This window comes from Colossoma macropomum, unplaced genomic scaffold (assembly GCF_904425465.1).
Source record: "Colossoma macropomum unplaced genomic scaffold, Colossoma_macropomum, whole genome shotgun sequence".
Classification (NCBI taxonomy): domain Eukaryota; kingdom Metazoa; phylum Chordata; class Actinopteri; order Characiformes; family Serrasalmidae; genus Colossoma; species Colossoma macropomum.
Window position 1 is genome coordinate 20,320,110 of NW_023494785.1, and position 144,179 is coordinate 20,464,288.

At 38.3% G+C, this 144,179-nt stretch overlaps 7 protein-coding genes across 12 annotated transcripts; 2 read left to right on the plus strand and 5 right to left on the minus strand.

The window, feature by feature from the left end:
- Positions 1-1,705: 1,705 nt before the first annotated feature.
- LOC118813723 (glycoprotein endo-alpha-1,2-mannosidase-like protein) lies at positions 1,706-11,073 on the plus strand. Its single transcript, XM_036579216.1, has 4 exons — positions 1,706-2,360; positions 4,377-4,486; positions 9,661-9,737; positions 10,158-11,073. Exons 1-4 carry the CDS (start codon positions 1,862-1,864, stop codon positions 10,792-10,794), a joined length of 1,323 nt encoding a protein of 440 aa, XP_036435109.1. The 5' UTR covers positions 1,706-1,861; the 3' UTR covers positions 10,795-11,073.
- Positions 11,074-12,594: 1,521 nt separating this feature from the next.
- Positions 12,595-16,800, minus strand: yrdc (yrdC N(6)-threonylcarbamoyltransferase domain containing). Its single transcript, XM_036586582.1, has 6 exons — positions 16,588-16,800; positions 14,484-14,679; positions 14,290-14,404; positions 14,072-14,191; positions 13,841-13,971; positions 12,595-13,261 (listed from the first exon to the last, which is right to left on the minus strand). Exons 1-6 carry the CDS (start codon positions 16,748-16,750, stop codon positions 13,195-13,197), a joined length of 792 nt encoding a protein of 263 aa, XP_036442475.1. The 5' UTR covers positions 16,751-16,800; the 3' UTR covers positions 12,595-13,194.
- Positions 16,801-18,178: 1,378 nt separating this feature from the next.
- Positions 18,179-34,416, minus strand: mtf1 (metal-regulatory transcription factor 1). 2 transcript variants are annotated; one of them, XM_036586594.1, is made up of 12 exons: positions 34,307-34,416; positions 32,218-32,737; positions 28,491-28,729; positions 26,994-27,125; positions 26,379-26,452; positions 25,936-26,069; positions 25,200-25,277; positions 24,235-24,337; positions 23,573-24,147; positions 22,393-22,450; positions 21,798-22,235; positions 18,179-20,454 (listed from the first exon to the last, which is right to left on the minus strand). In XM_036586594.1, exons 2-12 carry the CDS (start codon positions 32,683-32,685, stop codon positions 20,363-20,365), a joined length of 2,391 nt encoding a protein of 796 aa, XP_036442487.1. In that variant the 5' UTR covers positions 32,686-32,737; positions 34,307-34,416; the 3' UTR covers positions 18,179-20,362. The 2 variants fall into 2 exon arrangements, 1 of the variants encoding a protein (XP_036442487.1); XR_005008128.1 differs by having other exon boundaries at positions 20,401-20,454; positions 21,636-22,235.
- A 288-nt stretch (positions 34,417-34,704) lies between these two features.
- On the minus strand, positions 34,705-62,998 carry inpp5b (inositol polyphosphate-5-phosphatase B). Of its 5 annotated transcripts, none has more exons than XM_036586622.1 (23): positions 62,669-62,998; positions 61,478-61,557; positions 60,274-60,371; positions 59,386-59,415; positions 59,139-59,249; positions 57,174-57,296; positions 50,596-50,689; positions 49,155-49,328; positions 47,783-47,884; positions 47,480-47,594; positions 46,814-46,930; positions 46,260-46,447; positions 46,012-46,123; positions 45,798-45,907; positions 45,001-45,136; positions 44,809-44,919; positions 42,362-42,527; positions 41,703-41,938; positions 41,069-41,179; positions 40,148-40,232; positions 39,921-40,048; positions 39,534-39,645; positions 34,705-35,132 (listed from the first exon to the last, which is right to left on the minus strand). In XM_036586622.1, the coding sequence occupies exons 1-23, from the start codon at positions 62,723-62,725 to the stop codon at positions 35,023-35,025; spliced, it is 2,706 nt and encodes a 901-aa protein (XP_036442515.1). In that variant the 5' UTR covers positions 62,726-62,998; the 3' UTR covers positions 34,705-35,022. The 5 variants fall into 5 exon arrangements, with proteins under 5 accessions (XP_036442515.1, XP_036442524.1, XP_036442532.1 ...); XM_036586631.1 differs by having other exon boundaries at positions 34,843-35,132; positions 49,155-49,325; XM_036586639.1 differs by lacking the exons at positions 59,139-59,249; positions 59,386-59,415; positions 60,274-60,371; positions 61,478-61,557; positions 62,669-62,998 and adding an exon at positions 58,132-58,474 and having other exon boundaries at positions 34,843-35,132.
- A 2,753-nt stretch (positions 62,999-65,751) lies between these two features.
- LOC118813729 lies at positions 65,752-69,039 on the minus strand. Its single transcript, XM_036579229.1, has 7 exons — positions 68,900-69,039; positions 68,708-68,733; positions 68,513-68,611; positions 68,214-68,376; positions 67,967-68,046; positions 67,638-67,733; positions 65,752-66,052 (listed from the first exon to the last, which is right to left on the minus strand). The coding sequence occupies exons 1-7, from the start codon at positions 68,997-68,999 to the stop codon at positions 65,795-65,797; spliced, it is 822 nt and encodes a 273-aa protein (XP_036435122.1). The 5' UTR covers positions 69,000-69,039; the 3' UTR covers positions 65,752-65,794.
- Positions 69,040-78,136: 9,097 nt separating this feature from the next.
- LOC118813157 (centrosome-associated protein 350) lies at positions 78,137-82,335 on the plus strand. The gene is made up of 6 exons (XM_036578338.1): positions 78,137-78,221; positions 79,413-79,597; positions 81,073-81,205; positions 81,334-81,481; positions 81,700-81,939; positions 82,110-82,335. The coding sequence occupies exons 1-6, from the start codon at positions 78,137-78,139 to the stop codon at positions 82,165-82,167; spliced, it is 849 nt and encodes a 282-aa protein (XP_036434231.1). The 3' UTR covers positions 82,168-82,335.
- Positions 82,336-87,165: 4,830 nt separating this feature from the next.
- Positions 87,166-96,150, minus strand: LOC118819051 (ribonuclease ZC3H12A). The gene is made up of 6 exons (XM_036586668.1): positions 95,718-96,150; positions 94,509-94,935; positions 92,889-93,028; positions 90,364-90,598; positions 90,025-90,131; positions 87,166-89,248 (listed from the first exon to the last, which is right to left on the minus strand). Exons 2-6 carry the CDS (start codon positions 94,856-94,858, stop codon positions 88,245-88,247), a joined length of 1,836 nt encoding a protein of 611 aa, XP_036442561.1. The 5' UTR covers positions 94,859-94,935; positions 95,718-96,150; the 3' UTR covers positions 87,166-88,244.
- Between the last annotated feature and the right edge of the window lie 48,029 nt (positions 96,151-144,179).

Consider the following 144,179-nt stretch of genomic DNA (forward strand, 5'->3'; position numbering starts at 1 on the left):
TGTGAACGGTTGAGCGAGGCAGGGGCAGCAGTCAAACTGGGGCCCACGGTGCAGGGAGGTTTACACTGACTGGCCCTTCAATTTTTTTATTGGGCCCCTCCAGCCTCAGACTGCTCATCAGGAGTCAATTAGACCATAAAGACCAGTTGTGCCAAAGATGAACTAGACTACAGTACAGCATATTAAAGACATCCCTCTCGCTTCCCCCTCTGCCCTTTAATCTCTCACATGATTGGTCTTCTTAAACCAGATTTAAGAAGGTTCTCAACCTTTTTGACCCCAAGGCCCACAGTACAGTGTTGATGCGCTGCTAGAAGAAAGTAGGCTCCACTGATGAATTCCCTCATTTCATCATAAAATGCGTCCCACTAGCAGTGAACTGAACAGGGTTTGGTTGGAAGCAGACCGAGACCAGCATTCAGCTGTTTGATGCAGACCCGAATACGAGCGGAATGTTCAAACGCATCAAAACAGAGCAAACTAAAGTTTGACAGGTCTGCACCGTACAACGTAGGAGAAAGCGCCCTGAGGAACCTCTTCATCTCTGGCTTCCTAACTGTCTGCACTGTGTGATGGCGGCTGCGTTGTTTCAAACTGATGATGTTTAATTAGCCTGCGACCGTGACGTTTTATTTATATGTCTTTAATAATGTTCATATTGGCTATATTTTGGAAAGGTTTGATTCTTCGATTTTTAATTATTAGGCCTAAGTTAATGTTTTTTAGGTTTTTATGACTCAATTTGTCATTACCGGCCCACTACGAACTACTGCCTCCCCCTGAGTACAGGTCCATGGACCACTAGAAGGTGCTTCATGGCCCACTGGCGGTCTGCAGCCCACGGGTTGAGAAACCCTGTCTCAAACCACAGACGTGGTATGTGCAGCCTAAGGCTCACTGGGCCCAGTCTTACCATGGCCTCTGATTTGAAACTGGTCAGGTGTTGTTTTTGTCTTTGTGATTTAGACTGACTTGATGTTTACCTCAAGGTATTTCTCAATTGTATGCTTTGCGTAACAACCAATCAGAAAACAACATGCAAATGAGCATGCAAATTTAGACACTGTCCACCCTACACAACGGCAGCGTCGCCGCGGTAGTTAAGACGAGAGCGAGAGAGAGAGAGAGAGAGAGAGAGAGAGCGAGCGAGCGAGCGAGCGCGCGCTCGCGCAGAAGGTGGTGCGACGGTGACATATCTGATCCTCGCCTGTTCTTCCTCCGTGCTGCAGTTTCCTGCAACATTGCCACTTCACAGCGCTCTGCTTCAGAGACCGAAACAGCCAGCGGGTCTCTTGCAGACCGCACCAGCAGGCGCCCTTGGACTGCAGGCTTAAACGGATTGTGGAATAAAGTGCGGAGGGATAACAGCCCTGGCTAGCACGCTCTAATACAAGCTCAGATGCTTCATGTACAGCGACCTTTCTTTGCTGTATTTTCATATGCGTATAAAAGTAGGATAATCCGCTGAATCCAAGGAGAGCAACACCGATCTGGAGTTGAGTCTATGCCCGTCGACTGTAGTTTAAACTGTGGGCAGTAAACAATGCACCTGAATGTATTGTATGCGGAGAAAACACGTTTGGTCTCGGCGCAGTGTGGATCAGCGACAGTGCAGTGATACATTATAATCTGCAATAATGTGAGAGGTCTCCTGTGTCCGGTGTTGCTGTGTAAGCATTAAGTGACGCTGTTAAAGTGCGTGCAGGTCTGGGAGAACAAGTTTGAGTACTTTGTGAGGTTGATGTGGGCGTCTGTGTGAGGCACATAGCTGCACAGTTATTCTAGATGATCTTGTAAGCTGCACATTCTGGTTGGCCCTTCCTTTTCTCACAACTCGTGGCAAGAAAGGACTTTTTAGGCAATGGCTCGACTGCGCAGGAGAGCTTGTGTGGCCCTTTTTCTCTTCACGCTCTTCGTGCTCGCCACTCTGATGGGTTTAAGGACTCTGAAGCCCACTGATGGGTTCTCGGCTCTGGCTCCAGGCGCAGACGTGCTGCCAGTGATCGGGGAGAAAGTTGACCGGCGCTCCGTGTCCAGCGACGTCCAGCCCTCACCTGCCCAGGCACGGAACCCCAAACTAGTAGCCTCGAACTCTAGTCCGGACAAAGGCATGTCCTACGACGTCCATATATTTTACTACATGTGGTACGGGAACCCGCAGATGGACGAGAGATATTTGCACTGGGACCACATTCTGGTGCCACACTGGGACCCCAAAATCGCCGCCAGTTATCCGAGAGGAAGGCACGTGCCCCCGGAGGACATCGCGTCCAGTTTCTATCCTGAACTGGGGCCGTACAGCTCGAGGGACCCCGAGGTGCTGGAGTCACACATGGAACAAATTGGAGCAGCGGGTGCAGGTACAGTTCAAGGTGCAGTTAATACTGTCCCATATGACCATGAAATCTCTTCTGGAGCCCCTTTAGATCCAAATCATCTTAAGCCCTTAACCCCTTAAAATCCCAGGACTTTAGTGGGTACTAGTCACATACTTTCATAATTACAAAACTTACATATTACTTTCGTAGTAGTTAGTGTTGGGTGATAAATTGTCCACCAGTATAACATGAAATTGACATACTGCAATATTGCTTTTTAGTTTTAGCATATTTTAAGAGCAATATATTTGATATTGTTAGCAATATGTTTGGAAATGATGAGCATTATATCCCTGGTATAATTCCCACTGTGACCTTCTTGCCAAGTAGCTTCTTTTTAGATTTTAAATTGAAGGGTTTTATTGTAAAATGTATATAGCTATGTATATGTTATTGGGAACAGGCTTTACACACACACACACACACACACACACACACACACACACACACACACATTGTCTAAACTGCTTAATCTTCCTGGGTTGCAAGGCAGGAAACACCCTGGACAGTCTGCCAGTCCATCACAGGGCAGACACACAGACAAACACATTCACACCTAGGAGCAATTTAGTATCTCCAGTTCGCCTGGCTGCATGTCTTTGGACTGTGGGAGGAAACCCACACAGATACAGACTCCACACAAATAGGACCCTGGTTGCATGGCCATGGAATCGAATCAAGGCCCTTCTTGCTGTGAGGTGGCAGCGCTGCCCACTGCCCAGTATTCTGTAGAAACACTCATTCTATCCAAAATTTACAAATGGATAAATATAATTGTAAAAACTCTCTAAATAAACTCTTTAATTATACTTAGTGCACTTTAGCTGTGGTATCCAGACCCTGGCAGTTAACTTTAATAAATTAATAAACGCAATACACTAAGTATTTCAGTTTGTTTAGAAAAAATGCTTAAATCTATAAACATTAAATGAATAGTAAGTTAGCATCAACTTTATAAATGTTAAATCAAACATTATCTTATACTGTGATAAATTTGGGAAATATCATGATATTAAATTTTATCAATATCACCCAGCTCTAATAGTAGTAATGATTGTAACAGCAGCACAATATACTAGCTGTAGTAGTGATAATCTATAGTAGTTAGATACAGTATAGTAGCAATTCTTAACATTACCAACAAAAACAATATTTTTTCCCTACATGCTTGAACCCCTTATAACTGAATTATAAGATTAGAGTTTATGGGAAGATTCAGCACTGTTTAGGTGGACAGCTCCGAAGGTCTAGTAATACAATACAATACAGAGCACTGTATCTGTGGAACAGTTGGTTTCAAACATAGCCTGATATATATTGAGGATCATGCGGTGTTCTGTCTTTACGCAACCAAATTGCAAATAATCAAAATTATATACAAATATTAAAAAGCACAAATAAGCATGCTTTGTTAAATATAGGTGCCATTTGAAGCAAACAAAATACACCACACTGACAGAGTGATCTCTAGCCACACAGTGAGAACATGAGAACAGCCTGCTTGGCCAGGACTGTGGTCAGGTGCCTTGTCTTTAATTAATGGGGCCTGTGGGTAATGTGTCACTGGCAACACACATCTGATGGATGCCAAAAATTCAATTTAGTTAAAGAAGCTGAGCAAAGTATTATAAGGAAGTTTTGGATGATACCGCAAGATCTTCAACAACCTACTCTTGTCTCATGCCAATGCCGGAGAAACTCCTACACTCCTAAAAATATAGTCTCCAAAAAGAGTTCTTTGGAGTGATGCCATAGAACAAGGCTTTCAGTTGAGTGGTAGTTTTTTTAAAGAACTACACATTGAAAGGCTCTTTAGGGAGTCACAAGTAGTTTTTTCTGTGGCATTGCTCCAAAGAACACTTATAGATGTTAGATCTGATTGCAGTCACAAGAGAATTTCTCAAATGAATTAAAATAAAAGATCTGAGGAGATGTTCAATGTGTACATCAACCTTATAATGTCCAGTGCTGTAAGTGCTCTTTTCTGTGTGAATGAAGGTGTGCTGGTGCTGTCGTGGTATCCTCCGGGCTTGGCTGATGACCATGGAGAGCCCACTGAAGACCTGGTACCATCAATCCTGGACGCAGCTGTCCGGCACGGTTTAAAGGTAAGCATCTGTTATCCTGCATCAGCATGACTTGTTAAGGATCAAGAAAATTCTGCTGAAGACAACTTGGACTCTAATAGTGCACACCGTCAGTGAAACTAAGGGAGGAAATACAGAAGGAAGCACTTGACAAAAACTGTTTATGTTGTGCATCTGAGAGAATTCAAGTGAGCTAACGTTTCCCTTCTGCTACTTTACAAAAGTCCTCATCAAACTTTTACCCTCCATAATCCATGGGTTGGATTACACTGCTTCGTAATCCAACCCATGTAACATCAGAACCCCTCATTAAGGTACGGAGCGGATGGACGAGAGGCCCTAAGAGAGAACAGATGTTATTTGGCCCAGGCACATTCAAATATTCAAACTGGACTCAATAATGTTCACATGTTCACTGAAATCTTCAAATTGAGCATGTATGAACATACAAACGGATGCAGCTGCTGACAGTTCTCTTTCTGTATTTAGTTCTATAGCACTGGAAGGACTGTAAACATGTTACCCGGCAGCTCTTCGGATGTTGTAGTTGAGTGTATGATCATGTTAGCAAAGAAGAGAAACCCCAGGGCAGTTGTTAGTGTGTTTAAACAGCTGTACAGCAGTGCTACAACTATGCAAGTGTGTGCTGATGCTGAGCAGTAGGACTGAGTGGGGCGTGTGTGTGTGTGTGTGTATGACTGTGATAACAGAAAGGCGTGTAAGGGCAACTCTCCCCAGCTGTGGCCCATTAATAATGCACACCGCATTTCAGCATGCCCGGTTGGCTTGTTAAGATGCGTTGCGTCGCAATACCTGCATGCATTCTGCACAAAGGCCTTTCATTGTGAAGCCAACCTTTCTATTTTATGGAAAAGTTATTTGATTCTTACATTAAAAGTTATTTTATGAGCCTTGGCTCTAGTTCAGTGGTGAATGAGAGACTTTAAATGTAGCTGTGCAGTAGACCATGATGAAACTTCGTAGTTAAGCTCAACTCAAGATGTGAAACACATTCACTCTCAAAAACAAAGGTGCTAAAATGGTTCTTGAGATGATGTCATGAAAACTACTTTTGGTTTTCTTTAAACAGATGGCTCTTTAAATAAATACTCCAGCATTTTTAGCCCAACCTCTGCTGTATTTGTAGCATATGGTCACTTACCATGGGTGATAATGTATACGCTTTTGCCTGTACTTAGTAAACGAAGAGGAAAAACCTGTTGACTCATAATACACTGCCCGTGGGCTTCCATTATAAATCAACAGGTTTCCTGTTCTTTTAATAAGTACAAGAAAGGCATCAAAATTATTGCTGATGTAAAGTGACTATTTAGATCACTTACAGATGTGGCAGACAGAGACTAGGCTGAAACATGCTGGATCACCCACAGCCAAAGGTTGTTTTTTCATAGCATCGCTCCAAACAACCCATTTGGCCCATGCAATTTTAATGTACCATAACTGTCACAGAGATGTAGTATTCTTCCCTCCACTGTTTTAAACTGAGGAGTAAGAAATGACACATCTCATTTGCATCTGGAAGAACAGAAAGAGTGCATGTGATTGCTTTGTTGATTCTACTATGCAAAAGTCAGAGATCATCCTTCATTTATTTCATTTCCAAAATGGCCATTAGATACAAGTTATTCATTTTTCAGAAGATATTTCTGAATAACAGTTGTAAAGTCTTTGAGAGAGAGAAGAAAATCAAGCTCTATTATTGCTTTAGATCTGAAGAAAATCCACAGATTTTTCTGTATATCCTTCCACTGTGAGACAATTCAGCACTATGAGTCTGAAAGGATGTGAAGCTGTCAAGAAGCCATTAAAAGAAAATAGACAAAAAAGAAAAAATGCAAATCAAACAAAGAAGCTGCTGATGTTCTCAGAACAATGAACTGACCACCCCAGAGTCCAGAGCTCAACATCACTGAATATATTTGGGATTACTTGGACCACAAGAAGCAGAAAATACAACAAACTCCAAAGACTGAATTTTGGAGGTGTTGGAAAAAGTTCATTGGTTTTCTTTGAAAAAGCATGTCTCCTGAAAAGAAAGGAAGATGCAAAAAAAACGAAATGTGGACACATTCAATACTGAAATATTATTCTGTTTATTTGTTGAAGCTTCTGTGTAATTTTCTTTTAAATATAAGAAGTACATAATACACCATTTTAAAGATTTTTTTCATGATATATGTTGGGAGTTGGCTTTGCACAAGAAATATCAATGCTATATTATGATTAATACCACCTTTATTGGAGAAATAAAAATGTGTTTTCCAATATACATCAGCTCTTATTCTTATTTACAAAATTGTTACAAATGGATATAGAACATTCATAGAAATGAAGTTCATATGTTTTCTCCTTTTTTTTTTTAACAGAAAAATCATTTACTTGTACTTTGTGGCCACAAATCAATGAAGGGTGATCTCTGACTACTGCACAGTACTGTATGACAAAAAAAAGAAAAAGGTTTTGACTTACAGGATGAGAACAAAAGTGCACAGCTCAGCTGCAAATCTAATATTTTTACATTTAATATTTTACATTTATTACATCTACTGTGTTTTGCAAAGTAAGAACGTTTGGAATCATTTTCGAAAGTGACTGTTGTGCAATCAAATATACATAGCATGAGAATGGCCACTGATAAGTGACACCGTGCTTAGATCCATAACTATACCAGTGCAGTGACACTTCTCCTAATAGAGAGATCTCATTTGAAACAGTTCTGAAGTGCTTATGGACGCCAATAAAATGGTTCACAATGTGACCTTGCGCATGCGCATGTGTTGTTGCACCCATGACTTACTTTGCCTCCCTGAACATTTCAGGCCCAGAGGGGTTCGAAGCGTTCCAGCCAGTAACTAGGGCATGTCGCAGAGGGGTTTTGGGGTGGGTGAACGATGCCATAATGCTCAACTCACAATTTGGTTATTTACCGTTCCAAACATGAGTGCCAGAACAGGGCCATGTTATCGGAGGTCAACCTTACAGCTTTGATATATATACTAATTTAAATCAAGTTAGTTTGTCCACTCCCGTTATCTTGTTTGAATAATAGCATTATTCATCATGCTTCAGTAAAACATCAGAATAAAATGGAATGCAATTCACAATTTTCTTCATAGCTCAAGGCATGTATTTTATGAGGACAGCTCTGCAATAGCCTTGCCACATCTAACAAAGCTCTTACCTTTGGGTGACAGTGTGTGTTATCTCGCATGCTGTATTTAAACAGAGCTGTCGTGCTCTGTCTAGTATTCAGCATTATCTTTTCTTACTGGAACATGAGCTGGATCGTTCAGTGGCTTCACTCATCTAAGTGGAAATGATGCCAGCTTTTCCTCTCACACGCTGAACAAAGGCAGCTGCTTCACTAACCTCGGCAAAGGCTGCCCTCAGCAAAAAGATGGATATATCTCAGTGAGCAGAAGTGTACTTAGTTACCTGAGGAAAAAATCTGCACCAACTATTCCTTTCCTGCCTGGAATATATCCTCCAGGGGGACCTTGACTTCAACACTTAGGCTTCAAACGTTGAGGGGAAAAAAGGTCTGGATATGATTATGGTGGGTTTTACATCAAAATCCATTACTATGTACTTATTTGCCACTATCTACATAAATATAAAAGCACCCAAATGCCCCTGACACAATCCACCCCACTCTGGTCCACACTCATTTATTCAAAGTGTCAGACGGAAAATGCCTGTGCTTCCATAAAGTGGCTTGTGCCTTTTCCATCCATTAGTGCCTTTCTACCTCAGTGTCAGCGTGACATGAGGCTGCGTCTCATGAAGAGTGCTGTGCTGCACCAGTTACTGTAAATTAGGGCTCAATATTCCTCCTTCAGCACAGCCCCATAACATCTACTAACTACATTACCCTCAAATGCATTAAAACTAAAATAAATGCCTTGTACTGATAGAATGCAGAAGATACATAATAAACATTCAGATGGTTGCACTCTTCAGTGCACTGAGACATTCTTTAGTTTAGCTTCTGTCCAATATCTTATCTAAAACCTATTATTAATCCTAATATGGCCAATTTAGACAGAATCGTTTTGGCAGACAGAGGACAAACACAGCCAAGATGGGCTTCTGAGAGTAATTGAATTAGGAGGCTGTCAGAGGCAACATGCCTTCACTACACTGATGTTATGCTGATTGTGTTAGTGTGCTGTGAGGTGTTGACATCCATCTCTCTAATGGCTACACTCAACGCTTCACAGAGCCATTTTGCCCCACGTGCCCCCTCCTAGTGTCGACCCTATGAACAAGTCTCTCACATTGATGACATATAATTTAAAGTGTTCTGGTGATCCTATTGCAATGGGTGAGGCACTTTCATCAATGAAAAAAGATCTGATAGGACTATAGTCCAAATCTACATTAAGAGATAAAAACAACACAATTACAGCTGCAAACACAGAGCCAGTTTATCTTAAATGAAAGTCCTTATGAAGGACAGTCGCTGTAAATCCTGTAGGCTACAGCTGAGGATCCCATATATTGAAACCATTTAGCAAAGAAAACAAAATAAAAATCTCTAGGTCTACATAACTGTGTAAATAGAATAATACAGATGAAAGTTTGGCATTTTCCTCATCTCATTCCTCGGGTTAAGGAATGAACTGATGAAATTCTCTTTTTTTCATACAGCATGCAGTATACACAATAAACTCAAGGTAAAAGCCAAACATGGCTAATAGGACACCTGTGAAAGTAGATTGTGTTGCTGTTGCTGCCAAGGGCAAAGAAAGCTTTCAATTGCAGTTGAGGTTTGAAAGAGATAAAGGTCAGCTAGGACACAATCTGCCTCGCTCATCTTTTAGAAGACATCAGAAGCCAGGAAAAATTCTTTAATGTGGCTTTCAGAGCTCTGAGCATCTTGCATAGCTCTGAATATTTTACATTTAGTCAATTTTCTCAGGCTTTGTTATTTTGGTAAGTCAAAGTCTTTTCAGCTCATTTCATCAAAAGGTGACTGAATACACCAAGGACAGGCACAAGAATGCAGTGATCTGAAGGGTAATAAACTTCTTATGTAGCTTGACTGAAAGAAAAAAAGGAAGGAATAGCTATAGGAAGGTACATTAATATGTGCTGCACTGTAAATCACAGGAAGAAGGAAAATAGGGTAAAAGCTTACTGAACTTGACAAGGTTTGCTTTGTACCTTTCTAGGTGGCGTTCCATATCCAGCCCTACAAAGGAAGAACTGATCATAGTGTTCATGAAAACATCAAATACATCATTGACAGGTTGGTCTGAAATTCTAACCTGACAGCCCAACTGACACAGTTACCTTGCTTGTCATAGCCCACTTTATTCCTGATGTAGAAGTGGTACACAAAGAGAGGTCTGATGTCATGCACAGTAAACCGTAGACATCTACCTTTCTACAGTTTGCAGTCTGCAGCTTAGTGAAACCGCAGTCCAGGAAACATCTTTATGCTTTGCTCTTGTGCGAGACCCTGGGATAAGTGAAACCTGTGTCAGATCAGATGCTCTAAAACATTTAGAGAGACATGGGACTTCTCCACTAACGCTTCTTTCCAAGCCGTGGCACAACTGCAGCTCTCATAAATATTCAGCTGCAGATTGTTGGCCTTCTACTTTTTTGCTGTTATGTGGAGAAGAAGGTTGTAAAAAATTAAAAGCTTTCTTTCGTGTGCATTCAGGTATGGCGATCATGGGGCTTTTTACCGCTTCACCACCAGTAATGGAAAAGCACTGCCTCTTTTCTACATCTACGACTCATACCTGACACCTCCAGAGGCCTGGGCAGAGATGCTGACCTCCACGGGCTCGCACAGTGTGCGTGGGACCCCTTACGATGGGGTCTTCATTGCCCTCATCGTTGAAGAGCGGCACAAAAATGACATCCTTGCAGGGGGTTTTGATGGGATGTATACTTACTTCGCGTCCAATGGCTTCTCCTACGGCTCCTCGCATCAAAACTGGAAGGGCATCAAGACCTTTTGTGATGGCAACAATCTGTTGTTTGTGCCTAGCGTGGGGCCCGGTTACATCGACACCAGCATCCGGCCCTGGAACAACCACAACACTCGCAACAGGGTGAACGGTCGATATTATGAAACCGCCCTACAGGCGGCACTGAACGTGCGGCCTGAGATCGTCACCGTAACCTCTTTCAATGAGTGGCATGAGGGCACGCAGATTGAGAGAGCAGTTCCTAAAAAGACTGTCACGCGTTTGTACTTGGACTACCAGCCGCATGAACCTGATCTCTATTTAGAGCTGACTAGAAGATGGGTTGAACAGTTCAGTAGAGAGAAAGAACAATGGCTTATGTAAAGTGTGCATTCATTTGAAGTTCACAGAACTGTGGGGTGTGTGCTTTTGTTTGTGTGAGAGATTAGGTTATTAAATGAGCAGTCTGACTTTAAAGTCAAGGACATTTTAAATGGAACATGTGCTACAACAGATGTCTCAAAAAATTCTATTGAGTGACCAGACCTCCTTCTCCTCATCTTTTGAAATAATCACAGAAGTTACCTAAGATGCATGGACTCACTTCAGTACAGTAAGGGAAAACACAAACAACCCCTATTTACGGTGTCTAGCAGTATAGTGGCCTGGAGATCTTTTCAATGACATAGGTCTTTCTCCAGATCTTACATGATGCTGTACTTAATGTAACTGAAGATATTGACTCCCCTCCATTAAAATAATCGATTTTCTTTCAGAAATTCCAAAGTCCAAAAGTACAACTTTCCTGCAGAATGCATGAATAAATCATTAAACCTAACTAAACCTTATTGGACCTAACAAAATTACATAATTTTTTTAATGGTAATTAAGTAGTACTCAGTATAAATGTATTTGCTGCCTAAGATGCAGCAAACCTCAGTGAGATAAGTATATGTTCACATTTTAGCAAGTTAGACTATACACTTATAGAGTGATGTACAGTAAAGCTGCACTATGTACGATTTATTCTGTTAAAATTGAAATGTTGTATTACTGAGTCAGGAGAAGACAACAAAACACTAAAATATGGTGTCCATATGCTGCTGTGAGTCACCCTGTAAAGCCTGAAATAATCATTTAAAAGAGTTAACATCGCACACAGGCTCAAAAAGAAGATCCAGCTCAATCTTTAGGTCTGAAATTCAAAATCAACACTACACTGATGAAGATATGATGACAATAGTAGATAATACCCTTGCATCCTCAGAAGACACGTCCTTCACCAAGTTGTGACTGAGGTCTCTTTCGATATTCTTTCAACACATTCACAATGATCAGATTCATCAGAACATTCAAAATGCTCTTCTGCACACTGCATGCAGTTACACATTTCCACCACAGAGGTCTCCAAATCCCCATAACTTATATAATGCATAGTTAAAGCTGCACTATAGGCATTTAAATTTACAGCATTTGGCAGACGCTCTTATCCAGAGTGACTTACAGTTTGATAATTTCACAGAGTTAGGCGAAGGTAGTGTCAGGAGACTAGAAGGTAGTGTCAAAAGACTTTTACTGGTATACTTTGCTTGCCTAGGCAGGGAATCGAACCCCAGTCTGCAACATGGAGGGCAGAGGTGTTACTTGCTACACTGTACTAACCACATAATGGACCATGCAATCATGGAAAGACTTGGAGCACTCCAAGCAAAAAGTGCTTTTTTTTCAATAAGTCTGTTTCATACAGACATTTCTTTATCTGAATGGATTTCAGGTCAGGAGTAAAACAGCACACTTAGACGCCTGTAAAGTCAGAGACCTGGAAGAAACCACTGACAGTATGGCTTTCACTTCAAAATGCAATAAAGGCACTTTTAAAGTGTCCCCCCCCCACCAAGCCATTTTCATCAGCAAACACACAACCACCTAAGTGAACCTTTTCATCCAGATAATGAATTAAAGGCATTCTTTCTGAGCTGAACTTAACTCCACCTAAGCGTGCCTGAGGGGAACAATCACCAACTGACAGACATTTGTAAAAATTAGCCCATCTGGGGAAGAGATTCAAGTATTAGACAGTTATTTTCATCAAGCAAATCAAATATCCAAAAAAACACCACATAACCACCACATAATTGGAAAGAAAATAATAGCGCACAATGTAAATTTGAATAAAAGCCACTTTTTATTTTGCATTTATTTACATACATTCATCTATGTGAAAGCGCACTGATATTGCAATACTGGAGAACCATCTTAAATGTCTGCTGTGCGTATTCATATGAAAGAAATCTTTTTGGTCCTCAATGCAACATAGTACATCATTAATTGCACTATCAACATTAAGTCCATTCTCCAAATAAAACAGCTCTCCTGTAGAATACAGTATATCACAATTCAAATAAATACAAATAAAAAAAGAAGAAATGAAAATGATAACGAATATGAAAAATAGAACACTTTCCATTATCAGACAAAGCACCAAACTGTCAGGATTGTTCATTTCCAACGTTAAATGTTCTGTGTCTAATATTTTCTACGTCATATGACTCCCAAGGTTTATTATTTACTGTAAGATGTATAAAAAGACTTTCTCTGATAGTCCCACAGCCAGATGATGATATACCCAGATCCAAAGAAAAATATTCTCTTGGAATAGCACAATCCCATGTCCTGAAATATCCATGGTTACTTTCTAGCTTTTTAGTCCTATCATTTAGAATCCAGCTGGCCTGTGTCAAACTGAATGCTTTAGCTGGAAGGGAGTAGTGAGCTACAAACTCATTAACTAACAGAATCCTCCAATAATCCATATTTGTTCTCGAGTACAGCAACAGTAGCTGAAAAAGCACTGTGAGAAAAAGAGACAAAGAGTTTCTAAACAAGCAAAAACCTACATGCCACATTACATATTATTAATTATTAAAATTAAATCATATTAAGAATTGCTATTTTTTCATATATAGTGTAGCCTGAAAAACTATCAGCTAAATACTTGAAGGTATTTTAAAATGTTTTATTCAATATTTCAAATTTTCAAAGGCACAAAGTTAATAAATGATAAATAATAGACTGTAATGACTTATTCAGAAGTTTTGGTCACCATGTTTCAAATACAAGGCATTATGGATGTTAATTTTAACATGAATGTTAATGTCATTCTCAATGTTTTACAGCTTTCTCAGTTATTTAGAAATCATCTAAAGCTCATTTCATCATTCTAGACACATCTACAATTTCAATTTTTTTCAGCTTCTTCAGATTTTGTCATGTATGTGTAACAAACTTGTTTTATATTATTGAAAACAGTGATTCCAAACCTTTGTGTAGTGATTTCAAGGTTTAAACTGAATTTTGAATTTGTTATTGCTTTACATAAATTTCAGAGTTACTCCAGCGTTCACTGATATCTTTGGGGGATGATACTCACCAGCCAGGTCTAATGATACGATATCTGCCAGGTACAGAGAGGTCTACGACTGTAGAGCCCAGACGACTTTGGTGTCCAATTGGGCCACCATCCACTACAACAGCCAGTCTTGGCCACAAATCCTCAAACTCCTAGGTTTGCAGCACATAATAGAAAAATCAATAAAACATACCATGTGTATTTTCCTAGATACAGGACAAGATTACAAATATCTACAACTTCAGTACTCACATGAACAGCAACAGTGCTGGCTTGTGTACTAACATTAGCGCTAGTTAGAGCAAGTGGCTCACCACACATCTGACACAAGAGTCTCATGAAGGGGTGGTCAGGGATGCGGACTCCTACAAGCTAGAGGTCAGTACGACACACAGACACGTGTAAGTGATACTTCAAAGAAACAGATTACAAGTTGCTTGGCAACTAGTATAATTAAGTCAGATTTTCACCTTAGTGAATGGATTGAGGTCTCTGTTGAGTGTATCAGACCTTTCAAGGACAAGAGTTACTGGACCAGGAAGAAGATCTTCAAGTAGCTCTTTTTTTACAACTACTTTGCAATACCTGTGGACAAAAATGTGTTTATGATGTAGCAACAGCTTCAACATTACATGATGGTATTATGAAATGGCAGAAAACTCACTTATATATATCTTGGATTTCCCCGACACAAATGGCCAAAGGCTTATTGCCATTTCTCCCTTTGATATCATAAACCTTCTTGATAGCTTCTGAATTCTGAGCCAGGCAGGCCAGGCCATATATTGTGTCGGTAGGAACAGCCACAACTTGTCCATCTTTCAAAGCCGTTACTGTTAAGTTTAGGATTTGTCCTCCATCTGTATTTAAGAGAGAGAAAGAGAAAAAACTTTCAGAACAAGGAGAGCTCATATAAGGATGTACATGCACTTCACAGCATGTCAGAGACGCAGGACATATTTATTTACATAAATATGAATAATGTTTATTCACAAAATACAGCAAATAATGATTAAAAAAATAGTACAGCAAAATATTTCACTACACATAAGACAATACTGGCTGGTACTATAATAACACAACTGATGTACCTCGAGACGGTAAACCCAAGCAGACACGATGACGACTTGGGATGAGCGATACCACTAACTTATTCTAATTCTATACCAAGTAATGCCAATAACAGGGTGGAAAAAGTATACTTAAGCGAAGGTATGAGTAGACTGTCCATTTTTTCCAATTTAAACTGAAGCCCCAAACTATAAAAGTAAAAAGTAACTTAATAAACGAATTCAGTTTTCTTTGGTGGCATTTGGTAATAGTGGTGGTGCAGTGGAACTACTTCTTGCACAGAAACATTTACCATAATTGTGAGCCCCATTTTATAATATAAATTTGGTTGGATGTTTAGATAAAAACAACAAATTCAAGTCAACAGAAAGTCAACTAACTGGCAAGAAAAAAAACTCTTGGCCTTTGAGATTTGTAATGAGCACTCTGAAGGTCTAAATGAAATAAGGAGGAAGAAACAATAAGGAGTAAGAGGTCTGTTTTTACGATTAGAAAAGTAACTGAGTAGGACTACATATGTTCAATTTCAATAATACTTGAGTGAACTACAAAACTTCCAAAATAACAGCCAGTATTTCCCACCCCTGAATACTAATATCATCCTAACACAGAAACTGAGGCCTTTACATTTTCTTGAACATGCAAATGGGGGATTCTTTGTATTTCTACAGTGAAAACCAGTAAATGTGCACATCACAAATAATACTAGAAAGCCTTTGTTAGCTACCATTTACTGGCACTTAAACTGACTGTTATAGAGTATTTCTCTAAGAATCTCAAATGGCTCCCTGCTCCCTACATTGTGCACTACCTAGGAGTTAATTAAAATACTGGCTCCTGCCCCCAAACAGTGCATGTGTCTAATAAACATCATCTGGGCTTCAGACATATGTACACAATTACTTATTGGACAAATCGTGCACTATTTGGGTTTAGAAGACAGAATTTCATGATGTACACAGGGCATTATATAAGAAGTACAGAGCCATTTAAGATTCAGCCAGCCTGTGTGTGAATAAAGCATGGAAGGAAATATAGTTCCTATCTCACACTTTTATTTGACAAATTCAGTCAACCAACCAACATTTTCTCTAATCAGTATCTTCCCCTTTTCATCATCAATGACACATTAAGTTTAAGAAAAGCATAGATATCCAGTTAGCTGCTTAAAACTTAGCACTGAGCTTTTTATGTGAGAATCGATTCTCAAAAAGAAACTAAACGGCAGGATCGAAAGTAACGATACTCCAAAATCGTTGATTGATTGATCCGCCGACCGGTACTAATGACAGCTGGAAAACCTGGCTCTGAAACTAAGGCTGAATCTCAATTCGCTCCCTACTCCCTAAATAGTGTACTGCATAGGTAATGAAACTATGGCTTCTACACCGAAATAGTGCACTAAATATTAGATAAGGAGTCTTGCAGCTGAATTTAAATGGCTTTATACTCAACATAAAATGCCATTTTTAGGTGTAGAATCTGTTTTATCTTGGCCTACACAGTACACTACTTAGGGAGCAGGGAGCCATGTGAGATTCAGCGTAAGCCAAATAGGTTACATGACGTTCATCATAAACGGAGGTATAATGTAAATGGGCCTGTAAAGCAGATATTTATGCTTTTTTGTTTCTCTCCCTCGCTGGTCTAACTTATATGGAAGCTAAAGAGCTGAAGGATAGTTTAACTCAACGCACCTTGTCTGTCTGCCGGCTGTGAAAGAGGCCCGTTTGAAGGCTGCGGGATTAAACGCAGCACGGTGGTCTTCATCTCTTTACACACAGCTCTGACTCCCACAGTGCTGTTAGCACAGAAGCGTGAAGAGAAGGTTAACGTACGAACAAACGCGATCAGACTCATAGAACCGCACCGCTCAAGCAATTTACAGCATGGTTCCGCCTAGAAACCAGAACCGTGAAGTTTTGTCTAGCAAGACGAGAAAATTCCAAAATAAAAGTCCTATCTCTACTCAGTAGAGGACGTTAGGAATAAATTACGTCTGTAAAATACGTCTGTTCAAATGTCTTAAAACAGATGTCGATTTATGATTATTAAGTAGTGTAACAATTATTTAATGTAATTAAAGTAAAACATTTAATATCGATTTATGTTCTCGGTGTGCAGAGAAATATTTCACGTGTCGGGTTGTTTATTTCGAAGATGAACGCAATGATAGCGCACAGTATCTGACTTCACACCATCTTATTGATGAAATATATATAAACTGGACGGTAACACAAGCAGTTATGTTGACTCGCAGTTGTTTTATTTAAAGAGAACAGAGGGAGCGCACAAACTTTTATACTGTTTTTACATTTTTACATATTCTTGAGGAACTGAATCTTCCTTTTCACTGTTACAATTTCATTACATTAGGTTGGTGACAGCATCTCTCACTGAATAATGCCAAACAAACCTCAGTTCTTTTACTGACTGATGCTGGATGTATTAAGTGGTTCCACGGCACTGTTGTACATCTACTCGAGCTGTTTTCTGGAAAGTATCATTTCACCAAAGTAAGAACACTTTTACCTGAGTATTGTTTCAGGTTACTCTACACAAATCTGGCGCCAATCAGTGAAATTCAGCCAGCACCATGTGTAGGTTATTAACTCAGTTAACGAAGCCCAGCAACAAGTCGCAGCCAGACTGACTGATGGCATCGCAGGCAGGTCAGAAACACGAGGTGTTATATATATTTTTTTTCTTTTTAACTATGATTTTTTTCTCATTAATAGGCCCTAATATTGATTTGCACATACTGTTCACCAATTGCTACAGATAAACCAAAAGGCACCGATAGCTTCAATGGGCTGACGGAGCCTCCTGAAAATCAGGTGAGTTGTTTATTTATTTATTTATTTTGCATCCACACATCCTGATCACCCAGTTGTATTGGATCAACTCTGCATCTTTTCAGTGCCAACAGGATGTTGAAGCTCTGGGTGCAACCGTGGCTGTGATGGAAGACAAGATTGCCTTATGTGACGTGGTCCTGAATGATCTGATCACAATTCAGAAAATTGTCCAGGTAGGTTAGGCTGCTCTTGTTTAAAGCTGAACTTTGTGCCATCAAACAGGATATAACTGCATATATTGACTCAAGAATGTGTCTTAATTCTTTGCAGGAAAAAGGCTTTCGTGATGCAGCATTTCAAGAACAGAATAAATGAGTAAATTTCTTAATGTTCAGAATATTTAAGCTTTTTAAAAGCTTCACCGTTGTACATGAATAATTAATAAACTGATGCCTTAAAACAACCAAGAAAAATAATGGAGACGAGTCTATCAGATTTCACTGATATTATATTGCTTAATTCAATTCAAAAAGTTATTACTTTGCCATAATACATAATACTTTATACAAAACAAGCATATGAGAATTTTCACATTATACATTCCTTAAAAATACAGATCCTTTATATTTTGTCCTCACACTTTGGGTATCAAAAGCACTCTGTTGGAAGCATTTATGTTTCCCCATCTGATAACCCTTTGCACTTTTGCTCTGATTTGCACAACCCATAGCATGCTACTGCGTTCTGCTTTAGCAAGAACTTCTGAATAAATGTCACACTGAGTTATATTTGTCTGAGAAAGCTGGATTAAAAAAAATGAACCAGTGGATGATTCAGTTGGTTGAGTTGACAACTGAAAGATAAACTCAGCAGTTTATTTTAAATGCAGCCCAGAAGGACCAATTCATACTCATCTGAGACGACTTATACTGATCTCACAAATGTAGTTAAATCACAATTTAGGATAAATGACAAGCTAATTTTGTGATTTATCATTTCATTGCACTCTATTGTGGAAAAGTGATATTATATGTACAAACTAATCTTAAACCAAAAGGTAAACTTAATCCAAATCTTAAAAAGGTAAACTTCAACCAAAAAACTCAAAGTGACAATTCTTACAACAGAATTATGTCAACTTTTAGGAACAGATCTGCCTGTTGGTTGACATGCATTAATAGTGATGTCTGGGGTGCCACACGCCATTTGTGGAAAGACAACTATTAAAAGATTACAATGCCCATCTGCATAATAAAATGCAACACATTAGTCAGTCATTAATCAACAAAACTAAACCATAAAAATAAGAACTAGCTACCGTCTACCTTAAGCCTCCTTCAGAAACCAGATATTCCAGACTGTGCACAGTAGCAAGCCTTTTGTAGTCAATGTTGAATATTCATTGCAATTTGACTCACAATCAGTTGCTTTGAAGTAGTGGTAACTTGCATAACAATGACTAAATACTAAACCAAAGGGTTAATTCACTCAGTATTCACACAGGGAGCTGAAGACTGACTGAGTGTTATGGTCTGATAAAATATGGAAAAAAGGTTTTCTTTTGCATAGATCATTCTATAACAGACATTATGGCCAAAATTAGTGCGCATGTGCCTTGACTAAATCTTACATTTTACTAAGCACCAAGGGAAACAGAATAAGGTATTCAGCATAAACAGAACACATTTTTGTGAACTTGCACAGTTTACAAAAAACAAAGGTTTCTGGGAGAGATGTTGCTGTCTGTAGCAAGCAGCTTGTTTTAAGTAATTTTTTCCCCAAATACCAGATCTTCACTGAAAAGGCAATGGATGTGGCACAAACATGCAAATGTTTAGCTGGTGTCAATAGCTGTGGAATTTGAGTACTACAGAAATCTTAATTAGTGTACCTAGAATGGGCCCAAATGTGTTCAACGTACAGAATGAACTTTAACTTAACGATAACAGACTGCAAATATGAGAATGTGCAGACATATCAAAACTAATATTACGACCAACATAACTTTTTTTTAATGAAAATATAACATTTCTTGGCACTGGCTAGAAAAACAGCCAAAAAAACCCATTCGAATTCCAATTTACTCTTCCTGTATGTCAAGTTATAATAAGAAGCATTTCATCAAATGTTATGATGACCATGGAGTTTTGTGGTGACTCATAAAGGGGAAAAAAACCTTCAATGAAAATGAAGTACTCCACCTCAAAACTGTAAGGCTGTTTTGTCCTGCAGGTGATACTGGGGGGATTACAGTAACTCTTGCATGTCATAGTGCACAACACATGTAGACTAAGGTCGAGAAAAAAAAGAAAAACAAAAACTACTGCATGGCAATTTGCTGACAAGTCGGTTGCAAAGAAAAAGGGCAGTGCAGTGCAGCGGTCATGTCTTCCATTTCAAACCCAAAGTGTGATCGCCCCCCATAGTTCTATACAAAAATACAAATACAATCTAAGGGCTTAAACATTTATAATTTCAAATGTACTACATTATATTTACATTATAATCCACTCCTTAAAACCTCTCCTTACAGCAGTGGTGTATAAACAAGGTGGTGGGGGCTTATGGGTGCAGGCAAGTTAACCAGTTGTTCTATTTTCTAAACCTTGGCTTGGTTGATGCACAAGCAGGTATGATGCAGGAGACCACACTCCTACAGTACTGATGTTCATTTTTATGTCATTTCAGGGACAGCACAGACATGTATACCTCCGCTTTGAATTCCTATATCCCTGAGCAAGCCACAACAGTGAGACTTACATGGGTCTAAAGAAAAAAAAAAGAAAAGAAAAACAAAGGTTCAAATCAACTCAGTAACAACAAAAGCAGGGACAGCCTGGGTAACCCCAACACCAGTAACACGCCTGATGTGCACCCCAAAGGCAAGAAAAATATAATGTTGTATGGTCTGACTCCACTGAAAATAAACAAAGAAAATAACTTGGTCCACCAAGTTTAGGTGAAAAAGACTAGGTTATGGAAAGTATGTACTGCATCGATCTAATGAGAGAAATTAAGTATTTCAATAAATTAATATATAAAAATTAAATACTTAGTTACAGGCAGCCAACCAAACATACCTATCAGTTACACTTCAAAGGCAAGCAATTTGTCACTTCTTTCCGCTGACAGAAACTGCTTCAAGATTACATTAGCGTCACATTTCTTGGGCTACTGTAGTCTTTTCTAATAAATTACGTAAAATAATATACTATTCATAACTTACAGCATGTGCTGGGCTTGAATGACTATTAACCGAAAGGGCTTAATTTTTCCATTCAAAGTGCTGCATATGCCAATTAAGTTTTGATCACACATTCACAGCCTAAAATTTTCACTTCTGTGTGAGTGGCTGACAAATCTCATTAAGCTTGGTTAAGGTCTGTAATATTTTGCCTTGTTCAAAAGCCCTCAGTGCTTTAAGTTCTGTACCTTTTAAAACCTCCTACTCTGCCCCAAACTAAATGGCCTGGTCTACACTGACAAAATGTTTTATTCTTTTGAATATTTAAGATTTACAATATTGCTTTTTTGTAAAAGTTAGTAATGTCTGTTACACAATGTTTTGCATGTTTTACGGTCCACGTTTGTTTAGTCTCATCTCACTTTCCCTGATAAGCTATTGGTCATTTGACTGCCAGGTTATTAGGATTGTTAAGCTGGTCTGAACAGACCATTAACACATCATAAGTGTGCCTGGAAGGACTGTTGTGATACAGTGCAAAAGGTGAAGTAACTCCAAACAAACGACTACCTACAAACCTATTGTTTTCAGTGGGGAAATTTCATTGTCAGAATATGCACAAAGCACGTATTGAAATTAATCAGAATGCATCGTGACTAAAATACTAGCTGAAGGCTCACATGTATTAAGCATCTAGGATTAGCTCCCCATGTTTGATCAAAAGAATATGAAAGAGCCAAGCTGATCCTAGATAGATTCTTACTCTGAGAAGTCGGATCCCCTGGTTTATAGAGCGTGCTCTTATGCATCAGATCAAAACTGCATAAGGTATAAAGAGATGGTAAGGGCCCGTTAAAACTCAAATCAGGGAGAGAAGTGGTGATCCTTAGCTTTCTTTAGGTAGTGGCATCGCTGCTGCCCTCACCAATGGAGAAGTCATCAGCGACCATGAGTAGAGCCTCAATCTTGGCTGTGGTTTCAGGGCTGAGGAGGTCTACCACATCCACATTGGCCAGGCTGTCTGTGGGAGTGCTGGAAGCTATGGCCTCACTGTGGAATGTCTGAGTAGAGGCAGAGGGATTTCCAGGCTGGATCTGTGCCTGGGGAAGAATAGTGTTCACCTTGGAGGAACAGCACTGTGAAGTTTCTGCAGGCGGCGGTGGTGGTGGTGGTGGTGGCGGTGGTGGTGGTGGTGGTGGAGGAGGAGGAGAGGTGTCTGTAGGCTCCTGTTGTGAGGAGGCAGCACTCTGGCTGGAGCTCCTTTCTTTAGTAGAGTCTCTGCAGGCACAATGACACTGGCAAGCCTCCTCCTGTTTAATTATGATGACTGGGAGACTAAGGCCTATCTGCTGCACAGGGTTCCCTAAGGCAGAACAAATAACTCACATGTCACATACAGTGAGGCTTTCAGCTTATCTCAAACATGCACTTTCATCCTCACATACTGAAGACAACAAACTATGCAAATAGTTTTTAGCATAATGCAATAATACTCATGCAAAGATAAAAAATTATCATACCTGAATGTCCACCTACAGGTATGGCTGTTGTAAAGAAGACTTTCTCCACTTTTGGGCCCTAAGTTTTTAAAAAAAAAAAAAAAGTATATAGAACACATAAGCAAAGCAGTTAATTTATCGTGACAATCTTTCAGTTCCCATTTCTATATTCCCTATTCCCTATGCCAGTGCACTGCTCATCTTTTAGACATGTGAAACCTGCCACTGCCAGACATGAAAACTCATGGAAAGTGAAAAAGATGACATTCAGAAACCAATCTTCTCCAGTGGAGTCAGATGAAATTGTTCCCAGGAGAACTTGTTTTTTTATGTGAAAATTCTGATGCTTTCTGGAAAACACTGAGTCTAAATTAAAGGGGTATTTACAGTTGAATTGTTTAGGTCATTGAGTTCAACAACTGTGCAACGTCATGTCTAAACATTTGACTGTATTCTAGATATTTTGACTGACCTGTTAATTTTTTTTTGCTTACCATACTAAAGTCAAAAGGCCAATGTATACAAATTTTGGCAGCCATCTTTATTTTCAGATCCCACATCTATTATAAATGAAAGTCATTCTAAGAACTTTGCTCATTGTTTGTGTTCTACTGGCTCCATAATGGTGTGCTTGGACCTGACAATCACCACTTATCATGTAAACTGAAGAAAGAAACCATATACGCGAAAATGAAATCAACTTCACCTTTCACATTTTGGCAACATTATCTTAGCTCTGACTGGCTCAGAAATGAAAAATGAAATATACTATTGGTGGCTTGGCTGAATAATGAACTGTGAACTTCTGCTGTGCTATGTTTGGGGGAAAGGAGGGATTCTCTCTCAGGATTATCTGCTGAATTACTCCCACTACCTCCCTTCCCATAACCTAATGAAATGTACACGCTTCACATCAATGGCATGTTTATCATTCAAAAGGGCAAAATTTACTGAAAGGTGACAAGTGCATGCAATACATCTTTCTGAACTAGGAGGTACCATGCATTACTGCACAGCTCAGAGTTTTTTAGCAGTGGTAAAGTTCAGTGCTACATATTAAAAAAATAAAGTAGCCCACTTCTTTTCATCAGAGCTTTTTGGGCCTATAGGTTATACATGTTCCAAAAACTCAAATAAGACATAAACTGCAACTCGAGGTATGAAGCTGAAAGAGTGTTTTGTATAATATGTGGGGTCTGACCTGCTGTTCAGGGTTCTGCTGTGCATTGGCAGCACTGCTGAGGATCCACTGCAGGTTCTGGTCAGACATGACAAGGCTGGGCTGCAGGAGACCCTGCGTGGGGGCGATGGTGATGGTGGATGTGGGTGCCAGGCTGGCGTTGCCTGCTAAAGGCACTGTTTGCGTTACACCTGCCGCTGCCGCGGTGGTGATGGCTGTCGCTGAAGGAGGGTTGGGGATGCTGACCACAGATGAGGCGGAGGTCGGCAGGGAGTTAGCCATGGCTGGGGGCAGAACAGGCGCATAGTGTTGGGTAACACCGGGTACAGGGGGAGTGGGCACTTCTGGTGTCTGTAGTGAGGTATGGAGAACTGAGGGGAAAGTGGCTGACTGTGGAGGGGTGTGTGTGGAGTTGCTGGCAGAGCCTGTCTGAGAGGAGGATGAACCAGGCTGAGCGGAGTTCTCTAGGACCGGGGTGCTGAGAGAGTTAGTAGAAGAGGAGGATGAAGGCAGCTGAGAGTATGAAAGCAGAGCAGATGTGTCTGCCACAGCCGGCCGCGGTGGTGTCTCCAAGCCAAAAGCCTCCACTAGGTTATCTGAAGGTGCACAAAAATTAGGTGAGATTGAGTGTTGCCACGCATGACACTTGTGCAAAACATCCTTTGTTCGTGAGAGGTACTTGCCGGAGGGATGCGCGTCATCTTGACTGACACTGTTTTCAGGGCTCTGGAACATTAACTCAAATATCCTCGCAGGAGTGACGTTACTCAGTTCCAAACTCTGTGACTGAACAGTGAAAGGAACTGGTGACAATTATGACATTAAAATAAACACTATCGACCACTATCATAATAAAATAATGCATTACTTTTCGAGCTTTCATAGAACAGAGTCATAATCTTATTATACGGAATGTTAAGGAATTGAAAACAACAAAATGTGCAGTTCTATAACCTTAAATGACCAGAGTTCGAGAATACTCTTTAATTATAATTAATCTTTAATTATACGTATATGTAGTACTGAAAAAAGTCTTAGGCAGCCATAAAAATTGTTTAAAATGATTCATCTTGGAATTACATGTTTGTTTTGGTCAGTAAAAACACAATATAATAGAGCACATATAAATTACCCTATGTGCATTAAAAGTACACAAGATTTTTTTTGTTTTTTTAAAAAGTTATTATCCCCGTTAAAAGAACACAGTTAGAAGGTCACTGGTTTGGCTTTTCGCTGCATTCCAGCCACTGCATTGCTGTTAAATTTCATCACCAGCAAACCTAATTTTATCTAATAAAGGATTGATTAGCTGAACATGAATCTATAATGATACTGTAATGTTTGGAAATGGTTAACACAATGACACATATAAAAAAACACAATGCACTATTTATTATATGTATCTTCACATATTTTCTCAGATGATGTAAGACTAGAGGACATTTATCTAATATTTTGATTTGTTAACCCCTAAAAGGGATATATTTATTTGCAGATATCTTTTTAACCACATTACAAATGGCTTTATACTGTTACCTCTTGCCAACATGACTGATGCTATAACATGCTCTGCTCCCAATAACAATTTTTCACATTCATTTTAAGTCTTTATGTTTTAAACAATGTACCATAAATAACAACGACTCACATTGTTGATATTCTCTCTTAGCTCAGAATCTGTGGAAATGAGGCTCAAATCACTGAGGCACAGTGAGTGATTTGCATCCTGTAATTAACAACAAAAGAGCCTGTTAATCTGTGAAACACTCTAGAACTGCTGTTGACACATTCAATTTAGAAAAAGCAAACACTTCATTATATGCATATATTTATACAAAAAAGAAGCAACCTTGGATTCGATTAATGTATTGTAATATACACAAACACACAGTTGTATGCAAAAGTTTGATTACCCTGGTCAAATTACAAGTTTTGTTGATTTTCTAAGTGAAAAGGTAGAGGATTTGTACATATTTAAAAAACATAATAATAAAATCAACAAAACGTCGTTTGACCAGGGGCGCCATAACGTTTGCATACCGTCACTTTACAAATTACTCTTAAACTGTACTTTCACTATGTGCAAGAGAGGCTGACAATTATTTTGATAGTCCATATCTGATGGGTTCTTATTCACCATATGCAAGTTCTTCCTTCCAAAATTGTTACAAAATGTGTCAAGTGTGGTGCAATGGAATATGTAGTTTTTGTTGCCATTTTGTACAAACACTGTAGTTGAGCCACAGTGGGCTTCTGTTTCTGTTTGTCTGAAACGATAGGGTCAGCAGACTTCAGATTGAGACAAACTAAAAATGCTAACTGAAGACTTTTAATTATATAGGTCTTCTCTAAAAGACAGGAAAGAGAACAGAAAAGCCACTTACCTCTGAGAGAGGATGGCTGAGGTTAACTGTGTGTGGTGGGCCTTTATCATGACCCCGAATGTGACTCTTCAGACTGTACTGTGAACTGAATGTCTTCTCACAGCCGTCACTAGGGCAGAAAAAAGGCTTCTCTCCTGGTCAGAAATAAGGGACAAAGAGAATATAAGGCATTAAACTTTCATTATAAAACATGCATTATTTGGATGAACATTCATGCAACAAAAAAAGACTTTGTTTACTGCGTTAGCATGTGTTACAGGGAACCAGTGAACATTTCAACCTATTTTTTTCAAAATTTAAGCTCCACATAACACATTAAACATTACTTAATTTTGGGACTGTAACAAGCTTCCAGGCCACAAAGTGATGGTGAAGAGATAATAAACTGATTATTTGCTGAGTGGCTCCAACTTCTTTCGGTGCAAGAGCATATGATGTCTTACCAGTGTGTGTCCGCACATGTGTTTTCAGATGGTGACTAGCAGCGAAGGCCTTACCACAGCCATCATGATCACACCTGAATAAAGGATGAAAATTTAAGATTCTTGGAGCACAGCTGACTAGTTGTATACATAACTATCTATGCATCTACGATTACTGACATGCACACTTCTTGAAAGCAACTCTGCTCTAAAATAGCTCAACAAGCTTCCTGAAAATACCCACACTCTGCAAAACCTCACAAATGCTGAAGAAAACTGAGTACATATTTCTTAAAATAAACATCAAACTGGTACACAAAGAAAAGAGAGTAAAAAGGCAAAAGAGAGTAAAAAGGCAAAAGACAATAAAGATTGTATAAAGTGAGAAAGTACAGGAAAATAGAGAGAAAAGGAGAATCAGAATCAGCTAGTACAATGCAGTTTGCATAAGCAGTCAAGGAAAGAAACACATGTGCATATGTTTACTTACAACATGTAAGTGACTAAGAATAGACTACACTGAAGGAACTAAGAAAATCTATATGATTAAAAACAGCAGAGAAGTGAAGAGTCAATCTCTTGAAAGAGCCTCCTTGGATCGCCAGTCTGTAAATCCAAAGCAATAAAGGAACTCACCGAAACGGCTTCTCCCCGGTGTGAGTACGAATGTGCTTCCTCAGATCACTGAGTGTGGTAAAGTACTTTGTGCATCCTTCTGATTCACAGTTAAATGTCTTCCCCGTGTGAAGTCGCTGATGTGCTTTCAGCCTGAGACGAGAATTAAAAAGACAGAAAGGTTAAGAAAAAAAAAAGTTATTAAAAAATGTAAATATCAAAAAGAAATGCTAACATTGTTGACAAAAGTAAGTATTCATTGATCACATGCTCCCAAATGGCTAAGATGAAGATAACGTCCAAAATAATGAATTCTGTACTATGTCCGACATAAAATATGATAATAAAATTATAAAAATCCATTTACAGACGTGAGGCAATAGATTTTTTTAAATTATGTAATGTTCTTGAGAACCCTTAGCTAAGTCAATTTTACAACATTAAAATGTTATTCTAATAAACCAGGGCCCTTTTTTATGTGCAGCATTCCAATATGACACATCTCCATGAAGTAGTATGAGGATGATCCAGCTAATGAGCTCGTAGTTCTGTTATGCACTGTATTGCATTAACACGTCTACCACATTAACACATGCATTAAAAAGTCAAATTTCTCAGCTTTTTATGCATAAAGAATCCAGCTATACAACACACTGCAAAGTTTCTAGCATTTTCAGTGAACATCTATAATATATATGTGTTTCTTGGTCTATGCGCTATAAGGCATGAACATTATCTACAACACATACATTTGTAGTTCTGTTACTTTGTTTATTTTGTGCAGATAAACCAGTTAAAAGTTTCTGAAGCCACAGCTTTGCACTGTTGGCTATCCCTTGAAGGGAGAGGACAGAGCACACAGGATTGGGCTGGGGCAACAGCAATGAGATTAATGGAGAATAGCGTGCTGCAGTGTGGAGTCCAAAAGAGTCGATGGTGGCACCGCTCCCACCAGCCCTGGCTGTGGCCTTCGGCTCCTGTGTCATATGAGGAGCCTCTCTGACAGTATGAGGTCACCAGAACGAGAGTCATCTCTTCTGTCCTGTCTAATTGGAGTATGTACAGCCTTGACAAACAGCTGTTGCACAGCAAATTATCTAACTAGGGAACAGTGCAAGGACACTTGAACTAATGCTCAATGGATAATAAGCACATAATGGTGCCTGCATAAACTGGAACGGTAGAATGCATTGATTATTTTGAAAGACTCTAAACAAAGCAAACTGGATAAAATGTGAGCTTAACAACAGCTTATTTCATTCCAAAATCAACTAATATAATGGGTTGAGCATAGGTGATCAAAAAAGAACAGTAACAAATAAAGGAGCTTTTCATGTATGCTATAAAGGAGTAAAGGCACACCCCACCTTTGTCAAAAATCATGGTAACTTTGACGAAAGAAAAAAAAAAACCTTAAATAGTAAAACTATTCTTTGGTTAGTGGCAAAGCAACCTCTCTGAGAATCTTCAAATAAAGTAGACCTTCTCCAACAGCAGCTGCTGTGAAGCGAGCCTCACCTGTAGAGCGTATTGAAGGCCTTTTCACAGCCCTGCACGTCACATTCGAAGGGCTTCTCTTTAGTGTGGACACGAACATGGATCTTTAGGCTGTAGGAAGTGAGGAAGGCTTTGCCACAGCCCTGCTGGTTGCACACAAAGGTGTATTCCCCACGGTGCGTTTTCTGATGTGTCCGCAGGTTTCCTGCCGTGCTGTAGGTGCGCGTGCAGCCTTCAAACATGCACTGGTACCTCTTTACCTGTATGACACACAGATACCATTAAGGAAATTTTTCATGTTTTCTTCTGCTCAATGAGAACTGGATGAAACCAGAAGTAGCAGCCCATCCTAATGCGCATGCTATATTTTCAGAAGTGCGCCACATTTTAAAGTGAACTAAAATAATCACAATACATACATGAACATAAACATAATCTTAGTAGAGTGTCATGCAGGTCCTGAAAGACCAAATTACTTGTGTAGCTTGCTTGTGTAGCCATGGCTGGGAATTAAAAAAATCCCATGTCTTTGCAAAAATTTAAATACCTAAGTACTCAGTCTTAGCAACTGTGAGCCAATGAACATGCTTTTTCCAAAATCTAGACTGCTGATTCACTGTTGTACATTACATGTTGTGTGTAATGTCATAAGGCTGAAACAATTATCCAACATTTTTGATATTTTGATATCCAAAAAAAGTGTCTACAAATATATCCATCCCATTTATCATTTACATTTTTAAAGCGACGTCCAACCTAGAGTTGAGTAACCTGAGGAGGGCAGCAATTCGGTTACAGTGCCGTAGCTATGTGAGCAGAGAAAGAAAGAAAAAAAAAATGGGATTTCGTTGAAAGTTCGTTGAAAGTTCATTGAAAGAAGTAACGTCTGGAAGCAGTTTTTTAAATGAAGGATAAAAAAAAGTCACATACAACATGTGCAACTCTGACTTTCCAGCTTTCCATGGAAGCATGTTTCCTTTGACCACCAGCAAAGAAAACATGCTGGTGTTGATTCTGAGGTAGTACAACAGTAACAGTAGCTTTCACTTCATGCCAGTTTTATGACAACCCAAACTACTTCCTGAGGACATGCAGTTTGCACTGTAAGTGATTTGTGAGATTAAGATAACACTACTCTTACAAAAATCTTTGAAACCCATCAGTATTACACTACTAACAGTCACTGAAGTATTTTTAGCTGATGAATTTCTGTTAAGAATTTAGCTATTTCAAAAAGTTATTAAACATTCAGCAGCTTTTTCTGTCACAGTGTTACATATTGGTTAATTAGCATGAAATTGAACGTTTATCTGTTTTTTTACTTTAATCTTTTATTTTTAAATGACCAAAATGTGGTCCTGGAAACCTATACACAGACAGCTCACCTAATCAACTGACTCAATTTACGCACATGAATAATCAAATATCAAAATATTTGTTTTTTCAAACCTTTAATGTCAGAACTTCTTGATAAGTTTGTGATCTGTCTGGTCAATAAGTACACCCACTTTCAGTGCTTTATACTATTTTCTGGTTTAAGTCACATTGGTAATGGTACTGGGCTTCAGTGAGAAAATTATGTGAAACCAAACAAAACACTGAAAGCTTTTACAACTGCTTGTGCCTTTACTGTAAGGTAGTCAGTACAAGGGAACAGAATGCACACAGGATCTCTGCCAAGTAGGTGGCAAATGGCCTCACTTTTGCACTGCCCCACTCATTGCCCTGCTACACTCAGCATTCAGAAAGCAGACTCTCTCTCTTTGCTTGCCCAATAAAAGCTTTCAGCGTTGCTAGATAAAGTCATCTTCTCTCACATACAAATACACACCAAGCTACACTGCTATTATGTATGCAATAAAGGGACGAAAAAAGAGCTTTGTTCAAAAACTTTCCATAATCCCCTTTTGTATTTGAATGGAGAAAATCCTCTTGTTTGATGGGATAACTGTATATTTGTGTCATACACCAGGCCGTGAGCTCTCTATGAAAAATGGAGAACAAAAGCGCACAGCATGGTGGTTATTTTTAGATTTTCATCTGCCCCCAAACACTGCTCTGATAGAGTCTTTCAAAGCCAGCTGAACTGGCCTATAATGGCTAATCTCCTTCAGTTAAGATAATGAAACATATATTAAAAATATCAACTTATAGCTTAAAGGACAACGTATCATCCTGTTAAGAAAGTTAAAACTACTCCCCACATCTTGTGAAGCTTCTGATTATCCTCATGATTTCCATGCAAATGTCTTTCATCATGACCACAGGCCTTCAGAACCCCACTGTTTACAATGAAGATAAAGCAATCAAAGCTTCAAAGTATAGCTCATTTTGTCAACAATCACTGGCTACTTCAAATAGAGACTTCTCTATACGACACAATTCAAATACCCTCAAGGTAGTGTTCTTAGCTTCTTTTTTCTTGGTAAATTAAATCCTGTAGCTGCGAACACTGACATTCTTCAGAGCTTCAGAAAGCAGCTTTATGTTTTGGCCTGCCTATATCAACCTTCGTTTTGTTTCTAAATGGGGTAGTGAGGTGCAACCTATCTCCTCCCACACAGTGACAGGCCGAGCACAGCTGCGTTGCATTACACAATGCAGCATTTCATTTGCATGTTCCTGTAATGCAAATAAAGATGTGTCCTGGCAACATTCATAGCATTAGATATGCTAAAATCTCAACATAATAGTTAGCTTTCAGAGCCAAACCATACGTTTTAAGGTACGCTCTTCTAACAAAATTCTTACAGTGAGCACCATGTGAGTACCACACTGACCCAACTATTTATTTTATCACCATCATCACCATCATTATTCTTTACCCCTGCCTATGCAAAAATCTTGGCACCCCTTTATTTTCTGAAAACATGCTAACCTTTCAACCTTTCACCCCAGTATATTACAGGCAAACACCAGAATAAGCTTTGATCACATTATTAGAAGAGATGACTTTTGTTCACCACACAGACAAGAGGACTAATCCATGATTAAGCAGAGGAAAAAAAAACATATTTTTAGCATACCACTAAAAACATTAAGCTGGTGCCTTTTCAAAATGATAAGGATTTTGTTATCAAAGGAAGAAGTAGCTAATAAAAGAAAGACCTAGACAGAGCTGCAATTTTGCTTCTTTCGATTTTAGCTGACTCAAAGACAAAAGGTTTAATCGCACCACAAGCTGGGAGAGCAAGAGGAGTAAAGATAAAAATCTATCATATGCAACCACGCGGAAACAGGGGCCCAGAGGGAATGATGTTCTCCCAGCAAACAAATGTTTCTCATTCAAAACTTCCCTTATTAAGATGATATCTGATATATCATTTCATAATAATACAGGAATAAGTATTAAACAAAGTAAAACAGAATACCGAATGATAAATGTTTTCTAAGAGCAGAAGAAATATAGCGCACTTGTCATTAATGTATGCCTGCTTGATTTGTTCAGATTTGTTCTTTATAAACCATAAAATATGGCAGGTGTGGAAGCAGAACATTTTTCCAGATCAACTGACTGATTTTCAAGTACTTATGGCTTACACAATTTTTTTTAATTTACTTTTTTTTTCTTTTATTTATTTATTTTTTTTTTATATTATTTTACTTTATTTTGAAGGGTACCTCTCTTTAGCACTCATGTCCAGTTATCTTTATTTTATTTAATTTCTGAGTCAGGGTACTGCAACTTTAACATCTTCAAACACATAGTTTGCATAATTCTCACAGTCTGCCAAACTGAAGGCCTTACCTCTCTCTGCTTAGTCTCGGGGCATTCTGAGTGCAGAGTGAGGGTGGCTCCTTCAATGTTACGGGGCATGGGGGTGGAACCAGGGTTGATGATGAACTGGATCTGGTCCGGAGAGATGGTGTGATGCACGTAGCCCTGTGACATGCTGTCTGGGTCAGCCATGAAGGCCAGGGACCCGTCCTCATCTCCATCCCCATCAGCCAGAAACGCCATGCCATCATCATCTGGCCCACAGTGGCCATCCTCCTCTCCCTCCTCATCCAGACTGATGGGGTCCTGCTCTATGAGTACTGTGGTGCGGTCATACACCCTTCCTGAGGAGGAAGAGGGTTCAGGTATCAGGTCGCCCTCTTTGTCCGAATCAGCCATTTTGTCCTCGTCGTCCTCCTCTCGGCCAAGCTTGTCGACCTCTTCTTCATCTTCGTCAAAGAACATGGCTGTCTCAGTGAGAGGGCCATTCTCGCCCATGATCCCAATAACGCCACTCAGTCCTATGCGCCTGTCCACGTACTTGTGTTCCCTAAAAGAAAGACATACAGAAGTTCACAGGAGAGTCAGAAGTTAACAAACAAAGAGACCTGTCTTTGGGAACTGTCAGATATTGTTTGCAAGAAATGTATATTCTTGAATGCAGGCTTTCTTGCCAGTACATATTGCCTGTATTGACGTAAAAAGAGGGAAAAAGCTCAGACACTACACAAGATTAACACTACACTTGTTATTGTTACATGAAACTGGGACAATGCAGAGAAAACATTTCGGCCCGTTATTGTTGAGCAGCAACAAACTGTGCCAACAAACCAAAACAAACAGGGTGAAGGTGTTAGCGAAATTGGAAACCAGCTGCGTGGACACACTGGACATCTCAGTATGTTACAGTTGAACTGAACAGTTAAAGAAGCATTCAATATTTCTTCAGTATAAGCATGAACGAATCAACACTTATGAATATCAAGAGCAAACTGAAAGAAGTCTCCTGTATTATGAATACGTCTTATTTATTCAGTCATGTTTTACAGTTCACTCCGCAGATGGAAAACTAACGCTTTATGACAAATTTCATCCAGTAAAAGTGTTGACAGCAAAGTAACGACAACTTTCACAAAGTCTGGACATTTGTGGACAGCTGTGTCAGAGCGCGTCCAGTGGATTCTGGAAGTTTCTCAGCTCGTCCTGACATTGACAACGACGAGACATTTACCACCAACTTACCGATTTAACTAAGAGTCATACATAACTGCCCTCAAATATGGAGGTGCTACAGTCGTCAACTATTCCGAAAAAGTTTAAAGAAGTTGTTTAAACGTTAAAACTTCACAGTAAGTTGTGTGCTTGTCAGAGGACAGTGACACCGCTAGGCAAAAAAGCCGTAACTGTTCATCACGCTGGCAAAGCAAAGTCGGTCTCCAGGCAGCTGGTTAGCTCAGCTAGGTTAGCTCCAGCTAAAGACTGGTAACACCGCTAACTGTGTGAGACGCTGCTGTCTTTCCACAGCGTGCGATATTACAGAATCAAACGGGCAAAAAGTCTAGAAATAAGACGCCGAGCCACCGCTTAAACACGGTGACAAAATATGACAGCCACTCAGTATTTTGTGTTTCATCAAGCAACTGTTAGAAAAACCTTCGACGAGAAATGATAGCTAAATCGACAGCAAGCTAAGCGGACAGGCTAGCAGTCAGGCTCATTCAGAATTAGGGCTGTATTAGCCTGATAGCTAGCTTGTTTTTGACAGTGCAGTAAGAGCTTTGGCTAAATTAATATTATTTCATCATATGTACGATATCAGTGGACATATGACACGTCAAGTTTTCAGAAGGACGAGGCAATCGTCACTAAAATGCCCTGAGATAACAAATAATTAAAGACGAGAATCATTTTAAAATCAGCGCGATAGGTGGTTAGCTAAGCAACTCTAAAATTGTGCTGCTTCAGTTCAGCTAGCCAGCTGAGTGACGGGCTGTAGCAGAGACGGGTGGACACAGTGAACTCAGGGGGCTGCGAGACCAAGAGAACCATTAAAAATACCAGTACATAACACAATATTACACCACCGTGCCCCCGACGTTAAATCGCTAAATGAAGTTACCTGTGTTAAGTAGCCGCCCAGTGCTTGTATAATTCTGCTTACTGGCACTTTCCTCCCTTCCCCTCCCCAGCGCTACCATGATTGAACAACAACGGCCAATTCCAGTTCCTCTTCCTGAAGCGTGCTGGGAAGCGAATAAGTCAATGCGCCGAGCTGCTGGCACATCTTGACAGTATTTTACAAATAAACAAAAATATAATAATAACAATAATAATTTATGTATCTAATAAATTATATATATATATACATACACATATACATACATATACATATATATATATATATATATATATATATATATATATATATATATATATATATATCACACACACACACACATACACACACACAACCACACTGAAAATGACCAGCACTGTTTAAGTGACAAGAACAGCAGGTTTAGTTTCCATGATTATATACTTTATTCTAAAAATGTTTTGTATTTACAAACATTAAAATACAAATACAACTGATCTTTAAATTATACCTATTTTCCTTTACAGTACAGAGACAAGTCAGTGTTTCTGCTGCCTTCCAATAATACGCTGTTTCATCTGCTATTTAAAAAGGCTTCTAATTAAAAATATGGCAGCTGTTCAGCACAAATGTGATGATTAAAAAAAAAACACTCTACATAGACATGAACAAATTATTACTAATTTCTTTAAGCAAATACTGTGCAGTAAAATAAGACATGAAGTTGACAGTGATCTATGTTAGTGGGTTTCTTGGACCAGAAAATGCTGGAAAAACTCTTGTGTTTTCCTCTTCTCCATAATGTCTTGCTTTGTGGGGGACCTTAACAATAAGGCAGCAAATATTGTGGCTGTAAGCAAGAGAGAAGCAGCATTAAGTACAACATTTATTTTTACACAATGACATTTACGAAATATAAAAAGAAAATAAATAAATTGTGTGAATTTCTCCCTAGAACGGGGTTTGCAGACTTCTTAAATCGGCAGAATTACAAGACTTTTCCCAAGATATAAAATTAAATGTCCACAAGAAACAGTGTAATGATGCACATTTTAAGGTTCAACAGTATTCAGTTTCTTTCACTACTGCATTATATTTAATTCAGCACTGTATTGTAATACTGTACTACTACATTTAACTCTTGAAAAAAACACCACATCACAAAGCACACATGACTATTAAATCAGAATGCAGCTTAAATGAAATGACTGCAAATGAAAGTGACTTTTGATCTTGGATTCTGCACCAGGCTTGGACCCCACATAGGTGTGAGGTAGACAACAGATGTGTCATTTTGCAAACATCATTTTTCTCAGTCTTGCTAATACAGAGTCTCATCAAAACACACAGCAGTGACTTGCTTTTACTGTAAGAGATCTGAAGTATGGGGCAAGTCTAAATGTCCTAAGCTGCATATTCATGTTTATCTATCGTACCATTTGTACATGGCTGAAAAGAGACTAGTGTTATTGCAAGATTTATAACAATAATTTGTAGTGCCCCTTCACAAAGCCTTGTCCCCTTGGTTACTGTTGTTACATCTGACAAGCTTTCTAGTCTAGCATGTCAATTATAATGTCGTTATTGACCTTCAGATTAGTATAAAACATGCTTAACCACCTGCAAACGATCAAATACAACCCTTCCAGATGACGGTTAAACAATGCTTTTAAAAAGGGGCATTCCAGCACATTCCAAACCTAACGTCTAACCTTTTGGACCCCACAGCGGCCTTTGCCACCCGCTCTGCATTGTACTGTAAGGGCTGTGAACGGCCATGATTTAATGAAATGATTTCTGACAGAAAACACAATTTCAGCCACTTTTAACATGGATTACATTCTAGATGGACAGTTTATCCAAATATTCCAATTTTTGATTTGTTACAAGTTGTACACGTACAAGGGACAAATTTTCGTCCCTTTACAATGAATCCCCCAATGAAGACGAGACGTACAACATTTAAGTGTTCTGTTTATCAGATATGGAGACAGAGGTGTCTATTAGCATTTCAGCTCAGCTAGATAGCAGTCATGATTTGGAAGTACAAGAGGCAAATGTTTTAAATCTTTGTTTAGCGATGTGTTTTCACCTTACTTTACTAAAAATATAGCCAAGTGTATGCTCCAACATGAGCGAGAAAACTTTGGTAGGCGAAGATAAAAATCATTCAGTATTGAAGACTTTTAAAATTTTAAAACTGAAAGGGACACAGTTTCCAGTAAGTAGTTTAGGAGATATTGAGTTAGTGTACTAAAATATCTGCACTTCATTTATTTTACTGCATTTGTGACTTTCTACATATATAATGCTACATACATATGTAAAGCTAATCCAGGCGGGATTAGTCTAAGTTTACACATTTTATAAAATGTGTGTGTATCAGCACCAACAGATCTAGTCGTATGGAAACGTTTTGGTGGCCCTAGTCAAATTACATATCTGTTGATTTTATTAGTGAATATAAGTCCTTCATCCTTTCTGGACCTGAACACTTCTACAAAATTTACACACACAATATGTTTTGCTGAATTTAACATGTTGGAGGGAGAAAAGCATAAAATGTGGCCTGTGCAAATTTTATATTTTATGTTAAGGAACACAAATTGCCCTAAAATTAGAAGAAAAATAATGTATTTAAGTGTTCCGTGTAGACAATGTGTTAACTTATTTTCACTTAGAACGTCAACAAAACATGTCATTTGACCAGGGATGTTCAAACGTTTGCATATGACTATGTACATGTAATATAAAGGAACTGACCTAGATTCCCATATCGATGCATTACTAATCAAAACTTTCGTTGCTTCTCCTTACAAGCTACAAATTACTGCACAATCATCTTCCTGTCTAATTTGTCCAGCTTTTACTTATGGATATGACACACAGCAACACAACATTTCTTTGTCATGGTACTTATTCTGCCCCCGCTGAGGACACAGGAACAACTAGCAACAATTTGACTAGTGTTTCTACCTGATTAAACAGGGCACGTACTTCTGGACATATTTCTTGAATAATGCTTGCTGCTTCACTGCTGGACTATATATTATCCTTAGATCTAAACACTGCTATTTTTACTTCAGTATATCCAGCAGCGGATGACTGCTATAATAGCAAGCTACTACTAGCATGTTTTCTCTGGACTCAATAGTATTTGCTCCAGAATTTTTATACTGTTGCTATATTATTTTTATACCAAGGATGCTTCCTCAAGTTCTGGGTACATACGCACCACATTATCCACTACTCCTGTTAACAGGACACTTTCCAGATTCCTCATCATATGCAACCCTTTAAATTTCAGTTTCCTGTTCTTTATTTCTAGGTAGTCAAATTTTATATGTTCTTACCTTTCTGTCAAGACAAATCTGCTAGTCAATTTAATCAACTCTCTCAAACTCCCACTGACCTCATGCAATGCTTTTGGTCTGGTTTGTCCCACACTACTTTATTGTGAATAGCCAGGTTGCTGTTCAATCAGTCCAAAGTAACCAATATTTAAAAAAAAATGTTGTTTGTTTTGATTTACAGGGACATTTCATAGACTTTATCCATCAGCTGAACTAGTTAGCTAGCCTGATATCTGTGTTGGTCACTTTTGAGTTAGTCGCAGTTCCTCTATACTGACCAGACAAGTGAGGATGCCCCTCATGCTCAGTGAGGTTCAGGGTCGGAAATAAATTATATGTGCTTATTACTCTTTTGTATAAACGCTGGTTATCTCTTACCATTTAATATCTCTTACTTCTGTCTTAAGTTCAATTTCATTCATACAGGGAAGCTTTGACCAATGATTAGACCAATTATTGACACACTCATCGCTAGGAAATAATGGTGAAGAACTTCAGTAGTGGTTGCAGTCAGTTCGTTTCATTTTCCTGTTCTCTATTTCTAGATATTTCAAATTTTTAATATGCATTTTCAATACTACAATTAGAATACCTCTTACACTTTCAGTATCCATTTCCCTTCAGACTTGAACTGAGAGCGCTGTGTTAATTTTTAGCACTTGGTTTTCTTTTCATATTAAAAAGGTGAGACTCACCGTTAAAATCAACTCAACTTGTAATTGTCATTTTTTACCTGGTTTTGTGATTAAACCATTTTGTTTATAACAGCCTATAACTATAAGGAATCCACAACAGTGTTTCACAGCTTTGTTCTAAAGTTAATTTGTTTTCTGTCATATTCTGTAATGCACCCTATTACTCAATCATTACATTTTTGGCTTTTATGTCCTCTTCATCCGATAAGTCTTTGTTGTTTGAGTAATCTGTGCTTTCCACTGATATTTATGTTGAAATTACGCAATAAAAACAAGGAATAGATTAATCAACATCAGCATGATCAATCTTAAAATTTGGCGTTTTTAAAATGAAGTGACATGGTAACATTTACAAGTTTATCTGTATATTTATAAAACACAGAATAAACTTTTGAATGGTGTAAGACAGACTAATTAGCATATTCCTTTCCATATTAATGGAAGGCAGCTACTCTAATTTGAGGGGAGAAGCCATGAGCCTTGAACGACAACAGCCACCACAGAGAGACTTCAGTAATAAATGCTCAATTAAGTACATTTAGCTGACAGTTCTGGTGTACTCCTTTACCGGGGTCAAGTGCATGTTCCTAAGCTCATTTGGTGTCCCAGTCTGAACAATGCAGTCCACTTCCAGGGCATCATCAAAATGGGCAAATCAATTATTAACAATCAAAAGCTGAAATTACATTAATACTTGTCAGACCATTACCAATATTTTGTTGTAGTACCAAATAAGCATGAGAGTGCTTGAGGATTAAGAGTAAAAGTATATATTTCATATACTGACCACTGAAGAACAGGGTAAAAGGGGGCTAACAAAGTATGCAGAGAAACAGATGGACTACAGTCTGTAATTGTAGAATTACAAAGTGCACCTATATAGTAAGTGGAGCTGATAAAACGGACAATGAGCGTAGAAACAAGGAGGTGGTTATAATGTTATGCCTGATTGGTGTATAAGTACTAAGTCAGTGGTGCAAATGAAACAGAGTAATGTATACCACTTATGATTCATATTAAAACAGCTTATTTACAGAATTTCTATTTTCTAGTCAGATGGCATAACCAAACAGAAAAAAGGAATTCTGATCAAGATAAGATGCTTTCAAGTTCTGCTTTCGTCAAAAAATGTATGTGTCCACAAAATCCAAGTGTCTAATAATATACAAAAAAACTAGAAGTGAAAGTCTCTTCAAGACCTACCTAAAATATTGACGTCCAGGCGGTTGTGTGCAGAGTTCTTCAACAACTCCCGGAGAAATGCCGTTACATAGTTAAAAACATTTTTGTGGCACTGAGGTAGCATAGAAATAATCTGCAGAAGTAAAAAAAAATACTATTAATACTAAAAACACTATTAATATTAGCTTATTAATAAATTATATTAATAGCCTAAACATATAGCTTAGTTCCACATTTACTACACTATTCTGGTGCACATAATCTCATATCAACAACTAAACTGCTGTACAGAATTGATTCCAGAAATATTTGGACACCTATCTGCATTACAGGCTGTAGCTAAAACAACAAAAATATCCACACGAAGAACAGTCCATGACAATTATTACAACTTTAAAAGGCACAAACCATTTTACACTGGCCGCTGTTGAAGCTGCACTCCAGGCACTGCTGGTACAATGAAAAAGGGACCACTGGTTCAGGGAGGGCATCAAGGAAGAGAAGCAGAGCCTCAGCCACTGAGTGGTTACTTCCAGCTAGTAGGCAACTTAGTCAAGGATGTACACAAAACACAGAACACTGCTTTAACACACAATCCATTACAAGCAATAGGACACAAAAGTGTGAAAGGATACGCAGGGTGTCGGGCGTGCCCGTGTCTAAACAATCCCTGATCTCCTCAAATTCACTGCGTAGGCCTGGCTGCTGAAAGAGGTCTTCCTGCAGTAGAGACACAGCATGATTTTAAACAAGACTGCTTTAACTAATAATCTACTGAGTGAGCACGCTAATGTGGTTTACAATTTTGATTTGGACTCATAATTAAGAGTACTGCACTGTGAGCTGTACTAAACATTGCTAGCCTAGTTTTGACACAATCCCTGATAACCTCAATCTCACTGCATAGGCCTGACTGCTGAAAGAGGTCTTTGTACAACAGAAAAACAGCAAGACTTTAAACACCTGCTTTTATCAACAGTGTAATAATTAAAATCTGCAAGATTTTGATTTGGCCTCACAATTAACAGTACTGTACTGTGGGCTATACTAAAATTTGCTAGCTTGGTGTCTAAACAATCCCTGAAACCCTTGAACTCGTTACCTAGACCTGGCTGCTGAAAGATGTCTTCCTGCAATAGAAACACAGCATAATTTTAAACAAAACCTATTTAAGTAAAAGCGTCATGAATGAAAAGCAGATTTCAAGACCTTGACTTGACCTCAAAATTAAAAATACTGTACTGTGAGCTGTACCAAATCATGTTAGCCTAGTAGGTAAAACAAGTGCTTCTGGTGTAGCCAAAATGCCTTTTGATAGCCTGTATTATATAGGCCGGTTAGCATTTGTCCAAAGCTTCCTCAGATTTCTTCTTTAGTTCTAGCATTGCTCTGGTACAAAACATCAATGGGTGGTCAATAATAAGGGTGGTCCAGTTTCAGGGCTTTAGAACTACTGGGAAGTGATATGCGATAGAGAAAACACACACATACACACAAAAACAAAAAAGACAACAATAAAAAAACAACAACAAAAAAACAGGGGTTAACATCCTGACCTGTTTGCTAGCATTGCGGTACAGATGATCCACCATCATCCATAATTCTTTTGGAATGTCTAAAGCCTTCTCAGTATCTGGGCTGCTCGTCTCACTGTTCGACATCAGACTCTAAAGTAAAAGGAGACAAAGAAGTCCAATGTTATATAGACACTTAACTAAGAAAACAACCACACTGATGAACCTTTTTTTTTTTATATACCTAGACAACAAACATATGAGTGCTACGTTCACAGGGGTGTGAGCCAAAAGAACCTATGCTTACTACCACACAATAGCAAACAATACTTCTGGTGCAAATTAGACGGTACCCTACTGTTTTGCAATGCTAATAGACCTTCTACTCTGAGCACAGTATGCCAGAGAACAACATCCCTACTAGCACAACTATGAAGGCCTACTTAGACCAGTACCCAGTAACAAATCTTGTGAATTGTGAACTCTCTTAGCAACACCGTGTTCCTTCAAAGCAGGCGACCATTTGCTTTTTATTTTTTTATTTTTGTAACTGGAAAAAAACTACCCAAATTGAAAGCAAAAGCCTTACACTGAGAAACATGATGCAATTTTGCATGTGGGAGGAGTGGTGGGGGTCTGGTCTATATGACTGGTGAAAAAAAGTTGTTGAACTCACTAGTTTGCCTACGGTCTCTAGGGGCATATCTTGAATGGGCTCCCTCAGCTGGCAGAGGGTGTGAATGGAGGAACCAAAGCAGCTAGGAAGGTAGGAGCCAGAGATCGAGATGAAGAAGTCCTTTCCCCTCTCTAGGTGCAGAATCAAAATGTCCTCAAGCTGCTGTTGGCCCGAGTTCAACTCTGGAGCCGTGGAGCGGTTCACAAACACTTCCAGGTCAATGTCCACACTGTCTCCTACAGACAGAACAGAAGCGCTAAATCCATACTGCGCATCACTCTATATATGCCCAAGTGATTACAACGATGAGTTTGATGACTGTTGTAGCATTAGCACATACAACACATTCCTAAAGCAATATTCAGCCTATCCTCATCTACACAAAGGCAGAAGGAGCTGTCAATAATTTACAAAACCTTACAAGACTGTAAAGGTACAATCTGCTCTGTAAATATTTTAAACTATGATTCAATGAAATGATGACATTAGCTGAATGCATATTTTATGGGAAGCCATGAAGCCCAATACTAAACCTCTCAAATGATTTGCACTTCATACAATCTCTAATGTGTGTCTGAAATTGCACACTGAGGCTATCAGGAGAAGCTGAAATACAAACACAACTGAGCTGTGCAGAGTCACTGAGTTGCTGTGTTTACCTTGGGCAAGAAAACCCCTGGATGGGTTGGCAGTGAGCCAGGGTTTGCAGTAAGCTGGCTCATCCAGCTTCTTGATAAACTCAAACTTACACGGCACCTGACCATCATTGTGAAGGGTCAGAGTTTCGGCTCGATGTTGCATAAACTTCACATCCTTGAAGTGAAACTGAAGAGAAATTTAAGAAAAGCACAAACTGATCAGAATAAATGGCATGAACAGCTAACAAACGATCAGGTAAATACTGGATTCACTGAAGCTGTACTATGTAAGATTTTTTTGTTGCAATTGAAAGAAGTAGCATTACTGAGTCAGGAGGGAAAAAAGCAAGCTTGTGGACTGCTCCAAGTCACCCTGTAAAGCCTTCAAAAGTAATTTAAAAGTCACAAGTGAGGATCAAAAAGAAGGCTCGGCAACCTGAGGTCTCAAATGCAAAATCAACATAACACTGATGAAAACACTATGACAAAAGCAGATAATACACTAGCATTCTCGGAAGACATAACCTCCACAAAGTTTTGACAGTTCTCTTTTGTTACTATTTGTAAATGTACTGTCATTAGCATTACCATTAGCTTGGGAATTCACAGTCAGCATCACTGCATAAAATCAGACTCTCACAATCTAAGTAAAAAAATCAGTTTTAAATCTAAGTACAGCCCAAACAAGTTTCCCCTCATGTTCTCAACAGCACTTATTGCACAGAATAAATGAGAGCATGCTGGCTAGCTTGCTGCCCAGAGTTACAGGAAAATTATTCAGACTACAATAAAAAGCAATAAGGCCAACGTGGCTGTGTTTTAGCATAAGCTTTTGCATAAAGTGGTTTTGAGTGGCATAGAACCCCTGCTCACTCTCCATTTCACTGTCAAGAGTTGACCAAGTAGTTTTTATTTTTAAAAAGACGCTTAAAAAGACTGTCCTTTTTTCTCCTGCACTGTACACTGCTGTTCAAACAGAGCCAGCACAACTTGCTATGAATTTAATAAGTGAATTTTTTATGAACTATTATTATTCAATATAATTACATAATTATGTAACTAATTATATGTAAATAATTGCATATATATAACGTAAAATATATATATTTTGTCCTATTGTGTACGTTTCAGTGAACAGTCTGGTTGGCCCAGCTGCTGTAGCTGCAGTGTCTGTGTGATTGCTCTGTACTTGGTCATCATCAAGTTATTTTGAATAAAACAGCTTTATATTGAGACTGCGTTTCACATAGCATGGGCAGAGTATTTTAGTATGGTGTGAGTACATAAATTGTAGACTTTGTCTGTACATAACAGACCATTCAAACTTACAGTCCGTGTCCCCAAAGAGCATGATTTCTTAAACAGCACAGTGTATGTCTGGCTTTAGAGGACATTTAACTACAGCTCAACCAGCCAAAAGAAATACTTCAGATGTAAACCTCCACAAGTGAGCTCCTTGGCTGCTTTAGCTTCGGATGTGATTCCTGCTGTCACTGTGCTAGAGACTGATGTTGTAAGAGACCGATGAGGAGCATCAAAACTATGAAACGTACTTTACTTAAGCTGTACAGACGTGCTTTCGGATGTGGCTCTCAATTGCAGTGCTAATCCAAGGTAGGTAATGTAACATAGTTAACTAATGCACTTCATATAAAATCAGCTGGATTTTAATGATTTAAATATCAAGGTACACTGCACTCATTTACTCTAACAATTACTTAATTCTAAGTAGGTAGTTCGTTTTGGTACACGGTATCATTGAGTACGTATTCGTACTTGGACTCTGAAAAATGGTATCAATATATCCCTAGTACACACAATGTTTTATTCACCTTTACCCTTACAGTTATAACGGGACCTTTGAAAGGCTATGGTAGAGTAAAGTCCCCACATCTCTGCTGCACTTGATTTACTGAGTAAAGGTTTCCCAGTGGTTAGCTGAGCTATGAAAACTTTACTGTAATGACAGAAAACACCTTGTTTTTCAAGCATGTATAGCATAACATTGTTGGGATTTGTTTTGTTTTTATTTTCTAGTTTTCTGTTTATTTTCCTTTGTTTTAATTGTTATTCATTAAACAGTATTAATGCTGACGGCTTTAGGAAGCCATCTCCATTTCTGTTCTCGTGGTTTGAACAATTACACCAAATGGCCTTATTTGAACACTGCTTCTAAAATCTCTTGTAGTGTAGTAATTTTTTAAAATGAAAATATCGTACCAAGTATTTAAAGGTATCACCCAGGCCTACCAGCATTGCCTGCCTATTCTAATGTTTTTCCATGCTCTAGCATACCTGATTCAACTTATCAGCCATTCAAACATTCCTTTCTTGACTTGGGTGTGTTCGAGCAGGGTTAACACTAAAACGTACATGGCAGGGGTTCTTCAGGACAAGGACTGGAAATTACTCACTTCATTCATTTACTTATGACATGCACACTGTTGGAGACTTAAATGTACACTCACCTCACTCTGCGACAGACACACTGATGGAATGCATTCATTTTCTAGCTTGTCCAAAGATCGCACTATATCTTCCAATGTTCTTTTATAAGACTCCTCATTCACCACTTTGATCTAGAAAGAAGAGTGGGTAATGTTAAGCAACACCATTAAGAGTTCAGAGAAAACACGATGAAGCACCGCTGGCTTTCTCACCCCTATCTCCAGAAGAGAACTGACAGGCTTGTGGTCACTGGTTCGCAGGGTCATGTGACTCCTGTAATGCCGCTGAGTAATGTTCTTTCCTTTCCAAAGGATGCGATCACACCAGGCTGGAACACGACACTTTTCACTGCTCACACATAAACACACAAGCATAAACAAAACATTCATACTAGGCAGCATTCGTCATGAATTTCGATTTTGACAGATGGCTAATTTTTATATATTTTTTTATTTTAATTAAAATTTTTATTAGCCTATGTTCCCCACTTACACAGTTTTCATAAATATTCTGACATTCACCAATATTTTCTTATGTGGGATTTGTTTTGAGGTATGAACAATCTGTGCACACTCAAGAGCAAAAAGGTGCTAACAATTCTGCAGTTTAAGAACACGTCATAAATCAGACCTTTTTCTAAGGACCTTTCTAAAGAACACATTTAAGAAAAAAAGCTTAGGAAGATACTGGTGAATTAGGCCTTTTTTTGCTCTTTATCCAAAGCTCACACTTTGCATGCTAATAGAACACACTAATATAAAACATGGGTGGCTGGTAGGTAGGCCTAAACAAGCACAGGCATGCATGCTCAGCATTCAAATGCACCACACAAGTACTTGAGTGGCTGACATTATTTTGATCATAAAAATGTTATACAGAGGGGCCAAAATAAGAATAACATTGCTGATTCCAACTGCAGGCTAGAAGAAAATATTAGTTGATTCTGATGAATTTTGAATACCAATAACACAGAATACACTGACAATGTTAATAGAAGGCGAATTCTGACCTGGTGTCCCACTGGTCTGAGCCCATGTCATACTTGTATGTTGGTTGGAATTCAATCTCTCCCTCCAAGAAGTCTACAAACACAGCTTCTTCATCCATTTGTCTCTTCAACTAAAAAAACAAAGATTTAGATGAGCACAGTGTAATACGGCACAAAAAACTATAAGCACATCCCTTTTCCAGGATACAAAAATTCTAGTCAACTAAAGCCTCACCTGATCATGATTGTGTAGTGTTTCAAAATCTTTTTTCAATATAAGGTCCTTCACATGATCAACCTCTAAGTCACTTATTCTATAATTTAAATCACCAAGCCACAGGACAATGCTGCAGACAGAATGGTAAAGTCAGTAACAGCTAAAAATATTCATACAATCAAACCAAGTGCAAAGCAAGTGAAACCGAATATGTGCTTGCTTATTTACTGCTTCAGGCTGAAACATATTTGTGGGAAAAACATTACCTATGCTTCATGATGGTAAGAGGTGAAAGTGTTGGGTCTAGCTGCCTGAAGACCATCCTGCTACAGATGTCTCTGTAGTCCTGGTTCCGTCTCTCATACTCCTCTACATGAGCTGCCAGATGTGCGTTCACCACACAGATGTCCGAATTGTGGAATCGGAAGCGAACTGCTACAGCACCTTTATTACCCTGGTTAACAAGATTAACGGGGTCAAATGAAACATTCTTCATAAGTAAAACAATAAAAGGTTAACTTTTGAATACTCCATTCTTTCCTAGTTGATGTAAACTACACTACACTACACAGTGTAGTGCCACAGCCCTCCAGGACTGAAACTGAATGTCATCTAAATAATAAAAGTAAATGGAAAAAACAACCAAGAAATCAGGGACATTCTGACTAGTAATCAGGATGGATACATTAGGTGGTACCTCCTTCAACAACAGCAATGAAGTAATGCCAAGCTCTATAAGCTCAATATATGTCAGATGCTTTTCGTACTGGAGTAAGCATACATACTGTTGAGAGCAAATGGCATGCCCACATGATCTCACCATTCTTCCCATGATGCCTGTGCCTACAGTTTCTGCCTCCATCTCAGAGATGTGCTCAGCGTGCTCCTTCTTCACATAAAAAAGTAGCATAATCCCCACCAGCCGTACCAGCTTCACCTACCACACACAGCAAAAGGCTTAACAGCTGCTCTCTCACACAGCCCCTGACACCAACCACAACGCAGTGCAGGAGTTAAATAAAAATAACAGATGAAGAATGCAACACATTACATATAGACTTTACTCTGAATTTAAAAAAGGTGCCACAACCATGTCTTGTTGAGCCCTACACATGACTTTCAATGCTGGAGGCATTCGAAAATAACACAAGGCATTTCAAAGCAGGCTGTGTGATGACGTTTAAAATTCATTGACTAACTGAGGTAGAAAATGTTACTGAAGTGAACTTGCTAATTTGCGATATCAACAAAACCTTACAACAACATGCCATTTAAAGGAAGGTTGGAAAAAAAAAACAACTGGTGCTTTGTGACAAGTGCACCATCATAAATTATGGCTAAACACAATGAATCTATATTAACTGTATCTGCTGTTGCAAAAATCACATTTTCTATTATGAAAAAAAAGTAAAGCTCAATTTGCATCCAGAGCATCTGTGTTAACATAAAATGTCAAAGTCACAGCAAGACGAGAGGAAGCCCTTACTAAGGCATACTTGGCATCAGAGTGGAGGCCCTCAGACACAGCCTTCATCCATTCCTGCTCCTTTGGTGTGTCATTAAAGAAAAACGCCTCTTTACTCAGGTCCAGCTCCTGGAATCTAATGAGAAAACCCAACATTGTAAATATTTACTCTTATGAAAGAAGCCCTTATCTTTGTTATAAGGCATGTATGCCAGGTTCTTATCTTTCTCAGAAGGATTTCTTGTTTTGTCTCTGTTGAGACTTTCAACATAACGCAGTGAAAGGTGCAGAAGAACTAAATACAGCAGCTTTTGCAAGCCCTACCCTATGCAGTAGAGATCAGGGGGCTGAGGTGTGCAGCCCAGCCATGAACGAAGACTCTCCTTTGGTGTCTGCCCATTTACATTGTATGTGCCCAGGAAAAAGCTGAGAAAATGGCAAAAATTAAAGCTCTAAGTACATACATAAGCAGAACAACACAGACATTCCCATATTCCAGGAATTACACCTGTATGTGACTGGTTCAACACACATGATAAAACACTATAAAAGTCTGACTGACTAGCAAAATCACCAGACCTTAATTCCAATTCTCAATTTGGAAAAGCAGTCGAAATGCTGATTTACAAACATGAACTCTAGCTGAAATGTGCGTCCCGTTTGTGAAAGAGTGACCTAGAATGAACAGGAACTGCAGTAATCCTTATGTTACAGGACTGAAGCTGTTAGTAAAGGGAATTTCAAGGATTTTTCAAATATTCTGCAAAATTCAATGAAAGAGATGTAAACAAAGTCATTCAGAACAGTTTGATGCAAAATGGTTAAATGTAGGGAAATTTACTGCCTTGGATTTCTTTACAGTCACGATAAGAACCAGAAATTGCATCAACTACACAAATATAGCTGTTATTTATGTCCAAAATGACCAGTGAACCTGAATGTCTTCAGAGATTTTTTTACACAATGTTGATGGTGATAAAACAGTTGTAAATCAGAAAATATGTTTATTTTGCTTTTCAGCACCCTGCACGTACCTCTCTGCTGGGAATGTATTTTAAAAAATGTTTTAGTCCACAACGTTTTGTGACAATTAAACCATTTTAGTGGCACATTTGGTTTCGCTAGAACAAAGCATTTCACATCAAACCACTCTGAATGACTTTGTTTACCTCTTAATGATTTAATTATGCAGAAATTTTGAAAAAGGTGGAACTACTTGCATACATACATATACAAACTCTGTGGTCTGATGAGAGGTGCACAGTCAGCAATACTGATAAAAAAGATTATTTTAATTGCAAAGTGAATTTTTCTTTTCTCTCTTCTTGCATATTTTGCATGTCTGTGTGCAAACCCTAGTTTCACTTGTGAGAAAATCATCCTAAAGGGGGCGGTGTTGCCAACTATTAAGCCCTGGTTGTGTATGGCAGATGAATTACATGAAAAATAGAATAATAAACATAATTACGTTTTTTGACCATACAAAAAGAAACTGTAAGATACTCAGTTGAGGCTCAAATGTTCTTCATGTTTTTTTTTTTCTTTCAGACACTTATTTATAAGCACCTTTTTCAGCTTAGGTCTTCTTTATGCCTCATTCTGCATTTACATTTCAAATCATTCTGTGGAAGTTCGAATTACCACCAAGAACCTAAAGAAAATGTCAACTGTCCACCAAAGCACAAGAATGTCTTACCTGAAGTTCTCAATATATGTGTAGTCATCCTCATTCTTGAGAAGTTCACACTTGATGAGGGTGTCTCGCAGACCAAACTGGGGCATGGTAAGCATCTGGGCTTTGTTAGATACAGTGTGTGTGGACAAGCGAACCAGCTCATTCCTCCCCTCACCTTTCACCCTCTCCTGGCTGCTGCGAATTTTGAAAATATGCTTATATTAACGGCAATTCCAAATGTGAGTTTTATTTCCCAAAAAAAAAAAAAACAAAAAAGGTAAAATAATATCCTACCAGTTTCACTCAGACAGAGGTAACAATCAAAAGTGTACATGTAGAACATTAGCCAGTAATGGACTTGTCAGATCTATGAGTCAATACCAAGTTTCATGGTTATCAATCCAGGGTGTAGGCCAGATAAGGCACTCCTTCCTTCTCCCGACAGAAGACATTGTATGCTCAACTGGATAAATTTTAGGTATATTTTAGGAACACTCAAGAAAATTCAACTTTTAGTGCTGCTTCTGCAGCTAAACAAATCAACAATCACACAATTAGTAACTCAACCCCAAATATAATGAGTAAAAATATAGGACCCTGGATGCCTTTACTATGAAGATGGTAATGTCAAAAGGCTTTGCTCACTTCATAGAACTAAAAGCACATGTTTGATGTGAATCTTCATTTCAAGAAGCTGAAGGTCAGACTTCTTTATCTTCAAGTACATCTTCAGCACACATTTTAGAGGTTTCCTTGCTGCTAAAGAACAAGCCATTTCTAGTTTTACATAGATCATAAGAGTCAAATTGTAGTAAAATACTTGTAATAAAATTTTAGTCTTAAAACCCTGTGATACCATCAAAATTTAGACAAATCATGAGCTCTGCACTACAGGCACTTTAAAAGCAAACACTGTGCAAATGTCAGACATTTGATATAGGGCTGGACAATATGATGACATAGTACTGTGGCATGCTGAAGGGTGGAGCAGCCTTTCCAGCAACGATGAGCTCAGGTAAAGCTCATTCAGCTGAACAAAGTTAGCTCATCTGACCACAGATTAATTTTATGTTTGCCTACTTCTTGTTTCCATTCAGACATGCTAAGTTGGGATCTGCACTATAGATCACAAGATTTTTGGACTACAGTTGCCCAAAAAGCAGTTTCTGACGTGCAGTTTTAACAGCCTTGACTTTCAACAGACATTTGCTCATAATTGATGATGCTGAAACAGTCAGAATATTTCAGTTTCCGGTTTTCTTTTGGATGTCAAACGAGTCAAAGAGTCATGGGTGTGTCTGTGAATGGTTTCTAGTCTGCCTTTTCTGGTCACTAGTGCATGAAAAGTTAGATAATATAACACGTGCCGAATAGTCAATATGATTTAAATATCACTGTCTGTACAAAATCATGCAACAACATAATGCACATTTTTAATTAGGACATGTTTGACTTCACCCACTTCTCATGGACACTCTCTCCTCTGGCCTTCTCTGTGCTGGAATGTGTGTGTTTGTCCTCTTTGTGTTCTCTGGTGTCAGCAGAATGAGATCTCTCTGTAAGAAGGAGTGGAAACAATTCAAAGAAAAACCATGATTGTAGATCAGACACGACGTTTGGTCTACCCCACAGTAAGTCATCTGCATATTAAGCTGACAGGTAGGCTAATGAGTACTCAGCAGTAACACTGAAATGGGGTTGGCATAATGCCTATGAGCTTGAGGCTGGGAACAGAAAACCTTGCTGAGCTCAGACTGACAACATATACCACTGATCCAAACTGTAAAAAAAATGCAACAGTTAAAGCAGAATCTTCTTCTTTAATGTAAAGCAACATTATGGTTAGCAAGCTCAATGACAATGTTTTCAGCATGATGGCCAAATCATTATACATATACATACATACATACATAATGTATGTATATATATATATATATATATATATATATATATATATATATATATATATATATATATATATATATATACACACACACACACACACACACACACACGCACACACACACACTTTGAATAACACAAGAATGGCAGTCATTGTGAGTAGAGCTTTGTTTGTGGAAAACATTACATTGCCCAGGAAAGCAGATAGGCACTCCCAGGAAGCCATAAATGTGCTAGAGAGTGACCTACAGCAAAAACATTTATGAGAAATAACTTTTAAAATTAAGCCTGCTCAACAATCAATCATGTTGGGAATCAACATCACACTAGCATCCATGTAACAGAAGTGAGAATTTTTTTAAATGCCAGTATCTTTGAGATTATGCTACCGTAACACTGAACCAGCACTTTCAACAACCAAACCAGTCTACTCCGCACTGACCACAGAAAAAGAGCCGTTACAGTGCAGACTCCAGCCGCACGTCTGAGTTTGGAAAACACTTCAAAACAAGCCAGGTCAACGCAGGACGATGACAGACTATTATCATGTGCAGAGTAACGTCTCATAAACAGACAGACTCTGTACACATAGCTTAACTTAGCGAGGCTCAGAGGTTCAGGGGAAACAAACAAACAAAAAAATAGTAGCAAGCAAGCACAGCCATAGCGTTACCCTGACAGAGGACCTGAACAATGTGAAGGGGATTAAACGAAATCTAGCACAACTCACTATTACCTTACTAGGTTAGCTAGCTAGTTACTTAACAAGGGTTTAACTGTCAGCCAAGACAGTTGAGGCGACACACGACCAGTCTTTTCCTGGAATGTTGCAACACACATTAGCTCACACCAAGACTACAGCTACAACTTGTGCTCTTCAAACTCCTTCCTGATAAATCGATGCATTTATTTATATCCAAGTCTGGAAAACCTCAGTGTATTTAATTAGCTAACACCTAGCTAGCTTGCAAGAAGGCTAGCGCTCGGTCGGCTCCAATTGTAAGTTAGCTCTACTGTGGCAACTTGGCTAATCTTATCTTACAAAGAGGAGTTTCTCAGCCTTCAATCGGACGCAAACGACAGTTAACGCCTATTTTGCACAGACAACACGAGTATTTAACTTGCTAGCTAACCTCATAAAACGAGGCAGGCAAATTAACATTACCTATCAATAAAAACGACCAAGTGAACTGTAGTGATCCCACTAACAAACTTGACAAGCTCTTGACAACATTTATCAACATTTATATAACATTTATCATCCTCACCAATTAATCTACCAGCATTGGACATTTCCTTCAAATCCCGCTAGCATTGTGGAGAGAATAAATCCAGAGAGCCGCAGGCTGTGCGAACATGAGCTGCTGCACTACCGACTGACAGGCTGAACTGCTTTCTCCTTCACCGCTGGCACAAGCGCACCTACAGACCAGCGCAATCGAGCAGCAGATCAACCGATTGACAAAGTCAGCCGTTTGCCACCAGACCTAATGTTCTGTCCAAAACTCCGATAACCCGAATTTTAGAAAGGCACTTTTGCTTTATCTATTGCCTGAGCAGTAATTTTCAAGAAAATAACCACCATGGTTCATTGAAAAACTGAATTTACCAACTCTCCCCTTTAAGGGACATTCCAACCTAAAAGTAGCATTTAATGTTATTTATGGTGTGTATGATTTTGTAGTTCAGTGTTTTCATCCACCTCTCACTACAATACCCAGCACGTTACACAAATGCATGATGCTTAACAAATTCTGACTGCGAGCCACTGATCTGAAGGCTAGTAAATACATCTGTGGTGCTTCCTAGGCATTACTAATATAGCGCTACCTTCCAGTGGTCATCCAATGTTTTGCTTCGTTAAAAGAATAATTCAGTTGAAGAATCAGACAGCTAGCAAAACAAATTTCAAACAACCCTCCCCGAAGTATCCAAATTTATTCAAAATTTACTTTTATCTTCAAGAAACACCATTGGGTGGGGGTTTTTCTAGTCTTCAAGTCAGGAAATCTCACTTTAGAAATTACTGTGGCAGCGCTGCAAGCAGCGAGTAGGCCTGTTCACAGCAGGTGGCCACATTTTTCATGCTGACTGCCAACCAAAATGTAGACATGTAGGCTTTCTGCTTCTATTATATTAGACTCATAGCACCACTTCAAAACCAAAGAAGCAAACTTCAGACACAAAAACTGCTTTGGCCAATCAACTACCTCTATGGTAAAGGGAAAAACTGTGTAAATAAGATTTTTCGGTAAACTATTCGGTTTACAACAAATGACACACACATGACATACACATCTAAATGCTGTACAACTAATCTGAACAGACAGACAATGTCAAACACTCTGGCTTTCAAAAAATACTCATTGTTAGAAAAGCTGAAAAATCATAGTGTTACTTCACAAACACAATTGAAGCAGGCAATCAGATACTGAAACTGCTAAACAGCATTCATACTATCTGCTTTTATCCACCAATCTTCTCTTTGAACATTTTATGGATTGAAGTTTCAAACAGCTTTGGTTTAGATGGTTCATGCATTTATTTTTTTTATACCAAGGCCATTGAGCTCAGCCTTAAGTGAGGTAGCGAGTAGCGAGACTTGTCACGGCAGTGCAAAGTGGTATGCAGACATACTGGTCTGGTTCCTCACAGGAGGTTGAGCAAACAGTGAAGGAAATACCATCATTTTCTTTCATAAGACAGTCAGCCAGTGAAGAAACAGAATGGCGTCTTATTGAGGCCGCCAGGAAACGTTAAAACCGTTACCATAACGTAAATTAAAAACAAATATAGCAAGTTATTTTCACTCTGGCACCACCTCAGGGCATAGTGCGATCTGTTAACATAGTGGAGAGACATACCACATCTCTGACATCAACACAGCAAATAAAAAGTCTTATGTCACTTAGCTACAGTCTGCTTTACAGAGCTTCTTTGAGCAATCAGCAATCATGCTGGTTCAGTCATCTGCTGAGTCACTATAGTCAGAGATGGAAACAGATAGAGTTTACTGGGGGAACCCCACTTGATTGTCTTTTTCTTGTGAAGTGCCTGTTTGTGGAGCATTTTTCACATTGAAGTATACCTTAAATATTCATAAATGTTTATACATTCATAGATTTTTAATAAACCAGTAAATGTGATAAATCTAGCGCATTTCCTACATTAAAACAATAGTGTGAGCTAACAGCTTTATGGTTTGTTCTAAGCTTAATTTTAACTTGACACTTCAAGTCCAACTTCTAAAAACTCCTTCAGCTCTTAAATTCTCCTGCAACTCTATTCTTCCACACTTTTCTTTTCTGTCCTTAAGTCCTTGCTCTCCTTTCCCTGTCCTCCACACATCTCTCCTTTTTGTTTTATTAAAGCTGAAAAAATAAAAAAAAGAAACTCAAAATATGCATGTTGCCACATAAGTACTTTTGTACTTATCACCAATAAATACTGATCTCCACCATAAGCATGGTTAAGTCAACAGGTGCTTCATCAGTCTTCTGTGTGCAACAATAATACAAATGTTTAAAAATGAAAACAGGTTTGTGAGATCTACATGTCACATGGTACTGCATATTACTGTATTGTAGTCCTGTATGTAAATTTACATTAGAATACATTTAGTCATTTAATAGACACTCTGCTCCAGAGCGACTTACAAAACATGTAGACAGTAGAAGCCAAAGCAATGCAAATTACAAACAGATACTGCAATAATCCATAACCTAAGAGACAAGAGCCATAACATAGCTACATCTAGTTAAATAAAGAAATACAAGTGTACACACTGAGGGGAATTAAGCATAATTTTAAACAAAAAAGTAAAACACAGAGGTAAAGTTCAAAGGATAGAAGAGAAATGACAGAGTGATTCAGAAATGAAGTACAACTGAGTGCAAGTGTTTTAAAGCCTTTTTAAAGTTTAAAGAACCTCCACATAATGTAAATGTTTGAGGAAGAACCCCTAAAGAAGAACCTTTACATTATGTGAAGGTTCTTTAAACCCTTAAAAGGTTCTTCACACTCAGACATCTCATTTACAAAACTGACCCTTTAGAAAATCATGAGTGGTTCTTCTATGGCATTGCTCAAAGAACCATTCACTCAGCAGAGGAGTGACATGAGAGAACTTCAGGAGGCTATTGACTACACAGGCCACAGCATTCTGAATGCTCTATAAAAGAGAAACAGCATATGATAGAATGCTAACAAGGAGGAAAGTGTAATAGTGAAGTCCAGAGATTAACAGAGCTTGAGGAAGGTTAATTTTTTTGTTGTAGTGAAGTTGTAAAGGAGTCAATAGTGATCGAGAGGACCACTGTAGGGGAGTGTTTCACAGGTAGGTAAACGAGTTTTGTCTTGTCCAGATTCAACTTCAGATGGTGGGTCTTCACCCATTAAGAGAAAGTCAGTCAGATATCCTGTGAGATGTCTGAGGTGGATGGTAAAACCAAGAAGTACAGCTTGGTTTCATCAGCGTTGGTGTACAAGGAAAACAGACTCCTGGGGAACCCCAGTAGTGAGTCTATGCAATGCAGACTAAGAACCATTCCAATTTACCTATTAGGACTGATTGTAAAGGTAAGAACAAGAGCAATTTTGTTGAAACTGTTCAAGTAAGTTTCTTGCGGTTCATGGTGTCAAAGGCAGCTGACAAGTCAAAGAGGATGAGGACTGAAGACATGCAGGTCTCCCTGCCTTTGTGGAAAGGTTTAGTGAGTGACAAGGGGGCAGTTTCTGTTGATTGTCCTGGTTTGTTTCCAGCTCAGTTGGTGTCAAGATGTCAAGATGTTTGTTCCCCTCAAGATGGGAAGATAGATAATGTGCCAGAAAGGCACGTTTAAAAACAAAAACAAAAAAAACAGCTTATTGCGTTGATAGTTCTCAACATTCGTAGGTTCTAAGGTAGGCAGATTTGAAAGTAGAAGGAACCTGATCAGAAATCAATGATAAGTTAATCAGTGAGGTCAGAATGTTTAATGTCAGTGTTCCTAGCACCCTATTCACCCTGCTACTGGAAGTTAAATGGTCTCCAGTCCCATGAGAACATATCTTTACTAGAGGGATCCATCAAGAAGTCAAGTACTCGGATGTTCTTTAGTACTTGCAGATACAGAGTCTGATCCCATAATAAATACCAACTTAGAATTAACAATTTCGAATAAAGGTGTTTCAAAGCAATACGCTGAGCATACGAGTCCCGAGCAGAAACACTGAGAAACTGAGCTACTGCAGCTCAGCTAACAATAATGTGCGCCAATATATACACAGTAGGACAAAATGGTCTCTCTACAGCTTATTTTACAAAGACAGTTCAAATTTAATAAAAATGAACATTTATGGTAGGGTTGAGCCGGGAGATAATGCCATGGTCCATCGTCACGTCAGTGGCTGACAGACGATGCTGGCTCAACATTGTGATGCCACAACTGCCATTATTTAATGAAAAACTTCTGAAACAATCTGTGCTACGCAGTCTTTTTTCAGTAGGTTTAGGCTTGAAGCAACAGTCCTATCTAGAAATCAGCCAAGAATAAACAAATGCATGTACTTCTAACATACTGCTCTTTATCATTCTTGTAGCAAATGGACGACACAAGACAAACTCTGTGATATCTGTAGAGCTGTAGATTTCCAGGATGTAGAAATGGCCGTCGTGTGCAAGCTGCAGAGTCAACCCCCACCATGCCCCCTGACCCAAATCGCAATGTGTCTCGGCAGACATTATCATATCCCTGTTAGGCAGACATTGCTGAACCCTAGTTTATACATCACATTCTACTTAGTCAAATGGAGTAAAGTACGCATACTAAGGTAGGATGGTAAATGGTAAAATGTCTCACTTTCAACATCTGATATTTGTTCTATGTTCTACTGTGAATAAAATATGGGTCTAAGACATTTGCAAATGATTGCCTTCTGTTTTTATTTACATTCATTTACATTTTACACAGTGTCCCAACTATTTTGGAATTGGGGTTGTATTTGACAGTTATAATTTTAGCCACATTTTTACCACAAAAAGAGCAACAGTTCAGAAATGTGTTGGTGGATTGCTTGAACATATAAGCAATTTAGTTTTTTATCAAATCTAATTAGTAAGCATGAAAAGACCATTTTCAGGAAAAGGAAAACACTTGCCTCTTTTTACAATCTTGCCAGTTGATGCAGCAGTAGATGGTAACGATCCAGGCCCTTTGGCACTTTTCCGGTATTTAGTAAGCCAGTCAAATTTTGGTGACTTTGGGTACTGCTCACAGACATCTAAAAACAAGGAAGTAGAAAAAATGTCAATCAAAGGGAAAATCAAAGGGGATTTACATTCAGATTTTACATTCAAAACAAGCGTTTACTAGCAATGACATCGGTACACGTTTTGCTTGAGCCTTTGGAAAGAAATTATCATTTCAATTGCAGGACTTATGATCATAAAGGGCCAGTTAAACTAAATAAGCATACAGCTGTATTCCTGTTCTTCAAAATGAGACCTGAAATGCAGTCTCATGGGAGCACTGAAGTCTTAAGGTTTTTAGTCACAAAAAAACAGTCAAATTTTAAAAAATGTAAAAAGTCACCAACTGGTGCATTGTCCAGATTTCAAATATACATCTAAACTCACAATCTGATTCATCTATGCACGTATAATATATAGATAACTAATATTCCAACTGAATTTCATAGCCACAAAATGAGCATTGTAACTATGCACAGACTGTGACAAATAATTAATGCATCAAGATCAATTATCTGCTTATTGACAAGAAGTTGTTTTTAAAGATAAATAGAACAAATAGCTCCTTTAAATGAGAATCCTGCAATAGGTGCTGTCTGGTGATAATATTAATGCCACATCTGGGGAAGGAGGGGAAAACACTGCTACTATAGCAAGCACTTCAAGTAACAATTTAGGAAAGAAAGAGAAAGAAATCAGAAATCCATTTCTGTAAACATCACAGTTTCTTCTTAGTATTAGGATGTCAGAAACTTAAGCGCATAAAGAAACTCTTTCTCTCTCACACAGCAAGAGATGGACTTCCTGTTCTAGAAAAATGGTGTTTAACCACAAGCCTCTAACAAAAACTTCATTGCTACTACTTACCTTGCAAGTTTTTCATATTCTTTCTGGCAACAAAAATGTCTGCACAGTCACTCAGACTCTCCATTACTGTCACTGTGAGTTTGTTATCATACTGCAGCTTACCGCACCACAAAACCTTGCGAAGCACTAATTAGAAAATACAGGATATCCTCTTCGACTGAAAAGAACTTGCTATATGTGAAGCATTTAATGTAAACAATCAGCTAACTCAAAACAAGTAAAAAAGAGCATCCCCATGTCCACTACAGGCAACAAGAAACTTAATTTTGACAACTCGGTTGCTCTTAGTTGGAGTAGAGTTACAAACCAATCTCCACCCCCTCGTTCCTTATTCTCTCACCCCCCGACTAGTGTTTGACTCTTTCTCTTCTTTTTGGTCTTAGCACATCAGGGCCACATTTGGCTTCCTTCTGAGAGGTCTGTTCACTGAGAGAATGAGTGGTGTTTTCTCTTTGAGTCTGTTGCAGTTTCATAAAGAGAACATAAAGCTATACTAACCAAGTCAAAATGTCACTAAACTTAAGTTTATGTATTGTAGCCTACATACAGTAAGAAAAACTAACATACAACCAAGTCCTTACAGATAGGTGACTAAGAAAGATAACATTTCCTCCATCTTCCAGTGTTGTGCATTTGTAAGTGTACAAAATAGAACTGTAAAAAAAACGTACAAAATGTGACAATTTTCCTCTGCATCTTTACACAGCAGAATCAATACACTTTATTCAACTTTATTATGTAGTCATCCAGGACTAGTGTCGGGCACCACAGATTTAAACTTAAACAAAGTTAAGAATATTACTGTGAAGTAAATATTAGGCCTATTAGAAGGCTTTGCAAATTGTATATTTTGAATGAAAAATAACTGCGCTCAAAGTCCAGCAAACACCACAGCTGGCTCTACCAAGCAGTTGAGAATGGTTTAACCTTAAAAAGCTTAGCAGTCTGTCCAAGGAGACATATAAAACACACTGATCACTGATAAACAAAAGAGGATAAAGGCTTACCGCACCATGCTCTGTTGACCTCACTGAGGAAAAGACGAGTGTGGGACCCAAAAGGTAATTTGAACTTTATCTCCTCATTTAGGAATGTCACCCTCACTCGAGTGTCTGCACCTAAAACAGGAAAAAGAAATACAATGACGCATTATGTCCTTTATAAGTGATCAGACTCGTTTGGGTTTTGTTCCATTAAAGCAACAAAAAAACACTGTAAAAAACTGTTTTTTCTAAAATACAATAACATACTCACCAACTACAGCAAGCTCTTCTGGGGAGGACACTGGAAAGAAAACAGAGAAGCAAAACACTAGACTGTGCTGTGCTCTTACACAACCACACCAGTCAAAGGCATATTTCAGTTCTTCAGTTCACTGATGAAAAGTGACACCCTACAATAATGATTCCTACAGCTGTATAGTTTATAAATTGGACATTCATTTTCAGTTAATTTCTTTCCACACCTTTGATGCTGGCAATCAGTACAATAAGTCAACTAGAAGATGTGCTACAGAACAAGAGCCTGTAATCTCAGATCAGCCACTGAACAGATGCTAAATGTTTTCTTCAATTAAGAATCAAACTTGCGCTATTTGAAGAATCCAAACTGCACTATTTGAGGATGACATCCAACTCTATACATATCATGTCATATACAAAAGTTTGAACACTCCTGGTAAAATGACATTGAATTTACTTACTGAGTTTAACATACTGGGGAAAATGTGCCATAACTTTTAAGACAGGGTTTATGTTTGTTTTTTTTGGAGGAGCAAGTGAGCCGTAATTGTGCATTAATGGGTGCAGAAGTGTATTCTCCTTAGAGAATATGTGCTTACTTTTGGTCAAGCCAAGACAAGGGGTGTGCAAACTTTTGCATGACCTTATGTATGCAGTGTTTTCCACACATTTAGGTGACTTCCCCCCCAACCCAGGTATACTGACAGCCACCCAAGTGCACTTTGTCCCATTTTAACATTTTCCAAAATATTTCATATTGTTAAATATTCACATAACACAAGACACAACATAAGCTGTTCAGTTAAAAAAAAAAATACATTACTACATTACAAGAAAATACAAGATAATAAGAAAAGCAACAGCCATATAAGAGGACTTTTAACATCCTGTTCAGGCTTACCTTCAACAACAGAAAAGTCATATGAAATGGGAATTATTTTTTGCAGTGTTACATCACTACCAGTGATTGCCATTCTTCTGTGTGTAAACATGAATAACCTGAAAAATAAAGGAAACAGGGAATACATTATATCTAGTGGACACTAAACACCAGAAGTATTTATTATGGGAGAAGCCATCAACGCTTGTGAGCTTCGGTTATGGTCTGTATCATACTGATGTAGTGTGCGTCCCTTCTTCAAACATTAAAATGAACTAGAACTGGGGAGTTCATTACAAGCATACTAAAGCATATGTTTATCCCAGAGATGCACTACTACTGACATCAATGTTGGTATTGAGCTGATAGTGGATGGTTATGTACTCAGCAAACTGGAATTATATGCAAAAGGCCAATAAGGAATTATAATGCACTGAAAACTCACAAAAAACATTCAGTGTGTCTACTTCATTCACCCAGGCACAAAGCAGAGATAAAGAATAAGTGAACAGCTAAACATGACTGCCAGTTTCGCTTGCAGACAAATCAAAGATCCGGTGCTCTGGATATTATATAGTACGTTATTTTATACAGGGGTGTAACAATTCATCATGACATTGTGAGACCACATTGCAAAACTGTGCATTATGGAGGATGGATTTTCCATTACTTATTTATCTGATGTAACTGCACTGTTTGAATGCCAAAGTCTGCAAATAATCAGCACAATCTCACTGCAGCATGTTCACCTCACGCCACCTTGCTCTGATCTCATTAGTTAAGTGTGCAACAGTCATCATTTTGCTTCACTCAAATGTTGCTCATACAAATATCATGGGAATAACCAGACTGAACCCAGTATTGTAAATCAAATCGACCTGTTCGCTGAATGTATAATCACACCCGTTACGATGCACTGTGAACCTGGAGAATACACTGTCTGTGAGAAAGTTTGTGAATCTTTTGTAATTGTCTAGATTTCCGTATTAATGGCTCCAAAAATGTGATCTTCATCTTTAAAGTCATAATAATAGAGAACAACAGTCTTATTTAATCAATGCTCAATACTTCACAACTGTATATTTTTCAGGTTCATAACCCACCATTAGCTTGTACCATGTTCAATAATTAACGTATGCATCTAGTATTAACATTTAAGCCTTTTAAAAATCCTTATTAACTGTCCATAATGAGAAAGTGCAGTTAACAACTGTAAATGCCTTACGCATGTTCCTTGATATGCTCCACCAGACCCAGGAGTCTGCTCTCAGTCCCATTATCCAGCAGCAGGAGACACTGGACAGCATGTTTAAGGTGGTCAGTTAAAGATGTCTACACGTTTATAATGGCACTGTGCTTACAGAAGAAAGCATTTCTGGATGTCAGCAAGCTCTTATATGCTGACACTGAACTAAAATGTTGTTGTTAATTATGTGTAAGAGAGACCCCATGTGGAGACATCTTGTAAGACATTGTCTGCCATTGGCAGTGAACTCTGACCATCCTAGTGGGCAAATTCACAGACATATAACACGTTTATCAGCTTCTTCTGGTTTAAGAATAACTGTGGCAACATGCATATTATGAAATGTGTACAACATTTAACACCGTATTATTACCGACTTTACATGTGTGGTATCTTAAAGAAATTCCACCAATTTTTCAAAATTTCTGAATAATTCAGTCATTGAAATGTAAGCACAGTCATTTAAAGTGGTTTGACGTAAAAAGGTTCATTCCCGAGAAACTTAACGACTCACATTCCTTTACAGTGGTGGAGATGGGAACCAGGGGTGACAATGTCTTCAACGCAAATAAAGCTAGCTATTTTATTTTCTATCCAAAACCACCAGCGAACTTACACGTGCCTCTTGAGTTTCATATATAATGTTAATAAAGGTGAAACAGTGAATAAATCTGACAATAATAATGTTTTCTTTGGGGACTGTTTTGCCTTACAACACCCTGCATGTACTCATCCGCCCTAAATAGATTACAATAAATGGATTCAAATACGTTTTAAGCCAAAACTTCATCACAAAACTGTGTGGAAGCTTTCAGAGGCGTTAAACTCTTCATACGTCTGGTTCCTATCACCACCTCTGTGAATAATTCTTACTCGTCAAGTTTCTCTAAAACGGAGCATTTTACACCAAAAAAAAACTGTGCACGACTTTCTTTACATCCGAACCATTTAATTATGTAATTTTTCTGAAAAATCAGTGGAGTTTCCTTTTAACCTCTGAGGCAGTCAGGTCCTCGGCCTGTGAGTTGCTGCTGATGTGGAACATTTCTGCTGAAGTCGCTTAAAGAGTTGTTAACAGTTAGCTAGTTGGCTAACGACAGACAGAGAAATACACGGCACGAAAGGAAGTTTCTCTGCCGCAGACAACTGACTGCATTAGAAGTAGGATACTATGAGGCAGTTTTCTCCGTCGTCCAAAGTCTCTTGAATCGCCACAGACTGATCCATTTCGGGCGAGCACTCCGGGACGGGACCGTTAGTTAACTTAGCTTAACGTGACTAGCGTGTCAAGAAGAAGAGGAAACAAAACTTGGCTAGGGAGCCACGGGAAGACGACAGATTCTCTTCTCCGAAGCCTGCAGTAACTTTACACATTCCGCCTGCGCAGTACAAGTTTAAAACTTGCTAAATTTAGTCTCATTCCCCAGTCAAGCACGACTTCCATTTTTCCAGCTGTGCTCTGTGTGCTCCTCCGTGGCACTGGCTACTTACGTCACGCAAACTGGGAGTGTTTTCCCTTTTATCTAATGGTACTGATTTGTGAGTTACTCACAGAGTCATGTGTAAAATTAATTAACTAATTAATGACGAAATAAAATTCTACTTTTGCCATGGTATTAAAAAGGTGCCGTAGCGTAGAAGTAACTGAAAACGTAGAAAACATGCAATGCGCAATCACTGGATGTTTATTGTTGCTTGGGGGGGGTGCACTTCAGCAGTGGCATACGAGGAGGGTAGACACATCCAACACACTGTAACCCACCCTCCACGGTTACAGCTACTCTAATTAACTACAAACCAACCCACCCAGCGACAACAGCAATCACTAAAACAGACCTTTCTAACCAGGGGTATGCCATGCTCCGAGAGTCACTTTGCATGGCCACATCCCCTAAGCTCCGGAGCCTGTGGTGGACGCCACACATCCCTCCCCCCACCGTCCCTGGGGCACGCGGAGTACCCGGCCTACACAAGTGCCGTGAGGTGCCCACAGGCTTCCTTGGGGTTGTGTCCTTGGTACAGCATCTCCTTGATGTACCCCGCTCCAGGTAAGCTGTCATCTAGCGGGCAGCCGACCGCCAGCTCCATGAGCTCCATCGGTGTGCGGGAGTGGAGAGACTGAGTGCTGCATCCTCATTCTGGGTTGGAGACACAACTCCTCGCAACTCCCAGCAGAAGTCCAAGCCCTGTTTACTTCACCATCTTCCCCATCAAGCCGCCTCGCTCTCGACTGGCTGGACCCATCAGGGAGGGTGCAGGCGTAGCGCTCAATACACCCGAGGCCTCTTCGCCATCTGCCTGTTGATGCACTGCTCGACTTTTTCCAGATGGACCATCTCCCACTCCTGACACCACTGTAGCATAGGCGTAGTACAAGACGCAGAAACATTCCGCATATGCACAATGCTTTTTTATTTTGAGCAGGCACTTCAACAGCATCAAGAAATGCCCAGGCCAGCCCTACCCCACAATGAACCACAAGGACAGGGTAACACGGAAGGACACAACATCTGAGAAGGTTAGACACACCAACACACTGTAACCCACCTTCTTTGGTTACAATTACTCTTATTAAAAACAAATTTATCCACTCAGGGACTAAAACAACAGCAGTCACAACAAACTGACCTTTTTAACCACTTGCATGGCCACACCCCCTAAGCTCCGCAGAGCCTTCTGAACGCTAAAGTGCTTACAATCCGCCATAGTGAGGGCATTTATCTCATTGTAATCAACATTCATTGAAATGTATTAAATACCAAATTTATTTTTGTGAGATACTGAAAAATATAAGCTCATTAAACCTATATAAGATATTTAATAAGTATCATGATTTTTAGTTTTTTTGTTTTTAGCAAACCAGTTGGAGCAAATAAAATATTACAGCATAACAGTAGTGCCCCATTTAAAGAGTTTTATCCTGTCTTTAATCAAATTAAATGCAGTATTCAATTGCACTTTCTATTTAAAAAAAAGTGAAAATGACTTTTTTATTGACAAAAAGTGCAACTGTGCTGCATTTAAGAGCCTACCTGTCTGAGACGGTAAAATACAGTGAATATTTCTGCTATGGTAGAATTAGAGTAGATAAACAAGATTGTAAATGTTAGTTAGTAAAGTCTAAATGATGTATTACAGCATACAGCCTAGGCACTATGCATTAAGGCCCCACATTCTATATACCCACTTAGTAATCAGTGATAATGCTGTGGGGAAAAAAGTGTTTAGCATTATATAAAAATTAAACATACAAACAAAAACAAATGTTATCAATAATTATTTAATTTGTACAATAAACTGTAGACATGTTTGTACAATCTTACAGTGATGATAACGTGCAAAAATAAAGCTTTTTGGTTTTTGAATTTAAGCTAAAAATCCTTTGCTACAGTCTTTGCCTTTGTTTCAAATATTGTTTTGATGACAAATGTCTAGTATTATAGCTTCAAAGTGCATGTTCCCTTTTTTGTTTGGTTGTCAGTCCTGTGTAGAAATGGCATTTTCAGTATACTTTCAGGCAGCCTTAACCCTTAGGAACGCATGGCTATTAACACCCGATTGGAAGCCAGGTGTGTTCTGATTATTCTTTAGGTTTTGATTGTCTGCTTTTGAAGAAATAACGAAGGATTTCATCGAACTAATTGTCTCCACAACTTCCAAACATCTGTAAACAGCAGACAACAATCAAAAAGGAAGGTCCAAACTGAAGGAAACCATTTGCTACAAAAACAAGCTTCGCTGCAATATGGCCATGTCAAACAGTAAGCATGCGAAAACTAAATCATTCAGCATATATCTGTATGTAACAGGAGGAAATTTGCCAGGCTAGGCCATGGCTCACGCTGCACTGTTTATAGCTTAATGTACGGATTATATATGTTAAACTCTGTGCAGTTAAATCATAGACATTTTCTCATTGTATGTTCTCTCTTTATATAGATTTCTATAGACAGAGTGTATATAAGCTTTATTTGACATGCACTTACATGCACATCACATACTCACAAAAACAGAAAAAGTGATGCATTGATATATATATACATACATATACACACACATATGTGTATGTATATATATATATATATATATATATATATATATATATATGTAACACAATTTTGTGTTGTAGTTACTTTGTGCTAATGTGATGTATTCATGTCATTACTTCAGTGCATCACTTTATTCAATGCACACACACATACATACACCCATACACACATGCATACATAGTTTTTTTAAAGTCTTCCTGCAGTGTTCTACAGCCGATTCTGAGGCTTGATGGGTACATGAGGCCTGTTATGCTGAACTAGCCATGCTTATTATCCAAAGGAACAATGAACAGGCCATCAGCAGCATCGGAGAGAACAGCCCTCTGGTGGCAGAGCTGGGCATGTTCACTGCACCGGTCAGCTTCAGGCAGGAGGCCGCGGTAGTAGCATTACAGCACTCTAAGAAGCAGGTAGACGTTGTAGATGAGCAAGCAGTCTCTTTGCTGCAGTCCTCACTGCAACCTCCTGTCCAGGTCACCACCGTTCCACTTGTCGCCTTTTTTAGCTGAGAGAAAGAAAAAACAGGGTAGATTTTCCTCTGTAAAATGTTGCTGTACTATTACAGTGGATGAGAAGTTTAGTGAGAAAGTATCCTGTCAATAAAGCTACTTGAGTATCGAGTTCCCTATAGATCTGCAGTGGAACAGTACATCCAGCATCTATCAGCATAGGAACAGATGTTTGTTAGGCACTAATCTTCTCTGTTATGTTCAAAATGAGAAGTGTGAGCAGCAGCAAAGCAATCCAGCTGTTGAACCAACATAACAGAATGGAATGAAATGTGAAAGGCTAAATTGGAACTAAGTAAAAGACAGATTCAACAGCCCACATCACTGTAGCCACACCCATTCACACTGAACTTCTGAGGTATGTTTCAGCTCTGAATTACTTTTTGAATGAGACACAATATTGGGCAGCAAATCAGAACAGAGCTCATTTACATATATCAGTCTTAAAGATATGGAAAAAAACAGTCTGTTTATTCTAAGGGATACATTGATGCTGGAGATAATCATGTAAAAAATGAATTATAACTGTATTGGTCAATGAAATAAAAGAAAAGAAAAATGTTTATTTTTATACATCTATGTGGCCTTTAAGTACATATAACTGAGTAAATGGGACTTGCTAGTACCCACCGCTGGCTAGCAATATGTCACAGTAGATCAGGGGTGGGGAAATCCAGTCCTGGAAGGCCAGATACCTGCACAGTTTGGTGATTTTCCTATTCAAGATCACCTGATACAACTCATTAGCTAGTTACCCGGTTTAATTGGTGTTCTACAGCAGGGAATTCACTAAACTGTGCTGGATTCCTGACCTCGGTTCCCCACCCCTGCAGTAGACGGTATACAATTATCATTCTAGTTACCTCAAAGCTATATCTTTTCTTCATTACTACTGTAGTAGAGTTTACATAGATCTTGCTGTACAACGCCGTGCAAACCTCACCCTCACAAACCCGACCCCACTGATGCTGTTGTTGCATAAACTAAACTAATCAAATTAATCATTTGAACTAATCAATCATTTAAACTAATCAAATCAATCAATCACCCATTACAGAACTGACTCTCTGTGTGTTTTTCCTTTCTTTCTTTCCTTTGCCAAGTTGAACAGCTGCCCATCCTGTGCGTCTGATGCTGCTGCCTCTTCTGCCTTGATTGGGTGCCACTGCTCGCCAGCCCTCTGGACTGGCTTGACCACCATCAAGCTCCATGCTGTACTACGCCGTGCAAACCTCACCCTCACAACCTGACCCCACTGATGCTGATGCTGCTGCATGAACTAAACTAATCAAATTAATCATTGCTCCACCTGTTTTCCCTGTTTTTGTACTAACAATGTTTACTATCTGGTGTCAACCAGAGGAGGATGGGTTCCCTTTCTGAGTCTTGGTTCCTCTCAAGGTTTCTTCCTGTTTCCTAGGGAGTTTTTCCTTGCCACTGTCACCACTGGCTTGCTCATGGGACCCGGATTTCTTTCTGTAATGCTGATTTCCTTGTAAAGCTGCTTTGTGACAACACCTGTTGTAAAAAGCGCTATATAAATAAACTTTACTTACTTACTTACTAAGTGTGATTTCTTACCATACAGTAGTTCTGAGTAGGAGAACACAGCACCACATTTGTATTGCCTTGATAACAGGTGTCCCCATTGCAGCTGATCTTATGACACTTCTTGCCCTGTTGACAGTAAAGATACAAACATAAAAAAGTAGTGAGTGTAGCCCATATATTTAATGAATACCCATATTCTGTAGCATCTTGCTATACTTTTAACCCATTTTTAGGCCTTTTCAGTCTTATCCATTTGAGTATAATGCTTCCTTCAAACATTTAACTGCCTTTTTTCCTTTTTTAAGATGCATTTTAGTTGTTGCATATAGCGAGGTAAACCGCTTTTTGTTCATTCTTACATTGGTTGGAGCAGTGGTGGTTACAGCTGTGGTGGCCTTAGTAGTAGTGTTTGTAGTGGTGGACTGTGTTGTAGAAGTCACTGATTAAAGGAAAAAGAGACCAGAACTGATAGCTTAGAGCAAGTCTACAGTACACAACCACCATGCACTAAAGGAATGTTCAAAATAAACCACTGGGACATCAGATACACATTTATGAAACATCCTGGCATGAGCAGAACAAGAAAAAAAGTGGGATTAGCAGTACTTGACATCATGGTGGAGTTCAGGAGGTTAGCGATTATGGCGTGGTGGCAGGTCTCCGAGCTACAACAGTTGACAGAGCAGTTGATCTGAGATGCATTGGTACAGAGAGTGGGGCAGGCTGTAGCGCAGTCAATCAAATACCTCATGGTGTCATCTCTCCTCAACTTAAACATCAAAGAATATTAGTCACCGCATTTCAAAATAAATTCACAGTTTTTGGTATGGTATGAAATTGCCATGAAACTCATAATAAACATGTACAAGTGAATACTTAATTAAAATATAGATACATTCTTATACCTCACAGTATTTGGCACTAGCTGGGCAGAGGGTGGCGTTGGTGTTCATGAATGTGTGGTGGCATGTCGTATGGTTACAGGTGAGAATTCGACAATAAAGCTGTGAAAATTCAGATGAAAAACTAAATCAACACCCACATTTCTGAACTTACTGCTGATTGTTCAGGCCCAAAGCCAACAGGTTGCTTATACTCACCATGGACGTGTTTGTACTGTTTGAACCTGCAAACCAGAGGAATATTTTATCGGGTAAACATCAACTTTATATACTTACTTTATATCTTTATATACTTTTGTCTGGTAGTGTTTTTTATACATTTACCCCTTTGTTTTAAACTTGTGAATAATCAGATTTCCACTGTACTGTTTCCTCTCTGTAATCCATTACCTGAGCTTAGAGCTGTCACATTTGTAGTCACGGTGATGGTGACATTATCGGTCATGGTGACATTGTCGGTCATGGTGACACTGGTGGTCATGGTGGTCATGGACGTTGTGCTGACAGTATTCGGTGAAGTGGAGCTTGAAATCTGACCGGAAAGTGTGGTGATAGAAGTGGATACATCTGTTGCTGTGTTACTATCTGTCCAAAGTGTAGATGTTGCGTCTGAGGAGACAGTGGAAGTTTCTCCCCTTACACATGAGGGCAAACTCATTTGCAATAATAAAAAAAGAAGAAAGCCTGCTGGGAAAAGAAAGAGATGGTGAAACTGTATGTGCATCTTCCATTTATATTTTATTTCCATTCAAACTGGCTATTAAGTACTAGGTATTGACCATTCTTAATTTTATACACTGATTTTCAGACTGATTTTTGGGATATATTTACTTCAGAACAATGGGTTCTAACTGCTCACTTCTTTTGACTTGGTACTGTGTATCCACACACACACACACATATATATATATATATATATATATATATATATATATATATATATATATATATTTGCATCAATCTGAAGAACGATTTTCTTTCTATATATTTATATAAGAGAACTAATTGTTTGAATCTATTTGAATAATTAACAGTGCTTCACAACCACTACTCTCATAGTTAAATGTTGCCAGAGTAGAGAGTGCTATGAATGTGTTCTGTATGTAATCCAACCCAGGATTCTCCCCAGGAATAAGCTCATAAAACTGCCATGTATCAAATATCCTACTGTTTAATTTATAAAAGCACACTGTCACTCATACTTGCTGAATATTTGTATATACACGTATAATAGAAGGAATAATTTATATGCCTTCTTTTGTGTAAACATCTTTTGTGTTGTTTAGTAGATGTCAATAGCAGTTTCAGAAGGTTACCTTTTGAGCAGGAGCTTGAGCCCATACTTTTCTTTGGACGTAGACTGTGATGTTTTCTGTGGTTATCTGCAAATACACAGCCAAATTACAGTTAATTCAGAAAACTGTCATGTTGATTCTAAAATTTGCTCTCTCAGTGACTGCACATATCTCTATTAGTTTTTAGATAAAGGAGCATATGGTTTCTTTTTGTTCTGGAAAAAAATGGAAACAATAAACAAAACATTTCAATTGGCTGTAAAAATAAGCTCTGTGTCACGAGAAGGTTGTTGTGAAAGTGGAATCGCATCACCTTTGCATATTCAAAACAGACAAGCAACACAATCCATCAATCCATCTGCAACAAATTTTCCATTTTTAATAATGAGCAACTTGTTTCACAAGACACAATAAAAAAATGACTCCTGAAAATTCTCATTTTTCTTCTAGTTTCATCATCGCATGTTAATGTTGAAGTTAGATTTCAATATTTTTTTTGTTGATGTTGCATAACAATATGCTCATTTGTTCAAGGGCAGTTGTTCCTTTGGTCTACAAAGAGGGATGCTATTAGAGGTCATGTATCACCATGTACTGTTGCAATGAACAGGTCTCATGTTGGTTGAGTAAAACGTGCCGCTGCAGTGTGCTCTGAGTACGCATGAAAGTAACTGTGCTCCCAAGTCTATGGGTGTATTTGTTTGGGGACTGAGGATCCAGCCTATGCTGTTGTCTTTAATAATTAAAAAGCAGATCTGATACAACAAATCATGAATTCATACATAGAAAGCTACTGGAAGATATTTCATATCCATAGCTACCATAATGGCTCCCTTTCAGTGGGACTTGTTGCTCACACACAATTAACAACTTGTTTGTTCTCAGAGAATCTCTTGGGTAAAAGCGCGAAGCACAGCTCGTTACACCTACTGCCCAGAGGAACATGCATAACCCCTTTAGGAAACTATCCTGGAAACCACCATCGATCAACAGGTCCTCCAAAATACACTCTCTCTCTTTCTGTTTCTCTCTCTGCTTCCTACTTTAAAAGCAGCTTGCTAATATTCAGTGTTTCATGATTATTTAACTTCAGTTAAGGAAGAGAAAAATATACATTTAATTTTTAAGGTCAATTAAAGGGTGTAATTGAAGGATTTCATTTCAAAGTGCATTACAGCCCACTTTCAAGACTTTTCATGATATATATTGTTGGGAGTGAGCTTTGCACGTGCAAGAAATATCAGTGCTATATTATGATTAACACCATATTCATTAGAAGAATACAAATGTGCTTTTCTTTTTATATCAGCTGCTTTTTTTGCAAAAACGTGTTCTATTCAAATTTCTTACAAACGGATATACAGCATTTTGGAACAAAACTCTTCACTTATACAGTTTCACACAACTGCCTTTTAGGCAAATATGGTAAGAAATATGGTAAAGATTAACAATGCATATAGACAAATGCACTGTACATGGAGCATACAGTTAAATCTCAATATAAAAAGTTTTTTATTCAACTGAACTCCATGGGGGCTTTTCTAAGATTAGTGATCTTATTATTTTATTGCATGATCCTCAACAATTTAATTGAGGAAAAATGTGTCTCTTACCATCAGTTTATCAGTTACTTTGTGTAAAAAGAGTGTCTGGTGTGTTGATTATTCCTGCTTCTACTGTAGCACCTGTTAGCAGCTATTTGGCAGCATTAATCTGGAAATCTCTCAGCACTTACTCACATCCGATACAGCACAAAGTTACAGCACTGTAATTTCTATTTATAAAATATATGCCGCAAAGTTGTACTTACTTTTATCCAGAATGAAGGAAAGTGATGCCTGAGAATGACAGCTGCAGCTGAAGTGAAGAGCGTCTGGCACGATGCCCTTCTCTCTCTCTCCTCACTCTCCTCTCTCTTCTGCCCTCTCTCCAATCCTGCTGCTGTCTCCCTGCTGACATCACACCAGAGGTGGTCTAATTAGTGGAAACTTTGAGCAGCTCGCCATCCTGATTGCACGCCTAGCCAGGAGGGGAGGGACAAAATTTGGACAGCTAGAAGAATTGGTCCACTCAGATGAAGAGATAGCATTGTTCTACAGTGACTAAATCACAAATGCTTTAATTAAAACATGTTTCCATTATGAGCCACGTGAGTCCACTGTCATGCAACCATTCACGTCATATGATTAAAAGGCTCCTTGATGTGTTTTTTTAAGAGCTGGATCATCTAAATATGATTAACATTGCAAATTATCCTAGCACTGGATTACTGTGACTAATTACCATATTATTAGTGTTGCTGCATTACTTTGTACTGTTAGACAGGACAATATTGTAATTGTCCTAATTGACTCTGGTGGCTCTATCTGTGCTTCTTCCATGACTTGCAGTATATGCCACTGTTTTTGATAATAGAAGCTAAATGCTTTCTAGGTGAAGGTGTTTGATTCCTCACGAATACTTTTTCCCAGTACATATACTCACAATTTAAATAACAAAGAAAGCAGAAGCACAGCACTGATTGGTTTTGGTGGGACATTTTTAGTGACCTACTATTTTATATGCTTGAATTTAATTTAATTGACAACTAAAACATTTCATTTTTTGAATAAAATCATACTGTACTGAGAAGATCATGAAAATATACCAATATATGCACTTAATCTACCTCAGTGAGGCCTTGAAGAAGAGAGCACATGTCAGCTGGAGCTGAAGGGACACCAATCACCCCCTCCCTCTCCTCCCTCAAACAACATGGCTGGTCAAGATTGTTGTATTATTTTATTTATTCAGTCATTTTTCAAGCAAGGCAAGAATTTCAAATAAAACTATTCACATAGACATAGTGCTTAATAAATCAAAATCATGTCTCTGAAATGTTAAGCTCAAAACTCATTTAAAATATGTTCATATTACTCTTGGGTAAAAACATTCTGAACTTTTAATGTAAGTCAATGTAAACATATTATTCTTAAGTGATTTTGAAGCATTTCTATTTGGCCATTCATCATGAGATTTTCACAAAATGTAAAAGACATGCTGTGGAGATTTTTTGTTTTGTTGGACATGATGATATATTGTTTATTTTTACATGTTAAATTTTATATTATATTATATTATATTATATTATATTATATTGTCACTGTCCAAAGAAAAACAAGTATCTCCAAAATCTTAACTTTACAGGACAGGGCAAAAACACTCTTTACTTTCAATGTAAGTGAATGAAGTAATGAAGTCATGTAAAATGATTTTATTATTATTTGTAATGGTCCTATCATCATATATATATATATATAATGTTACTTGCAATCTTACAACATATCATAGTTGAAGCTAAGGACCCCACACAGAAGATCACTCCGGTCAGAAAAATCAGCCTTGTGTTTTCTGGAAACTCGTTACCATGCATATCTCACATCACAGTTCACATCCAGATCCCACTGTGGTCACTGACTAATCTAGATTGCACTAGTAGTTTCTGATTAAAGGAAAACAGAGGTATAAGAGGTCTAGAACTGAAAAAGTGTGCTGTGAAAATAATCTGTTACAACTCTAACTTCACACTGTGAGATTTTAACACTGCAGAACTCGATACAAATCAGAAAAAGAGTTTCTAAACCATGCAGTGTGAAGGCTATGGATCATGTAAACAATTCTGCTTCTCTGATAGTTTGTCTACACAAGAATGCAAATTTGTTTGCAGAGGGAAATGACAAATGAGGTAGAGAACAGGAATATGGATATGAGTGGCTTAAAGTATGAAAGGCTGTGAGATGCAAAGCCAGGTTGGTTCAAAGTGTAAGAGTAAATATAATGTAAGAGTGAATATAATGTTTATATATGGAGTCAGTACAGTCAGTACAGAACTGTTGTTTCTTTTCTAGCTCAAGTGCCGGTAGAAGGATGACTGTATGCACTTACTTTGCAATCCCACCATTCAAAAAATGAAGACAAACTAAGTATCATGTTTTAATACTGTCTAAAATGAATTTGCTCATAACCTTTTCTGGTTCTATAGGGTTCTCTGCATTTCAGTTTCACCTTTGATAAGGTAAATGTGGAAGCTCAGTGCCCTGAACAAGGTGTAACACATCCCTGAAGCTGAGATTTTGTTAGAAAAACTTGAGAAACTATGAGAAACTGTACATTCTTTTTGGGCTTTATTTTAGTGCCTTACTCAGTCAGGAATATAGATTATATGAATAAACTGAAGGGGGGAAAATCATACATCAAAAACAAAAACAAATAATGCAGGCCTGTGGGAGATATTCAGCTTTCAAAAAATTTGGTTATGAATTTACATGCTGTACTCCTGCAATTGTTTGCTCCATTTCTCTCATTTCCATAATCTCTGTGGGACTTGAGGCCATATGTGGTACTGGATTGCATTAAAACCAAAATCAAATCACCTGTGCAATGGCCCTAGGCAAATTCAGAGATGCTTATTCATACTTCTTTATGTAACTCTGACTGAAGGTACACTGTATGACTTAAAAAAAAAGACAGAGACTCTCACTTTTCTTATTTACTAAGAAACTAAAAAAATATGTCTTTGTCAAAATCTTACTCAGTTAAAAGTATAGAACTAAAAATATGCATACTCAAGTGTCTAAAAGTAAAAAGTATATTTTGTAACCGCTAAATATAAAGTTTCTTTGTTTGGTGTGTGATGCATGGTTGTGTGATTTGATGACTAATCAGCAGGACACAAAGACAAATTAGTTGCGGCAGTATCATTTCACAATGTTATGAATTTGTTTGGATGTTTTTTTTAATAAGAAAATAAATAGATAAACTCAAATGTATGGGAACTCATGGCAAGAGAAAAAGAAGACAGTCTCTTGGTCTTTGAGATTTATAATGAATACTTTGAGGGTCAAAATGAAAATGTAAAGAGTAAAAAAATGTTTGTTTTTGTTTTTTTTTCTCTTGGAAACATTATTGAGTGAAAGAACAATGATTAAATTTCAATAAAGTCTTCCAGAACAATACTTAAGTGTATCAACAAAGTGAAATCACTTACAGCTTCACTATGTTAGCTTTTTTAAACTGAAAGAAATAGCGTTACTGAGACAGGAGAAAAAATATGGTGTGCACGCACTGCTGTGAGTCGCCCTGTACAGCCTGAAATAATCATTTAAATTTCAAAGGCATTGGGTCGGATTTTGAGGAAGTTTTTTGGACCAAGTCATACATCTTTACTGATTAACGTTACACACACAGGCTCAAAAAAAGCTCTGGCTCGATGTTTAGATCTCAAAATCAACATTATACTGATGATTATATGATGACAATAGTAAACAAGTCACTCAGATCCTTAGAACACATGTCCTTCACTAAGTTTTGACTGAGTTCTCTTTAAATACTCTTGAGCTTGCAATCATCAAAATCATCTGCTCTTGAAAAGGGCCTGAAGCACAACCAATGTTACAAAGTGTGCTTCCACATGTTGCATACAATGACACATTTCCACCAGGGAGGTCCCCAAATCCCCAAACCTTACATAGTACAGCTTTAAGGAAAAGGTTGTGGATCCACCTAAAAATCTGAGAAAAGTGCTCAGTATGTTATATGCACTTTAACTGGAACTCACTATACCTGAACAGTTAAGCTGTATACTCACTTACTTGAATGTTTATGCTGTTAGCTGTATGCTTGAGCATTAAGCTGCTAATGCCAATTTACCTGCACTGTACACTTTGTGAAAATAACTTCTGTGATGCTGTTTACAAACGCTCACTATGATTTGCACACCAGACCTGGTTTACCTCAACATACTGTACACTTCCACTTAAGTATTGAAAGTTTGGCCATGTACACAATTGCATTTAAGAGGAAATGTCGAAAACAAAGGCTATCTAAACAAAATGTACTTAAAAATTGTTTTATAGTGTTACCTTAATGAGATATATGTTCAATATTATATAAGCATATATCATGTATTTAAGAATAATGATCACCATTTATCACTCAGAACATAAGATAAACACACACTGAATATTATTCATTCAGAATTACAGGAAAAATAGAACCTTATGACCAAGCAGGTGGCAGAACATGACAAATGGCTAGCTATGATGGTATTATTTGAATACAGTGAATGGTGTATGGCCTGCTCTGTCCCTGTAGGCAAACATTACAGAGTGGGTGGAGACCCAGGCATGCTCCATGTTTCTCCTGGGTTTCTCTGGGGCTTCTCCTGGAAGATTCAAGACAACGAAACAGCAGCATCTGGCTTTGGCTGTATGAGCTTAATGAAGCCCCTGAGAAAGAACCCTCAGCTCAGTGTGTTTACTTGTAAGATGACGTTAGACCCTGCCCATTCTGAACACCACAGAAATACTGTACAAGCAGCATAGTTGATTATTTATTTATTTGTACCACAGATAATTCCATCTAAGACCAGTTGGACATTTAAAAAAAAAAGTATTTATACAGTTTTGTATATTAATAAACTGTAAATGAACATAAAATAAACATGAAATAAATGACAGTACGTTGGAAGAAGAATGCTATGGTAAGATTACTCTGCTAATGTTTACCATAGTCTGTTTTACCCCGCTGATGGCAAACAGCACATCATCATTTAAACACTACAGTTAAACCCAGTAGTGCTGTCTGAGGACTCCTGTTTCACTCGAAAACCTAATATGACAATAATAATCTTTTTATAGTGAAACGGCCGTGTTTAAACAAAGGCTCGAACAATATGTGTGTTCAAACAATAGACTTACATCTAATATTTGCCATTGTGTTAGACAAACACATTACAATTTTAAATGAATGCTGACATCACTCAGGCGAACATTTTTTGTATTTGCTTGACACGTAATGATTGCTGTTACAGATATTACAGTTGAAATTACATCAATACAGGGCACATCTATAGCATAAGCTATGAATGAGTGATGTCTCAATGAGTGCAGTCATTCTATGGAGATTAATTATCTGTCCATTGGTCATCCACAGCATAATATTATGTAAATAGTCTTTTCTTTTCTTTTTTCTTTTACATAAGGTGAAGTGGAAATAGTACAAGCAAAAATATGAGCTCATTAGTTTAAAAAATCAAACTCTGCTAGCTTTATCACCCAGAATTAGCAGCAGATTTTCCATGAGTAACAACAATCACTTAAGTTGAACCCCCATGAGTGCACTAATGGAAGATTGGGCATAGTCATCCATACTGTTGTTTTTCAGCTATGAGAATTCAGAAAGGGATGCTTCTGCCATCTTGTGGCAACTTTGCGGAACAACACAAGCCTCTGAATGAGAAGACCATTTGTGTGCCTGGCCTCATGACATCACTGCATTTTGTGCCTAACAAATCACCATTCATGCATGTATTCTGATTACTTTGTGCTGCTTTTCCACCGAGATTCTATGTAACATGCATGTCTAATTCTAGTTTGTGGCGGATTGAGGATTTAACATACAGCACAAGGCCTCACTTCCTCACAATGCACAGTTATTTAGACTTGGATAAATAGGATCAGAGACCAAAATTAGTATGTGTGGTTGGACACAACTGGACCATGCAGCTCAGTGGTTAAGCAGATTAGATAGGATTTACTGTCACGCTTGTCTCGTCAGCAGCAGCCTCAGTCGTAGCAACAGGTTGTCCTGCGCAGACCAGTGTGACCAAAAGCTGAATGGAGAAAGTTATCTATCCTTGGTAGGACTCCTCAAAAGCTTACAACACTAGGACTTAAGCCATACGTTGCAACGTTCTTCAATCAAGGTATTTATTCATTGTGTCTGGTTTAGTGATTTGACCTGAGACAGGTGTGATTGTTGTGCTGGAGTAAAACCTGTGTACATGCTTAAATTAAGGGAGATTAGAAACGCTGTACTTAGAAGGTGGAATTACTACAAAGGAATTTAGTTGTTGTTTTCATTCCATTGAAGTGTGTAATGTAATATGTAGTCACTTGTTGCCAATGATGAATATTTACCAAATCCCTTTTTTTTCTTAAAAATAAAGATTCCTGAATGATTCTTGGTTTAGTCATATGGTTTTATGGGAAACCCTTAGTTGGCCTACAACCTTTACATTATGTGGAGGTTCTTTAAGCTTTAAGGGTTAGTTTCCTAACTAGGGATTAAGCCTAGTCCTGGACTACACAGCAATCTGAATGGAGATTCTCCATTGAAATGAATATGCAGTTCAGGACAAGGCTTAATCCCTGTCCGAGTAGATTTCTCACACTCCCATATTTCATTTACAGAAAACGGTTCTTTTTGGTACCTTTACTTTTAAGAGTGTTGTCGATTGATCTCTGCTTTATCAAAGATTTTGCATCTAACTAGCAATCATGCGGCAATAAAAATGACCCAAAATGGTTGCATATGTCCTGTGGTCAGCGGTTGTTTGGACTCTGAAGGGCTTGCTTTACACTTGGAGGTATTTCTGGGTGAGTCAAGCCAGGTTTCTTTGTTTAATTATCAGTTCTAATACCTTAACTTCTGTCATCCTGTTTTTCTGTTGTTTTTCTGTTTACTTAATCATTGTTTATTCCTTTTGGCATAAATAAGTCTAGTGGTACGCTGTATCACAGACAATGTGGTTTGTGTTATAGGTTAACCCTTACTGTGCCATAAAATCTACACCTTGGATACCACATGAATCTGCAAGTGAGGCACATATTGCAGGTGATTGTAAGAGGTGCCCTTAGCGACAGTACATGATTAATTAACTGTTGCTTGTGTGTATAATACTCAGCAAATATCCACATAAAAAAGATAAGATGAATGTCAATAAGAGATGCACACTACTAGTCAAAAGTTTGGACAATCTTGGCTTTTTTTGCAGTTTTCTTAAGGATATTTTGATTTTAAAAATGATCGTCTCTATTCGTGAAATTATACCCAAAACAAAAAATGTCATTTTAGTTGGTATCACAATAATTTAATGATCCTAATTGCCATGAATTTTTCATTAAAAATAATTGGTGGAATGTCTGTTTTCGTTAATATATTTCAGTCAATCAGTTGTGTTGTGACCTGGGAGGGCGGAGTCTAAATAGCCCTATGTGATATAAGGCCAACATTTTTGAGTGGAGTGATTTCATGTAGACTTTTTCATAATTTTGATGCCTTCATTATTATAGAATGTGGTGGTAACACTTAATGATAACAGGACCCAATAAACATTAACTTAATCATAATCTAATAGTTTATTAATGATTGTTAGTAAGTACATACTAGTTACATGCACATTAATAAAAGGTACCGTTTAAATTTTGAACAATTACACCAGCAATCCATAATTATTTTGAATTGTAGAAATCAAATCATCAGTTATAGTTTCTTTATAATGTATTAGTAATTTGATAGTCATAACATATAAATTTTATGACTTTAGCAAATATGAAATATTGAATTATTATGATTAAGTGTATTTGAAAAAAATACTTGTAATGCCATTAAAAAGTGTTACAGTAAATGACTTGTTCTGACATCTTACAGTCACTTCATAATGTATAAATTATGTTGTGCTACTACCTGCCCAGCAGGTGTCAGGATGGCTACACTACAAATTTCTTCTCACTTGAAGTACCACACTGTACTTTCTAAAGCATCCTTCTAAAACACATTACTTGCAGAATCTGAGAAGCAGCACAAGCAGGTGAGGACTCATCAGCATGAGCGTAGCAGTGCCCTACACAAGAGGTTACTAAAGGCTGAGGGGGAGATTCAGGATCTGAAGGCTCAAATTGCCAGTCAAAGGGCGTCATGGGAGATGCGGTTCACAGAGCTGCAGAGAAGACAGCATGACCTGAGAGATCAGGTTAGTGGACATAACATTTGTTCAAAAGGGAATGAAATGCTGTGTGCTGTTGAGATATGAGCTTACCATGTAATTCTCACAGAGTATCTGTTCATCAGTGTTGAATGAGCCCTTAAACGGGTAACGTTTTATTTTAAGGCATACATATTGGGGGTTTACTAAGGTCTTGGTCTTTGTTCAGTAAAGCACAAATTAGACACTTCTAAATGAGTTATTCACTGTGCATTGGGCTTTATTTACTATGACCTGTATTTGTACATAATTAGTGGTCTGTTATGTGAAGTAATTGCGTTATTAGTTGTAATAATGTGCAATAAACACTTTGTTAAAATCTTGTTATGCAAAGTATTCAGCATGAATTACCATCTAAATTCACATTTTATTAGTATATTATGGCAGAATTTGATTCCTATATACAGCTAATAAGGCTTTAATAAGCCACTAATACATAAAAACATGTTCCATATTCTTTAGTAGAGTTTTAGTTGTCACTAATTGAGCTCTTGCTATTAAAAACATTATATGTGACATTTCTTAAAAAACACATGTATGGTATGGCATTGTTTGATGCCCTGTATTTAAAATTAAGGGGTCACTAAAACAGAACTAAAGCACAGTTTGGCTTTTTAATGAAAAAGTTTGTACAAAATAAAATAGAAAACAAAATAACTGATATTCCAAAAAAGGGTGGGAGGGTTATTTCATTAAAGAGGCTCAATTGGTTAAAAAGCACTAACCAAATTTTCAGTAAGTCAGTTTGTATCTTATATTCTAAACAGATAATGACAAAACCACACTTTAGAACATGGGACATATCTTGAAGTATATATGACTAATGGAACTCTTATCAACTTTTAAGTTAAAAACTAATCTAAAGAAAAACAATACACTAATAAAAAGATAAATAATTAAAAAACAAAAAACCTATAGGCATCAAATGCTCCCATAATACACAAATATAATGTGAATTTAGGTGATGCTTCATACTTCAAATAATTTGCATAATAAGATCTTAACAAAGTGCTTGTTGTGCATTATTACAACTAATAATGCAATAATTAATGATTTACACATAACAGACTTCTAATTATGTACAAATACTAGTCATAACACATAAAGCTTAATCCATAGTTAATCAACCATTCAGAAGAGTCTAATTTTGAGCCTGAATGAACAAAGAATAAGATATTAGTAAACCCCAAATATGTGTTCCTCAAAATAAAATGTTACTTTTAAATGTTCTTTTGGGCCTGGTTAGACATAAATAAACTCTATGGGCCAGTTTCTTAGATCTAGATTAAGCCTAAGGTTAGACTAAAAAGTATTTACACTGGTGTTTCACCACTGGCACTGCTGTTTAGTCTAAGGCTAGGTTTAATTCTTAATTACTGTCTGAGCGATTACACACTTACGGTAGACTAGTGCACACCTCACTTTGAAGATGAGACATTTGTCATGGAATTGTCCTTTTTTAGCTGCACTCTGAGATTGTGGTTAGGTCGAGTGCCTTGCACAAAGTCACTGATTCTGAAGAAATGAGTGAAATCTTCTCAGAGGCTGGCTTAGAGAATGGACAGCATTTCGAGGAGAAAGAACACGACTATTCCAGTAAGTCATTTCAACCTCCAAAATGATTTTCCATGATATGACATTCGTCGAGCAAGTTTCAACACCCACTCATGCCAGTAGGCTTTACGGGAAGCATTTGATTCCTGTTGCTTCCTGGTTTCTATTAGGTGGCTTGAACCAAATTCACCAGCTCAGAGGGCCGGATATGAGATTACTGCAAGATGGTGTTTACTCAAACAGTCTGACCTGCAGTCAGGCCACCTTTTCCACTGCTGTCGACTGCAGATCCACCTCTGCCATGTCTGTCAGCACTAGGTAGAACATACTTCTCTCTATATCTTAGTATAGGCCTCTAGACCACCACTACAAGCAAATCCACAAAACTATAAGCAAAGGCCAACTGATATAACTCACAGATTGCCTTTTTGTTGTTCACAAACATTTAATTTAATATTCTAAAATACATATTAGAGTGCATTACTCTTTTCCTTCTCTTATCCTGTTTTTTTTATTTTTTATTTTTTATTCTTCAGTGTCAGCTCATGGAAAAGCGGGACTGGCCCCCACCGTGTCTTTGTGCCCCATTCCCCAATGGACTTGCAGACCGGCCACAGGGTGCGAGTTCTGCTGCCCTCTGGTCGAATCAGCACTGGAACGCTACGCTACCTGGGTCATCTGCAGGGCTCACCAGACATTCACTTGGGTGTGGAGCTTGAGCTGGCTGAGAATGGACAGCAAACGGGCACCTATGAGGGCCAATGCTACTTTGACTGGTAATACTTCTTGCTGCACATGGAAAACTGTGACAAAAAGAGTCTGAGACAATTAGTGTGATTCATCTCCAGAAATATGATAAACTTATAATACAATAATGGAAACAATCCTTCGCCAGTGTTTATTTTTTCATCCCTCTCTCTCTCTCTCTCTCTCTCTCTCTCTGTAGCAAGCCTGGACATGGTGCGTTCGTGGCATTCAGCAAGCTGCTAATGGCCTGGGAGTAGACATACCAATTAAATCACAGAGATGTTAGAATGCAACCTATGGACATATATGCCAACTTGGGTAAACAGTTGTAGGTGCTCATTTAAAAAACATGTACAAAAATAAACAGTATTCTCATTCCATCTTATTAAATGGAACTTATATCTTTCTGGTCTTACAGTACTGGAGTTTGCTGCATTTTACCCTGTCTCTAAATGTGATTAGTAAGTAAAGGCCTTCTGAATAATTGTTGTTTGGTTAATAAAACATGTTTAACGTCTATAAAACATGACCTAGCCAATGTGATACAAGACTCATAAAGCTGTTATTGCTCAAATGCTTAGGTTTTTTATCCCTTTTTGTTTCTGGTCAAAGGAATGTAGTTATGTGTTGAACATTGCAGAAACACTCCATTAGAAACACTCATTAACATTATAGTGTGAATGCCTTTAGAAACTCTCTATTACTGAGTAAATGTGAAATACATTTTGTTTTGAAATTGTACTTACTTTAAAAAATGTAAGTCATCATTATTTGAAATGTTAGTATTTTATATTAGTTGCCGCAACACATTATTTTCTTTAGGTTATACAGAACGTACGATGCACAGATTTCTATGTATATAACCTATTAACTGTATATAAAAACAGCAGCGTTCCAACCAACGTAACTCATAGTTGACAAGATAATGAGAGTCCCAGAGCCCAATAAAAACACCTCCTGAGATGAGATTATTTACTTAATAATTACTTTATAATTCGTCGTTATTGAAGAGTCACATTTCAAGCTATGTGAACCTGTTTAGACTCATACTCCAAATTTAAAACCAACTGCCCAGGATTATTTTGTCATTATGCACTGTTAGTAATAAAGGTTCTGTGCAGGTACGTTTTTTGTTCATCAAGGTACAAACAATGGAAATGTACCCACAAAGGTACAACAGTGGTTTTAAGGTCCAGTTGTGTACCTTTTTTTTACCTTTGTGTAAGTTTTTCCCAGTGGAAAAGTACGTATTTGCACCTTTTCATAACCAAATTCATAATGTTTTAGAACAGAACAATAAAATAAAAAGCCTGGAGACGAGACGGCGTGTGTGGAGTGAATACTACTTAGAAAATATAATTTCAAAGGATTATGGTACAGTTATGTTCCCTGACTAAAGGTACTGAGCTGTACCCTTGAGGGTACCACCCCAGTGACAAGTGAGGTACTGCCCCAGTGACATTTTCGTACCTTTATTTCTGAGTGTGAGGACCAAGTGTCTTTGCTCTGAAAAATACAAATAGCACAGAAAAAAAAAAAAGCTTTTGCTTTGATTCTATGCTTTCCAGATCTAATGAAGCTTGGTCCTTAATGGAAGGTAATTTACACCGGAGGATCCTCATGGACATTTAGTTTGAGACTGGTGTGCACTAGCAGTACTGGTAAAACTACACCTTCTAATGGGAGCTACTGAACAGAAACATTTTTTCAGTTGTAGCTTTGCCTTTTACCAAGAATGAAGAGTATATTGTTACGTAAGAGACTAATTATGTATATTGTACAGAGTGATTTATGAAACAAATCCTTCCTCATCATAGTCTGATTCAGAGCCAAGAGAGTTAAATGATGAGGAGAAATCATACCAGTCATCACTACAAATGATATGAACCATACAATTTCCACAGTAATTAATCATCAGCACAACATTTTCGTTATAACAAAACTATAAAAGGTAGTTTGCCTGACAAATTATTTGTGGTAATGCTCTATTTGACTGGTTTGGGCACTATATAAGTGCTACTTTTTACTTTCTTGACATTTTTCTTGTATGCATTCAATCATACCATTCACCCTACTCTACCTGCCTTAGAGAAAAAGAAAAGGAAAAGGGTACGTTTCAGTGAAGAACAGTGAGCTAAACAAATTGTGAGTAGATAATTTACATAGAGCTGCTTTGCATTTTCCTGAGCATGCCTTTTTGCTGGGAGTGGACAGCTTAAATCTATGTAAACTTCCTTCTTGGAAAGCTGCAATTTTTCCCCAGTGAATTTCCCTGTAACTGCTCAGGTGTACTTCCTGTGTAATTTCCACAGAGGAGGAGAGAAAGAAACAAACAGGTACACATGCACAGTACATACTTTAATGCTTGACTGCAGGAGATTGGTTTCTGTTTCAGAAGCTTCAGGGACATGTTATGGTGCAAAGAATGTTTTTTGTTTTTAAGGAGGCTGAAATTTAGTTCTGTAGAAGTGGCTGTTCACTAGCACTGTGCTATTATCATGCTAATTGTCATGCAGTAGCAGTTTAACTTAGGCAGCAAGGTCACTTTGCTTATGTAATATACCACCATTTTTACATTTGGTGACATTAATGCAAGTTATATTCAAGAAAGCATGAAGAAAAAAGAAATATAAACACACTGATTCATTCACAAAAGGTCAGCTATTCATGTCATATTGCGATAACTGTTCTACTTCACTAAAACTACTAAAAAGCCTCTCAGAGGCAAAGTGTGAGAGCAAACATAGATTGAGATAGCACTGGCATTTTTTACTGTGTAGCACTGTTCATGAGTCAAGACACAGGCAAAGGACAGAATTTGCATACAGTATACTTGCTCTTAAATCGTGTAATTTGCATATTGTGTGCTTGTAAGGTCAACACAAAACTGTTGCAAGGTGTCAAGCTATTGCAAATATCTCACTAAGCCACATTGCACTACATCTATTCATAACATTTTCTGGAAGTTAAATATTAATTGCCACTTATTAAGGATGCACTGATACCGATACTGATTTCGGGTATCCGGCCGATACTGTGCTCATTTAGTCATACTCATACTCATAAACATTCACCGATACCAACATCCGATACCACATGATATCATCTGATGTAAATCTACACATGCATAAGGCAAAGTACAGAATTTGCATACAGTATACTTGGTCTAAAATTGTATAATTTGCATATTGTGTGCCTGTAAGGCCAACACAAAACTGTTGCAAGGGGTCAAGCTATTGCAAATATCTCACAAAGTCACATTCCACTGCTATTAACATTTTCTTGAAGTTAAATATTAATTGCTACTTATTAGGGAAGCATTAATGCCAATACTGGTTTCAGTTATCCGGCTGATATTGTGCTCTTTTAGTCATACTCATACTCATAAACATTCACTGATTCGAACATCCGATACCACCTGACACCAGAATGAATGAATGAATGAATCACGTGCGTCACGTGCATCATCAGCAAACAAACTAACCAGCAGAACGAGCGAAGATAATTAACTCTGAACATCTCTCAGCTGCTCATTAGAGCAAACCGAAGGCGAAAAGGGTGAGATGTGTTGCATTTCCACAGTTTACAGGCTTTAACTTATGTTCGGCGCTGCTGCCATGGTAACGCTGAATGATGGCGCACGCGCAGTGGAAACAAGCACATGAATTCCTATCTGAGCGTTCACATTAAGGTCGCATGGCCATGAATCGGATGCGTATTCGATCTAGCACCACATATGAAAGTGGCTCAGGTCGGATTTGAAAAGATCAGATTTACGTGTCCACACAGCCCAGAAAATATCAGATCTGAGTCACATTAAGGCAAAAAATCGTGTCTGTGCCACTTCAACCTGGTAATGTGACTGTAGCCAAAGTTTTAAGTCACTTTAAACATTCTGCCCTGCAAATTCCCACCAGGAATATACTGTGATTTTAACCCATTTTAAACACCCACTAGCCCAATCACAATCACTTCCCCAGTGCAGGTGGAGACACATATGCTTGCAAAACGGAGGAGAAAAAGTCAACATTTGCTACCAAAGTTTGTATATGCCTAATTTACTCTGTTTGACTGACTTTTAAACTGGTTTTGTTAAATAGACTGTAGAGAGACTTTATTGTCCTCCCCTGTATGTTTCAGCACGGTGCGGTTAGCCAAGCTGCTGTAGCTCAGTTTCTCAATATGTTTGTGCAGTGCACAACTGAGCAATACGTCAATTTTGGATGTAACAGATTTATTTGAAATTATTCATGGACAGAGCTGTATGTATTTCACACTACATGAACTGAGCATTTTTGTAGTGCGAGTATATAAATCATAGGCTTTGTCTGTACACAACAAACTATTCAAACTTACAGTGCTGAACCCTCAGTCATCTTCCTCCAGTCCTGCTTCTTTCACTGTATGTTTTGCATACAGATATGGTGATAGTATGAACAGATATGGTGATAGTATGCAGCCTTATCTAAATCCTTCGCCAATTTGAAACCGGTCTGTTTGTTATGTCAGTTTGCTTCAGAAGCCCCCTGAGTGGATGAATCTGATGATAGTGAGCTTGCTGAAAGAGTATTTAAAGAGAACCCACAGTGAAGGATGTATATCCTGAGTATGAAAGTGAATTACCTACTTTTGTCATATCTTCATCAGTATAATGTTGATTTTTCATTTGAGAATTAAAAATTGAGCTGGACCTTTTTTTTGAGCCTGTACATGCGACATTAATACCTAAGGATGTATAAGGTGGTCTAAAAAACTCCTGTGAAGTCCGACTTAACACTTTGAAATGAGTATTTTGAGCCTTACAGGGTGCCTCACATCACCTGTCTTTTAAAGTGAAGTTGTGTATGGTATATAGCTGTTCAGAGTTGTTTCTTCATATAAATGGTTCTGTCCATGCACAAGCAGTATATTTATCAGTATTTATGCATTAAGCTGTGCATATGCATGTTTGATAAATACCAATTTTCTAGTGCTTCCAATTTTCATGTACAAATCTAGAACAAATTCTATGAACGCTTTGACAAATGAGGCCCCTGTTCCTATCACCATCATTATAAAGAAATCAGTAAGTCTTTCTACAAGACACCATTTCACATAAAACTGATTTGAAAATATCTTTTTTACATTTCAACAATAAATTAAGCAGAAATTTTGAAAAATCTGTGGAAACTCCCTTTAACCAGCTGTAAACCAATGCTCTAATCTCAAATACATGATGTTTAAATTTATGCATGAAGCACCAGCATTAAACACTCTGCATTTCTCAGTCTTTTATTAATGTAGAGAGCAAACTGTAAAAGAAATCATCTCCATTGCATTTCTGTGACATTCAGCTGCAAAACTGAGAACTCTTCTCCATTGTTCACATTCATCCAAATCAGAATAGCTCACCACTGGCTGAAAAAACACACAACATAGATGATTTTCAAGTAAATATTTTTTTTTTCAAATGAGAAAACAACAAACAAGGGCACACAAGGACATATTCACATAATGAGTAAAGATGCAGTAAAGTGCTTCATTACTGATCCACCAGTGTATTCAAAATATTCACTTTAAGACAGTTTAAGCTTTGTGTAAGCAATATGTTTTGGCACTAAGTCGACACTTGGACGTGTAAACTTAATTGCACTATGTTTCCAAGCTGATTAAAGACGCTGAAATACATATTTAGTGTCTGGTCAAGAATTAATCTCCATAAATCTCCATACAATGTCCTGCAACCCTGTAAACACATGTTAACAGTATCATGTCAATATCAAAATAATCAACATTAGCGTTTATTTAATGAATTAGAACATTGTTTTACGATGTTTTATGCTTGTTCCTAATGACATTTTGACATTAAACAAAAAAAGAAGCAGTGTCTTGCGTTAAAACTGCAATTGCTCTACAAATAGAATGGTTGCATAAAGTTATTACTGTAGTTATTATTTCCAAAGTCATTTAAACAACAGACAGATACACTGAGCAATATCAGACATCTGAGAACAATGGTACCATAGCATACAGAAAATTAGAAATATTCAAAGATGCAATGTGCATCAACAAGCATGGTTGATATAGAAGGTATGCAAATACACAAGTTGACTTACTTGTCATACATAATAATCACATTTACCATGTGATGTGATGGGTACAATAAACCACAAAGTCTGGTCCAGGACAAAAAACCAGAATGAAACAAGAGAACTAAAACAGCATTAAAAGACGGATAGCAATCACATATTTGCTAGAATGATGATCCATATATTTAGGCCAGAGCTCACGTTCATCTCAGAAAAATTTTACTCACTATGGTCCATTAAATTCTTTCATTTCTGGCATGAACAATTTACAACAAATCTCCTCTGGACTTTAGCCTGACAATTTTTGCTGCAAGTTGCTGGGCATCTTTCAGCTTTGGAAACATTCCCATGACTTTGTCCACATGATATGGGTTGAAAATGGCATACAGTTTCTTCCTGACTTCTTCTCGCTCAGCCTCGAAGGAGACCGTCTGAGGACTGACTCCAGTCTGGTTGCTTCCATACACCTCAGCAGGTCCGTGGAGGCCAGCAGTGTGGAGAGGGTTTGGTAAGCTCAAAGTGGGTCTGGTAGTCTGATCAGGCCATCTCTTCTGGCATGGGTGGCTGGGCTGAAGCCTGTCTGGTTGGACATAGGTGGGCAGGCTGTAGTGGTGGACGGGGCTGGGCCTTGCGTAGGGTGCTGTGACATAGCCAAAGAAGTTAGCTGGATCCTGGGCAAGAGGGCAAAATTGGTGGTGCCCTCCTCGTCCAGCTGAATCAGAAGAGCAACTGCAGAGAAGAGAAGAGTCCTGCTGGTCATAAGAGGGTCCAGGGTGTCTGGAACTGACTCTGTGCGGGTCTTCCAGGCTTCGTGATACCTCCGATAACTGACTTTCATAGGAGCCAAGACCAGAGTCTGAGCTAAACCCAGAAGGAGAAGGTTTAGGAAGGAATGGACATTGCAAATTATGCCAGTTCAGGGGTGTGTGGCTAACTGGGTTAGAGGCATGGTTCTTGTAAGAGTTCAGGTCATCCCAGTAAGGCAGCATGCCATCACTGAACTGGCTCCGCAGAAGAGAGCCCTTGGGGTCCAGGGTCAGCTTATTTTCCAGCTCCTGCTCCAGAGAAGGAAAGTAAGAGCCAAAGCCAGGTTCACAGTGGTAGGACCCTCTGAGAGAAGCCTCTACTCCTCGCCCATTCTCTGGACAGGAGTGGACTGAACTGGATAGTCGAGCATTGTCCCTCAGCTCATCTGCCAGAGAACGCTGGGACTGGTTGGTGCGTTCAGGGTGGTAGAACTTACATTTGATTCCATATGTGCATTTTTTTCCTGCAAAGAAAAGCAAGTCCAGTTGAATCATCATAAATTATCTCATTACCACCACCATTACTATTTCTACTACTACTACTACTACTACTACTACTATCACTACAAACACTATTAGTACTACCACTCCTATTAATAGCACCACCACTAATAACAACAATAATATTAATAATAAAAATAATAATAATAATAAGAAGAAGAAGAAGAAGAAGAAGAAGAAAATGTTATTTATGAGCACATTTCAAGACACCCAAGGACCCCATACAATAAGACACTAATAACTGAACTACAAAATACATTAGAGGATCATCAAATAACATAGGAGCATCATTAGTAATAACTCTAGCTAGGCTGATGCCTGGCTGTAAAATACCTATGAATATCAAGTACTGTTAAGTCGGTAGTAAATTTCAAATGATCAAACAACTGAATGCATACTTGAAAAAATAAGCTTATTTTGTACAGTGAATCACAGTCAGAGGGAAGTCTCAGAATGATTGACATGATAATTAGGACGAATCGCAATCAGGGGGAGGTCTCAAAAATCACAATGATTACGATGTTGCAGGGGGAGGTCTCAGAACAAATGATGTGGTAATGTGGGGTTATGTTCAGCAAGCAGTGCACACCACACTGTACAAGCTCTCAAGCCACTGAGTCAGTTTGGCCAAAAAGATGCAATTTTATTTCAAAATGGCATTTTTATTTGAAGCGTACTACCAGCTTTACTGTCTGTGGCATGCACACTAAAACAAAAAGAACTGGAGAAAGAAGTGTACCATAAGGGCAGAGCTGGCGTTTGGGATCTGGTAATGGAGGTTTCTTTCTGAGGAAATCATCTAAGTTTGGGCCATGACGACCAAGCGGGTCATCTGGTGGCATGAACCTGTGAGAAGAAGAATAACAACATTCAGACTTTTCATGATCATCATCATATGGAATAAACACTGGTGATGACACAGAATGGTTGGACATGAATAAACCAAAGCACTTTAGAGCAGACAGGTACACAAGCAATACTTTTAGTACTTCAAACTAACAGCTAGAAAATAACAAAATACAATGGCCAACAATACTAAATCAGAACAAAAGCAGTTTCAAGAAGCTGTAATACATACTTGTCATTGACAAAAGAGTACATGAGCAGCCGCTCCTCAATGCAGCGCTTCCATTCAGGCCGTTCACTCTGAAGATCACGGTATGTGTCATTGGACACAATGATTCCATCCACTTCATGAGCAAGTTTAACAATGAAGCGATCATCATAGCAGACCACTCTCTTGCCTCCTACCCGTCGTGAGGGAGTGAATACAACTATCTTCTTCCTCTCCAGCTCTCCCAGAATGTGCTGATCTGAAATCAAACACATACATACAGTCAGCTGTCAGCTATACTGAATAATTATAATTCAGTGCCTTATTCTGTATTCACAATATTTATAGGGGGAACAATATCACTGTTGTTTTCCTGCATTTGTATCCTCTTGGCATGTTGGCTACAAGAATTTGAAAATAATGATAGGAGCTAAAGAAGAATAATGGTAGATGGGAACTAAAAATTGTTTCATACACGCAAACCAAAACAGAAGTATGCAGAGCTTTATACAATAGCCAGGACCAGAGGAAAAAAACAAAACACTGCGAATGAACAAAAAGTTGTCACAAGAACATTTGACACACTGTAATATGAACTATGAAAAACTTTTTTTGGATTGCTTCATTTGCCCTGTTCTGGCACCAGTTTCATGGCTAGCTTGCAGGCAGCATTAGTAACTTTCATTGTTTACAAATGTGAAGGCCCAATAAAGTCATCTAAATCACAACTATACACCATGACACCTGGCAAATGTTGTGTGGCTTAGTCGAAGCTGCACAGATGGCGCTATGCAGACCACCATACAGGCTATTCAACTGAACTTTATTAATAACTCAAATTAGTACAGTGCATATATCAGAGAACAATCATCCATCTCATAGCTGAACTCTATAAATTTAGGAATGAATTTGACCATGTTTGTTGGCTGTCTGGTTTTAACATTAAAACTACTTTCACATATCAGATTAGTTGTGTGAAAGTAAGCTGTAAGTAAACTGTAATGCACGAATCTGATTATTTTCATGGTCTTCAGTTTTTCTAAAACTGTCCATTTTCTAAAATTGTCACTATTTAGGAAATCAATCATTCTGTGATCAGTCAATTGTCTTTCTTGTACAGTGCTTGGGAAAGAAAGCCTGCACAAGTCATCTTTTACCAAGTCATTGTCCTCTTGACAACTACATTAATGAATCGAAACCAAAATGACTATTCATTTGATCATACTAGTACGAGGTATGCAGTAAACATCTGATTTGACTGCCTGTCTAACCAGTTCCTTTTTTCCCTCAACCATCACAAAACAATACAAAAGAATAAATGTTGCTATTCTATTTACCCCAGACAGGATATGCCATCTACACAACAAAACATGGACCATTTAAAATGAAGACAAACAGAAAACACCTTTGAGGTGCCACAGTACATTCTGTACAACAAGGAAGTAGCCTCAACTAATTCTTGCCTGGAAGCGGATTAAAGATTCACAATGAAACCGGTTGAGAGTGACACAGAAAACTCTTGAACTTCCTGGTGGGGAATTCCCAGAGTGGCCTCAAAGAAGGTTTATTCTTCCTGATAAATCAGAGTAATTCTGGAAAGGAAATAAATGTGTTGTACACAGAACCAAAAACGGCACCTGAACCAAAGACACACAGATGGCATCTGGGCCAGAGGTTTATATAAATTAAATCGTAGTATCCAGCATGTGCTAAAAGGCTGACATGTGCTTTGAGCATTTGAAGTTATTACAGTGTTGGTACAGACAAACCACAATGCTGTCTGAATGAGAACACTGAGCAGATAACTGCAGAATTTTTGGGTCTCATGAAGTATTCATGCCCAAAGCCACCTAACAACAGTGCTTTGTGTTTCATATATGCTCTTTAAAAACACAATGAAACCAAGAAATATGATGCCCTGAATAAGCCTGTCACAATCATAACATTTTAGCTGGCGATTAATTATCATTCAGTTGTGATTAACAAGTTGTGATTAACAAATTCTGTTGTATTAAAGCACAAGCCTAAAATGGCCAAATCAGTTGTTAAGCTTGTTAATCTTATCAGCTGCTTGTTGATTCTTAGTAGCTTCCAGCTGAGGACATAAACAGCTCATGTGCAAATAAACAAACACTACTTACGACTGCCCTCTAAACATGTTATAGCACCAAGTCTAAACCATTTTCTGCTTTCTTTTATTTACATGAATTTGCCTCAACCCAGTGGATGAATCAGACTGATTTTAACTACTAATGTGGTAAACTTTTTGCTTACAGTAAATACAGTAAATGAATAAATATGAATGAACCAAAATTGTTTTAGGCACATTTTGTATATCAGCACAAACCGCTGAAACACATCCATATGCACTGTTCTGCAATAGCTGTTGTTGTGTTCTTATCAAACCTGAGGCAAAAACAATCTAGAAAAAAGTCTGAGATGCAAAATCTGATATGTGTTTTTCCATCGCGGTATGTAAGGCTTTGAAATTCATACACATGGTTCTCGGATGAGTCACTCTTCTGAGCAGGACAGGGGTGTGTCTTTACCTGAAATAGGGACATCAGGCCTGGGCTGCTCTTTTCGCCACGAGGGCACAAACACAGTGATGTTCCTGTGTCCTCTCTCAAGGAAGAAGTTGACTGCCAGCTGGATTCCTCGGCACGAAAAAACTTCCTTGTTCCCATGACTTAATGACAGAGAGAAGACACAGAGAGAGGAGGATGAGTGTCAGTGTTTGAGGGGGAAACGCATTCAAGGGGAATATTTGCATGAAGCTAATTTCACTATTTCAGTGTGCTGCCAAACACCTGTCCATTCAGTTGTCTGGCAGCACTTTTCTGGAAAGCAAGCTAGAACACGGCACGATTTGCATAGCTCCTAAATGCCACACAACGTGGAATGTAGAGAACACAAGAACACATGTACAGCTCAGTGTTAAAGAATTTGCTAGTAGTAACTATGAAACAAATATACACAGGGGTGTACACAAGATCACCAAAGATCAGTAACACATTACTCATGATGAAATATGAACAGGGAACACAATGTAACTTTAACGATTTAATGATTTATATAACACATTGGTGCAGTGGTATAATGCACTGTCTGCATGACAATCAGGCCTTAGCTACAAAGTAAAAATGATGAAAAGAGAAAAAAATTCTTAACTCTACTTATTCTTCCACTTGTCAAAAGAATACACTGTTTACATGTATTTGTGTACGCAACACTGTTTCTTGGCTTGTCATGTACATGACCATATATCACAAGAAACAGAGATGGTTGCAGAAAAACAGATTATGTCCAGATAATTTACACATTAAAGATATGATTTCAAAGCAGACATGCATAAATGAGAAGCAGTCCTCTAATGGAAAAGAGTTTGACAGAAGAAAAACACCAGCAGGTTCAGGTCAAAGGACGAGACTACATGTGAAGTGAGTAATTATGTTTGAAAGTTGTGCAACGCTGCCATATTCCTACTGAGTTCAGACAGTTTTTAAGTGTCACTCCAGAGAGGGCAGTAAAAGGATGAATGAGGAATAGTGAAAGAACTCACTATGGTCCATATGATGACCAAAATACATGACAAAAAGACATGAATGTGGCTGGTCCCCAGTAACTATCTTCCTTTGAATTTTTTTATTTTTCTATAGTCTTTGAAGCTTAGTAGAGCTACATTCATAATCGCTGCCTATTACAGAAAAAGTGAGGCCATGTTGTAGAGTTATTTGAATTCTCAACAATAAATATTTTAGCAATACTACAGTCATTCTTCAGCCAGTTCACTAGTAAACACTAAGTAGTAAATAGTGAATGAGTGAATGAGAATACAGCATAGGAGTGTAATTTTCTGACCTGAATGATTTGATTTGTTTATGATTCTTTAGCAAATCATCTTAAATTTCACCAAAAAATTTAAATATTTTTAAACATATACTGAACACAAGTGTGACTGGAGATAGTGTTCACAAAGTAGTGGATTATAGTAGTGAATTATATTTATTTTTACATTTAAAAGTAGTCTGAGAATTTTACCTTGGACAAAAGATGAGTGCATACTTTGTTGACTATTACTAGAATCCATTATAATTGATTGAGGTCACACCTGCAAAGTTAGTGCTGACTTTCAAACACTTGATGGTTAACTGCATTAGTCAGCTCACCTCATGGCCACGTTGCTTCCATCGATGACAATGGGTTTCAGGTCATTGTCTGGTTCAGCCATATCCTCCTGTGCTGAGTGCCGAGGGTCCCGATGACTCTCCTTCTTCCTGGAAGAAAGTCCTCCCAACTGGGCCATGCTAAAGCCCCCTTCATCACTGTCCTGACTGGCTGTGGGTGAGGCCCTGGCTCCAACACGGACCAGCTCTCCCAACACTGCATTTGTGTCTGTTCCCAAGCCCAGCTTTTGCAGAGCTGCTTGCACCTCCTGCAGAGAGTAGCCCAGCTTACGGAAGAATTCCAGTTTCATCTGGTACTCTATGGTGGGATGATGCATTGTGTAGTGTGACATGGAGTGAGCTGAAGTGGTGCATCAAAACAGTTCCAACTTCACCCTCATATTCTGACAGTTCTCATTTGCTTGTGTTTCTGTCAGGAAAATATAAGGTATTCAAAGTTAATAATAATAATAAAATGAGAGAAAATAACATATGATGGACAGCAATGCTTTTAATAGGTCTTTTAAAAGCAAAGCAACTGTCTGGCATTCTGACACATTGATTGATCAATGACTCTAAACCTCCACGGTAATCTTCTGTCCAATTCAGAACACGACTTGCCATTTAGGACACGTTCCTAACTCTGGTCATGGAGTACCCCCTGTCTTGCACATTTTAATGCTTTCCCTGCTCTAACAACTCAGAAAGCTTTTGTTAGTTAGCTGATTAGATGGGTCAGGTGTGTTGGGAGCAGGGAAACACCGAAATGTCCAGGACAAGAGGTACTCCAGGACTAGAGCTGAGACCTGTCTATCCAAATAGGATAGTATGTAGGGAATTTGTGTATATTTCCTGCACAAAATGCAGATAAAACTACTATATGACAGCATAACTCAACGGCCATTGGTGAAAATAATTCCAAAGCAACAGCCCAATAATTATCTGGTTCTGCGCAGGTTTCTAGTAACCACTTTCCAGAATTCACAGGCCTGCTGCGCCTTCAAAAGCCGTAGACGACCATTCCAAACAATTCGGCGTATGGATAAACTCAACCTATAGCACAAATAGCAGAGCATAGCTAAAGGGTGTTAACCTAGCATAAGGATAGAAAAAAAAGTTGGACTGCAACGAAGGAACGTGTACAAAGGGAGAAAGTTTCGCTGTGAGGTAAAGTGAATAAGCGCCTAAAGCGAGGAACAGCTGAAACCCTACCGTGTGGTCGAGTTGAGAAATCCACCATTTTCCGTGAGCTTCTTGAAGGGTAGTGTATAAATTGTTTACTCCCAGTGTTCAACAGTGTCTTTAAGAGAAATCCAAAGGCAGGACTCACGACTCTCACGACTCTCTCACCTCTGGCAGCTTTGCTTATTCACTCTCATCCGCTTCCTGGTTAAGGCATGTTTAACGCAAGAGGCTGGGATTTACCTGTGTTACCTGACACCTCTAGGTGGAAGAAAAGGCTAAATATAGCAACAGCAGAGTTTCCTTGTCCTTCAAGTCAGGATGATCACACAGCCGTATGGTACCTTAACGATCAAAAAACAACAAACACATAACCAGTAAATCTTCTAAGCTCCTAAAGAGCTCATATTTAGGTTACATGAGAAAGAGCCATATTGTAACTGCGTCCATGTTAATAATGAACCTGCATTACAGTAATGACTAACAGTAGATTATGAAACGCTCTGGTGAAACTGAGTTTTGGTAAGAAAAGCAAGTTTGCTCTCACATATGACTCCACAAGGTGTCACTCTGTATCCAGATGTCTAAAACACACGTTTCTTTACCAGGAAAAAAATGTTGACCCTGAAAGCAGAGTACAGTAAACCTCAATGGCTTGAAGCAAAAATAAATTCTTGTTTACATTTTCTAATGTTAGCTTTTAACTAACGTTAGCTTGAGATGTTTGCTTAACAGAAAAGGCTGAGATGTCAAAGATATTTGCCAAATAAACGTTCAGGTTGCTTTTCAGCCATTTTCACATACAGTCATTTTATTAGGGCTACTATTCAGAAATGCCAGAGGAAACAAAATATATATCTGTACAAATATGTCTTCACAAAACATATGTGCTATGTATGCCAGTATATGTGGTGCAGTTTCCTCATGAACGGAATTCCTCATGAACGGAATTGATTGTGTATTGTGTACACGTTGTCTGTCAAGTCTGTTTAAGCCAGAATGAAATAGTAACTTGATATGTGTGTAAATATATATATATATATTATATATATATATATATATATATATATATATATATATATATATATATATAAATATGTGTAATGGTTTCAGATTGTAATATAAACATATATCCTGTATCTGGAATGTATATAAATATATTTGAGAATTATACTGACATATTTAAAAAATATATATTTGCAAATTTATTTCCTTTGCATATGAGATGTTCTAGTATACTTAAAAGCAATCTATTACAATTCATTTATTTATTGGTCGATTGACATTGCATTTTTTGGCCAGTTTAGATGGTAAAAATATTACCTTTTTACTCCTTGAAAGATTTTTTAAATAAAATAAATTGCAGGAATACATAGATTGTAGATTTATGCCAGATTCTGATTTCTTTACAGTCAAAGAGGCTATTGTTAGATTTTTATTAGCCTTTTTTAAACCTGTAACTCACTGTTATATTGAAAGTAAGAGGCATCTGGCTATTTAGGTCAATGCATCATGCATAATTATGCAACAACATGTTCGTATAGGTGTAGCAGCAGCATTCAAATACAGCATGAGTTCACTTACCTGGCTCACATTATTAACATTATAAAATTTCAACACAAAATAAACATAATACATTGGATAATTGCTCATCGCGTGTTGGGAGGAAAAACCTGCTCCAGTATTGGCTGATTCTGATCATGCATCCCTGTTCCATTCATTTTATAGGTTTTACAGCAGATGACTATGGTGGCCAATTTGTTTAAAAAAAAACTGTTTTTGCAGATGAAACTGATCAGTTTGTCCATTTTAAGCCACTAAGTTTCTGTTGGTGTCATCGTGTGCTCAGTAATTAACCTGGTTGTGTGGCTGTTCTGCAGAGGTGAACAGGCTGCATGTGAGGTTGCTAATGTGCCCTGCTCTCTGGGTCCCAGGTTAATGGCGTGTACTGAGTGAAGTTCCGGATGCTGGAGAAACTAATCAGTGGAGGTTGCCAGTCCACTGCCCCCTCTGAGGTCTAGTGTCGTTGGTCCCAGGTGTCTCTTGGACTGATATTGCTGCAGGGCAATGAGCTAAAGCAAACAGAGATGAGTTCCCTTGCTGACCCCCCCACCAGCTCTGCCATGTTCAGCTACCATGGTAACCCTACTCCAGGCCCTGAGAGAATCTTGAAAGCTGAGTGGGACATGTAGAAACAGTCACCTTCTAAGTATAATATTTCTGTGACCTGTCCCACATACAATATATGTCCAAAAGTTTGTAGACACCTGCTCATCCAAAGTTTTTATTCTGAAGTCAAGGGCGTTACGAGGGAGGCTGTCCTCCGTTGCTGCAGTAGCGGCCTCTTCTCTTATCAGAAGACTTTACGCTAGATGTTGGAACATTGCTGTGAGGATTTGATTGCATTTAGCCACAAGAACATTAATGAGAACAGCTACTGATGTTGGATGATTAGATCTGGATCACAAACACCACTCCAACTCATTCTAAAGCAGGGTGCTACATAACTTAAGAGAACACAGTTCCCCTGCTTCACAGGTGGACATAAAAGTAGCTGAATTTATTGATGAGAGAGAATACTTTTTGACATATAGTGTAACAACTTTTCACTCATCTACAGTAAAATTTCTTTTGTCAAAGTTACTGCTGTCTTTACAAAGTTTACAAAGTTAAAAACTTAATTGTCTTTACTTCTGTCTAGCAGTCTGGATTGGGCACATGTTCAGCAAGGTAATCAATGTAAGCAATGTAAATCCAAATGGAGATGACCTCAACTATAGAAATTGTTAAATGTTAAATTGTTAAAATGTCATTCTTGGGTATTCTTGTACACAAGAGTGGATATGCGCTTCCCTCTGTTCAAGTGTACAGGCTTAGTACCATAAAAATGAATTTTCCAAAAGTAAAGAATGAAAGCCTTTTAACTCAAACTATCTGTCTTTGGGCTGCCACTGTCAGAGTGATTCATGGTTTCCAATTTAGCCACAGTTTGAATTCAAAAGAGATCAGCTAGGACAGCTCTGTTCATTGTGCTACAGCATGATTCAAACAAATGCTGACAGAACTTTCAAATGAACACATCCCTTGCATTAATCTTCATCCATTTTTACTTATTTTGTCATGACCGCTATAGACCTCTCATTCTGTTTGTAAGACTGTATATGTTGTTTTTTTCTATACTGTGGCAAAGCATGTAGGAAATCAACACCCTTAAGCTGAAATTAAAGTATTTGGTCTTATGTAATGAGAAAGCAGTTACATCATAACCCAGTTGAAAATATGTTCATGCTCTATTGACTTAAATCATGTTTTTTTTATTTCACCAAATACTTCATTTCTTCATTTGGAAGTGCACAAGTATAAACTGAGATAATACAGCATATGTTTTGGCTAGTGTCAGTGTGGGAACAGTAAACGTTTAGTGACTTTGCAATAAAAGGAAGTGAGAGTAATGGATTCAGACAATGATGACAGTACCTGTTTATGACTGCTAATATAGTAGCATTGAATTTGGTCAGGTTGCCTATTAAAATGCAAACAGTTCTCTCACTGTTTGTCTCTGATAACGAGTGTTTAGCAGAAACCAATTTTAGAGTTGGGATGGATTTTTTTTTTATAGGAGCTACTGTGCTTGTGGAAAGAAAGTAAATGAATGTGATATTTAAAGTGTGACTGAGCAGTTTAGACAGGTTCTTTGAAAACCTGAAGCAGCTTCCCATCAAGCTTTTGAGATATTGGTTATTATTGTACTATTTTTAGGTTCTTTATTTTTTTCATTCTGGTACAATGTGTATTATTTTACTACCATAATGGAACAGGGGCCTGTCATGATTGACTTCTAAACTGCCAGGCTATCATGCTAACAACATAATGTTACCTATGTAAGTTTAATCACAATTCAGTCCATTTAAATGAACAGTGCTTCTGCAGTGCAAAAGGACTGGTGTCATTACTAACGTAGATGTTTTTTGATAAGCTGATAGTGTTCTTATGTAGAATCTCAGAGTGTTAGCATGTAGATAATAAGTTATTTTCATGTTAATGCCAATAGAGGAAAAAGCTAATAATAGCGACACACACATACAAGCATGTGTGAAGTTGAAAGTGCATAATTAAAATGTAACGAATCATTATAAACTTGAAGAGAGGGGGAGCATATGTTGGGTGACTGATAGTGATGTAGATTGTTGAGCTCCTATAGGCCAGGAGTCTTTAACAACCACTCAAAATGTTTGTTAAAAGGTGTTTGTTGGCCACAAGGTGCTTGCTAGAGACATTGGAAACTCAAAGCATCTTCCCAAGTAGTTTTCATTAATATCTACACAAAAGATGCAAAGCCTGTAAGGGGGAAGGGATTCCAAAGTTAGTTAGATTCAAAGGACTGTCACATTAGCCAATCAACAGCTGGTTCTGCGTGCTGGCAAGGAAAAACTCCATAAGAGCCACAGGAAGAAACCTTAAGAGGAACCAAAATTCAAAAGGGGAACCCATCCCTCTTTGGTTGATACCAGGTAGCAAAACAGCAACAAAACAAGAGCAATATGAACACATAATAAGATTTTATCATTAGTAAACAATATTAAATATAGAGAAAAAAGGAAAAAAAGAAACCAGCCTGTCATTGAACACAATTTAGATTAACCAATGGTAACTGTTGGCTACTGTTAGAGGCCTATCAGAGTAACAATGAGAAATAGATCCATAAAAATCAGTCACTGTACTAGTGAAAACCAGTTCACTACTGTTAGGAGCGTATCACAATGAAAATGAGAGTTTAATCCTTGAACATCAATGACTACTGTGAGAAGCCTATCATGGTGATGTTAGTATGAATATGAGAAGGGCTGAGTGCATTGTGAGGCAGGTGAAACAATGTCTGTGATTAAATAGTTTGACTCTGTGCAGTCACCAGTATCATCAGTAGATTTAGTGTGGCAGGTGAGGCTTTGTGTAAAGCATTGGACAGCAGGAAGCTCCATGGTGGTCAAACTGGTCCAGAAGGTGGGCAAGCAGGGACACCCAATCAAATCAGATGAAGCCCCTGCATCAGAATGCACAGGATGGGCAGTTGTTCAGCTCTGTAAAGAAACACATAGACAGTCCGTTCTGTTTGGGGAGCAGTAACTCAAACAGGGCTAGCTATTACAGCCAAACTAAAATGGAGAACTAGAAGGTAACACAGACATGAGGGCTCCCTGAAATGTCAGCACCCTAAACTAGTAGATTTTTAGCCTAGACTTAAAAACTGAGGCTGTATCTGAGTCCCGAACACTGACTGGAAGGTTATTCCAAAGTTGGGGGGTTTTGTAGGAAAAAGCTCTACCCCTAATGTAAATTTAGCAATTTCAGGTTCTAATTGTGAGCCAGCAGCTTGTGACCTAAGTAGGCATGATGAGAAGTTCACCCAGGTACTTAATGGTGAGGCTGTTTAGAGCTTTATATGTCAGTAATAGAATGTTGTACTCAGTGTGGAATTTAACTGGCAAATTCCATGCTGATAAAACTGGGCTGATGTGGTCAAACTTTCTAGTTCTTGTGAGGACTCTGGCTGCAGCATTCTGGACTAGCAGAAGCTAATTTAATATTTAGCATTAAACAAGACAGTTTGTTTCTAGCAGCCAGGTAAGATCCGAACCAGGAAAGAGCTATTCCTGTTACTTCTACAAGGTTTTTTTTTGACGCAGTGGTCTATTGTATCAAATGCTGCACTAAGATCAAGCAGAACCAGCAAAAATACAATACAATTCAATACAATTACAAAAAAATGACATTTCCTTGGTCAAATAATAATAATGACTGTTGAGATTGAGAATGAGATTGTTTGTCTCTGTACTATGATGACGCTTAAATCCAGACATTTTCCAAGTATGTGATTCCTATGCAAGTTGGAACAGTATAGACAATATGTCTGCTGCCTCACCTTGGCCCTGGTTTGACTGACTGTCCTACACTGATGGCTATCTAAGACCTCGTTTACACCTGGTCACTTCATGCGTCTTGAGTATCAGGATTATATCTGGATCAGGCCAAGCCACATAAAAATGTAAACACACCCAAGACGCATTTAAAACAGATACTAATCCAATCACTCCGACCACTTCAGAAGGTCTAAAACACATTTTAGCCACAATATAGCAGTGTAAAGGCATCTGTCTCTCCAAGACGTTACTTATTACTTCTTTTATTTTCTTGAGTGCCTTGCTATTCCTTTGCTGCTGTAGCACTGAGAATTTCCACATTGTGGGACTAATAAAGGATTATCTTATTTATCTTATCTTAAGACACATTCAACAACCAAACCCCTCCCGGTACACCTGAAACTCCTCCTAGTACAACTGGAACTCCTCCCCATGCAGTAAATCATTGGGCACGTGATCTTTGTCTGTGAGGAAGATAATCATGGAGGACCCACATGGTTGGGGATCAGCATGAAATGAAATGCTTAATAGCAATATGGTCAGACACTACTGTGCAAAACAAACTGCAGATGACTTACAGGAACCATGCACTATTCAAACACATATCGAAACAGCTCTCAGAGAACGGCTTCCAAAGAACATGACTGCAGTGCCAACAGATGGTAAAAAGCCTGAAGCTAACATATAGAAAAGCTAAGGACAATAACAGTAAAAGTAGCCGGGCACGAGTTGTTTGTCCCTATCACAAGGAATTGGACAAAATGCTTGGAGACTGATCCATGAAATGATAAACAATTGGTAATTGGTTACCGTGTAATAAGGATATTTGCATATTTGGTCCCACACAGCATTTCGACTAACCAGAGATGCATTTGACGACTACCAAGTGTAAATGCATGTGGCTAAAATCTTATCAGGATACAATCCAGATACTAGTCACATGAAGTGACCAGGTATAAACAAGGTTACATGCTATGCTACAAGAAATGAGAGCAGCCTCCTCCTGCGAGGGGTGGATATCGTCCTGTCTCAAAAGACCAGGCTTGCCCTCAAAACCAATTGTCTACAACCATTGTCAAAACCGATTGTCTACAAAATCCACTTCGTTTTAGCAACCATAACCTGCTGTGGATTTCATTGTCACATTGAACTGGGATGGAGCTAGAGCATATTGAGCATTGGACATCATCTGGGCTAATTTACACACTTCTTTAAAGTTATTTTTAGTTATTTTTAGTTATTGCTGGCTGCTACAGACAAACATAATTAGTACCTTTATGAATAACTATTCTAGAAACAATTAGATAACAGAGTTATACAACTAACTGCTACTGGTGCCCCTAAAGAAGAGGCTAATTTTATGTGCTGTAGAATAGAATCACCTATAACCAGAGCTCTTTCAACAGATGTCTTCTTTCCCTGAGGCACCCGGAGCTTCTAACAGTGAGTCCAAGCCTTGCTTACTAGCCCTATTCTTTTCTAGTTTCCGGATGCACTACTCTAACTGTATAATCTTCTCCATCAAGCAAGAAACTAATTTATACTTTTCACAAAGGAAGTTAATAATACTGCTTTCACTGATGATAGAGAAAGAGGTGTAGTTAAACATGTCTCACTCCGAGCAAAGCAAAGGTTGTGGATTGCCATACTGATACTTACATTGCTTCATCGGCTGATTAGAGTCCTTTCCAAACGTGTCTCAAGGATCCGATGAGAGAGAATAGCCACTGAAAGCCTGTGCTTGTCATTTATTTTGAGTAATATGCAACAACTAGTTAATAATGTAAAAACTTAAGGCACTGCTTTAAAATGATTGGCTTTATGTTCTCCGATCCAGAGTTTCTGATGCCAGCAAACATATAGCAAAGTGCTAATACATTTTAGATTACATTTATAAAATCTATTTGAGAAAACTCCTATTTAAAAATTAAATGTTAGGTGACCAGAATTCATAAGTAAAAGAGAGAGCTTTGGTGAGTATCCCCCAAGTGTTTTTTTTTTATAAATGTATGCTATTTCATATACCAACAATTTACACTGAGCCTGAGTTACGTTGAATGGTTTATTAATTATAAAATTATTTTGATTATTCTCATTTTTATGACCTTCTATATTACAGATATTTAATATAATTAGTGGTGTTTGTTGAATGCTGTACTCATTGTGTTTTTGAACAGAGTTCAGTTGGTCTTGTGCTGTCTATCTCTAGGTTAATGTGCTTGACACCAATCATATGTGCTGTACAGCTGTTTTGTTATATTGTCACATTTTGCATTCTATCTGCTGTTTTTCTGTCATTTTAAATGCATAATTTAGACAGAACAATGTGCATCAAAATAAATGTGGTGTTGTATCTTATACATGAACTACCTAATGGTGATGTATTCTTTCTACAAGGAAAAGATGTGTGCATCGTTGAGAGAGAAATAAGCAACTGTTAGGGGCTGATTATGGTTCTGATATGAGAAACATTCACTTGATCAACTAGGTTGTAAATGAGCTTAGGCAAAAAAGCATCAGGGGTGCTATGGAAGAGCAGTGCTTACTATGAGTGACACTGTGTGGAGAGGGCGAAGCAGCAGAGTCCAGTATGAGATTGGACCAGTGTATTAGAGTGATGAATAATGGCACTGCCCTCTAAGCTGACAAAATGTCACACCACTAGAGAGGATATTTATTAATAGTCTGAAGGTTATCCTGGGACCAGTTAATGACAGAATATGTAAATATTCTTGGAATGATCAAGGGAAAAAGAGAAAAGAAACATTGCCTTGCCTCCTGGATAATACCTTCTGACATCCATGCTGTGATGGCACTACACCATATCCTAACATTCAAAATTTTAAAAGAATGAATACACAGCTCACGCTGACCCACACGCAAACAAACCCCTCACACTACCCCTTTAGCCAAACTGGATCTGACAGACAGCTTTGCAGTTGGCATTTGGTGTGTTCTGGGCCAAGTGGCTGCCTTGCAGATGTTTCCTAAGCCTCAGCAGGTGTATGGCACAGCATGAACAGTGGCCAGTGAGGACTCTAGCTTGAGTTCTAATTAATCAAACCTATCCATGTGGACTGGAGGTCATAGCGGCCTACTTGGATTCTCTGCATGTCACCTAAGCACAGTGGCCACCAACGCGCACACATACACCATACATCCTCTCTGTATGACAGCAGCCCATGCTTAGTCGAGCAGGCAGCGCTCCAAGGTGTTCATTACGGCTGATATCAGAGAAGTGGAGTAAAACTGGCTGAACGTCCCCCATGCTGTGCTGTTTATCGCAGAGCAAGAATACAGCGGCTGCTCTGCTGCTTCTTTTGAGGCTGTATAGCGATTCATATTCTCTGTTTTTTAGGGATCATTGTGAGAGAGCCAAGGCTCATCTACACTTGCAGCATTGAGCTCAGTTGTTTCACCCGGAGCTGGCACGCTCCTTCATCTGGAAACAGTGATGAGAACAGCATGAGAAAAGACTAGTCTGGCACCTCATCTAGTCACTGAATATGCAAATCTCACACTTAAGAGAATCATATAGCACCTAAGCAGGAATGGCATGACATGTTCAGGCTTGAAACGAAAGCTTTCAAAAGTGCTGACATTTTCTCATTTAGCTTTCAGCACTAAACTGTAATTCAGCACTTTTTCTTGTGGAGAGTGAAAGAGCTTGTGAATGATGCCATTTTGTTTAAATTAGAGCATTCAAGTAGAAAAAAAATGCATATGATAATCTAATGGTAACATGTCAAACTATGGATTGGGTCAGTAACTATGATTGCAGAATACCTTTTCTGTAATGTCACAAGAATCAACTCGTTTACATATATCCGGCTATTCAGGCTACAGCCATTTAACTCTGTCCATTGAGTTACAAGAAGTTATAATGAATGTTTCAGCCTGGACTGCTTTTTGAATGAGGCGCTATACAGGGCAGCCAATCAGAACAAAATTCATTTGCATAGATCAGTCTTAAAGACACAGTAACTAAAATAGTCTGTGTAAATCTAATGGAGAAAAAGAGGTTAGAAAAGAATCATGTAAAACTGAATTATAGCTTATACAAAGAAACCCCACAAATGTCATGGTCCTCAAGTGGACCTCTGGGAAACAAAAATGTAGGATAAAGGTCCTTTAGGTTCTATGGACTCAGTTCAGAAATCAAAATGCCTAAAGGTGCAAAGTTCTTGAGCATCTGTGCACAGAAGTCAGATGGCATTTACATAAATGTGACTTCAACAGTGCAAAGCTAGCCCTGTCTGAATAAAAAAAAGTTTAGAACAAGTGAAACATGGTGACATTACTGGATTGAACTTTGTGTATGCTTGCATATGTTGGTTCCCTTCACCTTTTGCCTATTCTGCCAGCACCCTGCAGGAATGTTTTCTCAGCGACATGAATGCCAGCCATATACATGCAGTATCTGTGGTGCCAGATGCCGGTGGAGTGGAGGTGCTGAAGGCCCTCAGGCCTGGCCAACCTCACTGCAGCTTTTCCCTATTAGTCCTTGGGCTCTCTAAGCCTCTACTTCCTGTCAGCATGCAGCAGAAGCGCTGCTATTTCTCACTGTAGTGAAGGGAGCTGCTTTGTGTTGCCAGTATCAATATCTTAGCATTAAAAACACTTCTTGTATTAATGTGAATCATTTCTTGCAGTTATGCAGACTGAAACGTGGTGATAAAAGGTTGAGGAATTAGTTCAGATAATATTGAAGCATCCAACAATATTTCCATTTTTACATCATAAACAGAAAGATGAAATATTTTTATAGAAACGTTTATAAAGGGCACAGGTTGAAAATGAATAATGTCTCAATCATAACAAAACCTTATACACACAATATTGGTTCAGAAATGGTTCTTAGCTTGAACAAGAGGTTCTAGGAAAAACCTTTGCATTATGTGGAGGCTCTTTGAACTTTAAAAATATTCTTCACACTCATACTTCTCATCTCACATCTTGCAGCCAAAGAACCCCTTTTGGCACCTTTATTTTCAAGAGCATAACTGCTTAAATTTTTTAATTAGCATTACTAACCATTTCACACACACACACACACACACACAAACACTTTCTGAACCGCTCATCCTTCTGGATCATGGGTGGGTGGAGTTGGGGTGTAGCTGGAGCCTATCCCAGCGGTCATTGGGCGGAAGGCAGGATACACCCTGGACAGGTCGCCAGTCCAGGGCAGACAGACAGACAGACAGGAAACCCACACAAACACAAAGAGAACATGCAACCTCCACACAGAAAGGACCCTGGTCGCCCGGCTGGGAGTTGAACCCAGGTCCTTTTTTTTAATAATAATAATAATTGAAATTGGAGCCATTAGAAAAGGGCAGCTGCCTTCTAAACTGTGTCAATGTTTACAATGAAAGGATCAATAGAAGAGATGCAAAATTACTTGGAATAAAATCTCAAAACACTCATGTACATATAAGGGACCATCTGGGACAAAATTAAAAATGTAATAATCACTACATCTGCTGTAAACATGCCTACTTGTCCCTTACAGCAGTACCACAGTAGCCTCTAAAGTGAGATTTTCTGGTTTAAAGACTAGGAAAACCCCTTTCTGATGATGTATCTTCAAGGTGAATGTAAAGTTTAAAAGTGCTGTAAGGTAGATACGTGATGGTGGGCTGTGTGATTTTTTCCTGCTCACTGGTTAATTCTTCACCTGAAATACTACAACAAAGAACCAACCAACTGAGGTTAGTGCTATATCACTAATGATAGCTAGATGTATATTGTAGCATCTAGATCAGTGGCTAGCAGTCATGATTTGTTGAGCATCACAAGAATTCCCAGTGGTTGTTTGATGTGTTTGCATAATGCATGCTCGGTATTGTAGTGAGAGAACACTGGCGTTCTGTAATCCCACAATCCCACAAGTCAGTTGTACATGAAACTTGATATGTCTCACATATTACTCAGCTATTTTAAAGTTAAGGGTTTTTTTTTTATCATTTCATACATTCAAATGGCATTTTTTTAAATTGAGTCAGCTTATTGCAGTTTTGTCTGTTGCCAGTGGCAACTATAAAACCACCATATTGAAAAATGAAACTATACTGCTGTTGGTTGTAATTGTTTCTTTCTCATTAATGGTACTCAAAAAATATGTAGAAGTGAGTGAAACTAAGTGAGCTGTGTTGGTAAAATGAAAGACAGTGACTCGTTTGTTTATTTGGTTAACACACTTGTTGGGTCAGACTTACTTCTTTCCCATTGGCTCCTTGCTCCATCTATTTGCATATTGAGTGTGTCTTTTTCCATTGTTTTACTTACAATGTGTTGTCATCCCTCCAGGATACATTCCCTTAGATATACACTTTTTCCTGTTTTGCTTAGCTGGTTGGCTTTGTATTGGCTGAAAGTATATGTTAGCATTTTCCTTGCTGCTGAGTGTGGTCATGTACTGGCTGGGTACTACAGTAATCACACTCGCTCTAAGGGATAAACCAGCAGCTTTTGGCAAGATGGTCAATATTAGTTAATTAGAAATAGTTGCACAATTAGCTATTAACAAATTAAGGTTTGGCTAACTTAGAAAATTGAATTAAAAGTTACAGGAGCATAAATTTCAGTTAATCTAACATAAAAAAGACTTATGTGCAGTGTTTGTGCAATGTTTGGTAATTTAAGTACATTCAAGCTGTATTTGTTTACCAATCCTTAACAAATTTTTCATTTTTAGGGCAATTTTTTAAGTAATGTGAACTAATTTGGGCTTTATAGTGTGGATGTCAAACGAATGACATATATCACGCTGCACTGTAGAATACTACATAACATAACAAATAGCATTAAATGCTCATCATAGGCAGGAATGCTCTTTTAAAGCCAAGATTGTTTTTCCTCATTTCAGAGACGCAAGGTTTTGTTAGGTCAAGAAACTGGCAACCAGCATAGCCGTCCCAGCTCGAACATATGAGTGATAAGGGGCACTACTGAAAAATCTCTCTCCAAGTCTCAGATCACACATACACTGGGACTTCCCCTGACACTGAACATGAAATTACTGTTACAGCTCCCCACAGAGGCAAGCGATGGTGTGTGCTGTTGGGGAGTGTGAGAGAGACAGAGAGAAAGAGAGAGAGAGAGGGGGAGAGAGAGAGAGAGAGAGAGAGATAACCTTTTTGATTGATGACAGTCTTTAGAAATGACAACCTCTCTCCAGCAGTATGAGGATACAAAGAATAAAAGATTGATAATTGATTCAGAGCACACAGCGCTATCTGGATTCTCTGTGTAGTTTCAGGTAAAATCGCATCATTATGTTTGGCTGTAAATCATTTATTGGTACTGAAGACCTCTCAGCTAATGAAAAGCGCTTCCAGCCACCAGGGGAGTGCTGTCGCTCCCCCTTTTCCTGGCAATTCTCTCGATTTATTGGGCCTTAAACTTCACTCCGGGGTGTGCTTTCCTCTCTCTTGATCTAAAGAGCCTCTACAGAAACAATGACTCTCGCTTATCGTCTTACTGCAAACATGCAGTACATCTCTCGTCTGCCACCTACTATTTGTGATGTCTCAGTTCTCTCCCCATTTACTGCCAGTGGATGTCTTACAAATGGCAACTGTTTTAGATGATCAAAGAACAGTCTGGCGTTCTTACTCTGTAAAGAGATATTTTCGTCTCCGTGGGAGAAAACATGGTTTGTCGCATCTCACTTTCCAGCAAAAGATCACTACTGAAGATGAATCAATTCATCATGAATTGAGGTATGGGATTTTTTTCCAGTACTTTTTTTCCCCAAACTGAATCAGTTGTGTATTTTTTCAGCAGGTATGGTTATGTGATGGTGGACGTTTCTACAGTCAGCATGATGGCAACCTCTTAGTGCGTCAGAATAGTCTGCATCTTGGGAGTGAATGATTAACTGAACAAACATTGATATAACAATGAAATATAAATAAGCGTGGAGGGTCCAGGGGTGAGTGTGGATTTCCCATGCATAAGCAGTCTTATTGTCCCATATGACAGCCCTGGATGTTTCAATTACAATTTACATGAAAGGGGCATTTCAGCAGAGAGATTGATATGTCAGTCTAACAATGTCCAATTAAAAGGGAGAATGCTTCTGTTATTGCTTTATTAGAATCTCGGCGCCCGAAAACTGTGGAGAATACAAGCCCCTCCCTGGTTAAAGGTGGTACTCCATCAGGCGTGAAATGAGTACAGCGCACATATAATTCATATTTCCCTGTGGTCTGAATAATTTTGTTTGGCAATTATCCTGTGATATTTTTTTCATCTCAAAAGGTGAGAAGACAATATTGGCATATGACCCTTCTATTGGTGTTCCTTATGATACAGCAGGGTGGCATATTTTCCAGTTGCAAACACAGCATAATAGTAAGGCAAATAATGTGTTCAACATACAGTATGTGGAGAAAAACACGAATTTGTAAGCACTGCTTTTGTTCTTCTGCTATCTCTACAGCATTATGCATTTTTTCCCCACGATTTTGGATTCCGAACTTGTGTTTGAATGACTGTGGGTGTCTGAGCAAGTATTATTGCTTGGAACAACACATGCTTTTTATAGGCCTGTGTGAAATTGAACTTTGCTATCACTGCTGCTTTGAAACTGAGTCTAAATGAAGAGTTATATAAAACATGGCCTGGGGGGCTGTTGCCATGACCCAGTTAAATCCTTGTGGTAGGTGAGCACCCTCTACACCGACAGAGACTTCTCAAAACAGAGAGTAATGGTGGAATACATTAATACAAATGAAGGGCTCTCTGACCTAACTGACAAATCAATGGAAATGAAAATGTGCAGTAACAAATAAAAAATGGGCATAGCTTCATTTAACCTATTCAGCAGCCGCTGCTGAGAGGCCTCAAGAGCTTAACTGTATGTCAAACATGCATACTGATTGAATAACCACCCACCAACTTTTTCTGCACAGTAGTTAGTGTGTGCCTAATTACTCAGGGTGGAACAGTATTGAAGAGTGCTAAGAGCCTCTCTCTCTCTCTCTCTCTCTCTCTCTCTCTCTCTCTCTCTGTCTCTGTCTCTGTCTCTGTCTCTCTCTCTCTCTCTCTGTCTCTCTCTCTGTCTCTCTCTCTCTCTCTCTGTCTCTCTCTCTGTCTCTCTCTCTCTCGCTCTCTCTCTCTCTCTCTCTCTCTCTCTGCAAAAAATTTGGAGCAGTGCTTTTAAAATCTTGCCTGTGTTGGCATTATACCATCCATCTCACTAAGCCGAGGCTAAAAAAGGGTACACAATTTCTTCATTTCCCAAAACAGCCCCATTTCCAATCTTTGCGATGACCTTCAGACCATTTAGCAGTTCCCTCTGTAAATGATGAAAGTGTTGTAGGTGACATTACAAAACTGATGCAATTATTCCCTCTACCAGAATGTTTAACAAACTGCAGCAATTGACTGTTAATCACTGTATCTTCATTAATCACTTTTTATGGCTGCTTTTTATGGCTCTGTCCACTCGAGGGGTTAGGCAGAGGTCCTTCTCATTAAAGTCAACCTGTAATGAATCAAATTAGGTAACAGACTGCAAATGGGAACCTCAGTGACCATCTCTAAACTCGTCCATCATTCTACTTCATCACAAACACACAGTAGTTTACTGGATTTAAAACTAGTGATACTTAAATATGCATTTCGAGCAGAAGCTCACTGCAGGGTGCTGCTGCCTGTTAGCATCTCTTAGGTCTGTCTGAGTGCAACTGCTCTTGGTTATTTTGACTGATTTCCAAATTTCACCGCATGTATCACTGTCGGTGGATGTATCATTGAATGCTCCTCTATCAGGAATATTGGGGTTTGTGCTTTCATTCTTCCTGGCTCTTACATTTTTCAGCAAGTTTGATCTGATTTGTGCTGAAATGTGACACATCATCCCTTGTTTATATTCTAAGGATTAGTATAAACATGCACACACACATCAACATATATTTGGATTTTCAAGTTCAATATGATTTCAGATTCTGAGATCAGGATTGAATATAATTATTAATGTTTAATGTCAAAAATGTCTTAATTCAACAGATCCCAAATGGAATTATATACTACACAGAGTGATTTGGCTCAGTACAGCTACATAGGATGCAACAGATGCTTAGTTTTGAACACTGATGCTAGTTTCCATGAAAGACAGCAACTGAGAGACCTTTGTAAAAGGCCATTAGGGCATATCACCAATATGGTTAAAATGTACACTGTTTTAAATGTTATTTTTCAGTGCTGTACTGAAATAAAGGATCCATTATATATTGTCATTGTTCAAAGAAATATATGCATCTCCAAAATAGCAACTTTACAGTAGAAGACAAAAACCTTACCTTTCAAAGTGAGTTAATATAAAGAGGTTTCATTGCAAGTGATTTTGGAGGATTTCTGTTGGTCCATTCATCTCAATTTCCACAAAATGTAAAGACAACTTCCATATTTAAAAAGTATAGATGAATAAAAATAACAAAAATGTACAGCAATGATATACAGTACTGGTATTTCCTCTGACGCTGGTTTTACTGTAGCTACATGCTTCCAATACCCCACCCTGACCTTTAGCTCACGAGCCAAAATAAAATTTTTGTTTTCCTCTTTAACTTTCAAATGGAAGCTGCAGTGAGAAAAAAAAAAAAAATTAAATAAAACATTTTCCCTTGTGGACATCAGAACAAATGGTTCCATAGAACTAACATTTTCATGCATTCCATCATCCTTGGAGACATTCAGTCACTACAAAAGGCTAAATACATGCCGACACACCCAAACCCTTTTTTTATGTAAACTTTTTGATTGTCATTTAAATCAAAGCACACTACATGTGAATGTTGTGAACTGTATTCATTATCTTTGTGTAGTACAATTACCAATCTAAACAGTTTAATACGCTTCATTGTTTGGAGTTTTAACAATGAAAAGAGCTCTTTTTTAGTGCTAAATTATTGTTACAAATGAGGTGCTGGGTCTTCGCAAATATTACCATAAATTCTTTTGTCAGGCAGAGTTTAACAGCATTGTCAGTCATTCAAGATGTGTCTTGGTAAAAGAAATGCTTTAGAAAAATGTTAGAAAAGAAGATGAGCAAAACAACCCAGTGAGCCTGCTGTAGACAGATTTACCACAACTTTCTACAATTGTGGGGGAGGACAAGGAGTATACATGGGATGATGCAAGGAGCAGAAACAGAGTTGAGTGAAAAGGCACAGAAACAGCACATACATGCATGTGTTTTATGTGAAAACAGTGCTGTAAAAGTGAATACATGATGAAGGTCATCAGGACCACTGAATCAGGACAAGGGGGCTCTTTCCGTCTCTGACTGCAGGAATGCAGAGAGGAGTGTGTGCTGGTAAAGTGTGTAACGTCTTTGAGGAGTGCGCTGTGTGCTTGTGTCCGGTCCTTTTGGAAACGCTGCCCAGTCGGGCCTGCTGTCCAGTGCTCATCCCCCTGGAGGCTTCAGATGGAGCTGGGGGAAATAAGAGGGCTGCTGGCTGAGTGTGCCAGGACCAGTGCCAGGCTGATTTCATGGCTGGTTTCACACACAGCAGTGGCGCGTGTTCTCTGCTGCTGCGCTCCAGACCAGCAGGGGGCACTCTGAGTTCAGAAATATGTTCTCCTGTAGAACACTGTAACGACTGGGCTAGACAAAGGAAGAAATTGTATATTTCTGTGTATTTAAAAAAAGTGTGTTTGCGTGCATGTGTGTGAAAGCCTATACAAAAATGCAATATTTAGACATATATTTCAAATATACTGGAAGTACATTACACTATACTCAATTAATGGTTTGTAGTAAATGAAATAAAAGAGAGTTTGTGATAGATAGACAGATACATACACACATGCATATATATATATATATATATATATATATATATATATATATATATTGCCTATTGCCTACACCACACCTTTAAAAAGTGGTTCTTTAGTAAAAACAGTGGTTGCTTTTAGAATCTCAACAACGCAAAAACAGTTTGAATGTTGAATGTTTAACCCCTTAAAATCCCAGGCTTATTACATACTAAGGCTTATTACTCAGTAAATGCAGGGACTTCAGTGCAAACTGGCAGAGCTATCCCTACGGTATAAATGTGTGTAATAAACTATCGGGCCCACCGGTGGCCATTCAAGGGGTTAAATGGCTCTTTGGACAGTTAAGTGGTTCTTTAAGGAACCTTTAAGAAATGTATTTACCACCAAGAAGTGTTCTACAATTATTAAAAGTCAGAGATTTTTTTGGTACTATATAGAACCTTTTTTGCTAAGAGTGTACACCCTTACTAAGTGATTCTTATTTTTTTATTATTTATTTTTTTCAGGAAAAGCAATTGTTATAAATAGAATTGTGACAACTCAAAAAACATTTCAACATTTACATTTAATTATTATTATAATTTTTTTTTTTTTGGATGGTAAAATGTTTCTTCTATATGATGGAAAATCTGTTGTTTATGATTCTTTGGGGGATTTTTTTTTTTTGTATATGGCATCAAAAAGGGTTTCACTATTATTACAGACATCACAGAACATTTTCTGGTACTATATATAACCCTTTTCGCTAAGAGTATTTTCAAACTGTTAAAGAACAAAAGGAGATGAAAGGAGAGATGAAGGGTCCTGAGCCAACAGGATTGACCACTGTCTGGTCAGAGATGTTGTGCCATTTACTGTAACAGGTTGTTGAGCTAGAGGAAAAAGTTGCTGGATTTGGAGGAGGCAGCAGTGATCTGCTCCACTGGGGTACGCTGGATGGATTAGTCCAATTATCTAGAATGGCAAACCCACCATCCGCCTCCTCTCCTCATCAATCTTTCAGAATTCCTCCATATTCCCACGGCAACCAATGCCCTGCTCCTCTCACCACTGCTCAAGCCTGGATCCTCCTCTTCTCACTTTCCCCATCCACATCTCCAGTCCCAGTCCAGTAAAGTGAAAAGACTGAGATGTGTTAACGAAAAAGAGAATTCTTGCCCACCCAATGTCATCAAGTTTTTGAAGACTTTTTGAACTTATTTCCACTTCCCCACTCCTCGGACCACCTTTTCCTTACAGATCCAGGCTCTTTGGTGTAGCCTCTTTCCTTCTGGTTACTTGATGGACTTCTATCGCCTTTTCAAATCTGCAGCAGACTCCTGCACTACAGTCAATATTTCCACTTGACTTTCCAAACTTCTGAGTGAGTCATGGCAATCAGTATTCAGAGCCACGTTTAGACATTTGAAGTGTGCGCACAGTCTAAACTTCCATCAGTATCTTTCAGGAGATACGCATCTTCTCGGTTTACCCAACGACGTTAGAGATAATCTCTGCCTCAAATATCCCCAAACAGCACAAAGGAGGTTTTGATCTCACAGATTCAGTGTGTCTGGCTGCTCAGTGATGAAATTCAGCACTGATGAGGCGTGCTGTTTCTCAGCCTGAAATGGAGTGCCAAACATGGCTGCTCTGCTTTCCAAATGATCAAGGGACAAATTAGAAGTACATATTATCATTTCCTGTGAAACAACGCATATGTTATTTTCAGCAGGTTGGAGTGATGTCTCAGAACAAACTGAACAGTGCTGTATTATACACTTATTCATGATATCCATGATCTATTTTTCAACTGAATGGGACTTTGGCAAACACATTTATCACTTTTTAGCTTTGCCATGCAAAGTCAGAACTAAAAGCTCTAAAATATGGTAATTTCTGCTGAAGACTGTGTTTATATTTATATGTATTTTATATAAATGTGTTTATTATGTTCAGCAGATGCTTTATGGAAGCTGACTCTTTTAGCACACATCACTCTGTGTGGACTCTAAGGTGAGTACTTGACCCCAGTGCCTTGTTACTAAATTTGGATGCTCTTACTCCAAATTTAGCACCAACTTTTTTTAACATTTTTTCTAAGAAAGAACATCAAGTAAAAAGCAAAGATCTTGTTCTTTGACAGCTCTATTTGTGAAACAAGCATCTTTTTTATCTTACCTTAAAGATTAGTCAGGCTTAGATGAATTCTTTCATGTTGGAGCAGATTTGTTTGGTGTCTCAGTGAACTAACTTGTAAAACCATCATCTTTACTGCTGCAAAGCTCTGAAAGTGATATTGGCTCTACTGACATGGGATGACACACAGTGTCTTCTGTTTGACCTTACACACTCCATTACACACACACACACACACACACACACACACACGGCAACATGTCATTGGAATGCTGTGCAAATAGAGTTTTCATAACACATGCATAAGCATTGAATAAAGCAATACACGAGTATCTGTGAAGTATCGAAAATGGCAATATGTCAAGACCAAGACTTGTAGTCAGGAGTGGCCAAGACTGAGAGAGTCACTTTTCTAACTGGATGCACTGGTAAGTTTATTCAATGATCCTTTCTTCTCTGAAATGTATTCAGAATCACCAGCTAAAGTCAAATGAATATTAACTGAACTACATGCATTTATATTATTAAATGAAAACATAGTAATAACAACATTCTGGTCTGCCTTCAGGAGCTGAATTTTAAGACTAATGAACATCAACAAACAAATAATACTCAGTTGAGCCATCCTGGAAAGGGTCAATTAGATCCTTAACCAACAGAGTTTAAACATGTACAACAGTGGTTTCCAACCTGTGGCCTTTGTTACAATACAAACATTTAACCAAATGTAATTTTAAAAATAACAAACATTGTTGATTATTTGCAAAACATAAAACAGTATATATACATAGAGCTCATTAATTGTTCTGGCAAATGTTAGCTAGTTTATATTTTCAGTGCAAGCATAACCAAATGAAATACAGCAGTGAATACATAGGGCTGGGCTCTCAGTAGCTACCAAATCAGCCTTCTCATTAGCTGAGTCAGAAAAAGACGATCTGATTGCTTAAATCCACGGAAGCAGAGAAAAGGCTGTTTTCTTCTGTTTATTCTGTTTGTGCTGATATGCTGTAATAACTCAGCTTCCAGTTACCTCAGACAGAAGCCATCTAACCTTGAGACGGAGACAAGACGAGTCCAAATGAGGGTGAGACCAAGTCGAGACCGTGGCTGCTCATTTACACCGGACATGAGTTCTACAACAAAACTCTACAAAATTGTACAGAAGTACAATTTGTATTAAAGAGATATGCGTGGCTGCAGATATAATTAACTCTGTATTCTAAATATGAATTGTTCATCAAAATACTATAACACTATTACACGTGTTATTACTCACAGTATATTTAATTTTGCCACTTACAGAAATAGTTTGGCAAAAAAATCTAATTTGCACAATTTTCCAATTACCACAAATGTAGCTGATCATCCAAAACATGTTTGGTGTTCAAATTTTGCTTAGCTATGAGGCTAATATTGTTAATACCAGGAGTCTACAGACATCCAAATACTTTCTGTAAATACAATTCCAAAACTTCTCTTAACCCACTCAAACCACATTCAGGTCTTCATTAAGGTTCTTGATGTGTTGAGAACACAGCGCAGGCGTATGAGTGACACAGATTATGCTGTTTTTTTTATAGATAAGTAGTAATCTTCAGGTTGTATAAAACATATTTAATATCATAATCTTGGATTCTTAAAGACATGTATTTCTAAAAACAACAAAAATCACAAATGTAATCTATTGTCCATATGCATGCGTGATGTGCTTGCACATGAAGGGTAGTTGTATTCTGCAAGGAATTCAGAATTTACTTCACATCTTGTGGTCCATGTAACTATTAAGTCACAGTATAAAATTGCTATTTTACTGTTATTTACCGTTAATACGTAAATGACAGTGAAATTACTATGGAGGTAGTGCAAGTAGTACACAGTAATTTATTTTTACAGTGAAATGTTTTGTAGTGCAACATAAGCTGTTCATAAATATGAAGTTCCTTTGTTGGTAGCCTTCAATTAAAGTGTTACACTTCTCAGTGAGACATTACAATGACACACACACAGACAGACACATATACATACACACACTTGTTTTAATACCAGGTCAGGGTGTGGGGTCATACCTATATTCCATAATGTATTTTATATAATCCACATAATGTGTAAACCTAACCCCTTAAATCTAACCCATGCCTTACCCTCAGTAACTAAATTTTTAAAAAATGAAACGTGGTCCTAACATGGTAGGCCCTGTTTTTCTCCCTACATAGTCAAGATATTTTTGCCCTGAAAATGTTTGAAAACAAACACACACTCACACGCGGGCACTGGGACAGTGTACTTCCTGTATAGCGATGTAGCTGTGCTCATAACTCATAAATAGAGAGCTTAGCTGAGAGTGGACAGGACTGTGCGTAGTCGTGCCTGTGCCGATATCACGGTTCACACTCATACACAGCCAGTGGCTCAATTTGTTTATGCTGAGAGGATTGACTGTTAATCCTGCTGTGTATCCTTCTTAATATTCCTCAATATTACCAGCCTTACTGACAAACTGTTACATTAGATGACTTAAGTATTTATTAATAATGAAAATGATTAGCTAATGGTCTTCGCCACAGCATGGATTTTTCAGGATTAGATTGGTGTAGGTGAGAACTAACCCCGGAGCTTCCCGTTACCTGATCTGGCTTGTGCCAGCAGTGTTACCAGAGCAGCAACAGCAGCTGCTCTCTCTGGAGGGTTGAACTGGTGGAGCAAAACCAAGGACCAGTAAAGAAATTTCACACACCAGAGCACATAACGAAGATCAAGGTTTAACGCTTAATGGTCTAGCTCTCATTTAGGCCTTCTCAGGAGAAACCAAGGCTGCTCAATGATAGAGTTGCTCGCTTTAGTTTAATTCTCCTAAAAATGGTGCATTGAATTTAACTTTAATTTGAATAAAATATGTTACATCAACACAATTGATCATTTTCAGTTTGCTTCTTTTTTGCTCCCAAATGGCATTACTGTCCACATGGCAAAAAATTATATGGCAAGTGAAATCATCTGAAATATAGTTGATACCTAATGTTTCTAATGTTTAGAGTGAAGAATATTATAAGATTATTTAAATGACACATATCCTACACTTTTTTTGTGTTTTATATTTTGTCCCTGCGATCCACTTAAAACATTTGTGTGTGGGTTTAGACACCAAAACCAGTCATAATACATGACAATTTCCAACCTTTCTTAATCCCTTATAAGTAAACAGGCTGATTTTGTTACTGTGTCTTTAAGACTAATATATGTAGATTAATTCTCTTCTGATTGATTGCCCTGGTTGATGCTTCATTCAGAAAGCAGTTCAGGCTATAACACTTATAATTTTAGTATGAATGAGTAGAGCGAAATAGCTGTAGGCTAAATAGGCAGATATACATTGATCCGCCTTAACATTAAAACCACCTACTTGTTTCTACACTCTTTCTCCATTTTATCAGCTCCACTTACCATATAGGTGCCCTTTGTAGTTCTACAATTACAGACTGTAGTCCATCTATATCTCCGCATACTTTGTTAGACCCCTTTTACCCTGTTCTTCAATGGTCAGGACCCCCACAGGACCATCATAGAGCAGGTACTATTTGGGTGGTGGATCATTCTCAGCACTGCAGTGACACTGATGTGGTGGTGGTGTGTTAGTATGTCTTGTGTTGTACAAGTGGATCAGACAGAGCAGTGCTGCTGAAGTTTCCTTTTTTCAGCTTAGTTTCCATAAAGGGACTGTATAGATTGGGGAGCAAACGGTATGTTTTGAAACTTTAATAATGTTAACATACTACATTAATCTCTTTTATTTAATATAAAAACAAGACAAATTTGGTTTTCCATGATCCAGCCCTTTAATGTATTTTTAGACATTTTACTTGTTTTAAGTAATTTCATGAAGTGTAATATTCTATTTATGTTGGCTGATAATTTTACTTGGTTTAAGAAATACGCTTGAAACAAGAAAAACATCTGCCAAAACAGTGAGATCATTTCACTTAATAAAATAACTAAAATAAGAAAATGAATAAATAGCAAGTTATTTTTTGCTGTGTACTCTAGTTAGCTGTAATGACATCAAATGTTATGACATCTGTCATGACAATTATGGGTAATGGTAAAATGTCTCTGTTATGTTAGTGAATATAATCTGTTAAGACAACGCATGGCACCATATAATACATGCTGTAACATGTTTATGGCATACGTGTGTCATATGTAGCAAAGTTCAAGAATTACCTAACACAGTTTGTTAATGTGTAACAGAATGACACATTTGAATCACGCAAATGTGTAAAGAATCATTTTTAGTGTAGCAGCAACCAAAAAAAAAAGTTGAATTTCAGGTAGAAAACTACTGTGATGTCAATACATGATTCATTGTGATCATTTCCACATTGCCCTTATCAACAGCATGACAAGTTCAGTATATCCATGTTAATTTAAGCATCATCAAAAGTTCAACATTGACAGATATCCCTCAGAAGACAGATGAAAAACAGATGAAATCTCAGATGACCATACAGAATGATGCAGATGGACTTCAGGATTTCTCATTTGGTGCTGAATTGAGGCCACTTGTGTCTTATTTCATTTGCTGCCAGTGAGACCTATCTGTGGCCACTTCAGCAGCTGCTACTTGGGCTCATTGTGACAAAAGCCCAAACACATTCATTTATCTCGATCAATATTGCTGGCTGTCCTATTACTGCCTGTTCCTCTGTGAACATCATTTCCCTTTTGCACGAGATTTCTGATTTCTCCACCCCCCCTCCCCCAATCTGATGGAAAAAAAAGTCCTTACATGAAAGGACAGGATCTGGGTGCCATGACAACAGAAAGCATCAAAATCCAATTATACGAAACTTCCTCCCACTTCAGCAGTGCGTTGAAGAACTTCCTCTACTCATGTTCTTCCCGCAACATCAAAAGAACTTTGGCACACTTAAGTCATTCATTCTGACACTCGCGCACGCCGTCTCATAATATCACATTTGTGTTTTCAAATGGAGCAAATTGCTGCTTTCCAGGTTCGTGGGGGAGCAGCACAAGCGAGCCTGAGCTGCTGAGGGGACTCCACAGAGCAGACCCTCGTAGTGCTGTAATGCGCCGTTGGCCACAGCCTGATGCTGCTCTGCTGCACACTGTGCTGCCTGCTGAATGGTAAAATGGCCCCCCGAAATGATCGTATTACGCTGTAAAACAAAAAGGCAGAGAAAAAGATGTGACACCCTCATGATCGTCGTCACTATCCATCACTATTCTGCAGCTCATGATGCAGAAAGGAATGCTATTCAACACACTGGCCTAGACTTTGAGCCTCATGTTTATTTCACATATTGGATTTTCTTAGAAAAAGCTCAGCTGGCACGCCTCTGTGCATGGCCCTGATGCTTTTTGTCTCCATGGATGCAGCTGCTCTGGCCCGTGGATGCTACTGTGCTTTTTGAGCATGGAGAACACAAGCCTGTCATCCATCAACAGCCTCCTTCCCCCTGCTCTCACACTGGGTGCTGCCAGTGCTCTGGAGCCATGGCAGATTCAGGGGAGGGGGGACAGGAACTCCCCCTCAGAGGAGGAGCCGTACGCACATTTCACCCCCGAGAGGAAAACCCCACACTGGCTCTGCAGAGTGTCTTCCCTGCTCTGCTCAGTGGCTGGCCACGGCTGCCAGGGCATTCAGACCTTATGTGAGAGTGAACAGCATATTAACGCAGCGTAAAACTGCCAAATATATTCACACCCACATACAGCCACTGTAACTATGTAAGCTCCAGTTCCAAGCAATTCGAGTTCTTCAGTATGTCCTTCTAGTAGACCTTTTTTAATGATCAGACTTAACCACTTAACTCTAAGTATTAGGAATTTCAGGTATTAATCATATGGCTTATTATCCATTAACTACTTTGAATTATTCAATAACTACTTTGAAACTAATTTGTAAGGTGTAGTTATGAGAATGATAAAGGGAGATATCAGCCCCTTCAACAAATCTGTAGAGTTTAAAGGGGCTACATCAAAGAAAAAATCTCACTTTTTTAAATGAGAACAAAGTATTTTAACATGTTTGCTTCAAAATATACAAACACAATACCAAACAGTTGGCATAGTAGGTGAAATGCAAAGAAAAATGCAGCATAAAAACAACATATTTAATGTTTCAGCTAATTAATTTTGGACTTTGTAATGCCTCATATTTTTTAATGGGAGACAGGTCTGAACTGCAGACAGTCCAGTCTAGCATCTACACTGTCTTACTACAAAGCCACGCTGTTGTAACACATGCAGAATGTAGCTTGGCTTGCTGTCTTGCTGAAACAAGCAGGGATGTCACTGAAAAAGACATCGTCTATATAGTGGCATATGTGTTCCAATGCATATGTACCCCTCAGCATTAATGGCACCTTCACAGATGTGCAGGATACCCATGCCATTGGCACTAACATTCCCCCTACCATGACAGATGCTGGCTTTTGAACTTTTACTGGCAATAATCTGCATCACCTGTTTAAGATGTTTTTTGGAACATTTCACAATGTTTCTAGTCTTAAATTGCCCTGTCCCAACTTTTTTGGAACATGTTGCAGCCATCAGTTTCAAAATTAGCATATATTTACCAAAGATAATGAAGTTCAAAGGGTAAAACAATACATATCTTGTCTTTACATACCCTGTATATAGACTCATATATAGACACTAATTTGCAAAAACAGCCTGCTTTAAATACATTGTTTTTGTCACAAAATTGCACATATTTGCATACATTTACAGTTATTGAACTGTTCAGCCTACAGCAGTTTAGCTCCACCCATTTATACTGAAGCCATGAGGTTTTGAAACTAATGTAGCACAATGCAGGGCAGCCAACAGAAGTCATTTACATACAGCAGTCTTAAAGGTGCAGTAACAAAAAAGCCTGTTTTATTCTAAAGGTTAAAAAGAGGTTGGGTAATGAGCATGTAAAAATGAATTATGACTGATTTGAATACATAAACCCACACAAATATAATAAGTGGACCTCAAAGGAAAAATAAAGGCAAGATAAATAGGATATGGACCCTTTAAGTGGTTATCCAGCAGTTGTTTATAAGCCTTTCGCTTTATGTACATACGCAAAGATATGTGAGCGTTTGGCAAATGAAAGCTGTTTTAAAGACACTTCTGGAAAAAACAGCTATATACACATATGTTTGTGTTTTGATATTTAAAACCTATATTATATGACGTCTTTAATGTTCTAAAGAGCTTTTAAACCATGTCAAGCACACATAAATACTAAATGCACTTAATCAGTTCTTAAAAGGTTTGCAGTCCAAAATGAGTCTTTATTTTGAAACTCCCCTAACACATTATATACATTTGGTTTGCATATGTTGTAACCCCTCACCTATGCAATTAATGCAGTTTTGTTTATATTACAGTTTGGCCAGGCCTTATTATAAAAATATCAGCCTACACTCTTTTCTAACTGCATTTTCCAGCTGCTAATGGTTGAAGAAAATGTATAATTTTGTGAGTCATATGAATAAGATAAGACATGTTCAACTGCGTGCTGTCATCAATCACAGTTTCTTTATTCTTGCTCTTACACATTTTTATAAATCTTCAAATGACAAACTTTTAGAATTCAAACACTTCTGAAAAAGAAAACCCTGACAAGAGTCCACAGTTCTTTTGAAGAGTGGACACGATCAACATTTGATCATTTAATTATTTAGCGCTAAGTAAGGATGCCTGAAATAAGCGCATTGCAGGATGCAAAAGAAGTAGAATGTTTGAAAATATAAATTGAAAAACATGAAGAGCCCTTATAATCAGTGCTGGAACAATTCTTATCATTGCATGTCATTAGTACACAACAATAAATGGCAACGAATGGTGAACAAACCCCTTGTATTCATGGGTCGCCCCCTCTTCTGTAATTATTGAAAATGTGGAAACATGGCTGTAGTTTATCTCGACTGTATTAAGAGTGTTGAGTATGCAAAGAGAGCACTCAATGGGCTGTGGATGTGTTCTTAGCCTACAGGAGTTGTTTTTTTCCCATGATTTCTGCCTCCCACTCATGCCCACCCACTCTTCGGCACCAGGCAGGGAGAAGTGGAGAAGCATCCAGTTGGTAGGAGCCACTTCAGTGTTTATGAGGCTTGTCAGTGACAATGGCAGTGTACTCCTGTCCTGTCCTGAAAGCAGGTGCCAGTAATTGGTAAGCAATCACATGTTAATTCATGAATCCCTTCCTCAATCCTTGTATTACAATGGTAAGGAGAAGAAACATACCCACTTTTATGAGTAGGAGGACAGCGTAACTTATGGGTTAACCCCTTCAATGTTCAGTAATCACCAGGTTCCATTCCTTACTCCTATGAAACAAAGAATATCTCAGCCAGTTTGCATCACTTTCCATGTAATTACTGACTAATAGCCTCAGGATGTAACAAGGGTTAAACGGTTAAAGGGTTAATGCAAGGTAGAGCTCCACAGCAAACAGTACAATTTGAGATTTTTTAGGTTTTATTATTTCAAAAACACATTAAGGATCTGTTATGTGTGAGTGTGGCACCCTTGTGTCAGTCTTTTTAAAGACCTTTTATCATTTGGTGTTTTGCTAATGGTGATAGAAAACATTGTCTCAGTTGGTGCACAGGAGTCTAGCATGGATCTCCTATGATATCTTCAGTGAGGGTTTGAGAGAGGGCAATGATGCATGGCTTACATCATTTTGATGCCTGACAACTCATTCAGTGATCACTTGTACCTTGTGGATTTGGGGCACTGGCATCCATACATAAATGTTGAAACAGAATTGCTTTAACATGGGGTTTTCATGCATGACACTCAGGAACACCCTTTCATGAAGCGCTAAGCTCCATATGATTTATAGTCCTCATTTATTTTGTAACCTTTCCATTATTTTGGCTTTTAGGTGTTTCCAAAAAGAAAAATTACACATGAAAATGTACTGCTGGTTTGGATTCATGGATGAATTTTTCATGCACTCGTATGTGAAAGTTTGTGCGTCCCCAGGCAAATGACATGTTTTGTTGATTTTCTAAGTGAAAGTAAGTTCTACAGAGAACACACTTCTGCAACTATTGTTCATTTGCTGAATTTAACATATTTAAAAAAAAAAACAACACAAGAAAACATGAAATGTGACCTGTGCAAATATATTGTATGTATAGTATATAGTTTTGTTTTTTTTTTCCCAATAATTTTTTTCCAATATGTTAAACTCAGCAACAAAGAGAAATTTGTTCCCTGTACAGAACATATTAATGTATTTTCCCTTAGCAAAGTCAGCAAAACGTAATTTGACAAGGGGTGCACAAACTTTTGCATATGACTGTAGTTGTTACACATTTAATGTCAAGAGTGTGCTATTTTGTTTGGGTGGAATATATTTTCATTCAGGCAATTGAGAGAAAACTGTTTTTTTTTTTTTTAATATTTGTTTTATCCTTTTCTCCAGAGAGAAACCATGACACTAGCAAATGCTGACTCAGAACATTGGTAATAAATTTTTAAATAAATCAAAAGATGCAGCGGAAGGCATAGTTGATTAAATCCTCTGACAATTGAATGATAAATCTGTGGTCTTATGCCTCGTTGTGTTGGGGGTTGCCTGGAGGTTATTGCTGTGTACTTTATTCACTCTTGGCCATTTATCACCTGGGCATGCTGGCGGTCATGCTTTAAAACACAGAAAAAGAGAGAAAGAGAGGGAGAGAGAGAGAGAGTCAGTCCTTGTAGAGCCATGAGCTATATTTGTGTACAGTGGAATTTATTCAACTACAAAACAAATTCAAATTCATTTTTACTTCTGATTTATATTCACCTCCAAGCAAATGTAAAGATTGCCACTGAATGTATTATAAAGACCCTGCATGGGGTCCCAATATCTGTACAGTTACCTAGATCAGTGATGGCTGACCACAACCTGATTTTACTCAAGCCAAATAGAAAACTAAGAGAGTTATAAAGGCAATTAAGAACTAGTTTGATAAGGTTTCTCAAAGAAGTCGCTCAAAGGATGCTTTGACTGTAACATACAGTACATGTTTCTTAGACTTTGCTACTCATTGGATCAGCAAGTTGACCTTATTTCCTCGTTCATAGCAGTCTATGAAAGCATTATCCTCACATAATAAGCCATGGACGCTTTTCTGAACAAGGACAAGCAGGACTTTTCATGCATTCTGAGTCTGAAAACAAACAAATGAACAGAGAGGTCAAACAGACCAGGAGAAAAGTGAAAATAATGTATACAAACAAGATGGAATACAAATTCAAGCAGGCAAAACTTCACTTTGCTTGGCAGGAGATCAAGATCATGGCAGTTATGAATATGGCAAGAGACCTAGAGGTGATCCGTATAACCAGAGTGAGTGAGTGAGTGAGGAATTTCCCTCTAACAACCTCAACCAATTCTAGGCAAATTTTCAGATGCTGAATTTTTATTCTACCTGGGTTACAAAAAGCCTTGCGAAAACACAGGTCACCAAAACCTCTGGCACAGAGGGCATATGTGGGCACCAGGGCTCAGAAGGAATGAGTGCAGCACAAAAACAAATAGGCTTGGTTATCTGTCTAGCAGACTTTAACATAATGAGGTTTTATGTTGAGAAATTGTTTATTGTAAGCTCAATTTACTTTGGTTCTTCATCCATGAACTATGCAAAAGGTCAAAACGCAACAAGATATTATGGAGATGGAGAAGCTGTGGATAGTATAAACTCTACAGTGCATGTAAATTATACACTGATAGATATTATGTTGATCCAAAGACATTTGGGAGTTTAGAGGTAATAAGCTAGTTTAAGTTTTTCAATCCTTAGTCGCGAGCTAGAAGGATAAAAAAAACAATAGCATTATTTAACTGGTAACAGAAATGTCACTACTATTCTATAATAGTTAAGGATTATTATGCTTTTTGTTTCAGTTTTTTTTCCCTAGTATAGTTTATTTCTGGCTTTCATTTTATTCCTTGAACTTGTTCAGAGCCCTGGCGGGACACACTGAATAACTATGGCACACAAGACATAAATTTGCAGCTACTAAGAAAATGGACTTAAAACACCTTTAACGATTTGAGGCCTATTCCACTACCACCACCAGTAAGAGATACTTTAAGCACTAATGGCTGTAGAGATGGTCATGGCTACCGGAAATATATCTACATTAAAGCAGTAGCCGTGGAAACCAAAATCACTAAGCAACTAACGTGATGATGCAACAGAGTCGTTGCACACTTGATGATCCTCAGTAAAATGGAAAAACTGACTATATGAACTAGTGGCTTTGAAAAATTTGCACTGGATTTGTTGAAGGAATAGCATTGTCATCTAGTGTAACCAAAATTCAACAAACCTTGACATTTGCTTTATATAAGTAGCCTTTTCCTTGTCAAGTTACCTGCTTGCATATTGCTAATTTCCACTGTAGAAATTTGCTAATACCAAGGTAGCAGTGTTGTATGATCATATTTGATGCCAATTCTAGGACATGTGACATTCACCCTTTAATGTTTAGAGGGGAATGAATTGTCCCCCCAAGTAATTCGCTCTCAACGCATCTGGACTTTGCTTTTTAACAGTGTATTGTGATATCTTTTGGTGAACCAAAAATATATATTTTTAAAATCATATGTTTTTAAACCACCATGGCTTAAACAGAGTAGATTTTTGGTTTAAATCCATTTTTATGTCCCTGCGCACAGACACACAGTCACCATCTTTCATAATCCTTTACTGTAGCAGACTGAGCCAGCTCCACTATTCTAATGTTTGGTTTTGAGCTCCATTGTCCAGTGCATGGCTGGTACTGATGTTAAAATGCCAGTTGAACCTAATAGAAGAAATTTGTTACCTGAGTTAATCTTTAAATTAGCTCACTTGAATCTCACATTTTAGCAACTGTGGCAAACTGGTGTTTCTGCAGTAGTGGAACAGCAGGCCACAGCAGCAGGAAGAAAAGAGTCACATTCTCTCATGCGTGTATGAGCAGTTTTTTTGTTCTGCCCTGTAACAGTCCATGCTGCCATTGTCGCTCAGTCTCTAATGAAGGTGTTTGAGAGGATTGATAAAGCCCATCGTTCTGTGCCATTTCTGGCAAACTGGGACACTGTACTTCACACAGGTCACATATCAGGCAGGCAAACGTGTGGACAGTGTCAAACATTTCCTTTTAGACATGCATAAACACTTGGAAGGAGAACCAGCTAGGTTGCTCTGGATTTCTCCTCGGCCTTTAGCATTCTGCAGCCGCACACTCCAGCTAGCAAACTGCATTGTAATTTCCATATAGATTATCAGTTAATCCTATGGATTGTGCACTTTTTTGACATGCAGGTCACAGAGTGTAATGGTAAATGGCAGGTAAATGGCAGATTTCCTGACCTAATCTATACAAACAGGGGGTCCTCAAGGCTTTATTCCTTTTCCAGTGCTGTTTATTTTGTATACTGATGATTGCAAGAGCTCTCATCACAAACGTCACATTAAGAGGTTTACAGATGATACTGTCATTCTAACTTTGCTTTTTGCTACGTTTCAAGGTCATGAACCTGACCTAACTGAGTTTACCAATGGCACTGAAGGTTTAGAACACTATGTTACAAAGAAAAAGAAATATAGTTTTCTAAGCACCAGACTTTATAACTTATATTTATGGGCAACACTTTACTTGAACCCTCCTTCATAACATTAACATAACTATGTCATAAACATGCCATGGCACATAGATTATACTGTTATAAGTTGTAATGACAGATTTTAATCAGTAATATAACAATGTCATATAACCCTTACTGGTAATTGTCATAAGTGAGGCCATAATGTTTGATGTTATGACAGCTTGTATCACTTGCTACTTTTTGCTGTGTACTCTAGTTAACCTTAATGACATCATACATTATGACAAAAGTAATGGCAGTTAACGGTAATGGTCACATAACATTGTAATAACTCTGGACATAATATGTCATGACAATTTATGGCAGCATATGACATCTGCCATGTCATGTTTATGGCAGATTTATTTCAATATCATGTAGCAAGTTTTGAGTAAAGTATTCACTGCAGACAGAAAAGAACACAGGTAGGTTTATTTGTTCTCTTCATGTCAAGGACAAGAACTTTCTTCAGCATATAGTGAACACTTGCTCTGAAATAGTTGGCAAACAAATCCAAACAGGTAGGCATCTTTGTTGTCTTTGCTGCATTACACTTCATAAGAGTACTATCTTTGTACCTGAGGTGATTCTCCTTATGAATGGTCCGCTCTTAAGATTTGGTTGTGTACATTCTCTTTCCTGTGGACTATTGGACTATTTTAGCTTATTGTGCATTTTAGGTATGTGTATTTTGCTGCTTTGTTTTGCATATTTGGAAATATGGTTCAGCCTTTGTCCTCTAGAAGTGGATCTTGTGCACTGGCACTTTGTTCAACTCTTTATGTTTTTTTAGAACTGTTAATATATGTTTGGTGTGTTGCCGAATCAAAGTTTTATGTCTTGCAATTGCCCTGAGAGGATTTTCAAAGCATATTGTGTTGAACCGAATAGTCTACACAGTAATTTAATGTAACTTATTAATTAATTTATGTATTATTTTTTTCATGTATCAAAACAATTCACCTATTGTGACACTATGTTGATCCACAATAAACATTTTCCCTTCGTAAACTGCAGTATTTACTTGATAAAGTACCTCAGTGAATGAACTGCATGTTTCTTTCTCAAAAAGTTTAAACTTTGCAAAGTGAATAATTGACAAACCTGCAGTGTTATTTCCACTGTAGTGTGATTGACCTTCCTTAAAGCAACAAGAAACAGTAGAGCATAATTAATCTTGTACTGTGCACAAAACACTTTAAACCAGAGGGATATGATGGGTGTTTCCAAATGTATCACTGAGCAGTTTTCTTACTATGCTGAAGAATAATTTATAAACTTATTTCTTGTTTTATTGATTGACTCCATGTAGAAAGCTCTTCTTCACATGTAAGCAGAGAGAAACTGATTACTAGAGCATTGTAAGTGATCATGTTTGCATGTTCTACCACACCATATACATGTTCACTAGAAATATTGACTACATGTTTTACATCTTGATGAGCAAATTAATGTAAGTAATGGCCTATATTGTGTGAGGAAACAAAATGTGAAATGTGCCTGTAGTTCATTATTTGTCTTCCCTAAGTTTTTTTCAAACTCTGATGACATTATTATTTTCTGTGCTTTAGTATTATTACCAAACAGCATCCATGACACTTATAAAATAAACTGAAAAATCTCAGATAAATATTATATTAAAAATTTAATACCTAATTAGTAGATAAAAATAAACTACAGTTGTGGATTGTTTTTATTCTAATATTCCCAACACCTGTGATGAAAATAAATGATAAACGGTAAAGAGCTTTCATTGCTATTGAGCGATTGAATTTGATGCTCCACACTCAAGAATAAAGAAATTTGGGCTGTATTATGAGTAAAAAGAGGGTTAAATGTGAGATTGATCTCACTCATTTTCACAATGCACTCTTGCTACATGTGCTGACACAACCTGTCTTGAGCTGTGTGCAGTTCAATGGAAAATCTATATTATCCCAAAAAGAAAGACATGCAGGTACAAAAATTATCTGAGATAACTCATTAAGGTATGTTCATGGAGGTCTTGGAACACTTTTAGTGCCTCTGGCTCTCTATCACAACCTGCTGTGAATTCACACCCTGGTCACTGGTCCATGCGATCTAAGGACTTGGCAAAAATAGTGGGAAGGTCCACAGTCTAATATCAGTGCTCCTCAGTTTAATAGTCCACCCTTAGTAACATGATCTGTTGCTACCTGTTGTATTGGTTTCAAATGAAAATAATTTTACCAGTCAAACAAGTATGTTGGTCTTATCTTAGCTGGTCTTAACAGGGATGTTTAAAGCTGGTTTTGATGGTCATTGGCTAGGTTCATGCTGATCTAATATAGTCAAGATGATTGACTAGCTGAACAGCCACTGCACTAGGCTGATAGACTCTCTTTATCATATATACATATTTAGCACACATAAGACATAACTAGTCTTAAGACTGTTCAGAGAAGACCATCTGCTAGTTCAATCTGTAGACTGAGAGCAGTTGGTAGTTTCTCCTTGCTGACCAAAAAGATGACCCATGAAAAAAATCTGTCAGCAGATTAAGAACCTAATGCAACTTCAGCTTGCTGAGCTCCCAGCTGATCACAAGCAATGCAACTCCAGCCCTAGGGTTTCTCTAAATCTCTGGTATGAAATGCTTCTCTCATCTCTTCCAGCACATAGATATAACCTACTATATCAGTCCATATGATGGAAGGGGTACACTGATCGACTCAGCAACCACTCAGTGTGGCTTTGTCTGTAATCTGCAAAATCTGCAAAAGATGTACATTTAGATTCACCAGTGAAATTTAAATCATTTTAAAGACTTTAATACTTTCATCTATTTCAATAATGTTCACAGTGTAGCGCTCTTGCTGATTTTTCCATGACACCATAACACACTGACCCAATAGGGAACAAACATAGAGGTACCGGTTATTTATCAGTCAGTTATTTATCTAATACCTATACATTTTTACTTGTTTTAAGCAATTTCATCATTAACATGATCTCACTATATTGGCAGATAATCCTGCTTGTTTCTAGCACATTTTTAAAATAAGCATAATTGTCTGCCAATATGGTAAGATAATTTACCTTGATAGAATTACTTAAAACAAGCTTAAAATCTCTAGAAATAAGGTGAATATTTTTATGATACAATAGTCATAGCATGAGAAATATTAGAAATATTGACTAGATTTAAGATCATTTAACTTCCCAAGATACCAGTTTTGCAGTGAAACAAAATAGACTGTGTTTTTCAGCTTAGTTTCCATCAGGGCATAGCTACGGGTAGGCCTGATTGATCACATGCCTACCCAATTAAATAGGAAAAGAATATTTATTAATCCAATTTTTTAAGATAATGAAGTTTGATTTATTTTCTGTGAGTGCTGCATTATGGCCAGTCAAATCATTGCGCTCTCCACCATGTTCCACCTTCTGTTCTCAGCCCTCCAGTCACTGCTTAGAAACTGTTTGCTGTGTTGTTTTTCCTTTTGTCATTGCATATCTCAGCTGTCTGTCTCACAGTTTATCTCAGCAATATTGTCTTATTTTGGGGTTCGAATTTAAGCTTTTAACTTATATAATCTTTATTGTGCACACGTGCCTGCGGTGAGCAGATGCCTACTTAATAGTGAAGGGTGCTCCAGTGTTGGTTGGATTTACCTACCTACCTACCTACCTACCCCAACCTACCAACCTACCAACCAAGTTGGCCTCGGTTCTGTTTTTCTTGATATTAGCCCTTTAAATCGGTGGCAAATTTCCAGTCCTAGAGGGGGCACAGCACTGCAGAGATTAGCATTTTACCTCATATAAAGTGCCTGATTCAGCTCATCAGCTAATTAATTGAATTCAGAGTGTTAGAAAAGGGTAAACTCTGATTTCTGCAGGGTCGTGGCCCTTCAGGACTTAAATGTGACTCCCAGTTGAAATCATCATGACTTACACAAGCTATTATGCTACTTACTATTTTTTGTAAGCATGTTTCATCTCGTACTATGACTGTGTGGGCTCCAGGCTATTTATTGTCGCTGTTGTAACAAAACATTTCTCTTAAAAGTTTACAGGTGAGGGAAAAATGTTCATTACTTCAATGAATGTTAATGTAACAATATTTTTCCAAGTCATTGTTGATCATTCCTATTGGTCCATTTGTCATGAAATGTTCACATAATGTAGTAAAGTAGTATTAAAAACTATTTTGAGGCAAACTTTCCTCATATTTTTTTTTGCTCGAGTCACAGCAATAGTTATTCGCCTCTGTTAAACTGAATAGAACTAACATTAACTACTGTATAAGTTTGCTACCATGTCGCTGGCAGTATGTGAAGAGTTTGTATTTAAATCATTGATCACAGAGCTGGAATAGGCCGGAACTGAGAATGTGGCAACGCTATTGATTTGGTCTCATCATCGTCTAAGTCTGCACGGTGGATGAGAGCGGAAGCTGTTCCAATGCTCCATCACACTAGCAGAGGCACGGAAATTTTCCTAATTTGCCATGCCAGAGGTTCTCTCAGACAGAGGGGGAGTGCCAGCAGTGCTGATGGAGGAGGCATTAATTAGGCTCAGGCAGCAGCAGGCACACTGAGACACAGCCCTGTGTTTGAGTCCCAGCCACACGCCACTCTCTCTCTTGCCCCTGGGAACCAGAGAATGGATGAATATTAACCGCCACACCACAGAACACATTAGCTCCGCCATGCCAAAAGACTTTGTCTGTGGCTAAGGAATGATACGACCCTTCCAACAGAGGGGTTTAACAAAGAATTTCCTCAGCTCTCCAGTTCAATAAAACACACTGAGCAGTCTATAGAGTATCTGTCTGCACTGACAATCAAGATTTCACAACTGTGGTCATTTACAATTTTGAAAGTCTTATAATAAGCCTGACCTTTCAATCACAAGCACTTATGCAGTATGAACACAGACAGACAGGCAGGCAGACAGACACAGAAACATGCACACACAGACTTAGAGACAGACTGAAAACACACCACATACTCAAAGACAGACAGAGAAACGCACACACAAAGGCAGACATACGCTTAGAGAGAGATAGACAGACAAATAGAAAGACATATGCCTAGAGACACACAGAGAGAAACTTAAGACAGACATGTGCCCAGAGACAGACTAACATTCAAACCTTAATTCCAAAATAATTTAAGACAGTATGTAAAAATGCAAAATAGGGTGATGCAATTATAAACGGATAAGCAAATAATTCAACAGTTTAGGAACAACATTCCACAATGAGTGATTGCAAAGATTTTGTGTAATAACATCAAAAAATGCAGGGAATCTGGAGAAATCTCTGTGCATAAATGGCATGGTCAAAAACCACAGCTGAATGCCAAGGACCATTGATCCCTCAGAGAGCTCTGCATTAAAAATCTGCATGTTTCTGTCATGGATGTCACCATACGGGCTCTGGAATACTTTTACAAACTGTTGTCAACAAACACCTTTCTTTGCCACATTGACAAATGCAAGTTAGGACTGTGCACTATGCGCAGCAGAAGCCATATGTAAACAATGTCTAGAAATGCTGCTGAATTCTCTGGGCTTAGGCTCAACTGAAATTTTAAGATTCTTTATAGAAACAATGGACGTTGTGCTCTTTGGGCCAAAAAAGAAAAGGACCATCTAAACTGTCACCAGCATTAAGTTCAAAAGCCAGCGTTTGTCATGGTATGGGGGGATATTAGTGCCAATGGCACATCTTTGAAGACACCATTAAAGCTGAAAGATATATACATAAGTTGTAGCAACATAAGTTGTAGCAACATAAGTTGCCAATGCTTATTTCAACACATGCTCCTCTCCCAACTTTTTTGGGACATCTGATTTAGAATGTGCATATATTTACAAAAACATATAAACATTCGATTCCCGGCCGGGCGACCAGGGTCATTTCTGTGTGGAGTTTGCATGTTCTCCCCGTGTCTGTGTGGGTTTCCTCTGGGTACTCCGGTTTACTCCCACAGTCCAAAGACATGCAGTCCAATTGGACGTGCTAAATTGCCCCTAGGTGTGAATGTGTGTGAGTGTGTATGTCTGTCTGTCTGCCCTGCGATGGATTGGCGACCTGTCCAGGGTGTATCCTGCCTTCCGCCCAATGACAGCTGGGATAGGCTCCAGCACCCCACCGCGACCCAGAAGGATAAGCGGTTTAGATGATGTATGTATGTATGTATGTATGTATAAACAAACAAAACAAAGTTCAAATGGTAAAACAAAATATTGTGTTTTCAATTTAATACAGGTCAAACAAAATGTACTTCACTTCTTTCTGCTTAGCATTTTACATACTGTCCCAACAATTTTTTAATTGAGGTTTGTACAACGAAATGTGCATGCACAAAGATTGATGCACAGACATAGACACACACACAGGTTCTTAGAGGTGAAAACACACGCAATCGCACAGACACAGACACTCAAAGACAGACACAAATACATATACACACATATGTGCAAAAATTTGGAGGACCATAAATCACTTTCCTAGAATTCATAGTCCTACATAGATCAATTCCACAAATGATTCCACATTGTATCATTATGAAATGAATTCTAAAGACTCAAACTTATCCCAAGTCCTCTAGGTTCTTGCATAGCTACATATTTATCTAAGACGAAATGAGGGAGGAAAACAGTATTACTTATTCACACCAAGGGACCGTGCCTGCACAAAGAAAAGTTAAACAGCAGTAGAGCAACTGAGGCCGTTATAGTTCTCTGAATAAATCAGGGCTGGTGAGGATAAATATCTCGATGCAGTATAATCGCTGTTGCAACATTATGGTTCTCTTTGCAGCCCCATTATTACAATACTGCATTTAGCTCCTTTTTACTTTATGAGAAGTAAAATTATAATAACTGTGAATAAACAGGAAAGGACATAACAGAAATGAGTCCAGGTGGTGGCTATCTCCCCAAAATACACATGGGAGTGGTTGGAGTTTCAAAGAGTAATGTTGGAAATGATGAAATGCTCAGTGACAACATCTGCTCTTTGTTCTGCAGCAAAAGAGACTAACTTCTGTCAGAGTGCAGACTTTTTCAGAATAACCCCATTAACATATAGTAATACTTAATGTTAATAAAAGCTTAAAGATGCTGTCTAAATATTAAACTCAAGTTCCCTCCAAAATCTATTGCAATGTTGATTCATATGAGATCAAAGTGTAAAAATCAATTTCTGCACCCACATGGAAACAAATCCTTAGGCTACTGTATCTTGGCCAAAGCTCACAGACCTTGAAATAAAACAGTACTTTAAAATGAAACAGAGTAAGAGAGTGTAATCAAGGTCATTGGAGAGGTAATGCTGGAGACGCTTTATCAGAGAAAGATGTATATTTGCAACGCAGTAACTCCTAAAATTATTCACCAAGAACTGTCATTTTAGAAGAATACATTGGCTTTTCTCTGTGTTTTGATAATGAAGGAGATGGAGCTAATGGAATTTAGCTCTGTTTAGCTCACAAAAGCCAAGTACTGGAATGGAAGTAGTTATCCTAATTTTTGCAGGTTTGGTGTGAAAAGCGAAACACACTGCGCATCTGAGTTCCAGGGAAACAACACATCAAACAGGCACTGAAAAACAGACTCTAAAGACTCCCTCAACAAAGACAATAAGTGACAGAGTTCTGACTGACTTACATCTTCTCGTGGCGGACATCTTGTCCAAAGTGTTACCTCAGCTTGTAGGGGCTTTGTGCTTTCCTTTTCGACTTGCCATCCTTCATTTCTCACCCATCTGTCAAGAGAGAGTCTCAGCATGCCTCCACAGTGCAGGCTGGCTTTGTCTTGTAAATTCAACATCTTACAGCAAGACTGCAGAGAGTTGTCGCTATACAAAAATAGACACACTGTTTTCTTTCTTTCTTTCTTCTTCAACGCAACAACAAAGGGCTTGCAAATCAAAACCACAAAGGCTCTACCTTGAAGTTGATTCCACATTTAGAAAAATTATAAAGATGTTATTTTTTTTTTTTGATTTTTGTTTTTTAAACATGTTTTTTACTGGAATGCATCTTAAGTTGCCCGTTAATGACATTTGGAAGACAGACTCCCAATAAAGACTTGTTTAAGTCTTCCACACAAACAAACAAATCAAACAAAGAAAATGCACGCTTGGTTTGCAGCATATGAGTTATCGATTTCAAGATTACAAGGTCTGAATTGTTTAATTGCACCCAAAATGCATGGCTTCTTGCAGTATGTCTGAAACAAGTGAACTCCCTTTTGACTGTAGGAATAAAAGCTGCTATCCACCCCACTGAATTCATCTGACTGGAAAATGAAAAGTTTAGTTAGATCAATGCCTAATGACTGGAGTGAAAGAATACAGTGCTGCTAGGCTGCGCATGCCAAACCTGGATCAATAGAAGGCTGTGATTTTGGATCCCGACAGGGGAGGTGGGAGACGGATCAATGATAAGCAAATTTCTAGCAACCCCAAAAAGCTTGGGCTATTTAATTAGGTCGGTCGTATGCTCGCATCGAAAAGTCACAGTGGGACGTCCGTAGCATTCGGCTCCATTTGAGTTGTGCCAAATGAACAGAAACACAGCTTAAAGACATTTAACATGTTTACAGTTTTAATGATGACAAAGTCTCCACACGATGTACATCGCTTTTATTAGTGTTTTTCATCATAAATTACTCATGTGATCTCAAAGAATGTTTGACACTGCCATTATCCTTGGGGGTAACTGACTCGGTAAGTGGCAATAGCCCATTAAAGGCTGCTGAAAGCTCGGTGGTGGAGAGAGACCCGCGTGGGTGTGAGTTGTATTTAATGAGGAGTTTAATTGCAGTTAAGGCAGCGCAGACTGCAGGAGAGCATTTCCCCAGCTGCACAATGCCCACCGCTGACTCTTTTTTCACACAATCAGCTTGTCTTCTTTAACAGTGTTGGACAAACCAAAGAGTACCTGCCTCTCTAAGTGCCTCCCTTCAGAGGGGAAAGCTAAGAGGAGGCTGCTCACTTTAATGAGAAGAGCAGCAGCAGCAGCAGCATCTTACATGCTCTGTCTGTACTGGGCGCTTCAGCTCTGAACGTTCCTCCAGGTGTTTGCTGCGCCACTCACGAATTTCAGGAATGAGCAAACAACACTGAGGCGATCAGAGCCAAATGTGAGAATATGAAAGAGACTTGAAATATGACCCAAATGTAGGAGTTATCGAGTGAGAAAATTCCATCTTCAGTGCTCCGGCACTGTGAATCTATAGTTCTCCTCGAGCAAGCTGATCATGCCTTCTTACCGTTCATTAATAAACTACACTGAGCAGAGAGGAATTTTTAACCATGAAACCAAGACCACTAGCTCCAGTGAAAGCCCACTTAGGAAAAACAAAATGTAGATGAATCTACACAAACAGAAAACCGGCAAAATTCATGAATGTTAAGCATGTGTGTATACAAATGCATGTGTTTTGGTGATGGAGGTCGAGAGAAAGACATAAAAAGTGCTTACAGTTGTGATGTGGAAGCATATTTGAGGTTGTCTAGTGATGACTCCTTTCATGATTAATTTAAGTAGAGGCATCTCTGCTGACCTTGACAGGGTCTAAGGTTTGTGCTGATGCCTGGTGAAGTGGGATCTGAGGGAGCTGACGGGCCTCAGAACAGATTCTTTATTTCGTTTGAAACCCACTTGTTTTGCTGCTCTTTCGGGATCCTAATCAATCTACTATCGGATTCCTGTGTAGCTGGTGAGCATGTGCTTGGGGGTGGGGGCGGGGGGCAGTGCTGCCGTTCACGCTGGAAAAAGGACGAATATACCTGACACGCTTGCACATGTTAGGTAGGAGTTCACTCCTTGTATCAACAGACAAACGCTCAAATACATCGCTATTACTGTGATGGCTGTTGAGCAGCCTACAGAACTTGCCTACAGAACTTTGTCAATTTACAGAAATTTAATAAATGAAATAATGACTGTGGTGCACACTAATTAGGTAAGAGACTCTTCTTCTCTCATTTGAGAAAATAAGTGTAATATCTCTCATAATTCATTTGTTATGCTCAAGATTCCACTAGGACTCAAGAAAACTGGCTGCGTTTATTAGATTGTTTGGAGATTCCATTATGCATCACTACGTGTTTCTCACTGACCTCTGGGTCAGGTTTATTTGCCGTGGATAATCTCGCATGGTATACAGGTTTCTTTCTAAGATTTTATGATATCAGCAAGCTGAGAGGATATATGAGACATTCACTATGTGTCAAAAATTAAAACTCCACTTGTAATAGTAATCAGCATCTATGGAGACAAAAGTGCAAATTACAGTCTAAAGCAAAATTGGACGCTAAACTGTCAGGTTCTCAGGTAAGGTTCATGCTGCGTACTGTATGTTCAGTAGGTTGTTAGCATCATTCACCCAGAGCCTTCTCCATTTGCCATTGTGAACATTTCGCAGCAGTAGAGAGAGCGTGCTCTCTTCATGGAGCCTGGAGCAGGAGTGTACTCTTGTTTGTTTTACTGAAGTGGGGACAGGAGCGTTTTGTTTATGGCCCATGTTCAGCGAAGCATTCTATTTTTAATACCACACAATCAAATGCTGAAGAGGCTCTCTCTCTCTTAATCCTCGAGGATTACGCCATGTATGACTGGCACCCAAGGCCAAACTGCTTGTCTGAGTCAGACAGGAGAAGCGCACATCGTGCAGCCTGGAGGAGGACTAGGAAAATTATGGCACATAAACCACATGGTATTTTTTTTCACTGTTCCTTCAAACCAATTTTCAAGAAACCTAGTGAATTCTAAATGTTATAAGTGGGTGGTATTTCACATGAGGTATAATTTTAAAATAAGAATTCTATATTGAACTAAGCAGAGAAAAGGTACAGGGGGAAATCTGGGTTTTTCCTAAACCAAGTAGATTCTGTATAAAACCATAAGAACTGAAGCTGAAGAGTTTTTCTGTTTTGTGTTTGTGTGTGTTTCTGTTTTTCTGTTTTTTTTTCCCATATAATGATTTTGCTACTTTCTAAAGGTAGCCTAGCAGGTAACCAGGTCCCTCATGGATAACAACACACTTAGCTTAAAAGCTAAAAACATATTTGTTCACACTGTACACAATGCATGCTGTGTGTTCTGCTTTGCTGCTGTAATACTGCAAAAGCATCATTAAAAAAGTAAATAAACAGGGTAAAAGAAGCCAGCAAATGCTCAAACATATAAGACTGAATAAGTTTGAGGTGATATAGTTGATAATTCTAAACAACAGATAAAACACATACATAAGGAAGGTGAACGTCAAAGGAAATTAGGTGAAAAACAGGCATATCCAAAACTAGAGCCAAAATATTGATTGAAAAGTGCACATTGTGACCCCTAATAACTGTGCAAAACCTGGTAGACCTCCAAAATGGTCACATTTAGAGAAGCAGAGCTTAAAGCTTTCATCTCTGAGAGAGAGAGAGAAGTAAATAAAGCTCCACTGTTGCTTCAGATCTAAAAAGATCCACAGGTGTTTCTGTCCATCCTTCCACTGTGAGAAGACAACTCAACACTACAAGTCTGAAAGGATGTGCAGCTGTCAAGTAGCTGTTTCTGAGAAAAGGAAACAGATAAAAAAATGAGGAAAAAACGCAAATCAAAAAAAGGAGCAGCTGGTGTTTTCAGAACAATGAACTGACCACCCCAGAGTCCAGACCTCAACCACACCAAATGTGTTTGGGATTACTTGGATCAATGAAAATGAAAATTCAACCAGCTTCTAAGACTGAATTTGGTTGCATTTTGGAGGTGTGAAAAATATTCCTGCAGATTTATCAGAAAAACTGAAAGCAAGTCTCCTGAACAGAATGTAAGCTGTGATAAAAGAAAAGAGAGAACACATAAAATATTGAAATTGTAATATTATATTTTGTTGTTGAGGCTTCTGTGTCATTTTCTGTTGAATATATATTTTCTGCCTCCCCCAACTTGGTCTTAGTGGTCAATTTGACCAATTTTAATAAATTAAATCTGATCTCTGTCAAAATGTATTACTTGGAAAGAAATATTTTTCCTTGTCCTGTAAAGTTACCTTTTTAGAGGTACAAGGTTTTGTTCCAACAGAAGCAATATATATAAGTATGGGCATCACAAAATCCCTGTCATCCCTGAGGTTCTGTCATGGGACATCTGCTCTGGAGACTTCTGCCGCTGCCCTTTGTGTCTCCTGTGTATCATTGTGTTTCCTCACTAGCTCCTCCTCCTTGTTAGTGCCTTGTTTGTTCGGTTTGTTATATAGTCCTTGTTTTGAACCTTGTCCTTGTAAAGTTCTACATGTGGTGAACTTTTTTGAGCTGTGCTCCTAGTTAACTAGTTTACATTTGAAAGTGACAAGTAACATTATGTTGACTGAGCAGCAGTTCCTCCATTTAGTCTTTTTTAGAAAGAATAAAACAATTTCCATCTATAATGGCTCACACATCTGAGGTTCTTGAATTTGCTAGGTTAAAGGTCGTGTTTCATGTTTCCGCATTCTTTCGCATTCAAGTGCATTAGCCTTTTCGCCAGGCAAATTTTACTCATGTTTGGTGTGACTGTGGCTGAAGCTACACTACCTCCAATGATTTGACGCAGTCCAAAATACTACTCAGAAATAAAAAAAATTATTAAAACAGTTCTTGTGCATAAATAATGTACTCAAGATGTCACATAACTCCTATACAGTCACACCTCCTATACAGGAAGTTACAAGCCCTTGGAGAACATGTACGGTCCTACAGAGAATATAAAAAAACAAACTAACAAACAAAAAAGCTCAGTCAGAAGCGATTTGGTTATCTTACAGCAGTGGTCACCAACCCACCTCCTGTAGATCTACCTTCCTCCAGGTTTCACCTCCAACCCATTTCTAAAGCACCTCCTTCAGCTAATCAAGGACTTCTGAAGGCAGTAGTTAGATGGATCAAGTGGGGTGGTTTAGGGTTGGAGCTAAAGTCTGCAGGAAGGTAGATCTCCAGGAGCAGGTTTGGTGACAACCTTACCGAAACACACACTACCCACAAAATGCAATGCAAAAGTACAGAGTGAGCACTCAGCTATCAAACTACACTTGATTTGAGCAGCAGTAAAATCCCCTGGAAATGTAGTAAATGACCAAAGCATGAGTGCACAGCCTACTTATCCCAAATTTGGTACACAGACAATGAATACAAATCAACTCAAAGTATCAAGCTGCAGCCATCTGAGGGACACACCCATCAGGGTTACTTTACCTCAGTTAGACACCAAAGCCTATATCAACATGTCATATTAATCCAAATTTATTAAAGCGCCACACTGGGACAGATTCCTGTACACTATTGGCTGAATACCTCAGATGGAGCCATCAGAGCAACTCTTACCCCTACAACCACAATTCAAAACATTATGACCATCTTAACAGTTTAACCGCAAATAAGACAGCATGACAAAGCCTGCTTTGGAACACATCTTACATTTAAATTAATGTAATGTAATGTATTAAATACAATGAGATTACATTTGTAATCTCAGCAGAATGTCACCAGTTTGTAACAAACTCCTTTATTAATTTACCTAACTCAAACAACAGTAGAAGGACATGCCCTTGTAACCAAAGAAACTGAGAAGACAAGTATTGCAATGAGCCTACTGCTCACTCATTATAAAGGCTATATGTCTTTTGGGCCAGTTGGCAGTTTTGTTATGCTAGTATTGAAGTGAACTTGCATTTGATAATGGCTTTCTTTTCTGTCTCTTTGGAAGAAGTATATTTCTGAACCATGGCAGTCACTAGAATTTCCTTTTTGAATTTGGCTATGTTGGTTATTACAGTTATGAGAACAGTTAAACACAATGAAAACATGAACAGTTGTCCCTTATACAGTACAATATTTGGTTACCAGAAAATTATCATATATGCTGCATGTAAAAGTAAAAAATACAGTGAGACCTGATTTTAGCTTGTTTATTATTGTTGTTATATAAAAGTACTGCACCTCCACCACTTAAAGTACAGTCTGTAATTGAATAGATGAAAACACCATGTGGCTACACCAGGCATCCTGGCACTCCATACACTGTCGCTGTATTCTTTTAACGTAACTACAGAATATAATTTGTTCTTTTAACATCACCACCTGTTAAAATTGTAATTATGCTTTTAAATAAAGTTACTTATTTCTCACAAAGAGCATGAAGGTTTTTTGTTTTCTTGGCTTACACATGAAGTCAACATTCCAAGGCAAACCTACCTTACAGAATCTTAGAACAATGAAAACTCTCCTCATCACTATCAACACACTTGTTTTCTAAATTTATCTTCATTTTTTGGCACAAAAGAGCCCTAGCAAAGGAACAAATAAAAGCATTATTATTAAAACTTTAGACTCTGGAACTTTTCTGAGTGTGATCCTGATTGCATTGGCTGAAGTTACTGTGTTTTTGGTTTCGCACACCCAGCCTGACTAATTAAGACCTGGGTAGAGTTTGAAATGTGTGCAATGTAGATTGCACTGCTTTGTACCTCCCAATTAGTACAAAACACAAAAAATGCCAGTTGGAATGTATTGAGCATTAATTTAGCTTGAGTCCAACTACACTAAAGTAATATCTACACTGACTGGCCACTTAATATACCACCTTGTTTCCACTCATTGTCCATTTTATCAGCTCCACTTACCATACAGAAGCACTTTGTAGTTCTACAATTACAGACTGTAGTCCATCTGTTTCTCTGCATACTGTTAGCTCCCTTTCACCCTGTTCTTCAATGGTCAGGACCCCCACAGGACCACCACAGAGCACGTATTATTTGGGTGGTGGATCATTCTTGGCACTGCTGTGACATGATGTGGTATGTTAGTATGTGTTGTGCTGCTATGAGTGGATCAGACAAAATATCCAGCCAGCAGCGTGCCCTTTTTTACTAAAAAAATAAATATTATTTGTCTTTGCGATAGACAGTAATTTCTCAAGACTGATTCTTATTGAAATTCTGTTCAAGTGTTAAAAACACAGCAAATACAATTAATCTTCAATTAATTGTCAAATCCCCAAAACTTAGATTTGAAACAAGGACAAGCAGAAGCATTAATGCATAATCTGTGGCTTTCCATGCTGAAGTATACTTGAACATGCTGCTATCATGTCCAGATACTTTTCATAACATGAGAGCAGCTCACATCCAACTGTGACATATACAGATTTAGGGGTCACCTTGCTATTGCCAAGCCACTTTTTCTTTTTTTTTCTATTTTTTTTTGACTGATGGTGCGCAGGAAGAGTCACGATTCTACTTCGCTGACTTGTCCAGGCCTGATGTGATATATTTGTAATAATGTGTAAGCCCTTTCATTAGCATTTTCCCTGAAAAAGAGTTAAAAGCCATTTCTTTAAGAGAAATTAATCTCCATGTGCAGGTGGACTGGTAAGAGGAAGATGGCGGTCAGGCCTGTGTGGAGCACTTTAATCTCCCTAAACTGGCCATCCGAGTCAGTCGCAGCTGTGCTCTCTCAACCCTGCGCCCCCTTTGCTAAGCTCAGACCTTCCGTCTGCTCCAGCGTGGCCTCCTCTTCCTCTCCCTCTGCTCTGCCGGACAGGAATTGCTACAACAGACAGCATCTGCTGGTGGAGGCTTAACAGTTAATGAGGTCTCCAAGGGCTGGTGCCCCCTTAGCCCTCTCTCCTACCTCATACAGTGAGATCCTCAATTTCTCTCTGTTTCTGACTCTCTCTCTCCATCTCTCTCTCCTTCACGTTCCTTCTCTCTTTCTCTCTCTCAAAAACATCTACACTCACTTGCCCATTCTGGCTTCCTTATTTGTTCAGCTTCCCAGTGGTGTTGCCCACACACCCACGTATGAGGCTGAAGGTGAGGCATTATGTGAGAGGTTGTGTGGAATGAGCTCCTGCAGGTTAAAGGTGACACCGACTAAAGCAGCCACACAGGATAATTCTGAATCTCAGTGCAACAGTTACTACTGAGCACTTTAGTCTGTTCCACAAGTGTTACTAATTAGCCCTATCTTGACTTTTATACCAGTTCACCTTCTTG

What these genes read in the sequence shown, in the direction of transcription:
- LOC118813723 (XM_036579216.1), top strand. Translation starts at nt 1,862, where the DNA reads ATGGCTCGACTGCGCAGGAGAGCTTGTGTGGCCCTTTTTCTCTTCACG. An exon ending in AATTGGAGCAGCGGGTGCAG is followed by an intron (nt 2,361 to 4,376) that starts GTACAGTTCAAG and finishes GTGTGAATGAAG; the next exon opens with GTGTGCTGGTGCTGTCGTGG. An exon ending in ATCAAATACATCATTGACAG is followed by an intron (nt 9,738 to 10,157) that starts GTTGGTCTGAAA and finishes GTGTGCATTCAG; the next exon opens with GTATGGCGATCATGGGGCTT.
- yrdc (XM_036586582.1), bottom strand. Translation starts at nt 16,750, where the DNA reads ATGAGTCTGATCGCGTTTGTTCGTACGTTAACCTTCTCTTCACGCTTC. An exon ending in ACAGCCGGCAGACAGACAAG is followed by an intron (nt 14,680 to 16,587) that starts GTGCGTTGAGTT and finishes TCTTAAATACAG; the next exon opens with ATGGAGGACAAATCCTAAAC. An exon ending in CCAGCACTGTTGCTGTTCAT is followed by an intron (nt 13,972 to 14,071) that starts GTGAGTACTGAA and finishes CTGCAAACCTAG; the next exon opens with GAGTTTGAGGATTTGTGGCC.
- mtf1 (XM_036586594.1), bottom strand. Translation starts at nt 32,685, where the DNA reads ATGGGCGAGAATGGCCCTCTCACTGAGACAGCCATGTTCTTTGACGAA. An exon ending in AGATGACGCGCATCCCTCCG is followed by an intron (nt 24,148 to 24,234) that starts GCAAGTACCTCT and finishes GTGCACCTTCAG; the next exon opens with ATAACCTAGTGGAGGCTTTT. An exon ending in ACCTGTAGGTGGACATTCAG is followed by an intron (nt 22,236 to 22,392) that starts GTATGATAATTT and finishes GTTCTGCCTTAG; the next exon opens with GGAACCCTGTGCAGCAGATA.
- inpp5b (XM_036586622.1), bottom strand. Translation starts at nt 62,725, where the DNA reads ATGGATCAGTCTGTGGCGATTCAAGAGACTTTGGACGACGGAGAAAAC. An exon ending in TGGCAAGATTGTAAAAAGAG is followed by an intron (nt 50,690 to 57,173) that starts GCAAGTGTTTTC and finishes TCCTTCTTACAG; the next exon opens with AGAGATCTCATTCTGCTGAC. An exon ending in ACCGCAATGCTAGCAAACAG is followed by an intron (nt 40,233 to 41,068) that starts GTCAGGATGTTA and finishes TCTCTACTGCAG; the next exon opens with GAAGACCTCTTTCAGCAGCC.
- LOC118813729 (XM_036579229.1), bottom strand. Translation starts at nt 68,999, where the DNA reads ATGACCACCATGACCACCAGTGTCACCATGACCGACAATGTCACCATG. An exon ending in GAACTCCACCATGATGTCAA is followed by an intron (nt 68,047 to 68,213) that starts GTACTGCTAATC and finishes TCCTTTAATCAG; the next exon opens with TGACTTCTACAACACAGTCC. An exon ending in CTACTCAGAACTACTGTATG is followed by an intron (nt 66,053 to 67,637) that starts GTAAGAAATCAC and finishes TCTTTCTCTCAG; the next exon opens with CTAAAAAAGGCGACAAGTGG.
- LOC118813157 (XM_036578338.1), top strand. Translation starts at nt 78,137, where the DNA reads ATGACCCAAAATGGTTGCATATGTCCTGTGGTCAGCGGTTGTTTGGAC. An exon ending in ACACTTGGAGGTATTTCTGG is followed by an intron (nt 78,222 to 79,412) that starts GTGAGTCAAGCC and finishes CATTACTTGCAG; the next exon opens with AATCTGAGAAGCAGCACAAG. An exon ending in AGCATGACCTGAGAGATCAG is followed by an intron (nt 79,598 to 81,072) that starts GTTAGTGGACAT and finishes GTCCTTTTTTAG; the next exon opens with CTGCACTCTGAGATTGTGGT.
- LOC118819051 (XM_036586668.1), bottom strand. Translation starts at nt 94,858, where the DNA reads ATGTCACACTACACAATGCATCATCCCACCATAGAGTACCAGATGAAA. An exon ending in GGAAGCAACGTGGCCATGAG is followed by an intron (nt 93,029 to 94,508) that starts GTGAGCTGACTA and finishes TCTGTCATTAAG; the next exon opens with TCATGGGAACAAGGAAGTTT. An exon ending in ACGCCAGCTCTGCCCTTATG is followed by an intron (nt 89,249 to 90,024) that starts GTACACTTCTTT and finishes TTTTCTTTGCAG; the next exon opens with GAAAAAAATGCACATATGGA.